Source organism: Pogona vitticeps, chromosome 7, assembly GCF_051106095.1.
Source record: "Pogona vitticeps strain Pit_001003342236 chromosome 7, PviZW2.1, whole genome shotgun sequence".
Classification (NCBI taxonomy): domain Eukaryota; kingdom Metazoa; phylum Chordata; class Lepidosauria; order Squamata; family Agamidae; genus Pogona; species Pogona vitticeps.
The window spans coordinates 6,179,060-6,300,955 of NC_135789.1; the positions used below are offsets into that span (position 1 = coordinate 6,179,060).

Genomic DNA, 121,896 nt, shown 5'->3' on the forward strand with positions numbered 1-121,896 from the left:
ACTATAGCTGCTGTCAAATTATATAAACCGAACAGCCAGGGGAGTAGAGATCTGACATCTGTTCCCTGCGGTCAGGGAGCAGAGTTCTGCCCCCCCCCAAATTATCTTCCTCATTGTTCCTTTAAAAAAAAAAAATCCAGCCCAAGAGCTGGCTCTGCTTCTTAACTCCTTGGTTTTGTTTCTGTGCTATATGTGGAAGCCAATACATCTGAAGAGCAAGAGAGATCTCCATGGGAGTGGGCTCCTTGATTTTCCATGTTGGGAGCCTCCAGAGATAATGGAGTTTCTCCCATTCTCTTGGGCTCACCAAGTGTCATTGTGGCCACCTGCATGGAGAGAAAGGTGGGGACATGGTGGCCAGACAGGCAACTGCTATATTAATTTTTTCCCCTAAAGTACTATCTGGCTGTGCTTCTTGACTTAAATGGAATTGCTAATATCAGTTGAAGTACACCAGTTCAATCAGTGAGGTTTACACACGTGTTAGCATTCAGAATCCAACCTGGTTGAGCTGGAACTGGCTATTGGATTTCAGCCATTGAATCTGACAGCTACAAACGAAGGAGAATTCATTTCAGCCCAATTTATCACAGTTCATGTTCAGGATAGAAAGAGAGAGAAAAAAAAGAATTTGGCAGAAAGAAAAATAGAGTAAATGTCTCTCCTTGCTTGAGAGAAAGTATCTGACACCCAATTATTGGTATAAGATTGACACAATGCAGACATTTCTGGGAAGGGTGTACAGTAGAGTAACAACCTCTATGTCAAGTTGGCAGCCCACTAGCCGCTAACTGGTAAAGTTCTCCCAGATCAGGGTTAGGCAAGAAAAATTTTAATCTGATTTGTATAAAATCTAGTCTGGAGAGGAACTGCAGACCACTCTGTGTCACTGCTTTATCCTGTTGAGTTGCAATAATTGTTTAAGTCATTTCATTGCCCACCCTGAGTTGTTTTACATGCCATTCTTGTGTCACAGAACAAGACGTTGTTTTAAGAAATAACAGTTTTCCTGCTCTTGAATGCCGTGGAGCCATGTCCTGTTGGGTGTCACATTCATTACGAAGATATAGGCTGATGAAGGAATAGGGGTAGAGGAATGGATCCTTATTGACATTCCATGAGTAATTTCAGGAGGGAGGGCTTTCCTTTCCAATCTTCCTGTTAATAAAATAGCATGGGCCATTATAAGTTCAGAAGAGGGAGATTAATTTGCTGTGAAGAAGGGATCTAAGAATGGCAGTGGCAGGGGGCAGGGAGTTGCCATATTAAATTTACTGGGAGGGAGAAAATGTGATGCAGGGCAAAATATTAGGGTGGAGAAACCTACTTATGTGGGTCCACTTATGTGGTCAGCTTTCCCACACCACCCTTGAATTTTGCTCCTGCAAACTCTTCCATCTTTCCCCCTGTATGGAGCAATGTTATAGGTATACTCCCTTAGTTTATATCAAATAGCTATAAAGAGGCTTCAGTGGATTGGCCCAGAATAGTTACCAGAGTCCTTCAACTTTGTTGTTATTGTTGTTTTTGAGGAACGTGGAACATTTCCGGATTGATCCAAGGTAAGATGGAAGGTGTTCATCATTTTCCACTCTGGACTCCTGGAACTGCCTTTCTTTTCTCTGCAACTCAGCCCTGCTTGCTCCTGTCTTGTGCAAAATCCTTGGCGGGGCATTAATGCCACCTCCCACAGACACAAATGCACAATCCCATAGACAGAGATTATCCGATTACTCCTTCATCCTATTATGTTCCGTGTCAGGAATATCAACCTATTATAGCTGAAAGAAGAAAAGTGAAGGCAAGTGTAGGAATACGCTGTCTCTTCCAGCTTGCCGCCTCTGCCACTATTCTGGTATTCCTACCAGGGGTGAAGTATCCCATTGCTAACTGAGCTGGATTTTTCTTTCCTTCACTGTACCAAATATTGTATAGGTACTACACAGATACAGGAACTTGGAACTATGTTAGCATTCTGGCTCCGTCCAATGGAATCCTGGGTTCTGTAGTTTGGTGAGGGACTTAGAACTCTTTGCTAGGGATGCCTGTGTACTACCTGGCTTTGCTCAACCATTGAATTGACATCAAGTTGAGTAGTGTAGATATATGCTAAGATTTATTAGAAGACCGATAATAGTGTATTGGAGGAAATTTGTAATTTGAACCTGTTCTTCTTCAGGATTTGGCCATGAAGGGCTCACTTCTCACTGGCATGCAGAGAATGAAGAGAGGGAAACACTATAGTAGGGTCTTAAAGGCGAGTGGTGTTGGTAGGCAATCAGGACCCTGGACAGAGCCCAGTGACTGAAGATGGCAGCCAAGCTAAGGCCTGCAAGCTGGTCATCCAACCTCATTGGTCCTGCACTGCTCAGGAGCCTAGGGGTTCTAAAATCCTCCCTGTTCACATGATAGGCATGGGAAAAATGATAATGGTTGGAATCCTAATGGTGTTCATGTAAGATTTGTGCAATTTGTTACATCTACTGTGTTCCCTTGAAAATACAAGACAGGGTCTTATATTAATTTCTGCTCCAAAAACACATTAGGGCTTAATTTCAGGGGATGTTTTATTTTTTTTTCCATATACAACCTTCTATATTGATTCAAATGCAATCATGTCCTCTTCTTCTGGTTGCTGCACAAGGGTGGAGGGCGGGGTTTCACTTCACTGGGGCTTATTTTGGGGGTAGGGCTTATGTTACGAGCACCCTGAAAAATCATAGTAGGGCTTATTTTCAGGTTAGGTCTTATTTTAGCGGAAACAGGGTAACTGACAAAGAGTCAGGGTGTACCCCAGTTGCACAATCGAGTGTGTGACAGGTGCTTAACTGAGACATGCCTCGGTTTCCGTTAGCTGCAATTAGCTGCAGCAAAGTATGCAAACTTTATATAAATACACTACCAGTAACATTCTGGCCAATAAATGTGAGGTTTCGTTTAGGTTTTGGCAATGTTTTTCTGATGCCATGGGAAGGCATACAACACTCTTGAGGTGGAAAAATCACTGCATGAATCTGAGCCAAGACTGGGTTTTTGTTTTGGAGTGGACCCAAACCAAATTGCTTGATCTAATTCCCCTGAAATTGACCAGTCCTACCTATTGATTTCAGCGGGAAGCTTGACAAACTTCATATGGATCAAGTTTCAGCTTATAATTGCAGGCAAAAAGGAGTAGAAATAATTGCTTTCACCACTGCATTTCCAGCCAGGGCATATTTCATGAGTGGGGAAGAAATAAAAATGGGCCTTAATGGGTGTCTACAATACTGTTCCCAATTCCCCCCCCCAGCAGGCATGTTAGAATTATTCCTCTTCAATTAAAAGTGCTGGAATGTGGTAGCAAGCGTTTTCTCTGGGCCCCCCCCAAAAAAAAATCCTTGGAGATCCTGAAAGGTTGCTGTCTGTCAGAGCAAAAGAGAGTGGGCAAGATGGAGACAAGTGTGACCCAGCAGCTTGGCTATTTTCTTGACCAGATGAGCGAAATGCTTTCTGTGGCACCTGTGTTGCCGTACAAGTGAAAAGGCTAAGAGGCTCATACGCTAATTCTATTGAATGAAAACTCAAAAGGCTTTCAGTGGGATAAAAAAAAGAGTGAGAAAACAGAGCAACACATGTAGATGTATGTCTATATAGGAAACTTTCCAAGTTTTCCTCTCAGGCCCAAGTGAGATGCATGGGGCTGACTCAATTGTTTTAATGTTGGTTGGTGTTCCAAACCCATTTTCCATTACCTTTGTGATCTTAACCCTTGTAATACTAGTAGGGCTGGTATTGCCCAGTAGGATTAAGATGAAGGACAAGAAATGCTTGCTATATGCAGATTTTGAGGGATCAGTATCTTAAGCCCTTAACAACTGGGCTTTATGTGCACTTTTATTTCTGCTAGCTGGCGCAGACTATTATATATCCTCTAGGACCATTAAATTCATTAAACGAGCCATGGAAAGACAAGATTCATTGTCTGCTTCGCTATCTTTGCACTTTAATCTTATAACTTGTAGAGATACTTGCTTGAGAGTGCTTATTTTGTTATTTTATGCTTTTCTGATTGTTTCTATGTTAGCTGTAAACTACCATCTTTTAAGATTTTTAAGATCTAGGTTAGCTGTAAACTATCGTCTTTTAAGAGTAGTTAACCTTCGTAATGGTGTCACTGTTCAACACTGGGCTTCCTCTGCCGTAGGAAAGGGTAGTGGCCTTCTTACCTGACCTACTTGGTAGATGGCAATATAGGCTAATTCTCTCTAATCCTTAACAATTAAGTAGGTAGCAGAAATTCTTGTCTGGCATGCCAGAAGTGCTTGGTAAGACGAGAAGGATCAATGTGTCTTTCAAACTGAAACAAGCTACTTGGCTTCCCTAAGGATGGGAATATGTGAATCTCCTCTCACACAGGGGATGTTCGTTTCTTATCAAGTTTCCTCTTCCTTGCTTACACAAAATCCTGAGAAGCAAAGTGGTTGCGCATGAGTGTTTTGCTCAATGGGGATGTATAAATTATTCTGTATCCAGGATCTGTCAGTTCTGCATGTATTCAGTTAAAAGTCCGTTCCATCTAGTTTCTGGGTCAATCTTTGCATTGTGTCAAGTATGTAAAAATCTGCAAACTATTTTTGTATATAACTTTGCCCAAGTATTTTGTATGCACTTTTCCTTAATACAAACATTTTCCTGTGTGTTTCTTCCTTAAATATGCCTTTATTGCCTATTTTTGATCCAAGACCTACATAGCAACATTTGGCAAAGTGCTGAATCTGACAGATTACTGTGTTGGCAGATCATCTCAGAACTTAGTGGGATCAATTATTTTTAGGCAGAACAACTAAAAAAAGAGCAATTTGGGTCTCAACCCTATTCTCAATAACCCTGTTGAGTTCACGAATATTTTGACAATATAGCATGGGCTGTATGCTTCTCGATAGCATAAAAGGTTATGACTCCCTTAAGGCCCCCTAGCATCAGTGTCTGAAGAGCTGAACAGCAATGCCATATGGGCAACTGGTTTAAGCTCTCTAATAAATCTGTGCTCAAGATTTAAGTCCACCATTTACCCAGTGGCAGGTGGGAAATGCTTTGTTGACAGCCTTCTCTGTGTTTGCCTGCTTTCACCCTCTTTTGAGGTCTGTGAACTTCAAACTGTGGTTGGCTTGACACAGTTTACGCTGTAGGTAACACATCCCTTTTGGTGTTCAGCTGTATTAATAAGAAGGCCAATGCTGTTATAGAGAGAAGCCACAGCTTGGTGGAAGTTCACGGACTTTCCATTAAAATGTGTCTGTCTTTCTCTTGATTTCATTATTTTCCCCCCAAATTTGACATGCATTTTCTTCTTGTTTCATCGTGGGGTTATTATGTGATTATTTTTTCCCCTCTTCATGCATGGGAATTCATGTGCAATACTGTGTTTTTCCTAACATGTGAGTTTATTTGCTTATTTTATTTGAAGTAAGCATGTGCCAAATGCTCTTACTTCACTCTTTGTCTTCCAAGAAAGATACCCCAAGACTGTCTCAAGTCTTTTTTTGCTCTTGCATGAGAAAGAAAAGACCAGCAGGCATTTTTTTTGCCAGCAGCTTTTTCTTTTCTTTTTTCTTTTTAAAGAGGGGAGGTTTTATGAACTTTTTAATATATATTGCATAAAAAGAAATAATATTCACACAAACCTTTTGCAAAAATACAAGATTTCCTCCACCAAAAAAAGTTTTAAATCCCACCCATTCCCCCGAAGGATGCTGACATACAAAAAGAGCACAAGAATCTAATTTTGCTCATGGACAGGCTTCCCCATCCACCAGTGATTTAGCCTACATGAACAAAATACTAGAGTGAAAAACTTGTCCAGCGTGTTGAATATAAGCAATGTTCTTTTCATTCCTTCTACAGAAGGCCCAGGCTTTTCAGAGGTTCAGTTCCTGGAATGCCCAATTAAAAGACTTTAGAGTAGCCGATCCTGTCAAAAATTGTTGCCTCTTTACAGCCCCTGCTGCTCAGAACAGGATCTTCTTGAACAGATGGACCACCGTGCTCCAATTCAACATGGGAAGTTTCATGTGAAATTATATAAGAATCACACTCTCTGGCTCCAGCCTGGCACCTATTACAATCCATATGTTATGTATTACTCAGCAATTGCCGGTTGATTCCAGGAAGAATCAGTCCTTAGAGTTGGAGGTTCCCTAAACAGTGTATCTGTCGTCCTGTTGGAATCCTTCAATAACATTAGCCTCTGTGTACAGCTCTTGCATGTCTTTGGCTGGTTCTCCTACCTGTGAATGATAACTTCAGGAAGCTGCCTTCATCATGTTCTTGATTTCCTGTTCCTTCTCTCAACACCCATTTCCACTTGGCTAATTGTTCCAGCCTTTGGGTACTGCTGTTAGTTGAGATATTTTGATCCTCCATCTCTTGGATGATCGCAAGTCTCACCAGTCCAGTAACCTGGGAGTAACCTGAAGCATCACACAACAGCGCGGCCCTGAACGTCAAGGATTAGCACAGTTCAGCGCTGAGATGCCGCAAGGCTAATCCTTTGAGGACTTGGGAGGTTAACCAAAGCAAGGTGGAGAGTGTAGTATTGAATAGCCCCATCATCCTCATTGTTAGGGGTCATGTAATCAGGAGTGCATAACAACAGTATCTTTTCCATCCTTTGCTTCTTCTCATGGATCCTGCCATGTTTAGCTTTTAGTCGGATGCTTTGCATTTCAAGTGAACTGAAAGAATGAAGAGAAATCACAAAACTATAGAATTGGAAGGAAATTGGAAGGGCTTCTGAAATGTCACGGATGTCCTGTCTGTGCCTAAAGCATCCCCAACAGGTGGCTACTCATGCTTGGAAAGATGGTAGTGATGGAAATACATGCCATCAAATTCCTCTCAAAGAAAAGACACTTTAAGGAAAGGTTCAACTCTACATTTGTCTTTACTTGCTCTAAGGAAAAAATTATCATTGTAAGCTGCCTTGAGCACTACCTAGTAGTGGGAAGATGGGGTAGAAATGCATAATTAGTTCTATTTTCTCTGAAAAAGTCAAAACTGCCCTGCAGTATTTCACATTGCAAAGGGACTTTAGAACATGAATTTTCTTCCATTCCAACTATAAACATCATTATTGCTCCTGTTCACATCCCTGTACATAGAAAACAAGCTAAGGGCAGTCTCACCTTCTATTTAGTATGCTAGTTTTCTATGGGCAGATATTATCTGCCTGTCTTTGCAGTGTGTGTAGCTGTGAATATTGCTCAGGGTGTTGCCTTTTTAACAGGGGCAACAACAAGCTACTGTGTGTCTAGAATAAGCATGTAACAAACACTTGCAAACTTTCTTGGCTTTAAAAAAAAATCTCTGTGTGTTGACCAATTGAGACATCTTATCATAACATCAGCCACGAGGAGGTTTTTTTCACTTCTACATGAGAGAAAACATTACCACTTATTTCTAAGGTGGCAGCAGTTTTTGTGGGCAAAACTTGTGTTTTGTGTTGAGAATTCAGCATTTTGAGCAAAGTGCCAAGCTTGCATATACAAGTGCTTCCAACTTTTTCATTAAAAAGGGCTGCAGAATGGAAAATGCCAAAAAAGGTCTTCAAATCTTTCTCCAGTGAGAAAGATTTTTTTTTTGGGGGGGGGGAAAGTTTTTCATTCTCTTTGGCAGGAAAGAATTAACTGAATATTTACATCCCTCCCCTAGAGTTAAGTGATCAGAATGGGAAGAAGGAAGATTGTGCTTTTTCCTTCTGCACAATTAGAGATTAATAAAACATGGAAAGAAGATGAAGATTCTTAAGGGGTATCAGGAAGAATGCCAAAAAGACGTATTTAGCACTTTCATTCTTTCTCATGTAAGTCAGATGAAATTTTCTGCATTCTTTTGTAATGAGCCTGGAGCTTAGAGGTCATGTATTTATTTTATTTTGTATTTTGTTTTATTTACAAACTATCTCAAGCACCATATATAACTGTCTTGCAAGGTGAGACCTTGGGATGGTGGAGAAAATAGTTATGTAGGCAATCCTAGGAAGTCTATGCGATCCAGAATCTTGAATGAAGCATTACTGCTTCTTTTCCCTCCCACACCGTGCTCTACAAAAATTCTTGTGGGCAATATTGTTTTGAATGGGTGTTGCCATTTTTAATGCCTCAGATGTTGCTAGAAAATGTTTTCCAGAAGCAACAACACCCAAAGATGCCTGCATATGTCGCCTCTGTTGAAACTCGGGACGACTTGAAAAGCTTCTGTTTTCTGCATGGGACCGATCAGTTTTGCCAGGCACCCTTTGATAGGCAGAGCCTGGCCCTTCCAGAAAGCAGAGCAAAATCAAACCCTCTGCTCTTCATTCTGTTTTAATTTTCCTGTGGCTGTGGTGCACGTACGTGCGTACGGACCTACGTACGTACACACACGCACACACGCGCGCGCACACACACAAATCCGTTGACTGGCTAGGACAGAAGCTGTGGCTCTGGGATTAGCATATACACCGGATTTAGGCTTTCAGGCAAACATGTGTTGCTGGAGCTAGATCAAGAATAGCTTCTTCTCTTCCTTCTCTTGCTGTACTGGAAACTTTCTTCCTCGCAAGATGCTGATTAAGCACTTCTAGAGATCCTGAGACTTGAGCAAGAAGAAGGAGCCTAAAAGATGCCTTTCTGATCCAGTGGCTTGGACTTCTTCTTCTTCTTCTTCTTCTTCTTCTTCTTCTTCTTCTCTCTCTCTCTCTCTCTCTGCCTTTTTAAAAACAACAACATAAAGATCTAGTTGAGGGTTGACTTTAAGCTGCCGAGATGGATTTGAAGTGGCATTTGAAGCTCTCTGTTTCTGCGGCATGGAGAAGCAACCCCTTTTGCGCCTTGTCCAAAGTTTGGGGGCAGGCATAGAATGTTCAACAGCATTTCAGCCCCGTTCCCAGTCCAATGTGCACGAAGGAATGAACTCTCAGCTGTCCGAGGGAGAAGCGGCGTGGAGAGGAGACAGCTGTGGCTTGGAGTAACAGCACCCAGAGAGCTCTCTAGCATCGATGACAAGGGACAGAAATCTGCATGAATCAGAGGCCTTTCTTTCCATCCTTCCGTTTGCCACTTTGCCTGGATGGGGACTAACAATGTCCCATGTTTTTTTTACCCCCTTTTGACTATATCTTACACGAGGATTTAATTTTTTTTTAAAAAAAAACTTTTTGATCTAAGTCCTAATGATTTGGATTAGAAATAAAACAATCTCAGGGTTTGTTTTCCAGACGCTTGGAAGGACAGAGGGAGCCAGGAGAGAGAAATTGGTGGTGAATCAAAGCAGTCTGGATCAATGTTTTAAGTTACGGCGGAGTTTTGGGGTTTTTTTCTGGGGGGGTTTCTCTTCTTTGGGTTTTTTACGCTTTCCTTTTGATATGTGCCCTTCCGCTGGACCCTTGTAGCTGCTTGACCTCTCGAAAGTGAGGCGAAGTTTTTGCACCCAGTACTGTTAACGGCCTGGGTGTCCAACATGGATCTCTCTCGGTCTCCTTTGCTCCAAAATAAATTCTCGGTGGCCCGCCTGGCAGAAGAATTTTTCTGGATCGGCGGAAGCATTGTGGCCACACCCAAATGGAAAATGGGCCAGATAGGTAAGGTGGCAAAGGTGGCTTAGGTCCCTCAGCCATGCAAGACAACCATGTCTTAAAGGCTTTGGGGTTTAAGTGGTATTTAATGACAGCTTTGTCCATTTGTCATCTGGGGGGTGGGTAGGTGGGTTTACAATTCTGTATAATCTTCGGAGTATAGTTTTTCTGCTCTTCAAGTTATTGGAAAAGATTGTTTCTTATATATTAGAGTTTATCCACTAAGTGAGATACAATGAGGTTGGAGTTAGCTGTGCATTCATTCTTTGGCACAAATGTTGTAATATGTGTGGTTTGTTTGATAAAATGTCAGAGATGTGTTGGTAAGATTTTTATTTTTTTCCAAATCTTTGTTAGCAGAATGCTAAGAGCATCTAAATTTGTAATAAAAACTGCGTTTCTCAATATACTTCCTTCCAAAACACACTTTTCTAAATGAATGTTCATTCTGATTTTTTGCTGAGAAATGTGTCTGAGATTCAGCAGATAACTAACGTCGAAATTGTATATGGCCTTTGGAGCTGCAGATCAATCTGCTTTGTGTTTGCATTTATCAAAACTGAATTCCTCAAGCTTCTAGTAGATCTGTACTCATTACTCATTGGCCATATTGTCTGGGGATTATTTGCATATATACATAAGCCAGCACAGATCAAATGACCACCTGGTAATTACCCAAATCCATTTTAAAAGCAATGCTTTTCAATAAAGCCATTCAGTCAGTACTGAGACATTAAGCATAAAATGAGCAATGAATGATGAAACTGGGTTCTTGCTTTGTCTGTAAACAGCTCAGAGTTGTCGTGGCCCTAAGACTCGTTAAAAAAAAACACTTTGCTTTTAGTTAAGATGGTAAAATAATGGTTTTGTGATTGTAGTTTTCAGAGACTCTGATTTAGAATCTTAAATATTACAATAGTAGGCTGGCCTTACCATTAGGCATCTGAGGCAGCATGTTTCAGATGTCATAAGAGGGCAGTATATTATGAGTTGTTTACCTTGTCGTTACAGTTTTGCTCTAAGCGGTGGGTGAAATGCTGGTGGGACTTTTTGCCCCACGTGCTGAAATACCTTGATTGGCCTTGAGAGGTGAGCAGGGAGTACCATTGGCTGCTTTGCCTCAGGCAGCTAAATATCTTTGGCTAAATGTTTTTTTGGGAATTTTGTTTATTGTTTTAAAGCTTTTTTATATATATGTAGTTTTGCTGATGAGGGAGGATAGTTCTGTTTTGAGAGGTAGCCCAGAAGCCTCATAAATAAGCAGCATCAATAGAGAAGGCTGGACCAGCAAACAGAATGTAGGGTCTAACCTACCAGTGGATCAATAAATGGAAACCTTTGGCTGGTAAGCAACCTATAGGGCGACTAAATTGGGCCCTTGAGGGTTTTTCTATCTGCTTTGCAAGTGTCTTCTTCCAACAGAGGTAAAAAGTTATTAAGTACCTGAGCAGAACTGAGCGATGCTTTGTAAGCAGGAAAGCTGTTGTGCTGAGTTATACTCCTCAAACACACACAGAATTGAGCCACTCTTTGCATTCTTGGTAGGAGAAGGTTCAAATGGGTAAGAATTGTGTTGGATCTCACCCACTCCCCTGCTTTGCTTTGGCCCTCATCTATGGTACCAATTCACTTTTGCCATTCATATCCTGAGAACCTTCCCATGATAGAGTTCTACTCCTGGGCTAACGAAGGTATTTCGGCCCCGTAGTTTGTCTTTAAAGTGGTTCTCCTTCATTTCTGATAGATATTTAGCAGTATTTAGCAGACTGATAGCCATAAGCATGGCTGGGCTTTCAAGAAAAACCTGAAAATGTGGATAGAGCAAGGTTACTCATGGTGGTTATAGTGCAGCTCAAGAATCATCAACACCATGGCCATACATGAGGAACCTTATTTTCTTTATCCCTAACGGGCAACATTTCCCATCTTGAGGATGGCACTGACTACCTTGAGAGCAACAGCAGTGGAAGGGAGTTCTTGCCACCGATTCCAGCTTGCGAGCTTCCTGGTGCTAACTGGTTGGCTATGGTGGGAAGCGGGGCAGAGCATCCAATGGGTGTTTGGTCTCACTAATTCTTCTTTGTGGCATTACAGGAATTGTGTGACTGAGGTGGAAACCAACTCCACTGTAACACACAATGTCGCAGCCATTCCTGAGAAAGGCTGCTTTGCAAGCTGGCTCACAAAAGCAAAGCTAGATGCCACCTTGCACGTTCATGACTTACTCAAGATTGTTAGAATATGATTTCAGTGTAGAGTAAATGTTCACTTCTTATTATTTCTTGATTCACAGGTCCTTTTGGTTAAGACAGAGCACTGAAGGAACATGGATTACCATAAAGTGGTACTTTGTGCTCTGTTGGTGCTCCATCTTAACCCCAGCTTTCTAAAGCTATTCTCTGGAGTACCAGTCCTGGCATTCCACCGGCAGCAGTACTGTGAGCCCCTGCTGTCTGTGGCATTCTGGGACCTGTAGTGTTTTCTAAAGGAATCTTTTCCTTCCCTGATCTTAGCAAGAAGACATTCTACAGGGCCCTTTTGTCCTTTGGATGCCTGCACCATTCGAAGGCAGACATGGCCGCATTTTATTTTTAAAGGAACACCTCTTTGCTGTTGTTGCAATGAAAAGCGAGTGGTAGTTTTGTAAGTTATTTCTCCCACAAAGGGAATGTTGCTCCTGGTGTCGCACAGACGATGTCTCTTGATCTGCCTTTGGAAAGCAGTATTGGTAAAAGCAGCTGAAAATCGATATTGTATGAGCAACTCTTGTTTGGAGAGTAATAAAAAGCAAGGGTCTGGGGACCTCTGTATCCTCGTGCCAAGATTCCTCAAGTGAAGTATTCTGTTTGTATAAAGAAAAGTCTAGAGCAGCCCTGACGTCATGACTCCACACCCCTTCTTGCCAAAGGGGAGGGTGTTCTGTGAACAGTACCAGGCGCCGACAGTCATTCCCATCTGCAATGCTTCCATTCTTTTTTTTTCCCCAGTAGGAGGGAATCAGCTGTTCAGTGTTGATGCTGTGCAGCCTAGGAAGTGAAGCTGATGTTGCCAGGCTCTCTAGCTATTGCCTGGCGAAGCGCGGAATTGAGTTCACAAAGAGGAGCATCTTGGTATCTCAGAACAATGTTTCTTTGTGAACATTAATGACTCCACAGCTTTTACGAGAGAAGTAAAAACAATGCAGCACGTTCGCACACATGCTGGTCTGTGTGTGCCTTTTTTGGAAGTAAGTCAACGCCAAGTCTGTTAGGACTGTGCAGGGTTTGGTAGCCTTGAATGTTTCATAGAGTTGCTCAGCTGCAGAGCTGGAGATCTGCAGTGAAAGAGAGCCCTTCACCCTCTGAGTTGTTCCATTCCGTTGTTGAACAGGTCTTACTGTCAAGAACCTCTTCCCAACGTCGAGTCAAAAATCTCCTTTCTCGGGATTTGAATCCATTACTTCATCTCCAGCCCTCTGGAGCTACAGAAAGCAAGCTTGCTCCATCTTCCATGCAACCACTCTTTTGTTATCCAAAGGTTTCCATGAAGGCCAAACACTCTTTCTGTGTATCAGTTTTTGTCAGAAACATCTGCAGAACCTGAACCACAGATGACAATTATTAAGAACTTCACCAAACTACAGATCCCAGAATTCTGTAGGTCACACTGGTGGCACTTGAAGTGTTATCAGTGATGTAACGATGCAGTGCAGATACACCTACAGTTTTCTTAATTTTGTGTCATGACACAAGAAGAGTAATCCTAGTGAATGACTGAGATTTAAATATTAAAAAAAATCATGTTCATTGTTTTCTAAGATTCTTGTACAGGGTCAAAAAGAAGGGGTCCTTTTAAAAAATAAATAGCGTGGCTTGTTTGCTGAGAACTATCAAGAATATATTGGCAGTTTCTGATAAGAACTTCCCAACAGCTAGAAACAAAAATAAAAGTAGCCACAACCTGCAGATTATAAGACTGGAGCATGGTTGTTCATTATAGGACTTTTAGGAGGTCATTAATTCACAGGTTCGGTCTAAGCTGGAAATGACTGGACAGAACAACTTGCAATTCGTTGTGTGATGGGCCTTCCTAACTTCAATATTTTCATTGCATTTTGATATTGTATTCCAGATATTGTAAAAATGCCTTTTACAATATCTAGAATAGGAAAACTAGTTGTTACTTATTTCAGCATAATATATATATTTTTTCTTTCCCTCATAGTGGAAAAATGTATGAGCTCCATGCAAGCTGGTACCCAGATGATCAAACTCCGGGGCAGCTCCAAAGGTCTGGTTCGTTTCTATTACCTGGACGAACACAAATCGTGCATTCGGTGGAGACCCTCTCGAAAAAACGAAAAGGCCAAAAGTAAGTTCCGTGGAATAGATGCCCGTCTCTGTAAATCTGTATGATCTCTAAAATGCTGTTATCTACAGATTTTTTTTTTCATGTACAGGAGCAAACTGAGATCTATCCTTGGGGATTGGCTGAGGAATTCAGAACCAGTCCTTTGTATTCTCAGATGCACCCAGAAGCTCAGGGTAGCCCTTTAACATGTAATGTAAGCAAGGACGCCAGTGACACTGTCTTATGAATCCCATATCAGAGTCATACGGTTAATGGTAAGGCTTAAGACACAAAGTCTTAAGGTCCCATTTTAAAAATATACAATGTAGTGGATCTGATAAGCAATAGGGTAATTACTGTTTTGGGTCACAATTCCCAGAGTCCTCTCCCATATATACCGGCCCATAGTGCCTAAAGCACTCTCGGGGGTGTGCGTTACAAGTTAATTATCCAAGTTACACATTATATTCCCCACCCCAGCAAGCTGGATACTCATTTTACCAACTTTGGAAAGATGGAAGGCTGGGTGAACCTCTGGGATTGAACTCTGGGTCGTGAGCACAATTTTGGCTGCAGTACAGCAGTTTAACCACTGCACCACGAGGCTCAGTAGGACCGTAGTGGTACGTGGGGTCCCTTTTCTCATAGAATACTTCTTCACTGACTGTTAGTTAGTGGAAGGGGCCTTCCTTTGTTAATGGAATAGGAGTGCAGAAGATAACACTTTGGGCATCTTGGACAAATACACATGATGTATGCTGAGGAAGCAACTGTGACCTAGAAGCACCTCCAGCCACATAAAGTGGCTCAATACCATTTGTGTCCCATCAAGCCCAACAGAAACCAGTCATCACAAATAGTGGCCTGTCAAAGCATTCCTTATGACTGACTCCAAATCTGGGGTGAGGAGCAAAGGAGAGAACTATCAACTTCATGCCAGGTGCCAAATATAGATGTCAACCATGTTTCTTCTTCCATGTTAACCCTGTATTACTCCTACAACAAGGTGGCAGCCAAGTACTATCTCTTAACAGGTTCTCTTGTTTCTCCTTTCCCTGAATATTTCAGTCTCCATAGATTCCATCCAGGAGGTGTGCGAGGGAAAACAGTCAGAAATCTTCCAGCGCTATGCAGACGGCAGCTTCGACCCCAACTGTTGCTTCAGCATCTACTACGGCGATCACATGGAGTCTCTGGACCTGGTGTCATCCAGTGGAGAAGAAGCTCGGACCTGGATCACAGGACTTAAGTACTTGATGGCCGGGATTAGCGATGAAGACAGCCTGTCGAAGCGGCAAAGAACCAGAGACCAGTATCCTGCCGGAGGGAGAGGGGAAAAGGGGCAAGACGCAGTAGGGGTGGACTTTGGGGCAACCTTGGAAAAGTTTGTTTTGGGTTTCTACCAGAAATTCCCCAGCCATCTTGGTCACTGGGAGACATCTGGAAGTTATAATTAAAAACCCCTTAATACTAATCTATTAGGGATCGGGTTGGGCATATTTCACTCGTCAATTTCACTTTTACCCACATTTGCTCCCAGTGACTGGATGATGCCATCTTGCGGCATGAAAGCACGGCTATAAGGCTCATTCTTATTCTATTTCCTGGTTAGTCTTTCTCAGGTTTTTTTCAGTTCCTGGTGAAACAGCGCTAGGGAAAAATGTCCTGATACAGATTCATATTCATTCTCCATTCCTTGCTCTCTTGGACTTTTTCCTTTTTTTCCTTGACTCCTGCTAAATGTGGTTGAAACAAACCTTTGACGAAGCGGATAAGAATGGCGACGGCAGCCTGAGCATTAACGAAGTGCTCCAGCTGATGCACAAACTCAACGTCAACCTACCGCGGCAGAAAGTCAAGCAGATGTTCAAGGTAAGTCCCTTCGACAGCTGCTGCATCTTGACAGGGTGCGTCCCAGTGTTCAGGAGTGTTTGACTGAAATATAAAATACTTCCCTGGCTGCCGTCCTTTCATTTCCCCACTCTACTATTACCATCAAAGGTCATATGTTCCATGTTTTGTGACTACTGCCACTTCCCATCACTGCCACATGACTCCGGAATCAATATCCCTTCTGAAACCTTTACAGCACACTTGAAGGTTATTGATTTCCAGAATAAGCCCCCATTAAAAAAAGAGAGAGACCCAACACAAAATGTCACAACAAGATTTGTTGGTTCTTTCGCAATCAGATGTTCAAGCAATTCTGAGGGATAGCATTTTACCATTTTTTGCCCTGTTGTCCCTTATTTTTGGTTTGATCTGCCTTTCTGTAATTTATGCAACTGAGGATTTGCTTGGTTTGGGCTTGTCTGTAATTTGTTTCTAAAGAGAGACAAGGTACACTTAAAAAAAGAGAAAAGAACCCGGACAATAAAAATTTGCAGAGGAGGCAACTGACAGCCCCAAGGCTGCATGTGGCCTGCGGTCTAATTTCATGTAATCGTTATCCTTATTTCCCTAAGAGTAGACTTTGGTCTAGATGGGTGGGGTATAAATTGAATGAATGAATGAATGAATGAATGAATGAATGAATGAATGCATGAATGAATAAGGCCACCTGTTCAAATCTTCTGGCAGAAGCAAGGAAAGAAGAGAAAGAGGGAGGGTGAAGGAGAAGGACTGGCCAAAAGAAAAGAAAGAAGGTGGGCCCCGACGAACTTCAGCCCTGGCTCCACCCGAATGTGCTTCCAGAGCTGCCTTAAGGCTGGTGGAGTGCAAGGGTCTCCTTTCACCAGGGCTTGGATGGGCAAAGGGTTGAATCGAAATTTCCAGCATTTCTCATCACTTCTGGTGAGAGTTGCAAACCAAGAACATCTGGAAGTCTGCCCTTCCCTTTAGAGCAGGCATTTAGAACACCTGTTCTAAACCCATTGGACAAGTCCCAGGACCGTTGGAAGCGCTCCCTGCTTGGGAGAGAAAATGTGGCCATCATTCATCCCTTCCTGAGAGGCTGACGTGCCCAGGAACGCCTGTCGAGTTCCGTCTTGACACTTTGTCCATGCAAACCCTTCCATTCCTTTTGGTTTGGATTTTGCTGAGTCTGGTGGAGACAGGACTCAGCTTCCAGGTATGTTCAACCAGACAGGCCCTTTTGCCTCTGGAGAGATTTCTGCCAAGCTTGGTTTTGAGAGGGGGCGGGGCTCCTGGTCGCACATTTCGGCAGTCTTGTCCCTTGAGTCTATATAAACCATCATCTGAGCCGTTGTGCATTTTCTTTACATTACGGGAGGATTCAGAATGCAGGAACCATCTGTTCATCTGGAGCGCCGTCACTGTTCTTATCTTGTACAAATTGCTAAATTACTCCTGTCAGGGTGACAGGCTCGGCTTTTTGGCAGGGGGCGCCGGGGGGGGGGCGGGGAGGGAAGGAAATCTGTCATTAGGCATACAGGGGCTATTTCTGATGCTTTCTTCTGTGTTTTGGCCCTGACCTATTTTGTAATTGAAGGCGGGGTGGGGTGGGGAGATTAAAGGAACATCGGCAAAGTGCGGTACAACGCAAAACCTCTTGTTGTGTAATTTGCGGCGCTGCCGGGAATTGAGTCAGAGCTGCTTTGCGTGTGTGGTGTGGTTTTTGTAGCATGCCGCTCGCCTCAAAAATGATTCCACGGCATCAGCAGAATCTAAAAGTGTTTCTGAAATTGACAGATATGCTGAGGAAAGAAAGAATTCTTCCCTGTCTGCACAGACACACACACAGACACACACACACGCATGCATGCATGCACATGCACGCACGCATACATTTTCCTACAAAACCTCATTCTGCCATCCTTTGCCTAAGACATAGCAAGAGATGCTGTACGGTCGGTAGTGACACATTTGTAAGTGTCAGGTGCTCATCTTGACAATACCGAGGGCTAATGTCGTTCCCCCCAAAAGACAGTCCAGCGTGCAGGCCATCAGACCGGTCCATAGATATAAAACAAGGAGCAGATCTTTTGTGATGTTACCGGTTCCTGATTGCTCACTCATGACCAAGTCAGTCTCTAAGACTTTGCAATAGAACAAGGGTTGCTTGAAACAATACACCGGTGGTTCCCAACTTTGGGTAACCTGTGTGTTCTTGGACTGAAACTCCCAGTAATCCTGGCCAGCACAGCTCGTGGGTGAAGGCTGCTGGGAGTTGCAGTCCCAAGAACAGCTGGGGAAGTCAAGGTTGGGAAGCACTGCAATTGGCTGCTTCTAAGAAAACCTGTTACTGTGGGGATTATAACAAAGCTCAGAGCGAACAGGGAAGGTGCGGAATGGTGGGTAAGGTAAAGACCCTGCTAATCAGAAACCTCCAGGGCTTCAACGCTGCAAGTCTTGACTCCACTACACCACTGCGTATGCACTGGAAGCAATATGTGTTTGTGAGTGTCTACTGAGGCTTAAGGGAGAAGGATTTCTTTTAAATGGCATTTTCCTTTCCTAAAGCTGGTTGAGCCTGCCTTGCTGATCCTCCACAATTGTTTTCTTAGATACGAAACAGAGCTTCACTTTTGCTTCTGTTTCTCTTCACTTCTGTTTCTCCTCACTTTTAGATTTAGACTTTTTTGGGAGCCAGAGGCCTTTTTTAAAAAACCCATCTCACAGGATATGTTGCTCTGGCTCAAGCTTGTTTTTTTCCCCCAGACAGCAGCTAAACTGTTACTTCCAAGAAGATGCTCAAGTAGGGTGCGAATAACCAACATGACATTGTCCCTGTTATTTGGAGGTCTTCTGCTTTTGACTGCAAGGGCTGCACTGGATGACCTGATCCTCTTTGTTTGATCAGACCAAAAGTTATGCCAAAGATGGGAAAAGTTTCTGAGAAAAGTTACTTTAACCTAGAGCACCTTTTCCTGCCCCGAGCTAGCAGCCTCCCCTTTCCCTGGCAAGGCTGACTTCTCAGCCTCTTGTGCAGTGATGAGAAAATAGTTCAGCTTCACGTTATGTTGCTTTCCTTCAAATCCTAACAGATTCCCCCCCCCTTGCCCTTCTTATTGCAGACTTCATGTGTGTGTGTGTTAGGCACACAAAATCTGTGCACACATTGTATGCATTTTTCCTAACGTTCAACTGTATTTTATATACTTGACCTAACTGATGCATGCGCTCTAGCCACTCACACTTTTAATCTACACATTGCTTTGAGCACATTTGATTTCTCCCAGTAACGCCTCCCAATCCTTGCAAATGTGTATATTTTAGAGAGGAGACATGACTCTTCCATCAACAAGCCTTGTGAGCTGCAAACATGCTGCTTTCATTCAGATCAGCAACCTTTCTTTTCTAGCCCAGGTTCTTTTCTGTACCTGGAGCATCTTGTCCAAGAGATTGCAAGTGATCTGAGTGGCGGCCAAGGCCACCGGCCCCAGTGCCCATTCTGGCTGTATGAAGCTTTCCCCTTGTGAGAGGGAAGCGGAAGTCAGATCCAGTGCATGATCTGGATCTCTGCTTTGCTTGGCACTTCAGCAAGAATGGGCCACTAGGCCTATCCATACAAATTCTTCATTTGATATGTAGCTGTGGCTCATGTCATATTTTCTGACTCAGTAGGGTAAGCTTAGACACCAAGGGTTATGATCAACTGTATTTCCCTTGCACAATGATATTTCCATAGGGATGCGGGTCTCAGCAGTTGAGGCCTGCGGATCAACCATTTATTGTCCAACAACCAATCACAAAACAAAGCACGCTAAACGCAAGAACATAAGGTGAGGAAAATCTATTGTGGCAAAGCAATTCCTTTCACTCCATGGACAAAAGCATGTGAAATGTGAAGCTGGATGGCTGCCTGCCTTGCTCCTTGAAACTTTTGGTGAGATGCAAGCCAAGATCATACCGAACTGGTCAGAGGAAGAGGATTTTCCTAAAGGCCAGGATGTGCCTGCTGCAGCTTTTCTCTTTTCCAGGTGGCTCCTTTGATGCCACTGGCTTTTCTAAAACATCTCAGAATTTAAAAAAAAAAAAAAAAAAAAAAAGGAGGATACAGCTCAAGATGCCTGTTGTTCTTTGAACAGTCCCTACCTCTGGTCGATCTTATTCACCATTCCCCTCTACAAGGAAAACCCTCTGGAGATTACTAAACTGAAAGAGGGAGAAAGAAGCAAAGTTTGCACCAACTGAATATCCTTATTCTGCAGGCTCATCCAGTAGTGGGCCTCCAACCCTTCACCTATCTCCCATTCTGCCTTGAGTTCTGAAGTTCATGGCTAACATTTCTGCCTGTCAAAAATGTTATATATATATAAATTCTTTATTTCAAATATTGTTATCCCACCTTTCTCCTTAAAAAGAACCCAAGGTGGCCGACTTGGACTTTATGCCAAAGCTGGTGCCACTGTGGACAGTTTCTCCTCCCATCCTCTGTCTCTACCCACTTTCCCAGAGGTTGCGCCTCACACAACCACAATGTATTCACATGCTCTAGTTTTGTGCATGTTGCAAGTGTAGATCCACAGAGAATATCTGCAACACAAGATTCCAGAGACATTCTAGCGAAGGAGGCTTCTGTAGGTTGTTTTGTTTGTTTGTTTTTAAGTCTCAGCTGTCAGTGCTGTGCAGGATCAGCAGATGCATGCTGCTGGGCAGGACTTAACATCCTGTAAGCTCCAGGATCATACATGATTAAACTCGCCTACAAATGTACTCTAGGGATGTGAAACCCTTTCCTCTGGCTCTCAGAAAGAAATGGGGGGGGATCCCTTTCATCTCCTGGCAGGAAGATTTCTTGGGGTAAGATTTCTTGCCCTCAAGAAATTCCAGAATTCCTCAGAAGGTTTGTGGTCATTTTTTTCCCCAGAAGGAAGACCAAGCTGTGCAGAATGAGTACAACTCCTGTGTAAAACTGTGCCCTTCGTGCACAGGATACACATCATGCGGCATCAGATTGCACAGGGTGGCCTGTTTCCTGTGCAGAACAGGGGAGAGACAAAAAGGTGTGATCTGGATCCCCACATCCTGAGGGTAGACGTGGGCATGATTCCGATGGAGACTCTCTAGAGCTGCTGCTGCTCAGGTGTAGACAGTATTAAACCTGAGGGAACAATGATCTGACCCCAAGATAAGGTAGATTCCTATTGGAGGGTTCATAGCTCATTACACCATGAGATGAATTGATTGCAGATTGGTTCAGTGCTGATTTAAACCAATTAAGCTAGTTTAATCCCTCCCATCTTTAGGTAAAGCTAGGAAAGTTACGTTCTAATACCCTGGGCACCAGCTGCCAGTAACGGGAGATGGATCAAGGATCTGCCTCAGGAATAAAGCATTTCTGATGTTTCGCATAACCAGATAGAATACAATGGGGGAAACTTGTATCTCTGTTGCAGAGCGATCCTCTTTAATAAGCTTGCTCCTTCTTTTTCTCTTTCATTTTCTCTCCCCCCCCTTTTTTTTTTTTTGCTGGTTTAGCAGTTACTAACCTTACTAGCGTAGCACCTTTAAAAACTCAATAAAAAAACTCATTAGAAGCTGAGGATTAAGAAAGGAAAGGCTGTCATTTTGGAGTTCAGAGTCGCCATCACAAGATTTAAACTGGAGAAACCAGCAGAACGAATATATGGATTATCACTAAATGTGTCTTAGAGCATTTCAGATTTACACCATTCATTTTTCAAAAAGTGGCCCCTTAGATGCCTGGAAAGAGGGAAATGTATGTTTTCCCTATAAAAATGCATTTGCAAATCCATGGCAATCCATCTTTGAGCTGAACATACAAAAGGGGTTTTGGCCACAGAAAATGTTTGATTTTGCCAAGGCAGTCCACATAGTTCTTTATCAAGGCAGAGCTAGATTTTAAAAGGAAAATAACAGCTTTATCAGTTTATGCAAATCTGAGGTGAACGGCAGACCACTGTTTTTGAACTCTGCATAGCGTTTGATTTTTAATAGCTGTGGCTTCCAGCTGCCGCTTTGCAACCTTCCTACTGCTGATTGGGAAAGTTTGCTGGAGAGAGGATTGTGGGAATAGTAACGTTCCTACGCTCTGGTCAGGATGTCTAGAGAAATCAAGATGGCCAAGGAGGTAGGACTGATTACTAATCAAAGATATTGAGCACAGCAAAATCCAGGAAACCTATAAGAAGACATCCTTTTATACCTGTTCATGCACAGTGATCAGACTGCTGAGGGGAGTTACTCTCCTAGCTTTCATTGAGAAGTTGCCCTTTGCAGTTGAATGGCTCACCAGAAAGAGCAGTGGGAATTCCTAATAGGGAAATACCTCCACTTTATATAAGGGAAAGCTACTGGCCGTCAGAGTAGACAGTCCTGACTTTGATGAGCAACCTTGCACCTCATCAGGTTTTATGTTCTTCGGGGGTGGTCCTTTCCCCCCCTAATCCTACTGCCATCAGAGGCAGGTTCACTTAGGATCTGAGAGAGGGCCTGTTCAGGGGCAGCTCCCAGGCTGTGGAACTCCCTTTGAGGGGAGGCCAGCCCCGCTTCCTTCATGTCCCTCCACCAACAGGCAGACATTTCTGTTCAGACAAGCTTTTGACAAGCTGAAGAGGATGCCAAGAAAGGTGTTTCTAGCAGAGGATTCAACTTTTCTGTTCCAGTAGATTCTTCTAATGTCTCTGTGTTTGTGATTTGAATGGCCGAGTGTTGGTGAATGAACAAAAGGAACTCCAGCAAGCTCCTCTTTGGGCAGTCGGTCATGTTGTTGGTTGGGCACCTGATTTTGCAACCAGAGCACAACCAGCTGTGTGAAGGAGGAGGCAAATGCTTCCACCACTGTGTAAGCAAAATGGGTCCTATTTTTATTTAATGTTTTAATATGTATGTATGTTTTGCAGGTTTCCTTGAGAGAAAGGCAGAGTATAAACAGAATGAAACAAAACAATAGATGGATCAATGTGGTACATAGAAGTACTATGTATAAGGCAGCATTGTATGCTATTCCCCTAAGATCCATCTGTCTGAACTGGCCAGTCCAGAGTTAAAATAGGAGTGGATTTTAGACTGTGGTTCCCTTCAGCGTACTGCTGCTGTCCATGGTGCTGTTTCATTGTCTTCAGTGAATTTCTTTCCCGCTCCAGGGAAATCAGACAATGTCTAATAAAAAGGATAGCGTACAGGACAGAAAGCTATAAAATCATAACAGAATTGATGGTATCATTTAGCAGCTAAATGCCCCAACTGCATGCATCCAATCTAGGATGGCATGATTAATCTTGTCTGTCACAAAGCTATAAGAGATGTCAACTGGCCTGGTCTTTTTGACCATATGTCTTTCTGCAAAATAACTGGGGCATATGGAGAGCAGCCAATAGAGAAGATTTTCAAACTCCCAGTACTTTTTGTGGAGCGTGTTGTTAACTTGTGGAATTCACTGCTGCAAGATATGATGAAGGCTGGGATTTTAGACAGCTTAAAAAAATTGATATGTTGAGCATAGCTCTGTTTATCCAGAGATATTTCTCATAATATTTAAGAGGAACACCCATGTTTATATTATGTGTAATCCTGAGTGTGGGCCATCACTCAAGGCGCATGCTTTTTATAGAGACCAGATCCAACTCCAACCATCCACCTTTATATTTATAATTCCCAACTTTTCCAGTTGAAATAGGTTTACATAGTTGGTCCAGAGCTTTAAAAAAGTCATTTCAGAATGATAATCAGCTGCCCACCACTTCTTTGCATCAAGATAGTCTCCCCCTAATTCTAAAAACAATGTCTAAAAAATGGCCCTCAGTGAAGAATGGAGATAAATCTTCATGCTTTGCAGTTTGGATTTTCTGATCCATTTTTACTCTTGTTCTTTTAATTGCTGTTTGATTTTAAGTGAAACTTCAGTAAGGCAAGACCAGTACACTTTAGCTGTGTTTGGAATGTGCTCTGTGTCTTGGAGGCAATTATGTATTTAATTTGTTTGTTTGTTTGAGTGATTGATTGATTATAGCCGTAGGCTATAATCCACTCTTTTTGGCTGGTTTTGGTCTTCTCTAGTGGAACAGACTTCACACTGGCTTTTCGACTGAGGGAATTCTGTGTATTTTCTAAAATTCCATTTGATCTATTCTGGCGGAATATACACCAGTATTGTTTCTCCTTTTAGATTTCTTGGCCATGTATGGAAGACCTGTTCAAATTGTTTTCAATGTTTTTAGAAGCTGGCCTCATTTTATGATGGATATTGTTTGGTCCTCGTTCCAAATCCCCAACCAGCTTCTTGGTAACTGGCTTTGTACACACAAGGTTGAAATACATTCTACTGAGCCTTTCTAAAAAGCCCTTCTTTATAAGCTAATGGAAGATTTTGTGGTGAATAGCTAAAGCATGTGTTGTATAAATTACCTTTCGTATTCCAACATTTATTTAACTGTTGAATTTGCATGTATGGTTGCCAGGATAGAACCTGATAGATTCTGGTTGGACCCAATGCCTTCCTGTGAGTCCGCTAGTCCATTGGAAGGGCCACTTTATTTGGCTAGAACAGCCGCTTCAGTGAGGAGGTAAAGAACTCCAAGGGTAGTACAGAGCCACACATTCATTTCTCTTAATGGTCTGTAGTGTCAGATATGGAGCTGCCAATTTGTAGACCCAGTAGGCTGAGATTAGTGGGAGGATTTCATGAAAGGGAGACTGGTGCTCCAGTCCTACCTGGATGCTAGACTACAGCAGGTTACCTAAGATATCAGGTGGTGACACAAGATCTGCTGGGTGCAGTGGTGCCTCTGTTTCCTCTTTCTGCTGCCAACCGAGCATTTCCCCATCCCTTGCCAGTGGGTAAAATCCCAGATTTATTTTAAGGAGAGATTCAGCCATCAGCTTCCTAGTTTCTATAGCCAGTTTAGCACACCAGGTAGTCAATATTTTTTGTAGTGTAGCTTTCTCTACTCTGCTAGGCCAGTTCTTAGATGGTACTCTTGCATTGTGGCCATAGCTAAAGCTTTACCAGCTTTTTACCACAATTTGTATGGAAATGGGATGGTTAAACTGAAAAAAAAAAAGCATCCTCAAGCCCTGTTGTGGGGATGGGAAGCCCCTTAAAACATGGCCAAATTGTCCTCTACATGCCCTAGAGGTCATAAAATGACCTTTTGTGTCAATTTCTTCCTGAATTAGAGGGGGAAAGTAAGAGGGCTCTGCTTGGCCTAGGGTTGCTGTGGACTGTGTATGGGCCCCTAAGGTTGCCTGCACCCACATATTACAAGTTGTCCACCTCTGCACTTCACACACCTCCAAGCTACAATGAGGTAGCAGAACAGGGCAAGATGGAGGGAAGAGAAGGCATACCTATGGGATTGGAATCAGTTGTGTAGATGGGCTCCGCTTTGCCAGCTGCTCTCTGGCTTACTAGCATTTTATTACCAAAACCTCAACTTGGTTTGAATTTGTAAACAAACAACTGTTGTTCTTGGAGTGAAGGGCCAATAGGAACCTTTCATGTTTAATGGCATTTATTGGTTACATAAGTAAGAGACCTCTTGCATATTCTCAGGAACTCGAGAAAGCTGTTGTTGCTTTCTGTTCCATGCTGGCAGATGCTAATGGAGTGTGAAAGCCGGCAAAACTGAAAATAGAATTGAATGTTTCGCAGTCAAAGCCGGTGGATCAATGATCAGTAGGACGATAGAGGTGGGGGTGGAGAGGAAGCTTGGTGGAAGCAGCAAAATGTTATTAAAAGATACAATGTGAAATCATTTAAGCCCATTGATTTGCATTGTTTATTTATCTCGGCAAAGTTGTACTCCGGTCTGTTCTGTTATCGTAATGGAGCTTAATTAGGAAGGAGATCATTGTTGGGAGTCCTCCTGGAAGCAAGCTAGCAATTCACAACTCGTTACAAGAGCATTGGTTCTATAGGAGACGTCAAAGGGGTGATTAGGACTTGCCATAACGGCCAAGAAGTTTCATAATGGGGGAGATGTTCAATGAAAAGGATTGACTTGGAGCCGGGTCTTGCCTTTCCCGGAACAGATAGAAGGCCAAAAGAATCTGCAAGCTTTTAACCATCTCATTTTCAGGCACGGTCTCACATAAGGAAGGAGGGTTGCAAAAGCAGGTGGGTAGGATTGGCCCACCAAACTTTCTGCGTGGTTTCCCACTCTCCTGTTGGAGAAGACAAATCGCCCTACTAGGGGTAACGTAACTGAGGTGTTGCCTTTAGGAGACATTTTCAATCCAGCTCTCTTCTCAACGTCTTGTTTTAGGGGTTTGGCAGGAACGGGGTGGGGATTGTCTCAGGGAACCCTGTGCTTGAGAGGCCCCATGGTTTTCGTTGGGTGCTTGAGGGGCTCCCAACTTTGGGAGGCCCATGTTTTAGTCTCTAATGGGTGATGGAACTCCCTGGGTGACCTTTGCCTTTTGAAATCACTGGAGAACAGATGAGATATAAATGTATCTAATAAATAAGAGTCAGTATGGGGTAGTGGAGAGAGTGTCGAACTAGAGATTGTGAGACCCGGGTTTGTATCCTGGCGGTGCCTGTGGAAACTCACAGTGAGTGGTAGTGGCAAGCCATTCCTTAAGGATTCCATATATTCAAAAACCCTACGAGGGTAAACATAAGGAGGAGTTTGACAGCATATACCAACAAGCGTAAACAGAAACAAAACTCTTTGCAAGAGTGGGTTGGCATCCTAAACTCAGCCCAGCGCCGAAGTTCACAGACTGTGATGTTTCTTAAGAGGAGAAGAATGGAGGTTAATTACTATTCTCAACCCCCCCCCCCAATATATCAGGAGGCAGACACGGATGATAACCAAGGGACCCTGGACTTTGAGGAGTTCTGCGCCTTCTACAAGATGATGTCAACGAGGCGTGACTTGTATCTGCTCATGCTGTCCTACAGCAACCACAAGGACTACTTGGATGTCGATGACTTGCGACGCTTCCTGGACACGGAACAAAAGGTAGGCATTGAGGATTTCAAGTTCTGCTGTCCTGTGAGCTTGTTGGAGGTCACCTGATCTTCCCCCTTCTGAGAAAGAAGTCAAAAAAAGGCTGCTAATAGGTGGGTCCCCCGCTTGGGCTTAGAATTCCTTTGGTTTCTGACCTTTGTACTAATCCCAAAATCATAAAATCACACCACTGCAAGAGATCTTATAGGTCTTCTGGTTCATCTCATTCTGATGTAGGAAATCAGCTGATACAGCTTCCCCTGAGAGGTGGCCATCAAGCTTCTGCTTAAAACCTGCTAATAGACTGTCCGCCATCATCTAAGGGAGTTTGGTTTGACTGCTGAATGGCTCATTAGCACAAATGAGTTCTCTCAAAGTTCAATCAAAACCCCCTTTCCTGTGATTTCCCATTGTTTGTTCAGGGCACAAACTGGCCTTTCCTTCTTTTGAGTCTTCATTTCTCTCTTGTTGTTGCTTAGTCCCTTCCATTTGTGTGTTTCCCATTTGTTCTTTGCAGGGTCGGACAGACATGTGACCCTCAAATTGACTTCCCCTCTCCTTTTGTGGGCCATGAATTTGGGGAGGCATTCAAGTAATGTTGCGCAATGTAGGTTGTCAATGGTCAGTCAGAAGGCTTTGCTGGAAGCAAGCCATCCTCAGGTTTTTAACCATCAAATTGCTCTCACTGGCAGAAGGAAAATTTAGTTTCCAATTTCAACTGGGGCACAGGGTCCTTTGCATCGCCTGTAACATGTCTTGAGTCTTCAAGATGCTGCAAGATTCTTCCTTCGTTTTGCTGCAGCTTTGAAACAATGACAGAACTGCCAGCCTAATGTTTCTCTAATCATTTCTCTTCATTCAAAGAAACCTGTGGAACTTTTTTTGCATCCTCCCTCTTTCAAGCATTTCCCCCGCAATATGAGCATTTTTGTATGTATTTTCTCCACTGACTAACACATAGTTCTGCACATAATTGAAAATGTGCACTTATGTTTTGCACATTTTCCAAAGCTTATACAGAGTTTAACAGCCCTAATAAGTACAAATTTCATAAGCAAGATCTAGTTTGTCCCTTTGACCATCCTGTGTGTGTGTGTTCCTTCTAAAAGGTCTAATAGCAGACAAAAATGTCTGCTGTCAAAAACAGGGCCATTTTTTAATTCTGATGTCACATCCTTGCTGATGTTCTCCTGTAAGGAACAGACTATCTAGTCCAAACGCTTATGTCTTCATCAAGCGCCGTGACATTATTGTTCACTATCAAAACTAAGAAGGATTTCTTAAGAGAAAGAAAGGGAGGGGGAAGGAAAAAAAAAACCCACTTCTTGGACAGGTTCCCAGGTAATCAAAAATGACCTTCTTTTTACAGGACATATTTCTGTTTTATATGCACGTTAGTGAAGGCAAAAAAAAATGACAAACATGGAAAATGACTTTGAAGAGAGAACAAACATTATAAAGGTTCTTTTCAAGTGCAAAGTGTGGAGCCACTGTTCTAGAAGGGAGATAGTATTAATTAAATTCGGTAAAGAAGAGCATGAAATTGCTGGCTTGTGCTGGCCAAACCTTCCCTTGCTTTCTCACCAGCTGGCAAATCTGGAGATGATGGTGGCAAAGGAGAAATGCTTTGCACAAAACTCCTATCACGGCAAAGATACAAAAAAAAAACAAATGCACCTTTCCCCTCCCCGCTGCCCATGTTTTAAAATAGTTGTTGTGAGCAGTTTTATTTATTTATTTATTTATTTATTTATTTATTTATTTATTTATTTATTTATTTATTTATTTATTTATTTATTTATTTATTTATTTATTTATTTATTTATTTATTTATCTATTTATCTATTTATCTATTTATCTATTTATCTATTTATCTATTTATCTATTTATTACTTTGATTTCTCTACCACCCCATTAGTGCCAAAGCACTATTCTGGGCAGTTTACAGACGGTTAAAGCAAACTACGCAGAAGTAAATATAAATAACAAAAACATAGCCTTTCCTCTGGATGTACTGGAGAAGCACAGAAATATGGGGAATTTTTCAAGGTGAGGGCATTTCTTATAACAGCAAGTCTTGAGAGATGCAAACCCCCCCCCCCCCAAACACACACTACATTAGGGAAACAACTGAATCTAAAGAAGACTAGCTCCTTTTTTTTCCCCTGGCAAAATGTTGTGCCTGCTTTGGAGCACTTTATGCGCTGTCAATTAAATGGCAGTAAACTAATCTCACAACTCTCCATTGCGCGACGCGTGCTCCGTCTCTCTGAATTAATGTTTTTGTTCTTTGCATTTAAATGAGGGCAACGGCAACTTTCTTGTCGCTTACGTAGGGGTCGCCATTTGTATCGAGACAACCTCCGCTGCAGGATGAAAGAGGGCAGCTCTTGTACCCTGACGATCTGTTCAAAGCTTTCATGAAAAAAAGAACAAACCCGCTGCTGTTCAGCCTCTGGCAGTGCCGGAGTGGCATCATCCACGCAGCAAACCTCCTGTGGCTTTTCACGTCCTGTGTGTGCATCATCCAGCCTTCATTGGAAAGAATGCCAATGATCTTGCTGCTCGTCTCTCTCTCTCTCCCTGAGACAGTGGGCTGAACATTCATGAATATTGCTTGTACCTAAATCTATCTATAAGTCATTCATTCTCTCTCCCCCTTGCGTGGAACAGTTTTGTCAAATCATCTGTATAAATTCAAAAAGCAATACGGGGGGGGGGATATTGTTCACAGACCCCTGCACTTGTTTTATGCACTCAAAACAAGCCTGGAGCATGTGAAGCAGTAACTGTGGTGGTGCCTCTGAACATGTGCAGAGAGTCTTTCCTGACCCCTGAATATGCAGAGCCAATCCTGATTTTTTTTTTTTAAACGGGGAGAACTTTTTGCTCTTTTGTGGCACATCAGCCAGGTTTTCTGTATTCTTGCCTGCCTCTTAGCGATCCGCTTTGAGAAGTCTCTAATATATACATTTCCATAGCTCGCCTTTTCCTAAGTAACTCTCCGCCTGCCTTTTCATGGTCTGCTGGAGATTTCAAATCTGTCCTTTGCACGGATGATAATCTTATCTGCGCCTGCTGCTCCTCTAAGCAAGTTAGCATCGGTTTCCGTGTCAGCGGCTTATTGATCTGCCTGATGTAGAGAGGGGGGCAAAATAAATAAACTGTTGCCACGTGAGTCAGTCTATGAACATTATCAGGAAGACAAAGGCTATCTGAGCTTCCTTCTAGCAAACCATCTTTCTGGAGAGGAGATTGTGCCCTCTGAAGTGTTGTAGCTCAGGACAGGGGAGGATTTTATTCGGTCTGCCTCTTGGTGTGAACCAACCCAATCCACCTTGCCTGGACTAGTGTGTGATCCAGAACACAGTTCCCTTTTCCATTGCACTGTCCTCCAAATTTTCCAGGGCTGTTCTAGTACAAAAGCTGTATACAAAAGCATGTGTTTTGTTCCCTGCCCTTGCGACCTTGCCCACGTCTGGTTGGAACCACCCGCTGCTTCTCCCCAAGGCAAGGTCTCAGACCCAAATAGGAAGGGCATAAATCAAGGCCCTAATTTGTCCTCATCTGCTAAATGATGGAGCATAGTCAGTTTTCTCCTTGCAATGAAAGGGAGTCTTCTGTTGATCTTCGGGACTATGTATACATCCCAGAATTATTGGGCCGTGGAGTGAAACAGATTAGATCAATAATCCTCCTGATCGGATGCCGCATGGCCAAGATGTGAGTTCAAATGATGTCCCAAGGTGGAAACTGCAAGCTTGTTGCTTCAGCTTGAGGTATTAAAGTTTCACCCCAGACAGTGTTGGATAAATCGTCTTGCCTCATCTCTGGGGACAAGGTGTTGTCACCTGCCAGTTGACTGGTACCTTTGCCACTGCCTTATTTTCAAGCACGTGGCTCCCGTCTGATACCTGGTGTGATGTAGTGGATAGAGTAGCAGACCAGGATTCAGGAGACTTGGGCTCAAATCTCCACTTGTCCATGGAAATTCACTGGGAGTGTGTGGAGGTGGCAAAAATCACTCTTTAACTGTCTCACGTACCTCCATAGCCCTGTTAGGGTCCCTAAAAGATCGTTCTGACTTGATGGCATATAACATACAGCAGCTCCTGTTGACTGGAAGCACAGGGGTGAGAAGAGAAACCAGCCTTGCTTATAACAAGTTTGGCATCCCCTTCTTGAGTCCACGAACACAGATCCTGAGACTGCAGCATTTGGTCAGTGTGATTTTTGAACTTCCCTTTCTTCTCCCCTCTTCTCCTCTATCTGCTCAGTACCCACCCTGATGAAGGATCCTCCTGGATTTGAAAGCTCAGTTGCAGACCATGTTTTTCGAATTAGCACTTACCTCGTAACTTTAATGCCTTGCAAGGGAGGTTCATGTTGTTATAACTACGTACTGTCTTCCTTTTGTTTTGCATCCAGATATCTTGTATTTTTTTTGGGGGGGGGGGATATCTAAACCGACTCTTTAATCTTGCCCCAAAGATGTGTTCAGGAGGCTGGGACAATTTGGTGTTGCATTTTCGAAATGCTCCTTTGAGGCCACTTGGGATGAAAGTGACGTGACACATCCAGTCTGGGCTATGCATTTGGTGGAGATGGAGGCTGGTAGTTTTTGATGGGGCCATGCCTTTGACACCATGCAACCCGATCCTTATCAAAGCTGACATTGATTGGCAGGAACGGGAATCTCATTGGACAATTGGAAAGGGATGGAGGGGGGGCGCGATCTCATGCACGACAAGAAAACAGTCCAGTTGGAGAATTCTGTGCATAGAGACAACTGGAGGAAGAAGCACGTTGTTGAATCAGGAGATTTCTTGTTCTGTTGCCTTCTGCCTTTTAAAAAATGAATCTCTTCTATGTTTTCAGATGACTAATGTGACCAAGGATCATTGCTTGGAAATTATCAATCAATTTGAACCATGTCCAGAGAATAAGAAGCAAGGAGCTCTTGGGATTGACGGTAGGTGTCCTGTTGCTTTCACGGGCGGAACAGAGAGTGACAGGACGTGAGATGATTTCATATCGTCTGACGCGATGTAAAGCATAGGCGCTTTTCTCACTGCTCTTTAATTGGTCCTGTCTTCTTCTGTTTTCCAGGGTGATGTTGTTGCTGTCAATTTCTTAACTACATTTGTCTGTCACAGAACCCCCTGATGGGATGTATATCCATTAAACTAAGGGCTAAATTCCATTGTTGGACCCAATTGAAGTAGGGCCACTGAGTCAATAAATTCTAAACCGTGGTTGAATGAAATAATGACTAATATCTTAGAATTTCAGAGCTGGAAGGGACTCTGTGGATCATCTAGTCTAGCCCTTGTCAGGGAGGCCCAGTGGGGGAATTGAACTCCCAAACTCTGGCTCCACAGCCAGAGACCTAAACCACTGAGCTATCCTATCAAGTCCCATTGATTCTATGGGTTGGCTCTAGTTGGGGACCAGTACCTGGATTGAGATCACATGGACCAACAAAAATAAAATATATTACAATAAAATCCCTGTGCATCATCTTGGAGGAAAAAAACACATGCTATTCTAGTCCAATTGCCTTCCAAGAAAAGAATGTGTTCCTTTTCTTTTGAAAAATATACTGTGTGTGTGTGTGTGGGGGGGGGCATAAAATAGCAGAATTGTGTTGCAAATCAATGCATGGGTGGTGCAATCCTCGCATCTCCAAACATAGAAAAAAGGGAGAACAACAATTACTGGTAAATGTGCATCAAATGTGTAATGAAATACTGTAAAACAAAACAACCATGAACTCTTTGGGTGTATACACCATCTTTAATAATAGGGGTGGAGCATGAAGCTCCAGACATATAACGGGGTGGGTCGGTGGGAATAAAATGCTTAATTTGCCTTTAAACTCCATTACTCAGTAGCCAATTTAACTCATTGATATCTGCTTTCAGCTGCTTAATTGGCTTCTCTTCCTTAATCTTCCGTCTAAGAACTGACTCATTTGCCAGTGTTTTACTCCAGCTTTCTTTCAACTTTCTTCTGTCCCATCTGTTATCCCTGTAAATTTCTTCTCAAACTCCCCCTTTTCTCCTGACATCTGTGCTTCAAGTAAGTACATAATGAAGTATTTCGCAAGTTTCTTTTTCCACGCTGGTATTTATCACACAAGGTGACTAAATAACTCTGTGACCTGGGTAACTGGCTCCAGAGCTAGAGGCTGGGAGCTGGGTTCCCCATTGTGCTTCCCAGCCTGTGTGGCCTTGGGCAAGCTGCAAAGTCTGAAGGCACCCCCCAGAAGAATGGAACACCACTTCTAAGCACTTTGTACATTTAAAAAATCTGGAAAAAATTGCCATAAGTCAGAATTAACCCGACGGCACATAATTCAGCCAGATAGGTGGCATAACAATAAAATGGCAGGCAGACAGATAGTTTTAGTTTATTTATCAACCGTGGTTTGTATTATTTTCAGTTATCCTGGAATCTTCTTGAAAAAGGGCCTGCATGGAGTAGACTTGAGATAAATACACCCCACTCATGTTTTATTCCCATATTTGTTTCATATGTAAGATTGTGAGACTTTTCTTTTGCAGCACCGAACTTCACAGACAACTTCATTCCCCCCTAATTTATTCATGGATTTTACATATTGTAGCCATTTACTAATGGATTTTACCTAATTTATGCACTTCTCCCCTGTGACTAAAGTGTGTGTGTGTGTGTGTGTGTGTGTGTGTGTGTGTGTGTGTGTGTATGTTTCAAATTATGTGCATTATGGTATTTGCATTTCAAAATATGTCCTCTGTTTTAAGCACAAGTCTACTTCTCCGACTTACCTTATAAGCTTCATAAATGTGCAAATTCCTGAGTCAGGAATGTATATTGAGTCTCTAGAGATGCAAAGGAGAAAAAAAAAGATTTTTCATCAAGACTGTTGAATCCAACAAAATTTCCTTCCTTTCCTAGAAAAGAGCACAGCTGTCAGGGAGAAGAGTGAAACCACAGGAAATTAGAGCTGCGAATGACCCAGGCTTGAAGGTGTGTTTTGAGTGTTCAAACTCAGATGCACTGAAAAAGCCCGGTTAATTTTCAGGCAACGGGACTCCTACTCCTAGTGATGACAAAGTGCTCTGTTGTTCGGAGAGGGGTAGAGGCTCACAAACCGTGTGGTGAAGCCCAATCTCAGCTACTAAATAATCTCCATATGCTGATATCCAAGAGGTCAACCTCTTGGAAAAGGTGACTTGAATGTGGCTGCAGACAGGAAGGAGATATATATAAGTAACACTATGCATTCACCTTGGGTTTCTCATATATATATACACCATGAGAAACCCAAGGTGAATGCATAGTGCTACTTTGCAGGTCCAGTTGCTAGGGAGTCCATAGCAACAAAAATTGACAAAGCTGTCACAGACCAAGAGCAGACACAAAGTCAAACCACCCCAAAAAAAGGAGGGGGAAAAAAAGAGCGAAAAAGCCTGTTGGGGAAGATTAGGAAATATCTGGACCAGAGCCGTCGAGAGAGTCCAACGATGCGGTTCATCCCACTGGAAAAAAGGGGGAAAGCCAATAACAAATCGTTAGGAAGGCTTGATGGAAGGTTTTGCAAATTTCAGCCTTGCTTTCCAGCAGCCCTGAGAAATCGTATAAAGGGGTATTATTGTGGGCTCCTGTGCCAACTTTGGAAAGTTTTTACCTGATTGAAATCCACTCCTCTGTCACTCCAAGTGGGGCCACTTGAACCGTGATTTAGTTAAGCCCAGGGAAAGTTTTGATCACATTTTTAAAAAAAGACTAAAGGATATTTATTCCCTCTCATAAGTGGTTTTTCAGATTTCAGTTCAGTCTTCACAGAAGGCTTCATGGCTTAATTAATTCTCCATGGACCAGACTCATTGAAAGATCGTGTAAAAGAATGCACTTTTCAGCGTGTATTTGCTGGAGATACTTGTTTCTAAACAGAATGCTTGAACTTCTATCCTTTGAGAATAATTGGAATCATGGCATGGCAAAATTCATTAGCCTTTGGCAGTTATGAATCTAGCAGACCCACCTCTGTGGCCAGTCCCTATATTGGTTTTACTTATCTATAATTCTTCAGTGAATAGAAATACATCAGTGAATTCCCTATATTTCACCTCTAAGCCTTCCATTTTCCCACTCTTTGGTAGGACTGGGAAACAACTGTTGTTGAAATTTCATCCAAATTGCTCACATTGTGCGCATCCTGACACTTGTTGAAAGACAAACGTATCAGAGCTCAGAAATCTGCACATGTGTGATGCCAACAGCACATTGCCTACAAATAAAATCATTCCTGCATTTTAAGAACTGCTGAATAATAGGACAGGGACTTCTTCTCTGTTGTCTGAAGAGTCTCACGAAGATATAAGCCGAAGGCAAATGATACAGCCCCCTTGATCGACCTCCAAAAACCTGTGACTGCTCCAGACCTGGTGGAATGTGGTCTCTAAAGGAGCCACTTGTTTGTTTAGGACATTTTGAGATGTCATTTGGAGGCTCTGTTCTCTGAATTTCGCCATACAGTTTGAGGATTGTGAGACCTTTGGGAGAAGAAAGAAGATGTGTAGGAAAAAATGAGACGGAAGTTTGGAAAGAGGGGGTTATAACTGCCTTTTTCCCATTCCAGAATCATCATACCTGTCAAGGGTGAGATGCAAGACCATGAGACCAAAGGAATATCAATAATTTAAACTTGGCCATGCTTTGGACTACAAATCCAAAAAAATTCCTAGGTCTTTGCCTTCTAAGGGAATTCTGACAGTCATGATCCAAAAATAAACTTTTTCCCAAGCTCTAGATGAGCCAAAATGGGTATTTCAATTGTGGCTCTTCTGAAAATTGAATTCATGTGCAGAAAGTAGTTGATTACTTCAGTTTTCAACCAATTGAGAAGGCTTCCTTGATTATTTAAGGTGATGTGGTTTTTTTTAGGATAAAAAAAGAAATGCTTACAAAAACTGTAGATAGGCCATCTCAGAAAAGGTGTTTCGTTGTCTTTTTAGAAGACAGCTTCCATCCCACTTTCTCATCTAGGGTAAGAAATTTCTCAAAGCCTCCTGCAATGCCTTATGGCCTTATCTAGCAATAAATAATGAATAAGTAACTCTGAATGGAATAATAGTTAACCCTCAGCATCTTCCATAAATACAGCTGTTCCAAGGCATTTAGGGCAGCAAGCCTGATTGTTCTCTCCCTCATCTTTTTCTCATTACAATAACCCTGAAAGTTAAGTTAGGTGGAGAAATATTGACTAGCCCATGCTCAACCAGTCAGCTTAAGTAGCTCAGTGGTTGAGGTCTCTGGCTACAGAGCCAGAGGCTGGGAGTTCAGTCCCCCACAGTCCCTCCTTGAGAGGGGCTGGACTTGATGATCCCTAGAGTCCCTTCTGGCTCTGCAGTTCTAAAAGTATTATTAATTTGTATCCTGATCTCCAGTGTTGTAGCAACACTAGTGCCATCACCCATCAGGAGTCAACGAATCTGATCTTCTCTACACAGGGTTCACCAATTACATGCGCAGCCCGGCTGGTGACATATTCAACCCAGAACACTACCACGTCAACCAAGACATGACTCAACCTCTGAGTCACTATTTCATCACCTCTTCGCATAACACCTACCTCATGGGGGATCAGCTGATGTCTCAATCCAGAGTTGACATGTATGCTTGGGTTCTGCAGTCTGGATGCCGTTGTGTAGAAGGTAAGGCACCTGCTGGCCATATCCCTTCAGGATACCTCTGCTCTCCCCGCCACACACACACACCATAAGATTTGTCTTAAAATGCAGATCAAAAGGCATAGTGGTAGGGTATTGATTGCATGGTGTCATGAATCAGTTCAGGTTTTTTGGTCACAATTCAGCACCTTGGATAGCTCTTGTAATATTCACTCTAATAAACTCTGGAGTGGATATTTTGCCCCTGTGGAATTAAGAGTCCCCACCAGTCACTGGTAACAGACACACATGCAATCCACTGCCAGGAGTTGCTGCCAAACGAGACTAATTGTTTTGCCCTAAATACTCTTTAAGAACCAGTCTTTGGGTCAAGTGTCCGCCCTCCTGCTTTTGGCATGTGCCGCAGCAGAAAAGCAGCCAGTGTGAGTACCAGCAGCTGCTGCCTTCTAGATATCTCCCCTAAGCCACTTTCCTATAGCAGCAAAGACCTCAGTGTTGAACAAACTGGTACAGCCCTCCTAAGAGTCTGCCAGGACCAAATATCTCAATTTAAGGTGGTTCTTCCTCAAAGCAAGGCACGGTGGGTAAGGTGGCTCAGGAAAGGAAGAGAGCATGTATTCTCCTCCTTTTGGCTGATGCGGCAACTAAAGCCAGCCATCCAACTCTCATTTTAAAAATACACCACCACCCCAGTTCACTATGGAATAATCTGTACAGCCCACAGGGTGTTTGTTTCATCCATTTCCTTTCTTAAAAGGGTTGCTTGTCAGTCATAGGAGGTTGCCTCATACTCTTGATTCCTATAAGAGGTTGTCTGAGTTGTTGCCTTGATAAAGTCTTTTGAAAATGCAATTGAATAGAGAGAAGTCCCAGACCTATCTCCAGACCATGACATAGGTCGTATGGGAATTTCCAGACATCACATTGACAATGTGAACAAGTAGGGGAGAGCCTCCTGTTACCTCCTAAACTAGATTATTTCAACTGAATCCCTCTACCTAGAACTCAGCTTCTCAATTGGGAACACAAGCTGCATGCAGGGGAAATCTTTCCAACATGGGGACGGGGGGCAGCTTTGGGAAAAGGTATGGCATTTTTTGGACCATTTGGGGACCATTCCCTGGATCACTCCTGCACTATCTCTGTGTGGGTTAGATTCTGAGGGCTGGATGTTCTCCTTCTCTGGACTAGATGGTCCTGAGTGAGATGTATCAATGTACAGCATCATCATTTGGTTTTCATACTGGGCTTCTATTGAATTCTGAGAAAAGAAGTTGAAAAGGAGAGATATGTTTACTGATGTTTGTACCCATATATATTTCATTCAAATGAAGGGAAACACCTTTTGGGTTTTTTGACCAACTTTTTATGGTAGGTTTTGGAAGAATGTTCTTTGAGAGCTGCAAAATGAATTCCACTCCTTGCTCACATGGAAATGTGTTCAAACTATCTTAAGAAACTGGATAATTTGTTTGGAATCCAAGAATGTTTATTGTGCTGTTGAGGGAGTGTTACACCAGTATCTTTGATTATGATATTTGATGTTACTGTTTTGTTCATCTGTGTAATTGCTGTGTGGTATTACATTGCTGAATTTTAAGAACAACAGTAACAAAAGAATCCTGCTTAATTATTCACCTCTTTAATCAATTGCTTATTCTGTATTAGTTTCCTTTTTTCTTTAAAATAAGCAGACAAACAGAAAAGTGCAAGGGGTGGATCTGAACTCCAAATGTATGGTTCTCATTATCTCTTTTGCAGTTGACTGTTGGGATGGTCCAGATGGAGAACCAATTGTCCACCATGGCTATACTCTGACCTCCAAGATCCTTTTCAAAGATGTGATTGAAACCATCAACAAGTATGCCTTCATCAAAAGCGAGTATGTATTTCAATGGATCTCCATTTTTCAGGAATTGAACAATGAAGGGGAAGTGGAAAAAGAGGAGACATCATCCCAGGGAGAATAAATGATGGGTTGTTGATTATATTCTTGTCATCAGACCATGATGGGTTTCAGAACTGGTGGAAGACATGATGGATCCTATAGGTCATCAGCAGAAGTTTGTCTACCGGGTGACAAACTGAAATAGATTCAGAAGTTTGCCTTTCCAGCACATGGAAGGCAGTGAATCCCTGCATAGAGGTCTTTGGATGGTGGTGATGGAGCACTCAAATAAAGCTCTTGTCTCACCTAGATTCAGTGAGAAAGGGAAATTGTAATGGAATTCATAAGTGTAAGTGCAGATCAACCTCTCTGGGGTTGGAGCGTCTGGCTGCTGAACCAGGGCCCAAGAGTTTGAATCCCCTTCTGGGGAACCCACCTTCTGTGAGATGGACCAACCAAGATCACCCAAAGCTTGTGTGACAGAGCCGCATACCCTGCCAACTGGGCAAAGTGTGCAGTGGTCCCAGAGCACCACTGGAAAGGGAGACTGGTGAACAATCTCAAAGCACTTAATGCCTAGACAACCTGGGAGTATCGCCATATTTTGGAACCAACTTGATAGCACATAGATATGATTGATAAATGAGTTGGGATCGCTCAGACCCGTATCACTTGATTAGCATCTACTGATGTTCGTTCTGCTTTGGAATCATAGAATCATAGAATAATTTTCCATAAGTGGATATAAGAGAAGAGCTCTAGCAGCATACAAAGCCTGTCCTAGCGAGTACAACCTGCAAGCTCTTCGAGCCGCTCGTAGCCAAGTCCAACAGGCTGCCAGGAGATGCTCCAATGACTATTGGCTTCAGCTTTGCTCTCAGATACAGATAGCAGCGGACACAGGTAACATCAAAGGAATGTATGATGGTATCAAGCAGGCCTTAGGTCCATTACAGAAGAAATCTGCTCCCTTAAAGTCTACTACAGGTGTGATCATCCAGGACCGAGCACAGCAGATGGAACGCTGGGTGCAGCACTACTCCGAGCTATATTCCAGAAAGAATGTAGTAACCGAAGAAGCATTAAATAACATTGAGTGCCTGCCTGTCTTGGAAGAGCTGGACAGCGAACCAACCCTAGCAGAAATAAATGCGGCCTTGGATTCCCTCACCTCTGGCAAGGCACCTGGAAGGGACAACATCCCTGTTGAAGTGCTGAAATGCGGTAAGGAGATCATCATCACCGAACTGTATGAAATCTTTTGTCTCTGCTGGAGGGAAGGTGGAGTACCACAGGACATGAAGGACGCAAACATTGTCACGTTGTACAAGAACAAAGGTGACAGGGGTGACTGCAATAACTACCGTGGTATCTCTCTTCTTAGCGTTGTAGGGAAGCTGCTTGCGCGTGTTGTGCTGAAGAGGCTCCAGGTGCTTGCAGACAGAGTCTATCCGGAATCACAGTGTGGATTTCGAGCAAATAGATCCACCACTGACATGGTATTCTCCCTCCGACAGTTGCAGGAGAAATGCAGGGAACAACAACAGCCACTCTTAGTGGCCTTCATAGACCTTACAAAAGCATTTGACTTGGTTAGCAGGGATGGCCTTTTCAAAATACTTCCCAAGATTGGATGTCCACCTCGTCTCCTTAACATCATCAGGTCCTTCCACGATGGAATGAAAGGCACTGTAGTTTTTGACGGCTCAACATCAGATCCCTTTGACATCCGAAGCGGAGTGAAACAGGGCTGTGTCCTCGCACCAACACTTTTTGGGATCTTTTTTGCTGTCATGCTGAAGCATGCCTTTGGAACTGCAACAGAAGGTGTCTATCTCCGGACTAGATCAGATGGAAAGCTCTTTAATCTCTCTAGATTGAGAGCGAAGACCAAAGTCCAACTGAAATGCATGAGGGACTTCCTCTTTGCAGACGATGCAGCCATTGTTGCCCACTCTGCTGAAGACCTCCAACAACTCATGAACCGTTTCAGCAAGGCCTGCCAAGACTTTGGACTAACAATCAGCCTGAAGAAAACACAAGTCATGGGCCAGGGTGTGGACTCACCTCCCTCTATTACCATCTCCACACAAGAATTGGAGGTTGTTCATGACTTTGTGTACCTTGGCTCAACCATCTCTGACACCCTCTCTCTAGATGTCGAGCTGGATAAACGCATTGGGAAAGCAGCCACCATGTTCTCTAGACTCACGAAGAGAGTATGGCTCAATAAGAAACTGACAACACATACCAAGATCCAGGTCTATAGAGCCTGTGTCCTGAGCACACTCCTGTACTGCAGCGAGTCCTGGACACTTTGTGCCCGGCAGGAGAGGAAGCTGAACACCTTCCATATGCGTTGCCTACGACGGATTTTTGGTATCACCTGGCAGGACAGAGTTCCAAATAGAGTAGTCCTAGAACGAGCTGGAATTTTCAGCATGCATACATTACTGAAACAGCGACGTCTACGCTGGCTTGGGCACGTTGTGAGAATGGCTGATGGTCGGATTCCAAAGGATCTCCTATATGGAGAATTAGTGCAGGGAAATCGCCCCAGAGGGAGACCACAGCTGCGATACAAGGACATCTGCAAGCGGGATCTGAAGGCCTTAGGAATAGACCTCAACAGATGGGAAACTCTGACATCTGATCGTTCAGCCTGGAGGCAGGCAGTACATCACGGCCTCTCCCAATTTGAAGAGACCCTTGTCCAGCAGGCTGAGGCAAAGAGGAAGTCACAAAGGAAGCAAAACCAGGGAGCTGGACAGGGGACAGATTGGATTTGTCTCCAGTGTGGAAGGGATTGTCACTCTCGAATTGGCCTCCTCAGCCACACTAGACGCTGTTCCAAGTCCTCCATACAGAGCACGATACCATAGTCTTTCGAGACTGAAGGATGCCTACTTGTACTTGTAGAATAATTTAATTGGAAGGCACCTATAAGGCCATTGAATCCAACTCCCTGCACAATGCAAGAATTCAAATCAAAGCAGATCTGCTACGTGGCTGCCTCAATTTCTCTTGAATGCCTCCAGCATTGGAGCACTCACCACCTCCTGAGGTCATTGGTCCCAGTGTTGTACTTGGCTGGTCCATCTCATAGAAGGGAACAACCAGGGCTTCAGAATTGGTGTACCAGTTTTTGTGGAAATCATGACAATTTCAACAGCCTCTTTTTTTTGCATCTCTCGTTGGCTCACCTTGAATCCTCTGTCTTTCAACGCTGTATTGATGATCCCCAACTGTATTGAGTGTGTTCAGCACAGCCTGGAGAATCTAAAAATAGAACCTAGAACTACAAAGCAAGCCCCAGAGGTTGATTGATTGACTTGTAAGGCCTGCCCTTTGCAGTGGGATGTCAAAAGTCATTAGAGAGGGTTAATGAATTGGCTGCGGTTGGATCCTTCCTCGATGTGTGTGTCTGTGGAGTCACTACTCTAAATACGCAGAGTAGTAACAACATTCTCAAGCAGAAAAAGACCCAAAAAACAGAAGAGAAGGCTGGCAGAAATGAAGAATGCTTCCATATTTATCCCCAGACCTGAGATCCCAAAATGTATGGTCTGTATTCCAACAAAGAACAAATGATTTAGGATAACATTTCTCAGCTTTTAAAACAATGTATAAACCCTTCTGATATATATATTTAAAAGATCATACCCCTACTTTATTTCCCTTAAACCTGCTTCACTAAATAATCTTCTTTGAACTTGAAATAACACCAAAACAAGAAAAAAGGAACATGCCCCAGCCACCCACCTTCCCCAACTGCAGGTCTGGCATTCAAATTGTCCCCAGGAACCAGTTCTGTGGACTCCAGATTGCTGATGTAGAGAGGCACTGGGTTTATTAGTTGCTAGTTCTGAGAAAAGAACAGAACAGAAAATACTATTATACATGTACCGGCCAAAACCCTACTGCAATACACAAGAAGGAGTTGAGAGCGGCAATTTGCTAATTAGCAGCAATTAACTGCTGCAGTTTTAGACCATGCCAGTGTAGACCCACAATAGGATTCTAACCATTTCTTGGGTGTGTGTTTTAATTTGTTCTTAAAAGTCTTGAGTGGTCGCTTTAACGTTTCTTGCTTGTGTGGTTCTCCCTCCATCAGATATCCAGTCATTTTGTCCATTGAGAACCACTGCAGCGTCACCCAGCAGAAAAAGATGGCCCAATACCTGACGGAAATCTTGGGAGACAAGCTGGACCTGTCTTCGGTGAGCAGTGAAGACCTCACAAGGCTGCCTTCCCCGGAGAATCTCAAAGGCAAAATATTGGTCAAGGTAATTTATATCTTTTTTCCCCCTCTCCCCATACATGTAGATTTGTTCTGATGTGAACAGGAGGTGTGGTTAGCAATAGTTCCTTTTCCAGCCTGCAACTGTATTAATAGATTGGAAGAGTCGACCGTGCTGTGTTTTAGCTGCTCCTCCTGGCTTTTTGTGCTGACTGACACAAGCACAGACTGTCATGGCTGTTTTCATGTTTTTGTTTGGGTCTAAATAAATAAGCATGGTTGACTGTGTCTGAACTCTGGTGTCTCCCTGGAATCCTTCTCATGTCAATCAAACTCTTAATGCCACGTACCGTGCAGCTTTTGAAATTGCCCTCAGGAGAGCCAGCCTAGGACATGGCTTTTTGGTGCCCACTGCCCTCTTTTGTTCCTCTTCTCTGCATCAGCCAGACGGTCCTATTAGCTTCCTCCTTTGTCGGTGCTAGATGGTGCAGTGGCTGACTTGAGATACCCACCCTGCAGTGAGGGGAAGAAAGGCATTGTTGGGGTTTAAAGCTCTTTACAAGCTGTCTGATGTTTCTAGCAAGGATGAACAAGGGCAGAAAGTTCAACCACCCCCTAGGACCGGGGGGGGGGGCGCACAAAATGGAGCACTCTTTTAAAAAAATCAAACAGGAAAATGGTCGGCCAATTGGCCAGTCAAAAATAGAACTGAATATTTCAGGCATTTTGCAATGAAGGGAATCTGTTTTGCAACCCTGTTGTCTTGTTCCATCTTGAAAGAGAGAGGGGGGAAATTGCTTTGTGAAGCCTGAGGGAGCTCAAGGATTTGTGCCTGGTTTTTGATGACCCAAAAGAAGCATCGGCTACAGGGTTTTGTGGCAATCTGCTTGTGAGCACCTTCTAGATGCTGCCACACCGAATACCCACCATGTAATTTGGGATTCACAGCCCAGATCTCACCTCTAGTTTGCCTTTAGTTCCTTGGCCAACTTACTTGTTGGTAAGCCTCGGTAGTTTTAGGGGAAAAAAATGTTGAAATAGACCACTATATTCAGAAAAGAGGTTGTAAGACAAAAGGCTTCCATGCTATAGCAAAACCTGGTGGAGAACGTTGAAGAAATGTGTCGGGTTCTTAGAGTGAAGAGTATGTTTCTTTTCTTGAGTGTTCAGCAAGAACACTTAAAAATCATCAACTCTTTCCAAGTATTAAAAATCATCAACTCTTTCCAAGTAGGACAGAAGAGTGATTGCCCCATGTGATTGCTCCCTAGTAAGCCTTTGAGAAGAATACAGTAAGCTTCTGATCTTACAGTAGTTCTAATCACAAAACCAAACTGACCCCTTATCGTCCAATGTTTGGCCCCTTCTGTTCCTCACAACCACTTACCCAGCATGCCTTTATTACTGTAAAAATGTTCGCTGTGAAGTTTTATCCCAGAGTCATGATCCCCTGACGTATTTGGTGAATAGTTTTCTCTCACCAATACTCCCTACGCCAGCACTATGCAGATGTTACCTGTGAGTCTGTTAAGCCTCCTGAGAGCTTAAATTTGTCACCTGTAATACAGGGCACTAGCGCTGTCTTACTCCTAATGCATATGGGGAAATTCTGTTTAAAAAATCATGAAGTTTTTATAGACTGTAGTTTAATGGAGTTCAGGCAAGTGCCTAAGGGGGGGGGAATGACTGCGAGTAGCACTGCAAGACATTGGGATCTCTCTCTCTCTCTCTCTCTCTCTCTCTCTCTCTCTCTGTGTGTAGGACAAGATTTGCGAACAAGAAAAGCTTTTCACTGGTTTTACTTATTCAAGGCTAATCCGTCATCAGAGTCACTAGGCACAGAACAGCAGCAGGGCCAAGGGGTTCTAAACATAAAAATGCCATATCGCAAGACACCAAGCGTTCTGGGGAAGAGCGACAGAGAGCAGATACACGCAATGACATGGGTTGCCCAGCCATACCCTTTTGCTACAAAAGGGAAGCATCAAAGAATGGTTCTTGTGCGACAGGCATTTTTACTCAGTCTAAATGACAAATAGTTTTATGTCTCGTTCTACATGGCCTAGAGAAATTGACTTTTGGACTGTAACTCCAAAGATCCCCTAAGCAGCATGGCCAGTGGGAGTTGTAGTCACCCCCAAAAAACGAGTAACTTTGGAAAGCTCTGTATTTTGGCTGCTCTCGTATGCTTTGTCTCTGTCTGTGTATCTCTCTCTCTTGCAAACACACACACATGTTAGTCTTATGAATGGCAGTTTTGTGAATATGTGGAGGATTCTGTTAGAGCAATGGCTCCCAACCTTGAGATCTCCAGATGTTCTTGGACTAAAACTCTCAGAAATCCTGGTGAAGTGGTGAAGGCTTCTGGGAGTTGTAGTCCAAGAACATCTGTGTACCCAACACTAGGAACCACTGTGTTAGAGATTCATAAGGATGTAAAGCAACAACAAGAACAAACACCTGAAATTGGTGTTGGGTGTAGGGAGAGGTTAGAGGCCATTTTATTTGAACTTTTTAGCTGGCCTTTTAGCAGTTGGTTAATTCTTCTTAATCATTGCCTGTTCTGGGTTTTATGTTGCTGTTCAGATACACACACACACACACACGATATTAAGGTTGTTGTTAAATGCTGTGTAGCATGTATGTACATAACTGGTTTTTATTGGAATGCAGTCTGGGGTAGAGCACAATATAAATAAATCTTATTGTTATTATTATTAGACGTCTCAGTGTAACCAAGATTGTAGCAGAGACAGGTTATGTCCCCCTTGCGAGTCACAGCCTTGAGTGTTCTCAGAGAGTTTGTTTCCAACATTTGATTGGTTTTTCCGTCATTTTTCAAGCCATCGCATTCTTCACCCTGTCCCCTTTCTGCACTCTACACGCATTGCATGTACTGCTTGAAGCCATGGAACAAACCGATTTTCATTTCCTCCAAAAGTCTACTGCTACCCGTTCCTTGCTATCTGGATTTTGAATTGCAGAAGACCAAGACCAGCTTTTTTCAAGGATCCTTCGCATTTAACACAATTCATTTAGATGGAGTTTTGATAATTGCTTCTGATTTTTTTTCTTCTTCTCATAATGGATAAACTGCCCTTTTTCGTGTATGAAGCAGCAACTGTTTGATCTAACAATTTCCATGATTTTGTAGTGATTATCAATCAATAAACATGGGTCAGACATATATCATTTCCCACATTAGGCACAGGTTCTGTTTTTGAGATGCCGGGACTGGAACAATCTGGATTAGGTTCAAAACCCTCCTCAGCCATGAAGCTCACTGAGCAACTAAAGTTAGTCATTCTTTTCCTTCAGCCTACCTTAGAGGTTATCATGAGGCTAAAAATGCACGAAATGTCCAGCGGGTGTTGCTCCACCATTCTAGTCATGCTTTTATCTTCTAGGGAAAGAAACTTCCGGCCAACATCAGTGAGGATGTGGAAGAAGGAGAAGTTTCTGATGAGGACAGTGCAGATGAAATTGAGGACGACTGCAAACTAATGAATGGAGATGTAAGTACTGTGGTGCAGAACTGGAAGGGGAACACAAGAGTTGAGGTTGGTGGTAGTGAACAACAAGCCAAAGAAAGGAGCAAAAATCTTTTTTTTGAGAGACGGAGAATGGGATGAAGATGTTACATGCAAGAAAGACTGCACCCTTTTGCTGATTCCTTGTGGAGCCCTCATCTGTTCTGAATGACATAGGATGCCCAACCCTGACTATCTTGGGCCATTTAGGTTAGGAAGATGTAAAACTGGAATGGTGCAGCAGAGAGCTGCAAACATCAGAAAAAGTATATATTGCCCCATAGCTCATAGGCTATGAGTTGTAGTTAATCTATGGAAGTCCCTGCTGCCAGATGTGGGGATAACAAAAAGCTTCAGTAGCTTCTGTAGGAAGTCATGGAAGATATGGCTATGGAAGGAGGGCTACAAGTCCAAGAATTCCCTAAGCTACCAAGGGCAAAGCTAATATTTCCAAGCTCTGGCATCAAAAATCAAAGCCGGTCCCATCATTGTTGATAGCCAGGCTGCTGTATGTAGGACACAACAATGTTTCCCACCTCAGATATGTGTGTGTGTGTGTGTGTGCAAACGTGCGTGCACGCTGTAGGCTTTAGTTTGAAGAGCTATCCAAAGTGACAAATCATAAACTGAAAATTCAGCACCATGGAGAGCTCTCCTGAGACAATTTACTGACCTCATTGCAACTCATTCGCCCACCTCCAGTGGACTGGAGTCTGTGTTTTGCTCTGACTTTGGCGGCAATGTCCATTCCATTCCTTTGTTCCTCCTCAACTGGGCCATTTTCTAGTGGAGTGGCAAGACAGGCAGGACGGCTTTTAAAGGCCTTGAGGTGCTGACACAAGGGGCATTCATAAGAGCAGCAGTGCTCATAGATCTGGATGGTCATGCTGCTGGTGCATAATTGAACCTTTTCAAATGCTTTTGTCACATTCAGATGGTTTTGGTTACAATAGATTAGCATAGATGTTTATTCTTCACAGTGCAAACCAGCCATTCCTTAGTAGAATCTACAATATGTCACAGCCAGGGAAGTCCACACCAAAGATGGCAATCATGGATTTTGTAAACCTCTCTCCCCCCCCAAAAAAAAGAAAAAGCTAAGCCCCAAATCTTTCTGTTCTCCTCTTCCTCCTGCCAAACATGCTTCTAATGTACATTTGAAGACTGATATATGACCCATTGAGACATTCCACCCAGTAAAGGGATAGCTGTCATCTTTTCCCCCAGTGTCTCAGGATATTTGGAAAACTTTTCCTGGCAAACAAGAGGTCTAGAAGCTTTTTAAAAAAGGAAATGCAAGTTAACAGTGCAGATCTACAGAACTGGTTTCTGAAAGTGAATTTGTTTTATTATTTAGAACATTGGAAAGTGGTTCGTTACAAAAAATTCAATAATGTACAAAAAGTAATACAGTATACATAAAGCAAAGCAAAAGCAAAGCGTGCTGCTTATATACCGCCCCATAGTGCTTCAAGCACTCTCTGGCCGGTTTACAAGTTAGTTATGCAGGCTACACATTGCCTCCCCCCCCCCCCCCCCCCGCGAGCTGGGTACTCATTTTACTGACCTCGGAAGGATAGAAGGCTGAGTCAACCTTGAGCCGGCTACCTGGGATTGAACCCCAGGTCGTGAGCACAGTTTTGGCTGCAGTACAGCAGTTTAACCACTGCACCACGAGGCTCTATAATGGTTTTTAAATATAAAAATGTTTTTTTATATATTTAAAAGTCACATAAGCTAAGGAGAATCAGAATAAAACATTCCACCCTAATAAGCCTCAATACTTTTTTAATGTCATCTTTTGAGTTAGGAATGTGAAACTTGTTATCTCATATTCATTTGATAAGGTCTAACCGGATGTCAGATTTCAGACTGTTCTGACAAAGACTGCCCTAGCTGAGTTTAAAATGCTGAGAATTTACACACTGAGCCTCTTTCTTCTAATTTTTGAACAGGCACATCCCGTATTTCTTTCCATTTGGGGTGAAACCACTGATGTACTCCAGGCTTTGGTCAGTTTGATACAATCCTGAGTGGTTTTTCAATAGTGATTATGGTTTTTATGCCCCATTAAACCTAATGGTAGATGATACCGGTGATTATTATGGCATAAAGGCTCAGTTCTTACTCTGACAGCCTCCCACGGCCTTGTGATGTGAAATCAACTAAATTCCTCTAACTTTTCTTCCTGTTGGTCAGAACTGCATGGCATCTTCAACTGCATCAACATCATAACTTGAGGTTATTCATCTTCCCAAACTCTTAGGTGCAAGGTTCCACCACCACAAGGGATGTATCTAACAATACAGTTAAGGCTTAGATGCTCCATAAGGCAATAGAAGACCAAGAGGAGACAGAAAGGCGATACAGGATGAGGACAAGGGTGGGGCCTCTTTTGCTCTCCCAGACACTTCATCCACACCCATTGAGATTTGGACCTGAAATACCAAGGGGAAATGTGGGTTCACAGAGGACAGCTAGTCGTAAGCAAGCACTGTTTGTGACATTGCTGACTATCATTCCTTATCATTGGGCATGGCTGTTAAGCTGCCAGCCTTACCTTTCATTCCTGGCATTGTGGAGCTTGAATGAACATGAGACAGCCTCAACACTGGTGTTAAATCAACAGGATTTTTTAAAATAATGGATTACACTGGATATAGATAGATGCATGTATATGTCATTGTGCGTCTATCTGTAGTTGCGTAAATGTAGACACATGCGACAGGCGTGTCTTATGTATCACAGACCAGAATCCTGTTGGGTTCACTGAGTTGCAAGAGGAATAACTGCACAAGCAGCGTGTGCTGTCTTGTAGGGTGTCTTGTTTGCGCAGTCCATCAGGCAACTGGGCATATGACAGAGAACCCACAAAATGCAAAAAAACACACCCAACAACAACAAACTCAAACCACTTGCATAGTCGCCCTTAACATGTGCAGTAAAATCCAACAGGATTCTGGCCAGACATTTTTCAATATGTGTGCATAAATGCTCATGTTCTGTAATGCTGATGTTGTCGGCTACAGCACACCTAGGTCACCATGGGTTGGTGGCCAGCATTTCCCGGCCCCCAGAATGCTCCTTTAGAAACAGAGCAAAAAACATAGCTCTTCCCCCTTCTGGAACGTAGACACGTTTGGGAAGCTCTCATGCTTCTGAGACCCCTTTCCCAAGGTTTCCTTGATCAGCATCACCAAGAAGACCGAAGGAATATTATAGTGCTTTTATTACTTTTCCTACACCCTTCCTTAATTCTAACATTTGCTGGGCTATTTTTGGTTGTTGCTTGCTGCCGTCATTGATTGTGACTTTGTACCTTCTGGAGGCTGTGGAGATAAAGCTTTTTTTGTAGCTTGGATCTCTAAAGGTGGTGGGGAAGAGCACTGCATCTTTATATGTTCACTTGCTCTTTTAAAAGCCTTGCATAACATAACAATTGAAGCATGTCAGAAGGTGCCACCTTGTTTTTGTGTGTAGGGGGTGAATAGTTCTTTTTTTTTTAAATGGGGATGTGTGTGCATGAAAGAGAATGAGGAACAGAGAAAGACATCCAGAAAGGTAGCCCTCACCATCACCTGAAAAGATGCATGAAAAAGATATATCACATGATTCTGCTGCACCTGGCAACTGGAGACTGTAGTGGTGGAAGCTTTTAAAGCCTTTGTTCCAAAGGAGAAGATGATGACCTTCTCTTTAAAAGATGCCTTTCTCAGTTAACGTGTCCTTCTTGAGGTGTTTGTGATACTTGATCTCCCCTTTAATGGCTTTTTGTTTTTTGTCTTCCTCTCTTGCCTGACCATCACATCCTTTTGAAGTGGAAGGTACAGTAGAAGCAGATTGTCGGTCATAGAGTTTAGTCTGCTTAGCTTTAAAAGTCAAACTGTTCTGTTACCAAACTGCGGGTGCTTTGAGATGGGATGAAATTTTAAAAATTGCAGGCTGGTTGCTGGTTGTCGAGCAAATGCGCCAAAATGGAAAAAGTCAGGTTAAGCTGTACCTTTTGAAGGTCTTCTCCAAACGCTTTCCTGTTCATCTATTTATTGTATTTATATTCTACTTTTCTCTCAAAGGTGGGACTCAAGGTGATTGATGGTGTCAATAAATAAAAGAAAAAGGCAATGAAAAGGCAAAAGTAGATTGATTAAGTTTAGACAAACACTAGAGAAAAGCTGAAGAAATAATTAAATCAGTTCAGACATTTCTGTTTTGCTGCTGTGAATCTTTCCAGGCTTAAGATAAACACTGGGCTTGAGTGTTGAGATATATTGAAATTTATTTTTTGTCCCTCCAAAAAAGTCTTGGAGGAAAGTTGTTGGAAGTGTTTGGGCGAAACAAGCCAGCCTTCCTTCCTTCCTTCCTCCCTCCCTCCCTTTGATTAGTTTTTTTTAAAAAAAGAAGAGGCTGATGTACGCCTCGTTTGATGGCACATCTTTGTCTTCATTAGGTTGTAATTTGTTTTGTCTGTGTTTCTTTCGACATTCTGTAAAGAACATCTGGATTTCCAGATGTGTGCAACTGGCCCTGCTTTTGAATGACACTTAAAAAGTGAGGAAAAATGATGGCTTGTTTTCTCCTGGCATTAATTGCTGTCTTCTGAGGCCAATTAAGAAAAGCACAGGTTGTGTTCTTTCCAAAGTACACATGCCCACCAGTTACAGCCCACCAATAAGAAATAAAATTCTTATGTTGTGTGTTATGAGCTATGTAACCTATAACTAGGGCACATTTAATATGATGCTATCCACACAAAGTCTCCAAAATGACTCATAAAAGCAAATAAACATTCAGAAAATATTTGTTCTCAGTGTTCAAATTATCCCCCACCAATGTTAAAAGGTCCTCCTTGTGGCTTATCTTCATATGATTGAAGAAATATAGGCTGAGGGCCTTAACACACTGATTCCTGAGTATACCAGCCCCCCCCCGCCCAAATAGCTTTTAAAAATCCCACAAGAGTCAAAAATATTGCGGATAGGCCCTATTCAATGTGATGGGTTCATGTTAGTTGGATAGGCCTCAGAACTATTGCCTGTTGCTCACTAACCTATCCTTATCATTTTCATTTCTGGACTTGCTTAATCTTAATGTATAAATTAAGGCATTCTTAATAATGGTTTTACACCTCAAAAAGGAGCACAATGGTAGGACAAAAGCCATGGTGGAAGAGAAATTTTAGCTTGCTTCATTCTTCTTCCCTTTGAATAAACTCCTCTTTTTGTCTTTGTATATCCAGTAATGACAACTGGGAGCCAGCAGGGGGCAGTCATTTTGCATTATTCTTTAAAGGCAAAGCAACTATAACATTTTAAAAAATTTATATTATGTAGCAAACTAACTTGAAACTAAACTATCTAATGTCAACTAAAATGAAACAAGTATCACCTGAAAACCAACAGCATAGCTATAATGATATGTTATAACAGGTCCAAAGAGAAAAAGTGCAAATAAAATGGAAATACCAAAAGCTCAAACCTTGAGACAGGTAGGAATGGTTGTACAACTATGGATCCAAAGACAAAAGAACAAAAAAAAGTTGTTTTAGTATAACTTTTTAAGCAAGGCACTATTAAAAGGAGGATGAGACCCAGTTACTGCATCTTCACTGTTTTACTAAATGTCGTTTAAGAAACCGCAGTTGACAGTGTTTCGGAAGAGCTTTGTCATCCATAAATTATGAAAGGTTTATATCAAAGGGTCATTTCCTCAGGAAGTTTTGTCTAGGAAGGAAGCCGAGGTACTGGCTTTATGGGCTTTTCTGGCTTATTCTCTCTGTCCCCACCCCCCACCGCATGGTTAAATTGGGACTTCCCAGGAGAGCTCCCTCCATTTCCTCAGGAAGTTTTGTCTAGGAAGGAAGCCGAGGTACTGGCTTTATGGGCTTTTCTGGCTTATTCTCTCTGTCCCCACCCCCCACCGCATGGTTAAATTGGGACTTCCCAGGAGAGCTCCCTCCATTTCCTCAGGAAGTTTTGTCTAGGAAGGAAGCCGAGGTACTGGCTTTATGGGCTTTTCTGGCTTATTCTCTCTGTCCCCACCCCCCACCGCATGGTTAAATTGGGACTTCCCAGGAGAGCTCCCTCCATTTCCTCAGGAAGTTTTGTCTAGGAAGGAAGCCGAGGTACTGGCTTTATGGGCTTTTCTGGCTTATTCTCTCTGTCCCCACCCCCCACCGCATGGTTAAATTGGGACTTCCCAGGAGAGCTCCCTCCATTTCCTCAGGAAGTTTTGTCTAGGAAGGAAGCCGAGGTACTGGCTTTATGGGCTTTTCTGGCTTATTCTCTCTGTCCCCACCCCCCACCGCATGGTTAAATTGGGACTTCCCAGGAGAGCTCCCTCCATTTCCTCAGGAAGTTTTGTCTAGGAAGGAAGCCGAGGTACTGGCTTTATGGGCTTTTCTGGCTTATTCTCTCTGTCCCCACCCCCCACCGCATGGTTAAATTGGGACTTCCCAGGAGAGCTCCCTCCATTTCCTCAGGAAGTTTTGTCTAGGAAGGAAGCCGAGGTACTGGCTTTATGGGCTTTTCTGGCTTATTCTCTCTGTCCCCACCCCCCACCGCATGGTTAAATTGGGACTTCCCAGGAGAGCTCCCTCCATTTCCTCAGGAAGTTTTGTCTAGGAAGGAAGCCGAGGTACTGGCTTTATGGGCTTTTCTGGCTTATTCTCTCTGTCCCCACCCCCCACCGCATGGTTAAATTGGGACTTCCCAGGAGAGCTCCCTCCATTTCCTCAGGAAGTTTTGTCTAGGAAGGAAGCCGAGGTACTGGCTTTATGGGCTTTTCTGGCTTATTCTCTCTGTCCCCACCCCCCACCGCATGGTTAAATTGGGACTTCCCAGGAGAGCTCCCTCCATTTCCTCAGGAAGTTTTGTCTAGGAAGGAAGCCGAGGTACTGGCTTTATGGGCTTTTCTGGCTTATTCTCTCTGTCCCCACCCCCCACCGCATGGTTAAATTGGGACTTCCCAGGAGAGCTCCCTCCATTTCCTCAGGAAGTTTTGTCTAGGAAGGAAGCCGAGGTACTGGCTTTATGGGCTTTTCTGGCTTATTCTCTCTGTCCCCACCCCCCACCGCATGGTTAAATTGGGACTTCCCAGGAGAGCTCCCTCCATTTCCTCAGGAAGTTTTGTCTAGGAAGGAAGCCGAGGTACTGGCTTTATGGGCTTTTCTGGCTTATTCTCTCTGTCCCCACCCCCCACCGCATGGTTAAATTGGGACTTCCCAGGAGAGCTCCCTCCATTTCCTCAGGAAGTTTTGTCTAGGAAGGAAGCCGAGGTACTGGCTTTATGGGCTTTTCTGGCTTATTCTCTCTGTCCCCACCCCCCACCGCATGGTTAAATTGGGACTTCCCAGGAGAGCTCCCTCCATTTCCTCAGGAAGTTTTGTCTAGGAAGGAAGCCGAGGTACTGGCTTTATGGGCTTTTCTGGCTTATTCTCTCTGTCCCCACCCCCCACCGCATGGTTAAATTGGGACTTCCCAGGAGAGCTCCCTCCATTTCCTCAGGAAGTTTTGTCTAGGAAGGAAGCCGAGGTACTGGCTTTATGGGCTTTTCTGGCTTATTCTCTCTGTCCCCACCCCCCACCGCATGGTTAAATTGGGACTTCCCAGGAGAGCTCCCTCCATTTCCTCAGGAAGTTTTGTCTAGGAAGGAAGCCGAGGTACTGGCTTTATGGGCTTTTCTGGCTTATTCTCTCTGTCCCCACCCCCCACCGCATGGTTAAATTGGGACTTCCCAGGAGAGCTCCCTCCATTTCCTCAGGAAGTTTTGTCTAGGAAGGAAGCCGAGGTACTGGCTTTATGGGCTTTTCTGGCTTATTCTCTCTGTCCCCACCCCCCACCGCATGGTTAAATTGGGACTTCCCAGGAGAGCTCCCTCCATTTCCTCAGGAAGTTTTGTCTAGGAAGGAAGCCGAGGTACTGGCTTTATGGGCTTTTCTGGCTTATTCTCTCTGTCCCCACCCCCCACCGCATGGTTAAATTGGGACTTCCCAGGAGAGCTCCCTCCATTTCCTCAGGAAGTTTTGTCTAGGAAGGAAGCCGAGGTACTGGCTTTATGGGCTTTTCTGGCTTATTCTCTCTGTCCCCACCCCCCACCGCATGGTTAAATTGGGACTTCCCAGGAGAGCTCCCTCCATTTCCTCAGGAAGTTTTGTCTAGGAAGGAAGCCGAGGTACTGGCTTTATGGGCTTTTCTGGCTTATTCTCTCTGTCCCCACCCCCCACCGCATGGTTAAATTGGGACTTCCCAGGAGAGCTCCCTCCATTTCCTCAGGAAGTTTTGTCTAGGAAGGAAGCCGAGGTACTGGCTTTATGGGCTTTTCTGGCTTATTCTCTCTGTCCCCACCCCCCACCGCATGGTTAAATTGGGACTTCCCAGGAGAGCTCCCTCCATTTCCTCAGGAAGTTTTGTCTAGGAAGGAAGCCGAGGTACTGGCTTTATGGGCTTTTCTGGCTTATTCTCTCTGTCCCCACCCCCCACCGCATGGTTAAATTGGGACTTCCCAGGAGAGCTCCCTCCATTTCCTCAGGAAGTTTTGTCTAGGAAGGAAGCCGAGGTACTGGCTTTATGGGCTTTTCTGGCTTATTCTCTCTGTCCCCACCCCCCACCGCATGGTTAAATTGGGACTTCCCAGGAGAGCTCCCTCCATTTCCTCAGGAAGTTTTGTCTAGGAAGGAAGCCGAGGTACTGGCTTTATGGGCTTTTCTGGCTTATTCTCTCTGTCCCCACCCCCCACCGCATGGTTAAATTGGGACTTCCCAGGAGAGCTCCCTCCATTTCCTCAGGAAGTTTTGTCTAGGAAGGAAGCCGAGGTACTGGCTTTATGGGCTTTTCTGGCTTATTCTCTCTGTCCCCACCCCCCACCGCATGGTTAAATTGGGACTTCCCAGGAGAGCTCCCTCCATTTCCTCAGGAAGTTTTGTCTAGGAAGGAAGCCGAGGTACTGGCTTTATGGGCTTTTCTGGCTTATTCTCTCTGTCCCCACCCCCCACCGCATGGTTAAATTGGGACTTCCCAGGAGAGCTCCCTCCATTTCCTCAGGAAGTTTTGTCTAGGAAGGAAGCCGAGGTACTGGCTTTATGGGCTTTTCTGGCTTATTCTCTCTGTCCCCACCCCCCACCGCATGGTTAAATTGGGACTTCCCAGGAGAGCTCCCTCCATTTCCTCAGGAAGTTTTGTCTAGGAAGGAAGCCGAGGTACTGGCTTTATGGGCTTTTCTGGCTTATTCTCTCTGTCCCCACCCCCCACCGCATGGTTAAATTGGGACTTCCCAGGAGAGCTCCCTCCATTTCCTCAGGAAGTTTTGTCTAGGAAGGAAGCCGAGGTACTGGCTTTATGGGCTTTTCTGGCTTATTCTCTCTGTCCCCACCCCCCACCGCATGGTTAAATTGGGACTTCCCAGGAGAGCTCCCTCCATTTCCTCAGGAAGTTTTGTCTAGGAAGGAAGCCGAGGTACTGGCTTTATGGGCTTTTCTGGCTTATTCTCTCTGTCCCCACCCCCCACCGCATGGTTAAATTGGGACTTCCCAGGAGAGCTCCCTCCATTTCCTCAGGAAGTTTTGTCTAGGAAGGAAGCCGAGGTACTGGCTTTATGGGCTTTTCTGGCTTATTCTCTCTGTCCCCACCCCCCACCGCATGGTTAAATTGGGACTTCCCAGGAGAGCTCCCTCCATTTCCTCAGGAAGTTTTGTCTAGGAAGGAAGCCGAGGTACTGGCTTTATGGGCTTTTCTGGCTTATTCTCTCTGTCCCCACCCCCCACCGCATGGTTAAATTGGGACTTCCCAGGAGAGCTCCCTCCATTTCCTCAGGAAGTTTTGTCTAGGAAGGAAGCCGAGGTACTGGCTTTATGGGCTTTTCTGGCTTATTCTCTCTGTCCCCACCCCCCACCGCATGGTTAAATTGGGACTTCCCAGGAGAGCTCCCTCCATTTCCTCAGGAAGTTTTGTCTAGGAAGGAAGCCGAGGTACTGGCTTTATGGGCTTTTCTGGCTTATTCTCTCTGTCCCCACCCCCCACCGCATGGTTAAATTGGGACTTCCCAGGAGAGCTCCCTCCATTTCCTCAGGAAGTTTTGTCTAGGAAGGAAGCCGAGGTACTGGCTTTATGGGCTTTTCTGGCTTATTCTCTCTGTCCCCACCCCCCACCGCATGGTTAAATTGGGACTTCCCAGGAGAGCTCCCTCCATTTCCTCAGGAAGTTTTGTCTAGGAAGGAAGCCGAGGTACTGGCTTTATGGGCTTTTCTGGCTTATTCTCTCTGTCCCCACCCCCCACCGCATGGTTAAATTGGGACTTCCCAGGAGAGCTCCCTCCATTTCCTCAGGAAGTTTTGTCTAGGAAGGAAGCCGAGGTACTGGCTTTATGGGCTTTTCTGGCTTATTCTCTCTGTCCCCACCCCCCACCGCATGGTTAAATTGGGACTTCCCAGGAGAGCTCCCTCCATTTCCTCAGGAAGTTTTGTCTAGGAAGGAAGCCGAGGTACTGGCTTTATGGGCTTTTCTGGCTTATTCTCTCTGTCCCCACCCCCCACCGCATGGTTAAATTGGGACTTCCCAGGAGAGCTCCCTCCATTTCCTCAGGAAGTTTTGTCTAGGAAGGAAGCCGAGGTACTGGCTTTATGGGCTTTTCTGGCTTATTCTCTCTGTCCCCACCCCCCACCGCATGGTTAAATTGGGACTTCCCAGGAGAGCTCCCTCCATTTCCTCAGGAAGTTTTGTCTAGGAAGGAAGCCGAGGTACTGGCTTTATGGGCTTTTCTGGCTTATTCTCTCTGTCCCCACCCCCCACCGCATGGTTAAATTGGGACTTCCCAGGAGAGCTCCCTCCATTTCCTCAGGAAGTTTTGTCTAGGAAGGAAGCCGAGGTACTGGCTTTATGGGCTTTTCTGGCTTATTCTCTCTGTCCCCACCCCCCACCGCATGGTTAAATTGGGACTTCCCAGGAGAGCTCCCTCCATTTCCTCAGGAAGTTTTGTCTAGGAAGGAAGCCGAGGTACTGGCTTTATGGGCTTTTCTGGCTTATTCTCTCTGTCCCCACCCCCCACCGCATGGTTAAATTGGGACTTCCCAGGAGAGCTCCCTCCATTTCCTCAGGAAGTTTTGTCTAGGAAGGAAGCCGAGGTACTGGCTTTATGGGCTTTTCTGGCTTATTCTCTCTGTCCCCACCCCCCACCGCATGGTTAAATTGGGACTTCCCAGGAGAGCTCCCTCCATTTCCTCAGGAAGTTTTGTCTAGGAAGGAAGCCGAGGTACTGGCTTTATGGGCTTTTCTGGCTTATTCTCTCTGTCCCCACCCCCCACCGCATGGTTAAATTGGGACTTCCCAGGAGAGCTCCCTCCATTTCCTCAGGAAGTTTTGTCTAGGAAGGAAGCCGAGGTACTGGCTTTATGGGCTTTTCTGGCTTATTCTCTCTGTCCCCACCCCCCACCGCATGGTTAAATTGGGACTTCCCAGGAGAGCTCCCTCCATTTCCTCAGGAAGTTTTGTCTAGGAAGGAAGCCGAGGTACTGGCTTTATGGGCTTTTCTGGCTTATTCTCTCTGTCCCCACCCCCCACCGCATGGTTAAATTGGGACTTCCCAGGAGAGCTCCCTCCATTTCCTCAGGAAGTTTTGTCTAGGAAGGAAGCCGAGGTACTGGCTTTATGGGCTTTTCTGGCTTATTCTCTCTGTCCCCACCCCCCACCGCATGGTTAAATTGGGACTTCCCAGGAGAGCTCCCTCCATTTCCTCAGGAAGTTTTGTCTAGGAAGGAAGCCGAGGTACTGGCTTTATGGGCTTTTCTGGCTTATTCTCTCTGTCCCCACCCCCCACCGCATGGTTAAATTGGGACTTCCCAGGAGAGCTCCCTCCATTTCCTCAGGAAGTTTTGTCTAGGAAGGAAGCCGAGGTACTGGCTTTATGGGCTTTTCTGGCTTATTCTCTCTGTCCCCACCCCCCACCGCATGGTTAAATTGGGACTTCCCAGGAGAGCTCCCTCCATTTCCTCAGGAAGTTTTGTCTAGGAAGGAAGCCGAGGTACTGGCTTTATGGGCTTTTCTGGCTTATTCTCTCTGTCCCCACCCCCCACCGCATGGTTAAATTGGGACTTCCCAGGAGAGCTCCCTCCATTTCCTCAGGAAGTTTTGTCTAGGAAGGAAGCCGAGGTACTGGCTTTATGGGCTTTTCTGGCTTATTCTCTCTGTCCCCACCCCCCACCGCATGGTTAAATTGGGACTTCCCAGGAGAGCTCCCTCCATTTCCTCAGGAAGTTTTGTCTAGGAAGGAAGCCGAGGTACTGGCTTTATGGGCTTTTCTGGCTTATTCTCTCTGTCCCCACCCCCCACCGCATGGTTAAATTGGGACTTCCCAGGAGAGCTCCCTCCATTTCCTCAGGAAGTTTTGTCTAGGAAGGAAGCCGAGGTACTGGCTTTATGGGCTTTTCTGGCTTATTCTCTCTGTCCCCACCCCCCACCGCATGGTTAAATTGGGACTTCCCAGGAGAGCTCCCTCCATTTCCTCAGGAAGTTTTGTCTAGGAAGGAAGCCGAGGTACTGGCTTTATGGGCTTTTCTGGCTTATTCTCTCTGTCCCCACCCCCCACCGCATGGTTAAATTGGGACTTCCCAGGAGAGCTCCCTCCATTTCCTCAGGAAGTTTTGTCTAGGAAGGAAGCCGAGGTACTGGCTTTATGGGCTTTTCTGGCTTATTCTCTCTGTCCCCACCCCCCACCGCATGGTTAAATTGGGACTTCCCAGGAGAGCTCCCTCCATTTCCTCAGGAAGTTTTGTCTAGGAAGGAAGCCGAGGTACTGGCTTTATGGGCTTTTCTGGCTTATTCTCTCTGTCCCCACCCCCCACCGCATGGTTAAATTGGGACTTCCCAGGAGAGCTCCCTCCATTTCCTCAGGAAGTTTTGTCTAGGAAGGAAGCCGAGGTACTGGCTTTATGGGCTTTTCTGGCTTATTCTCTCTGTCCCCACCCCCCACCGCATGGTTAAATTGGGACTTCCCAGGAGAGCTCCCTCCATTTCCTCAGGAAGTTTTGTCTAGGAAGGAAGCCGAGGTACTGGCTTTATGGGCTTTTCTGGCTTATTCTCTCTGTCCCCACCCCCCACCGCATGGTTAAATTGGGACTTCCCAGGAGAGCTCCCTCCATTTCCTCAGGAAGTTTTGTCTAGGAAGGAAGCCGAGGTACTGGCTTTATGGGCTTTTCTGGCTTATTCTCTCTGTCCCCACCCCCCACCGCATGGTTAAATTGGGACTTCCCAGGAGAGCTCCCTCCATTTCCTCAGGAAGTTTTGTCTAGGAAGGAAGCCGAGGTACTGGCTTTATGGGCTTTTCTGGCTTATTCTCTCTGTCCCCACCCCCCACCGCATGGTTAAATTGGGACTTCCCAGGAGAGCTCCCTCCATTTCCTCAGGAAGTTTTGTCTAGGAAGGAAGCCGAGGTACTGGCTTTATGGGCTTTTCTGGCTTATTCTCTCTGTCCCCACCCCCCACCGCATGGTTAAATTGGGACTTCCCAGGAGAGCTCCCTCCATTTCCTCAGGAAGTTTTGTCTAGGAAGGAAGCCGAGGTACTGGCTTTATGGGCTTTTCTGGCTTATTCTCTCTGTCCCCACCCCCCACCGCATGGTTAAATTGGGACTTCCCAGGAGAGCTCCCTCCATTTCCTCAGGAAGTTTTGTCTAGGAAGGAAGCCGAGGTACTGGCTTTATGGGCTTTTCTGGCTTATTCTCTCTGTCCCCACCCCCCACCGCATGGTTAAATTGGGACTTCCCAGGAGAGCTCCCTCCATTTCCTCAGGAAGTTTTGTCTAGGAAGGAAGCCGAGGTACTGGCTTTATGGGCTTTTCTGGCTTATTCTCTCTGTCCCCACCCCCCACCGCATGGTTAAATTGGGACTTCCCAGGAGAGCTCCCTCCATTTCCTCAGGAAGTTTTGTCTAGGAAGGAAGCCGAGGTACTGGCTTTATGGGCTTTTCTGGCTTATTCTCTCTGTCCCCACCCCCCACCGCATGGTTAAATTGGGACTTCCCAGGAGAGCTCCCTCCATTTCCTCAGGAAGTTTTGTCTAGGAAGGAAGCCGAGGTACTGGCTTTATGGGCTTTTCTGGCTTATTCTCTCTGTCCCCACCCCCCACCGCATGGTTAAATTGGGACTTCCCAGGAGAGCTCCCTCCATTTCCTCAGGAAGTTTTGTCTAGGAAGGAAGCCGAGGTACTGGCTTTATGGGCTTTTCTGGCTTATTCTCTCTGTCCCCACCCCCCACCGCATGGTTAAATTGGGACTTCCCAGGAGAGCTCCCTCCATTTCCTCAGGAAGTTTTGTCTAGGAAGGAAGCCGAGGTACTGGCTTTATGGGCTTTTCTGGCTTATTCTCTCTGTCCCCACCCCCCACCGCATGGTTAAATTGGGACTTCCCAGGAGAGCTCCCTCCATTTCCTCAGGAAGTTTTGTCTAGGAAGGAAGCCGAGGTACTGGCTTTATGGGCTTTTCTGGCTTATTCTCTCTGTCCCCACCCCCCACCGCATGGTTAAATTGGGACTTCCCAGGAGAGCTCCCTCCATTTCCTCAGGAAGTTTTGTCTAGGAAGGAAGCCGAGGTACTGGCTTTATGGGCTTTTCTGGCTTATTCTCTCTGTCCCCACCCCCCACCGCATGGTTAAATTGGGACTTCCCAGGAGAGCTCCCTCCATTTCCTCAGGAAGTTTTGTCTAGGAAGGAAGCCGAGGTACTGGCTTTATGGGCTTTTCTGGCTTATTCTCTCTGTCCCCACCCCCCACCGCATGGTTAAATTGGGACTTCCCAGGAGAGCTCCCTCCATTTCCTCAGGAAGTTTTGTCTAGGAAGGAAGCCGAGGTACTGGCTTTATGGGCTTTTCTGGCTTATTCTCTCTGTCCCCACCCCCCACCGCATGGTTAAATTGGGACTTCCCAGGAGAGCTCCCTCCATTTCCTCAGGAAGTTTTGTCTAGGAAGGAAGCCGAGGTACTGGCTTTATGGGCTTTTCTGGCTTATTCTCTCTGTCCCCACCCCCCACCGCATGGTTAAATTGGGACTTCCCAGGAGAGCTCCCTCCATTTCCTCAGGAAGTTTTGTCTAGGAAGGAAGCCGAGGTACTGGCTTTATGGGCTTTTCTGGCTTATTCTCTCTGTCCCCACCCCCCACCGCATGGTTAAATTGGGACTTCCCAGGAGAGCTCCCTCCATTTCCTCAGGAAGTTTTGTCTAGGAAGGAAGCCGAGGTACTGGCTTTATGGGCTTTTCTGGCTTATTCTCTCTGTCCCCACCCCCCACCGCATGGTTAAATTGGGACTTCCCAGGAGAGCTCCCTCCATTTCCTCAGGAAGTTTTGTCTAGGAAGGAAGCCGAGGTACTGGCTTTATGGGCTTTTCTGGCTTATTCTCTCTGTCCCCACCCCCCACCGCATGGTTAAATTGGGACTTCCCAGGAGAGCTCCCTCCATTTCCTCAGGAAGTTTTGTCTAGGAAGGAAGCCGAGGTACTGGCTTTATGGGCTTTTCTGGCTTATTCTCTCTGTCCCCACCCCCCACCGCATGGTTAAATTGGGACTTCCCAGGAGAGCTCCCTCCATTTCCTCAGGAAGTTTTGTCTAGGAAGGAAGCCGAGGTACTGGCTTTATGGGCTTTTCTGGCTTATTCTCTCTGTCCCCACCCCCCACCGCATGGTTAAATTGGGACTTCCCAGGAGAGCTCCCTCCATTTCCTCAGGAAGTTTTGTCTAGGAAGGAAGCCGAGGTACTGGCTTTATGGGCTTTTCTGGCTTATTCTCTCTGTCCCCACCCCCCACCGCATGGTTAAATTGGGACTTCCCAGGAGAGCTCCCTCCATTTCCTCAGGAAGTTTTGTCTAGGAAGGAAGCCGAGGTACTGGCTTTATGGGCTTTTCTGGCTTATTCTCTCTGTCCCCCACCCCCCACCGCATGGTTAAATTGGGACTTCCCAGGAGAGCTCCCTCCATTTCCTCAGGAAGTTTTGTCTAGGAAGGAAGCCGAGGTACTGGCTTTATGGGCTTTTCTGGCTTATTCTCTCTGTCCCCACCCCCCACCGCATGGTTAAATTGGGACTTCCCAGGAGAGCTCCCTCCATTTCCTCAGGAAGTTTTGTCTAGGAAGGAAGCCGAGGTACTGGCTTTATGGGCTTTTCTGGCTTATTCTCTCTGTCCCCACCCCCCACCGCATGGTTAAATTGGGACTTCCCCAGGAGAGCTCCCTCCATTTCCTCAGGAAGTTTTGTCTAGGAAGGAAGCCGAGGTACTGGCTTTATGGGCTTTTCTGGCTTATTCTCTCTGTCCCCACCCCCCACCGCATGGTTAAATTGGGACTCCCAGGAGAGCTCCCTCCATTTCCTCAGGAAGTTTTGTCTAGGAAGGAAGCCGAGGTACTGGCTTTATGGGCTTTTCTGGCTTATTCTCTCTGTCCCCACCCCCCAACCGCATGGTTAAATTGGGACTTCCCAGGAGAGCTCCCTCCATTTCCTCAGGAAGTTTTGTCTAGGAAGGAAGCCGAGGTACTGGCTTTATGGGCTTTTCTGGCTTATTCTCTCTGTCCCCACCCCCCACCGCATGGTTAAATTGGGACTTCCCAGGAGAGCTCCCTCCATTTCCTCAGGAAGTTTTGTCTAGGAAGGAAGCCGAGGTACTGGCTTTATGGGCTTTTCTGGCTTATTCTCTCTGTCCCCACCCCCCACCGCATGGTTAAATTGGGACTTCCCAGGAGAGCTCCCTCCATTTCCTCAGGAAGTTTTGTCTAGGAAGGAAGCCGAGGTACTGGCTTTATGGGCTTTTCTGGCTTATTCTCTCTGTCCCCACCCCCCACCGCATGGTTAAATTGGGACTTCCCAGGAGAGCTCCCTCCATTTCCTCAGGAAGTTTTGTCTAGGAAGGAAGCCGAGGTACTGGCTTTATGGGCTTTTCTGGCTTATTCTCTCTGTCCCCACCCCCCACCGCATGGTTAAATTGGGACTTCCCAGGAGAGCTCCCTCCATTTCCTCAGGAAGTTTTGTCTAGGAAGGAAGCCGAGGTACTGGCTTTATGGGCTTTTCTGGCTTATTCTCTCTGTCCCCACCCCCCACCGCATGGTTAAATTGGGACTTCCCAGGAGAGCTCCCTCCATTTCCTCAGGAAGTTTTGTCTAGGAAGGAAGCCGAGGTACTGGCTTTATGGGCTTTTCTGGCTTATTCTCTCTGTCCCCACCCCCCACCGCATGGTTAAATTGGGACTTCCCAGGAGAGCTCCCTCCATTTCCTCAGGAAGTTTTGTCTAGGAAGGAAGCCGAGGTACTGGCTTTATGGGCTTTTCTGGCTTATTCTCTCTGTCCCCACCCCCCACCGCATGGTTAAATTGGGACCTCCCAGGAGAGCTCCCTCCATTTCCTCAGGAAGTTTTGTCTAGGAAGGAAGCCGAGGTACTGGCTTTATGGGCTTTTCTGGCTTATTCTCTCTGTCCCCACCCCCCACCGCATGGTTAAATTGGGACTTCCCAGGAGAGCTCCCTCCATTTCCTCAGGAAGTTTTGTCTAGGAAGGAAGCCGAGGTACTGGCTTTATGGGCTTTTCTGGCTTATTCTCTCTGTCCCCACCCCCCACCGCATGGTTAAATTGGGACTTCCCAGGAGAGCTCCCTCCATTTCCTCAGGAAGTTTTGTCTAGGAAGGAAGCCGAGGTACTGGCTTTATGGGCTTTTCTGGCTTATTCTCTCTGTCCCCACCCCCCACCGCATGGTTAAATTGGGACTTCCCAGGAGAGCTCCCTCCATTTCCTCAGGAAGTTTTGTCTAGGAAGGAAGCCGAGGTACTGGCTTTATGGGCTTTTCTGGCTTATTCTCTCTGTCCCCACCCCCCACCGCATGGTTAAATTGGGACTTCCCAGGAGAGCTCCCTCCATTTCCTCAGGAAGTTTTGTCTAGGAAGGAAGCCGAGGTACTGGGCTTTATGGGCTTTTCTGGCTTATTCTCTCTGTCCCCACCCCCCACCGCATGGTTAAATTGGGACTTCCCAGGAGAGCTCCCTCCATTTCCTCAGGAAGTTTTGTCTAGGAAGGAAGCCGAGGTACTGGCTTTATGGGCTTTTCTGGCTTATTCTCTCTGTCCCCACCCCCCACCGCATGGTTAAATTGGGACTTCCCAGGAGAGCTCCCTCCATTTCCTCAGGAAGTTTTGTCTAGGAAGGAAGCCGAGGTACTGGCTTTATGGGCTTTTCTGGCTTATTCTCTCTGTCCCCACCCCCCACCGCATGGTTAAATTGGGACTTCCCAGGAGAGCTCCCTCCATTTCCTCAGGAAGTTTTGTCTAGGAAGGAAGCCGAGGTACTGGCTTTATGGGCTTTTCTGGCTTATTCTCTCTGTCCCCACCCCCCACCGCATGGTTAAATTGGGACTTCCAGGAGAGCTCCCTCCATTTCCTCAGGAAGTTTTGTCTAGGAAGGAAGCCGAGGTACTGGCTTTATGGGCTTTTCTGGCTTATTCTCTCTGTCCCCACCCCCCACCGCATGGTTAAATTGGGACTTCCCAGGAGAGCTCCCTCCATTTCCTCAGGAAGTTTTGTCTAGGAAGGAAGCCGAGGTACTGGCTTTATGGGCTTTTCTGGCTTATTCTCTCTGTCCCCACCCCCACCGCATGGTTAAATTGGGACTTCCCCAGGAGAGCTCCCTCCATTTCCTCAGGAAGTTTTGTCTAGGAAGGAAGCCGAGGTACTGGCTTTATGGGCTTTTCTGGCTTATTCTCTCTGTCCCCACCCCCCACCGCATGGTTAAATTGGGACTTCCCAGGAGAGCTCCCTCCATTTCCTCAGGAAGTTTTGTCTAGGAAGGAAGCCGAGGTACTGGCTTTATGGGCTTTTCTGGCTTATTCTCTCTGTCCCCACCCCCCACCGCATGGTTAAATTGGGACTTCCCAGGAGAGCTCCCTCCATTTCCTCAGGAAGTTTTGTCTAGGAAGGAAGCCGAGGTACTGGCTTTATGGGCTTTTCTGGCTTATTCTCTCTGTCCCCACCCCCCACCGCATGGTTAAATTGGGACTCCCAGGAGAGCTCCCTCCATTTCCTCAGGAAGTTTTGTCTAGGAAGGAAGCCGAGGTACTGGCTTTATGGGCTTTTCTGGCTTATTCTCTCTGTCCCCACCCCCCACCGCATGGTTAAATTGGGACTTCCCAGGAGAGCTCCCTCCATTTCCTCAGGAAGTTTTGTCTAGGAAGGAAGCCGAGGTACTGGCTTTATGGGCTTTTCTGGCTTATTCTCTCTGTCCCCACCCCCCACCGCATGGTTAAATTGGGACTTCCCAGGAGAGCTCCCTCCATTTCCTCAGGAAGTTTTGTCTAGGAAGGAAGCCGAGGTACTGGCTTTATGGGCTTTTCTGGGGTACTGGCTTTATGGGCTTTTCTGGCTTATTCTCTCTGTCCCCACCCCCCACCGCATGGTTAAATTGGGACTTCCCAGGAGAGCTCCCTCCATTTCCTCAGGAAGTTTTGTCTAGGAAGGAAGCCGAGGTACTGGCTTTATGGGCTTTTCTGGCTTATTCTCTCTGTCCCCACCCCCCACCGCATGGTTAAATTGGGACTTCCCAGGAGAGCTCCCTCCATTTCCTCAGGAAGTTTTGTCTAGGAAGGAAGCCGAGGTACTGGCTTTATGGGCTTTTCTGGCTTATTCTCTCTGTCCCCACCCCCCACCGCATGGTTAAATTGGGACTTCCCAGGAGAGCTCCCTCCATTTCCTCAGGAAGTTTTGTCTAGGAAGGAAGCCGAGGTACTGGCTTTATGGGCTTTTCTGGCTTATTCTCTCTGTCCCCACCCCCCACCGCATGGTTAAATTGGGACTTCCCAGGAGAGCTCCCTCCATTTCCTCAGGAAGTTTTGTCTAGGAAGGAAGCCGAGGTACTGGCTTTATGGGCTTTTCTGGCTTATTCTCTCTGTCCCCACCCCCCACCGCATGGTTAAATTGGGACTTCCCAGGAGAGCTCCCTCCATTTCCTCAGGAAGTTTTGTCTAGGAAGGAAGCCGAGGTACTGGCTTTATGGGCTTTTCTGGCTTATTCTCTCTGTCCCCACCCCCCACCGCATGGTTAAATTGGGACTTCCCAGGAGAGCTCCCTCCATTTCCTCAGGAAGTTTTGTCTAGGAAGGAAGCCGAGGTACTGGCTTTATGGGCTTTTCTGGCTTATTCTCTCTGTCCCCACCCCCCACCGCATGGTTAAATTGGGACTTCCCAGGAGAGCTCCCTCCATTTCCTCAGGAAGTTTTGTCTAGGAAGGAAGCCGAGGTACTGGCTTTATGGGCTTTTCTGGCTTATTCTCTCTGTCCCCACCCCCCACCGCATGGTTAAATTGGGACTTCCCAGGAGAGCTCCCTCCATTTCCTCAGGAAGTTTTGTCTAGGAAGGAAGCCGAGGTACTGGCTTTATGGGCTTTTCTGGCTTATTCTCTCTGTCCCCACCCCCCACCGCATGGTTAAATTGGGACTTCCCAGGAGAGCTCCCTCCATTTCCTCAGGAAGTTTTGTCTAGGAAGGAAGCCGAGGTACTGGCTTTATGGGCTTTTCTGGCTTATTCTCTCTGTCCCCACCCCCCACCGCATGGTTAAATTGGGACTTCCCAGGAGAGCTCCCTCCATTTCCTCAGGAAGTTTTGTCTAGGAAGGAAGCCGAGGTACTGGCTTTATGGGCTTTTCTGGCTTATTCTCTCTGTCCCCACCCCCCACCGCATGGTTAAATTGGGACTTCCCAGGAGAGCTCCCTCCATTTCCTCAGGAAGTTTTGTCTAGGAAGGAAGCCGAGGTACTGGCTTTATGGGCTTTTCTGGCTTATTCTCTCTGTCCCCACCCCCCACCGCATGGTTAAATTGGGACTTCCCAGGAGAGCTCCCTCCATTTCCTCAGGAAGTTTTGTCTAGGAAGGAAGCCGAGGTACTGGCTTTATGGGCTTTTCTGGCTTATTCTCTCTGTCCCCACCCCCCACCGCATGGTTAAATTGGGACTTCCCAGGAGAGCTCCCTCCATTTCCTCAGGAAGTTTTGTCTAGGAAGGAAGCCGAGGTACTGGCTTTATGGGCTTTTCTGGCTTATTCTCTCTGTCCCCACCCCCCACCGCATGGTTAAATTGGGACTTCCCAGGAGAGCTCCCTCCATTTCCTCAGGAAGTTTTGTCTAGGAAGGAAGCCGAGGTACTGGCTTTATGGGCTTTTCTGGCTTATTCTCTCTGTCCCCACCCCCCACCGCATGGTTAAATTGGGACTCCCCAGGAGAGCTCCCTCCATTTCCTCAGGAAGTTTTGTCTAGGAAGGAAGCCGAGGTACTGGCTTTATGGGCTTTTCTGGCTTATTCTCTCTGTCCCCACCCCCCCACCGCATGGTTAAATTGGGACTTCCCAGGAGAGCTCCCCTCCATTTCCTCAGGAAGTTTTGTCTAGGAAGGAAGCCGAGGTACTGGCTTTATGGGCTTTTCTGGCTTATTCTCTCTGTCCCCACCCCCCACCGCATGGTTAAATTGGGACTTCCCAGGAGAGCTCCCTCCATTTCCTCAGGAAGTTTTGTCTAGGAAGGAAGCCGAGGTACTGGCTTTATGGGCTTTTCTGGCTTATTCTCTCTGTCCCCACCCCCCACCGCATGGTTAAATTGGGACTTCCCAGGAGAGCTCCCTCCATTTCCTCAGGAAGTTTTGTCTAGGAAGGAAGCCGAGGTACTGGCTTTATGGGCTTTTCTGGCTTATTCTCTCTGTCCCCACCCCCCACCGCATGGTTAAATTGGGACTTCCCAGGAGAGCTCCCTCCATTTCCTCAGGAAGTTTTGTCTAGGAAGGAAGCCGAGGTACTGGCTTTATGGGCTTTTCTGGCTTATTCTCTCTGTCCCCACCCCCCACCGCATGGTTAAATTGGGACTCCCAGGAGAGCTCCCTCCATTTCCTCAGGAAGTTTTGTCTAGGAAGGAAGCCGAGGTACTGGCTTTATGGGCTTTTCTGGCTTATTCTCTCTGTCCCCACCCCCCACCGCATGGTTAAATTGGGACTTCCCAGGAGAGCTCCCTCCATTTCCTCAGGAAGTTTTGTCTAGGAAGGAAGCCGAGGTACTGGCTTTATGGGCTTTTCTGGCTTATTCTCTCTGTCCCCACCCCCCACCGCATGGTTAAATTGGGACTTCCCAGGAGAGCTCCCTCCATTTCCTCAGGAAGTTTTGTCTAGGAAGGAAGCCGAGGTACTGGCTTTATGGGCTTTTCTGGCTTATTCTCTCTGTCCCCACCCCCCACCGCATGGTTAAATTGGGACTTCCCAGGAGAGCTCCCTCCATTTCCTCAGGAAGTTTTGTCTAGGAAGGAAGCCGAGGTACTGGCTTTATGGGCTTTTCTGGCTTATTCTCTCTGTCCCCACCCCCCACCGCATGGTTAAATTGGGACTTCCCAGGACCGCGCGCCTAACGGCGCGCGAAACTGTCAAATACTCCTATCTACGATCCCATCTCCGTCCTTAACATGGTAGATATGCATGGCCTGTGGGAAGGTGGAGTTTTAGCTTTGAAGGAGGCTGAGCAGGAGAGCGTGTCAAATGGCGTGCTAAATCTACAAATCCTATCTTTACCGAAATTTGATACATTGGAATGACAACAAACATAGAACACCTCCACACTACTAGAGAGGAGGCCGGGTAGGTGGGGCTCGTCAGCCCTGGAAGGCAGCCCATCTAGGAGAAGGAAAACTCCGACTTCAAACCTCCACTGCCTTGTGGCTATATCCACTTATGGAAAGGGCTTCAGGAGATAACCTCGAGGCAAAATCCGGAGCCGGAGTCCCGGAGGCAGTTTATATCATTCCGCCAACTCCTGCGACGTCACTGGAACCAATTGTACTGGCTCTTGCCTTTCCACTGGACAATTTCAGTGACGTGGAGAGGGGGGATTTTCTGCTTGGGTAACAGCCTATCCTCCATACTATTTTACCCAGGCTTCGTGCTCTGGAGAGGACACTCCAGCCTCGCATACAGCGTCGAAACAACACGGGAAGTAGCAGTTACCGGTTATAAGTCCTTGCTCAATTGGCGTAGAGCATGACGCCAGGGGCTACTTCTGACGGTGGGAGAGGTCATTACACCTCACCAGGTAGATACCGCCCGCCTTAAGCTGGGCAGCCCCCAGCCAGTAAGGTGCTACCTCGCCACGGTCTGTTAACTTCACGGGGTGCGTGGGGTTTAGGGTCAAACCCGACAAGCAGATCGATAACTGTGCACCATGCAACAATCGTAAGAAAACGCCTGCCCTAAAGCTGGGCACCTGGAATGTACGGACAATGACCCCTGGCTTTCCTGACTACGGCTTTCCTAATGACCTGCAAGAAATAGACGATGTGCGCAAGACAGCTGTCATTGACATGGAACTGAGTAGACTACAGATGGACATTGTTGCCCTGCAAGAGACAAGATTGCCAGACTCGGGATCTGTCAAGGAAAAAAACTTCTCATTCTTCTGGCAGGGAAAACCATCGAATGAGACCAGGGAATATGGTGTTGGCTTTGCAGTCAGAAATACTCTCCTGAGATGCATTGTTCCACCTACTGTGGGGAGTGAAAGAATCCTGTCTCTGCAGCTCCACTCATCAGCAGGACCAGTAACCCTCATTAGTGCATATGCACCAACACTGTCATCCACTCCAGAAGTGAAAGACAAATTCTATGACGATCTGGCAGCTGCTATCAAAAAAGTCCCTGAAAGAGAGGCACTGTTCATTCTTGGAGACTTTAACGCTAGAGTTGGTGCTGATCATAATTCTTGGCCCACTTGTCTAGGTCGCTTTGGCATTGGAAAGATGAATGAAAATGGCCAGCGCTTGCTGGAGCTTTGCTGCCATTATGGTCTTTGCGTCAGCAACACGTTCTTTAACACGAAGCTGCAACACAGAGTTTCCTGGAGACATCCAAGATCCAAGCATTGGCATCAGCTCGATCTAATCCTCACTAGACGTTCCAGCCTTCCTAGTATTACGATCACACGCAGTTACCAGAGTGCTGATTGTGATACTGATCACTCCCTGGTGTGTAGTAGAGTAAAACTGCGAACAAAGAGAGTATATCACACGAAAAAGGAAGGAAGACCACGTATTGACATCAGCAAGACTCGCGATCAAAGAAAAGTGAAAGAATTTGCCCAAGCACTTGAGGAAGCCCTTCCAGGTCCGGCTACTGCAAATGCACCTGAACGATGGGAACACTTCAAGAACATTGTCTATAACACCGCCTTGTCCACCTTTGGCAAGAAGACCCAAAAGGTGGCTGACTGGTTCGAAGCCCATTCAGAGGAGTTAATGCCAGCCATCGAGGTTAAGAGAAGAGCACTAGCAGCATACAAAGCCTGTCCTAGCGAGTACAACTTGCAAGCTCTTCGAGCTGCTCGCAGCCAAGTCCAACAGGCTGCCAGGAGATGCTCCAACGACTATTGGCTCCAGCTCAGCTCTCATATACAGTTAGCAGCGGACACAGGTAACATCAAAGGAATGTATGACGGTATCAAGCAGGCCTTAGGTCCAATACAGAAGAAATCTGCTCCCTTGAAGTCTGCTACAGGTGTGCTCATCCAGGACCGAGCACAGCAGATGGAACGCTGGGTACAGCACTACTCTGAGCTATATTCCAGAGAGAATGTAGTAACCGAAGAAGCATTAAATAACATTGAGTGCCTACCTGTCTTGGAAGAGCTGGACAGCGAACCAACCCTAGCAGAAATAAAAGCGGCCTTGGACTCCCTCGCCTCCGGCAAGGCACCTGGAAAGGATAACATCCCTGCTGAAGTGCTGAAATGCTGTAAGGAGATCATCACCACTGAACTGTACGAAATCTTTTGTCTCTGCTGGAGGGAAGGTGGAGTACCACAGGACATGAAGGATGCAAACATTGTCACATTGTACAAGAACAAAGGAGACAGGGGTGACTGCAATAACTACCGTGGTATCTCTCTTCTTAGCGTTGTAGGGAAGCTGCTTGCCCGTGTTGTTCTGAAGAGGCTCCAGGTGCTTGCAGACAGAGTCTATCCAGAATCACAGTGCGGATTTCGAGCTAATAGATCCACCACTGACATGGTATTCTCCCTCCGACAGCTGCAGGAGAAATGCAGGGAACAACAACAGCCGCTCTTAGTGGCCTTCATAGACCTTACAAAAGCATTTGATCTGGTTAGCAGGGATGGCCTTTTTAAAATACTTCCCAAGATTGGATGTCCACCTCGTCTCCTTAACATCATCAGATCTTTCCATGAGGGAATGAAAGGCACTGTAGTTTTTGACGGCTCAACATCAGACCCCTTTGACATCCGAAGCGGAGTGAAACAGGGCTGTGTCCTCGCACCAACACTTTTTGGGATCTTTTTTGCTGTCATGCTGAAGCATGCCTTTGGAACTGCAACCGAGGGTGTCTATCTCCGGACTAGATCAGACGGAAAGCTCTTTAATCTCTCCAGATTGAGAGCGAAGACCAAAGTCCAACTGAAATGCATGCGGGACTTCCTCTTCGCAGATGATGCAGCCATCGTTGCCCACTCTGCTGAAGACCTCCAACAACTCATGAATCGTTTCAGCAAGGCCTGCCAAGACTTTGGACTAACAACCAGCCTGAAGAAAACACAAGTCATGGGCCAGGGCGTGGACTCACCTCCTTCCATTACCATCTCTACACAAGAATTGGAGGTTGTTCATGACTTTGTGTACCTTGGCTCAACCATCTCTGACACCCTCTCTCTGGATGTCGAGCTGGATAAACGCATTGGCAAAGCAGCCACCATGTTCTCTAGACTCACAAAGAGAGTATGGCTCAATAAGAAGCTGACGACACATACAAAGATCCAAGTCTATAGAGCCTGTGTCCTAAGCACACTCCTGTACTGCAGCGAGTCCTGGACCCTTTGTGCACGGCAGGAGAGGAAGCTGAACACGTTCCATATACGTTGCCTCCGACGGATTTTTGGCATCACCTGGCAGGACAAAGTCCCAAACAGAGTAGTCCTAGAACGAGCTGGAATTTTCAGCATGAATACATTGCTGAAACAGCGACGTCTACGTTGGCTTGGGCACGTCGTGAGAATGGCTGATGGTCGGATTCCAAAGGACCTCCTGTATGGAGAATTAGTGCAGGGAAATCGCCCCAGAGGGAGACCACAGCTGCGATACAAGGACGTCTGCAAGCGAGATCTGAAGGCCTTAGGAATAGACCTCAACAGATGGGAAACCCTGACATCTGAGCGTTCAGCCTGGAGGCAGGCACTGCATCGTGGCCTCTCCCAATTTGAAGCGACCCTTGCCCAGCAGGCCGAGGCAAAGAGGAAATCACAAAAGCAGCAAAACCAGGGAGCTGGACAGGGGACAGATTGGATTTGTCTTCAGTGTGGAAGGGATTGTCACTCTCGAATTGGCCTCCTCAGCCACACTAGACGCTGTTCCAAGTCCTCCACACAGAGCACGCTACCATAGTCTTTCGAGACTGAAGGATGCCTAACTATATCAAAGGGTTTAGCAAGCACTTACCTCATTACTATCCCATCTACCTCTCTTCTGCTAAAAATTCCTTATCCTTAAATAAAAAAAAAGGCTTTTAAAAACCATAGTGGCTGCTCACATTATAGGATGACAGCTGCTTTGCACCCGAGAATTAATGCTATAGCCCGCATTGATGACTGCCATTTTTTAAACAAGGGAAAGTCCTCCAACAGACAAACATCCGACTGTCAAAACTAGTGGTTTTTGGTAAGAAAGGGAGGACTCCAAAATTCTTGACGTATTCCTTCATCCTTGGTTTTTGAAAATTTATCTTGATGCTAGCGATCTCAAGGAGAAATCATGCTGGCTTGGTAACAAAACCATGTTGTTGTTAATAGTAGCTCCCCCACATTTTTCTAATTTTCTTTTGTTTTCTTCTTTTATTTTTTACCCCCAGTTACATAAAATAACTTTGTAGATGGTTTCCCGCTGTTTAGCAATTCCACTCATCTGTGATTATTTGTAGTAAAATTAAGGCACCTTTCCAAGTGAGTTTGTTTAGTTCAAGAGCATTCAAAAACATATGTCTCAGCATGGAGAAGATATTACACCATTGTAGCAAAGCAAGTAGAATGATGGTTTGAGGTGTAATGTAGCAAAATATGAGTTGTCTTTGCAATGCAAACCCAAACCAATTTAACAGTCCTTCCTTGGGGAGGGAAGACATTGAATCTCAAACAGAAAAGAACACTCAGCATTTTCCAGCAAATTAGAACTCACTTGATTGTTTCAGACGAAGGCGCAACTATTACACTGGTATAAAACCAACATTTCTGCTTCTCGTGTGGATATGTCCCATGAGATTGCCAGTCTAGTATTAGCATGAGATAGCATAATAATCTGTTTAGAACAAAGGTGGGGCATTTTTTTATTGTTGCTGTTAAGTTACTTCCTATTTATTTCCTTCTCTTTTTAATGCTTCAGTCATTGTTGGGCTATAGTTAGTGAAGCCAAAGTTCCTCCCTCCGCTCTTTGTCTGATCCCCCCACTTTCCCTGCTCATAGGCCTCTTCCAACCGGAAGCGGGTGGAAAACATAGCAAAGAAGAAGCTGGACACCTTGATCAAGGAATCCAAGATCCGTGACTGCGAAGACCCCAATAATTTTACAGTTACCACCCTTTCATCCGGGAAACTTGGCCAGAAGCAAGATCTCAAGAAGGTGATTTTTTTAAAAAAATATTATTCTCCTCTTCTTTCTCAAATATTGTTGATTCAGTGGAGACCTTGGCAAAAGGGCACAACCCACCGGAGCAGTTCCAAAATGCCATGAGTTTTGTCTAAAAACTAGACTCAAATTTAAATTATGCTCGAGGAAAAAAAGAGAAACACTGCATTTCCTCTTAGCCTTTGATGGCCAGAATCCTTGTGGGATTTTACTCTGGAGTCTGTGAACTGCTGGATAGTTCTGTGGTTAAGGCATGTGACTGCAGAGATCCTGAGTTCAATTCCCCACTGGGCCTCCTTGACAGGGGCTGGACTTGATGATCCTTAGGGTCCCTTTCAGCTCTGAATTCTAGGATTATTATATTATTATATTAAAGAATATGTCACTGTGGCAAACTGTAGCAAATTAACAACCAGGCATGCAGCAGACACCTGGTCAATTAGCTACAATTAGCTGCTGCGGCTTATGTGATTTCCCCTTCTCTAGATTAAAATCCCAGTAAAAGTCCGGCTGCTGTTTCGCAAGCAAGGCACTCTGAGCAGGTTTTCTGCAGCACCACACAATTATCAAGGTGGAGACTCTGGTTGGTTGCTTTGCATACACGGTGGATGGCTTTTCCCATTAGTGTGACTCATTCTATTAGCGACTGAGTCGTACTTTGATGAATCAAATTGTATTTTTAGAGATCCAGTGTGCTTTTGTTTGTAAACACAAACACCCACACAGTTCCCCGTTGCCTCTAAAGAGCAGCTGAGGTTGGAAAAAGGCAGCTACTCTGGGGAAGCCTCTTGTTTGTGTCAGGTTCTGGCATTTCTGTTCCTAGGTAGGTTTCTTTTCCCTTGTTTATATTTTATGCAAAGGGAAGCTTATGTTCTTCAGAGCTCCTTCTATTGCATGACTGTTGATGCAGCTGATTCCTTAAAACATATCAGCCAGAATCTTATTGCTTATGTACACACCAGTGTAAGTGCCGTGGCATAAATGGCAGTGGCAAGGCACCACTGTATAGGGATTTTATTCCCCCTTATAATATAGTGAAATCAATAATTTCTGGGAATGTACTTATTTTGTCCCAGTGTGATGTGAGAGCCTGAGTGGTGACACACTAGGACTCAGGAAACCTGGGTTCAAATCCCCACCCAGCCACAGAAATTCACTGGCAAGCAGCAAAAGTAAACTACTCCTTGGCCATCCTACACACCTTGAAAACCCTGTTAGGGTCTCCATAATTCAGAAATGACCTGTTGGCACAGACAGACAACAACTGTGATATATTAAGTCAACAAACACCTTGGGGTGTGTTTTGTCAAATCAGAATGGCCTCTGTTCAGGAGAAACCCCAATTTCTTCCATGACGGGGACATTAGAATGGCCATTGGGTTTAATAAAAAAAAAAACCACCCCCTGAAAGAACAAAAGATGTTTTTGATCTGAAATACACTAGAATCATCACTGAGGTCCAGAAATACGCTGCCGCTCACACAATGCAAATTGCTGTATCCCTGTGCATGAGGCGTTCAAGGCAGATCTCTGGATTCAAGTGGATGAGTCCTACTCTGAGGGGTGCTGCCTATTCCCCTCCTCTTATGGATAGGTACCCTCCTTCCTATCGGGCTCTTTGTAATAATTGGGACCCTATTCAGCTAGGCCACTTTATGCAAGAATCCAGAGACCTTCCCTTGATTATTTGGGACACTCATCCCTCTTCTTTCTTATTAGAAAGGCTTTTTGCTGCACCAAAAGCTGGGTGTGTGATCACATGTGGTCCTGACTGATCGCCCCTCTCACAGTTTTTTGCTCTGTAAAGGCCCCAGGAGTTCAGAACATTAATAGGACTTTGACAGATCCCCTTAAACATGATAAATATTATGTCGTCCACCCAGATTGCCCATTGTTTTTCCGCACCCGCTGTCAGAGGTGCAAGCGATGCAAAGAGAACTTGTTTTATTTTCCCCCCTCCCATGCTGAACCATTAATATTACTTTCCCATAAGTGATCTTTGGGGGGAACAACAGCTGACGTCAGCTGTGAATGAGAGACTGACAATTGTGTATACGAGGGTTGATTTGGGAGGGAGAACAGATGAGAAGTGACTTGCAAGATGAACTCCCTTCAGAGAACCCACAGTGACTGGGAGTTTTTGATGGGCTTCTGTGCATTAGGAACATGTTGGAAATAACAGGTAGAGCAGAAGTGATATATTGTTTTGCTATTTTATTTTGTTTTATTGCTGAAAAGCAAAGAGAAGGCTGCCTTTTGGTGAATCAGTAAAGTCTTTTCTAACAAGATTTGTGGCTGATCTCAGCCCAGCTGGTTTGGATAGAAGGTAGACCATGATCCATGTCCACTGAAGGTCCCCAAGTCACCTTTTCAATGGCCCACTTCGCACCTCTCCCTTTCTGGCAGCGTTGCCAACCACGCCGCGCAAAACCTTTTTTCCCCCAGTCCAGCACCTCCTACATTATTAAGCACGACTGCGGCAGGCTTGGAACGGCGGCTGGTGCGGATGAGCGGTGCCTGGGTTCCTCAGACATCCTGAGCACGCACTCCTGCCTTGTATGTTTCAGACCCATAAACGGACCACAGAGAGGGGCTAGTAAATCATTCTGCCCTGGCGCGCGGCCAGAAATTTTGCAGCAGGGGAGCTGACGAAGGTGTCAGGAGGGACAGAGAGATCAATGCAACACAGCCAGAACATAAATACAGCTTAGCCTAAAACATTTACGGTTATTTTGCATGCATGGAATATTGATGGCATAAAAGTTAATTGGCTACTAAATTTCAGTTATTTCAGCATCTTTGCAATCATTGGTTAGAGGAAGGAAGACTTTTTCTTCTTTTCTTTTCCCCTCCTTTTCTGTTCTCTTCTGTTCTAACCAAATAATCAAAAACATCTGCATGCATTTGCAGGCAGAGGCTTATGCAAAATTGATTCTAATTTACGTCTCAGCTATATTTATTATCATGTCTTTCCCCCCCACAATGAGCTAAAGGTCTTCTCACTTTATCCATGGAGCAGTTCCGTCAGGGTGAAAGAGCGTAACTAGACCAAAGTCTTCCTAGCTCTGTGAGAAGTAGAACTGGGATCGCTCAGAGACCAGTCTGGCCCTCTCACTACGTGCCGGCTTCCATGAATTGGTTGCCCAAGTGCTTTGGTGCCCTTAAGCCTGCATGGGGTGGCAGGGAGGTTGAGTGTGTGTTTAAAAGACAATTCTGGAAGTCTTGAAATATCCCAAGAAAGAGGAACTTCCTTCCTTACCCCCGATCATGATGGTTATTGTCACACCAAAGGGCCAAGACACAGTGGAACCCATGACCTCGAGAGGTGGTGAGCGCTCCAACGCTGGAGGCATTCCAGAGAAAATGAGACCACCTTCTGTCTGATCTGCTTTGATTTGGATCCCTGCCCTGAGCAGGGGGTTGGCCTCGATGGCCTTTGAGGCCCTCTTCCCACCCCATGACTCTCTGTTTCTATGAAATGAAGGACCGGCCTGCTCCAAAACATGATGGGAGAGTATGTTGAATTGTTAATTTATATGGATTTACTACCTGGTGCTGTCAAGCTTTCCTCTCATTCTGACTGAGGCTGATCAATCACCTGAATCCATTCAGAGGTGCCAGACTCTGTGACCACCCTGGGCGCTTGCTCTCCTTTGGTTTCAGAATTTAAGCAGTGTTGGGTCTGTTACATACCAAGATGGGAGACCACCAGGGAATTCTTGCCATCTCCAGGTAGGGCTAGGAGAGAACTGGAGGTGCCAATAACTGGGGGAAAGGGTCCAAAGGTCCAGCCTGGTGTGAGGCAGCTTCTTCCATTCGTGTTCAAATCAGGCCTGGACTGAGAATCATGAGGACTAGAATCTTGATGGGTTGTGTTTTCTCCCCCAGGAAAGGGCTATAGCTCAGTGGGTGAGTGCACACTTTGCGTGCAGAAGTGTCCAGGTTCAGTTCCCTGCATCTACAGGCAGGGCCAAGGAGAAAAGCATCCATCCTGAAATCCCGCAAGGCCACTGCTAGTCTGAACATGCAGCGTTAGACTAAATCAGGGTTTCCCAGAAACCGCTGGTAGTGAAGGCTTCTGGGAGTTGCAATCACAGAACATCTGGGTTTACCCAAGGTTGGGAACCTCTGGAGGGGGTCGATTCCGTATAAGACAGCTTCCTGTGTTCTTCATGAGGAAAACAGGGTCCTTCTGGAGCAGCCCAGTGTGAGCAGATACTCTGGCTAATTGCACTCATTCTTGCTTTAAAATCCCTTCTGCTTTTAATGCCATTCCCTGCTTTATCTTTCTACCCAAGTTCTTTGATGAATAAAAAGATTTTTCAGGCCTGTATTCATGAATGAAAGGGGAATGAAAGCAAGGGAGGGAAGCATCGCTGCCTGTTGTGACTCAGTTGGGCTCTCATCTATGGAGATAACTCTGTCCATCCAATCTCACCTGATGTGGCTGGCTTTCTTGGTTATATGCCTCCCGCAGAGGAACTGACATGTGTTTTTCCATACGTGCCGCTATTCTTCTCTCCTCCAACCCTTATTTTTCTTTTCATCTTTTACTCTGTTTTCTCCTAGAACAAGAATCTCTCTGCATTTAGAGCAGATTTAGATTTCTTTTTTTTAATGACCATGCAGTGAATGGTAGCTGAGGATGAGATTTGAAAATTATCTGTGAGGGGTGACACTGGCTCACATTGTCCGTTCTTTGCTGTTGAGTTGGGATGTGATCACGGATAGCTCAATGGCTGCGGAGCCAGAGGTTGGGGGTTCGATTCCCACACTGGGGCCTGATGATGACCATGGACGGAGCCCCCAGGCCCCACAGTTGTCCAGTCCTTTCCAACAAAAGAGACCATTCATGGTAAGAAAGAAAGAAACCTGAATTTCCTAAGGTTTAGAAAAAGGAAAACAAGCGTAACCCACTCACATTCTGGCATGCACGTTGTAATCTCCTCTTGCTAGGGGAATAGGCGTTCATATCCTTTGTGTTCTCTTTTCTTGTTTTGGCTTTGGTACTTAAGAAATGAAGAGAGAAAGAGAGAGAGAGAAAGTTGGTTATCTTTGAAATCAAGCTCGGTGCATCGGTGCTTTGCTTGAGTGCCCACGTTTGAGCGGGGAAGGGGGGAATGTCACAGTGGATTACTGCTTCTACATGTTCCTTGGATGCTCCCTTGATGGCCAACCTACATTCTGTGTGCCTCTTGTTGGAATTGCGTAACGTATCTCGCAGGCTTGCAGGGGAAGGAGCAACCTCTGAGGCGCCCAAACCTTTTGCTTAAATCCGTGTGCTTCGGACATCCAAGGCCCCTTGCTGTTAGTCGAAGGCTAGCTAATAAGTCATTCCAATGAATTTTCTACTTCAGAGTCTTTTCTATGAAAATCATTACAGAGGATGGTAGGCTGTGGCCTTTTGTACTGTAGCTGCTGGTCCTGTTTCTCTCATTTTGCTATCCAGATCCTAAAATGGGAATTTACAGTGTACTACTTATATACTGTTTAAAGTAACCATTCTATGGGTGGTTTACAATTTAGTTATGCAGGCAATACATTGCCACCCCCAGCAAGCTGGGTACTCAGTTTACCAACCTCAGAAGGATTGAAGGTTGAGTTAACCTCCAGTCAACTACCTAAGCTAAGGATTGGTGGTGAGCAGAGTCTTCACTGCAGTATTGCTGTTTAATCGTTGCACCACAAGTTTACAACCAGTTGTTGATGCTAAAGGTTGTGAAAGGGCCACAGGAAGCCACTGGGAAAGAGGAAGCTACCCTCTGTCAGCAATGATGCAGTGATAAATTTGAAGTTGTAGGTGCTTGTCATGACTGTCCCTATAACCAGATGCTCTGCATAGCTGAAGTTTAAATAAATGCAGATAGTCCACGAGGAACAGGTCTTCTGTAAAGTTAATGGCTCTTAATTGCCCATTCAAGACCAAACCATCCTCAGAGACCTTACACTGCAAGAGGGATAGCTCACAACAATATACCAAGCCTGGGGGGTGGGGTAGTTTGGAACCTAGGAGGAGGAGAGGATGATGTATGCTCAGAAATTCCAGAGGCTTTGAGCCCCAGGCTCACTACACCATTCTGTATCAGATGGGTGGTTTATCTGCTTCAGGATTGTCTGCTCTCATGGGCAGCAAATCTCTAGGGGCGCTTTTCGAGCTGTATCAGGGAATACCAAGGATTAATCCTGGCATCTTTTGGCCATAAAGCAGGTGCTCTGCACCACTGAATTACAGACCTTCCTGCTCATTCATAATCAGTTCCACCACCCCATCAACAGTTGGCCTCTTGAGGCTAAATCAATTGAGAGATAGGGTTTGCTACCTTGGACAGCTACTAGAAAGTCTGGATTAAATTCTGGAATGGATTCCTCAGCCCTCTGACACAGGAGTCACCAGCACCAATGTGTCATAAGTGTTGATCACTACTTTAACAGTGGTTATTAACAAAGAGTAGCTGGGCAGTCCATGAAAACATGTGTCCTATAAAACATGCTCATCCTGACAATATTACAAGACACATTGTTTTCTTGGAGTGATAGATTAACAGAGCCACCCCTCTGGAAATCATATCAGAATAAATGCATAGACGGAAGGGTGTCTGAGAAAATGCTAGCTTTACAACCACCGTTGCTGACATGCTCGTTTTCTGAGTGAGAGGAAATCTCATTTTTAGTTGCCTTTATACGAAGGGAGGCTCAACATCCAGTCTGAAGTTGCAGAGCTGGTAAAAACGAGGCTGTTGTCGCTTGAGCTTTGAAACCAACTTTGACAGATTCTCTTTGTAATTTGTAATGTTTCTTGACTTGAGCTGCAAAGCTTGAATGGTCTGCAGGGACCGAAGACTGAAATGTCTCCAGAGGAAGGAAGGAAGGCCTGAGAACTTGACAGCTTGCCAGGCCTGCAGTGAGCCATAGTTCATGGATTTCAGAGAAGCGTTTAAGTGCTGGGCAGTTTTTTTTTTATTGTCTCTCTTCCCCTGGGCTGATGTTCTAGCCCGAACCTGAAAACATTACTAAAAATAGCAACGCGTTGCTTGTTAAATAGTTTAAGCGCATGTTAATCACATTATTGTTCGGTGCACAGATAATGAGTGATGTAACACTTCAGGGTGCATTAGCTGATATTGAATGGCCCCCTCTTCCCAAAAACCCTGACCTCACAGAACCTAAAGGAGCTGAAGCCAACCTCCTTTCCCCCCCACCTTCACAAAAATCTCACCTTTGTTTCTTTTCTTTCTCTGATCACAACAGAAGCTATATGGGATCTGCCCTGATTTTTGTGTGCAAGGTTGCTACTGGGCCAGAAAGCTTTCCAGAATCACTAATCGGCTTGTAAGCAAGATGTACATGTTCTGGAAGGTTAACCAGAAGCAAAACTGTTGTATGAGAAGAAAGGAGCATGACGTCTTGACGTCTTGCTATGCCTGGCCTCTGACTTCTCGGAATGCCTCTAAGGCAGGCGATGGCAATCTTCATGTCTTCAGCCTACAGATTCTTGGACTTTAGGGGTTTGAGACCACTCACTCGTGCATTTCTTTAAATTAAAACAGAAAGTTTTCAACTACAAAGCCTAGGATTCCATAGCATGGAAGCAGCAAATTTCATAAGTTGGCTGAATACTGGATAAGAACGTCCTTCCCTTTCCTTCCCACCCATTCCCTCCCCCCTTTCCAGGACCTCTCACCAGTCACTCCTATCCTGTGAGTGACAGGCACACAAGATCTATGGGATGGCCTCCATCAGAGGCCAGTTTTACCTTTCTGTTGATTGAAATCACACAGCGAAAGTGCCCCCTCTTGTCCAGAATGCCTGACAGTTGGGTGGAACACCTGATCCTTCTGTTCTTGACTTTGCAAGCCACACTGAATTTCTCCTCTGTGTGAAGGGGACTGGGAGCGGGTGACCAGTAGCCCTCCAGAGGTGACCGGACTGCACACACACCCCAGTCTTGGTTGCCACTGGCTTACCTGGCTAGTGGTGATTGTAGGTGCAACTGAGACACAGCAGGTGAGTGGCACTTTGACCACCCTTTGCTCCAGGCAAGCAAGATGCTCTTCGGAGGAGCTGCTGCTTCATATATTTAGCCTGCAAGGTGGCATGGTCTCCGTAATTAAGTGTTGACGAACAAGTATGCCTTGTTCTTGCATGAATGAACTGCTCTAGGTGAGCCCGGCAACTCTCAACTCTGTTTCCCTGCAATACGTTGTCAAAAAGGGGCTGCAGTCGTCCGTGTAGGAACACTGCCCTCTAAAGGCATAATTATTTAAAGACCTAGAATCCCGTCGTTTCTGTTCCATCTATTGGAAAAGAGCCATTTATCCTCTTGAAATAAATATGATGATACGTCTTCCGCTTTGCACATGTTACACTTGTCCTGGGAATGAATCAATCAGGCCAGTGTGGAATTTTAAAATAGTCTTTAAAGTCTCTCTTACAATTTTTTTCTTTGCTGTTTGCTTACCTTTGGATCCCATGCCAGGAGCTCACAGCAACATGAGTTGGCCCAGGTTTATTCTCGTACCAGCTAAATGCCATGCTGTCCCAGAGATTCTGGGAGTTGTAATTTAGAAATAACTTCTCGAAGCTCTGATTTCATGCGTGTCGAGGGATAAGGAGCTAGCTCTGGCAATGGATTGTAAAATCAAAGAATCATAGAGTTGGAAGGGGCCTCTAAGGCCATCAAGTTCAACCCCCTGCTCAATGCAGGAATTTTTATTTATTTATGTATTTATGTATTTATGTATTTATGTATTTATGTATTCATTCATTCATTCATTCATTCATTCATTCATTCATTCTATTTGTACCCCCCCCCCCCAAAATCAGGTTAGTACGACCAATCAAATCAAAACAGATCTAACAGAGGGTGGTCCAAATTTCTGGAATGCCTCCAGTCCTGGAGCCCTCACCCCCTCCTGAGCTCATGGCTACTCTAACCGTTAAGAAGTTTGCTCCTCATTTTCAGCTAAAATCTGGCTTCCTGTAACTTGAGTCCCTTTATGTTATGTATCCCTCATAAGGATATAAACATAAGGGTAACATTTTTTGGCATCCAAGGAGATGACAGTCCTCCAGACGTGCTGCTATCCAGAGCCATTGCTTGTCCACCTTAGTTTTTGCATGTTCATTTCCACCTTTATTTAAGCTTTCCAGAAATTCATTCTGGGCCTTCCATTGGCCCGCATTTGCTTGCGTATGACAGTGCAGGCACACACCTTTTTCCACCAAGGTCTTTTTGATGTAAAATGTCTTCCTTGATTTTTTCCCCCCCAGTAATGGTACTTTGATATGCAACACTTGGAGGCTGTTTTTAACGTTGCCCATTCAATCCCGGGATAATCAGTCTGGGAATAAAGTAGCACTTTGAGGTTTAGAAATGACAATGGAGAAAGCCATCTTTAGCAGCTGACTTTGCTGGAGTTTTATTAGCTTTCTTCCTGAATTGCTTATTAATGATGCCGGCTTCCATAGCTGAAAGCATACAATTAGCGAGGAAGCCAGATGGACGAGATTTAGCAGAGAAAGGGGTGGCTTTCATCAGTCGCTGGTACGAGGCGACTCTAGCCTCAGCTCACACAGGTGATTTTCTGCCTGTTTTTCAGATGGCAAGTAATTTTGTTTTCCGCAATACAAGTGGATCGCTTTTACAGAGCGAGAAGGGTTTGTATGGAAATCCCCACCACCATTTGCATAATCTCTTTGATCCATGTGTGTGTGTGTGTGTGTGTTAATTTCACAATGAGAGAAATATATATTTCTCAAGATATACAGTGCCTGTCACACTCAAACCTCAGACACTGAAAGTCTGGCAGTTTGCCTTTCCCAAAAGACTTAAGCAGACAACAGGGATTTCCAGAGAGACATTGTATGCAAAATACATTCCAGAAGTTCTCCTGACATGTTTTGAACACTTAGGAAAAGACACTGGTGTGTCTTCTCAGAGATATTTCTTCAAGACTCTGAAATAATTTGATAAATACATATTTCTGTTGTGTTGTCATCCTACAAATATCTTTGTTGTTGTTGTTGTTGTTTTAGCCTGGATGACACACAGAGACTCCTTGTAGGGAAACTTTGTGAGGTCTCCGCTCCTGCATGAGAACAAGATCAGGGCTTTTTCTTGTCTGCAGCTGTATTAGCTTGTGAATTCTGAGAATTTTCTGCACCTAAAAGGTCTCAAAAGGCAAAAACTGCGGAAAAACTCTCATAATCTCACTAGGGAGGGATTTCACACAAAAGAAATAAACATTTACATCTCTGTCCGGCCATCATTGCTGTTCAGTGGTTTGCATGCGCCCTGAAAGAAGCTCTGTTCCTGGACTAAACTTTGGAAACTTTGAAAACAAGGCACTGGTAGCTCCTGACCATAGGTAGGGGTGGGGCTCTCCCTGAAATGGCCCCTCTGTCCCAATTTAATTCATGAGCCACCATCATAGTTAGGCTTAAAGTGGGGGACGGGGTTTAGCCAAATCCCCTGTTTTCAGTTTGGCTGTGAAGGATTTTGGAGATGCTTAGACTGGCGGGAGCTTCTCTGTAGCTCAATGATACTGGAAGCATCTGTTTCCCCAATCCTAAAATGCCTCACTCTGAACACATTCTTGGGGGGGATAGTTGCCTGTGACCCCCAAAAGAAGGGGAGAATGCTTTTCATGAGTGGCACTTCAATTCTGGAAAGGCTTCCTCATTGTCATTTGCCTGCCGCCTAGATTACAGTGAACAGAAACTGATGATTAACCGAAGTATAGTTTCCAGATCCTGCAAGGTGCTAGTTTCCCTCTATTCAGCACTGGTTAGGCCTCATCTTGAGTATTGTGTCCAGTTCTGGACACCACACTTCCAGAAGGATGCTGACAAATAGGAACAAGTTCAGAGGAGGGTGACCAGGAGGATCAGGGGGCTGGAAACCAAGCCCTAGGAGGAAACAGGGAAAGAATTGGGCAAGCTTAGCCTGAGATGAGGAGACTGAGAGGTGATGGAATAACACTTTTCAATGACTTGAAAGGTAGTCAAACAGGGGAGGGGCAGGATGTCTTCTTAGTTATCTCCAAGCGCAGGACACACAACAATGAGCTCAAGTTACAGGAGACCAAATTTTGGTTGAATAGCAGGAAAAATGTCTTGACTGTTAAAATAGCACAACAGTGGAACCAAGGACTTTGAGAGCTATGAGTGCTCCAATGCTGGAGGCCTTCAAGAGAAATTTATACCACCACCTGGCAGATATCCTTTGATTTGTATTCCTACCTTGAGTAGGGGAGTGGACTCAATGGCCTCATAGGGCCCTTCTAACTTCACAAGTCTGTGATTCTGCGGGTTAATCTGCTCTAGGTTTTAGTCAGAACTTTGGCAGAGCTATTCAAGATGTTGAACCCTATACAGCTTTTGCAGCTTGGAGAGCACCTGTAGAGGTTCACATTAAAATCTGAAACAGATTCACAACCCTCATAAAACTGCAGTCAGGAGTTTTGACGGGTCATGATTTTATTTTATTTTACACTAATTTTCCTGTTAGGTGGAGACTTTCATATTCCGTCTGCCCTTTAAATCCTCTAGTTTTAAGCTTCTGCTAGTGCTTTCTATACCCTGTTGTCCTCTGCAGTTCTTTTCAATGTGGTTTTTATTATGTGGCTGCTTTTATCTGTTTCAGGGTTTACGTTGATGTTTTGTTGCTTAGATTTTTGTATGTTGTGGTTTCTACCTCTCTTTTGAGAACCAGCCAAAGTGCTGCTGGTTATTGGGCAGTACAGAAAAGCCGCTGGCAAATAATGTCCACTGTTTGTAAGGCACCTTGTGCTTTTGTACCTCCCAGGAGAGGATTTTATCCCTCGGAATGAGAACAACTGAACAAGAAGCTAGTATTTTCAAACTTAGGGGGCAGTCTATAAAAAATGTCATTATCGTCTGCTAAGAAAGCACTTGGTTCATTTTCAATGATCGGGAGCTTTGTGCAAATTGCATTGATAGTTTGAGCACATTACCAAAAAATGCAACAACGTAAAGCCATATTGGTAACTAAGGCTCCTTTGGCAGATATTCACAGGGCAGTGCAAAGCAGCTGGATTTTGGAGAGGGGAGCAAAATCTTGTGAGTATGGGGTTTGTTCACACTCCTATGTTCGCTACATAGTCTTGATCCTGTTCCTCCTACTCCAGGTCGATGCGGGATCAAACATGGTATAACCTCCTTGCAAAATGCCTTCAACTCCATGGAGTAAAGAAGAAAATACAGACCTCCTGCCACTGTCCTGTTGAATATTTATATGCATGGAGCTCGAATTGCAAACACTGGCTTGGTGATCTCATGACATGCCGGTCGTATGTGGCAAAGTGCCCAGTTATACAATCTGGCCACACGATCAAGCACGAGACTGTGGGCCACCAGCACCTCCTCTGATCACGGTGGCTGCTGCTGCAGTTGGAGCTCCTTGTGCAAAGCTGTTGAACAGGACAGTGTCCAATCCTTTTCATTCTCAAAGGCATAGGACTAAAGGCATGCTATTTCCATAGGAGGCATGCAAAGACAATGACAGCTCAATAATCTGCCATACCGGCAATATTTGGAAGGGTTTAAGTGTCACATAAGAACGTATGTGCCATTGTATTTTTTTCTGTATTGCGTCTGGACTTGGGTGGTGTTGGGTTTGTTTTACTTTGCTCTGCTCAAGTCTCGCATACGTTTCCCTCTGGCTGCTTGCCTTCCTTCTTGTTTGTCCGTCTGTCTGACCACTGAAAGCCTTGTTCGTTGTTGTCGTTCTTTGTTGTTGTAGAGCAAGCGTGAGGAGGATGTGGAATCTGGGGAGGATGCTGTGATCAACAAGCGGCCCAACCGATCGCTGATGGGGAGCTTTTCCAAGCGAAAGGTCATCTCTTTGTTCATCGTAGCGGGTGGGGAAGGGTTGCTTGGCTTTTCCCCAAGGCTTGTGGTGGATCGGACCTACTTGAGTGTCCCAAGCCCTAAATAGTTAGGATAGGACACAACCCAACTGGTAAGGGATCGCAGAGTCAGTACGAAGAAATACCGCTGCGGATACAATACAGCTTGGTAAAGTGGCCATCCAGTTTTGGCGTGTGCCTGTATATCTCTCCGTATCTGGATAGATAGATGTACTGTAAATCCATCTGTGGCTTATTTTTATTCTGGTTGTTTCTCTGTTTACACAGAAAAAAGGAAGCAAGCTTAAAAGGGCATCCAGTCTGGAAGAGGGTGAGGATGACCTTGCCTCTCAGGGGAACCTAGCCCGAGGCTCAGTACATTACAGCAAGTGAGTGGCGAAGCATGCCGGGAAATGTTCTCCCTTTGAAACAGATGAGTGTTCCTGCATGTGTGTCTCCAACTTTGGTCTTCAAGGACCGGCTTCTTTTACAAGCCTAACCGGATGAGACAGTGATGGGGAGACCGAAGAAAACAAACAAAGTAGTTGTCAGCTTTGTGACTGCACACAGGCCTGTTCTTTAAAATGCAGAGAGGAGACAAAGTGAAATGAAAGGCTGAGGCAGGATTTACCTGAGCATCATCATCATCATCATCATCATCATCATCATCATCATCATCATCATCATCATCATCATCATCATCATCATCATATACTTTTGCACCTGATGTGCCTTTGATCACATCATGTACAAAATTCCCAAGTGAGCATGAACTACAAATCCCAGTATCCTTCGCTGACAATCTGGGCTGCAGCATTCTGGGAGTTATAGTCCACAGAAATAAGTGTGCTGGAGCTCCATAGCTGAGAAAAGGCCGGAGGGGAAGAGAAATCCAGGCTGGTCAGACTTCCAGCCACCCTCACCTTTCCTACTGCTCCCCACCTGGGCCTCCTGCCATACTTTTATTCTCTATCACAGTTTGTCTCAAAATCTGTAGAATAAGAAAAACCTCACACACTCAGCTACGCTCTAGTTAAAGCAGACCTACTTACGAGAATGCCAGTAGATCATTGATGTGCAAAATTCCAACACCAGAAAATATTGGCATACATAATGGTAGGAATAGTTGATTCTCTCTATTTCCTGTTCATATTCGATATCTTGTAGGTGTTCAGCCCAATCTCCATTCTCCTTTTGGCCTGTAAAACAAAAACAAACATGCATGTTCCCATTTATTTCTGAAGGCATTTTGTACACATATTTCCTTAATGTTTCTACTTTTATATGTAGATATTACTTTTTGTGTGCTGCTCCTCTCCCTTTTTTTCTTTTGATCAGGCGATCTTCCAGGTAGATGGTGGGAATGCTGTAGGCATAATATAACTTCAGCAAAGCTTTTGACAAAGTGCCCCATAATATTCTGATTAGCAAGCTCACTAGGTGTGAGATGGATAAAACAACTATCAAGTAGATACACAGTTGGTTACAGAATCATAGTCAGAGAGTGCTTATCAATGACTCCATCTCAAGCTGGGAGGATGTAACAAGTGGGGCACTGCAAGGCTCAGTCCTGGGCCCGGCATTTTTATTAATGACTTGGATGAGGGGCTCCAAGGAACGCTTATCAGATCGGGACATGACATACAATTGGTTGGAATAGCTTATACTCTGGAAGACAGAAACAAAATTCAAAAAGATCTTGGTAGGCTTGAACACTAGGCTGAAAACAACACTTTGAAATTTAATAGGGATACGTGAGAGGTTCTTACTTAGGAAAAAGAAACCAAATGCAGTTACAGGATGGAAGATCCTTGGCTCAGTAATACTACGATTGAGAAGGGTCTTGGAATTGCTGTAAATCACAAGTTGAATATCAGCCAACGGTAAGATGCAGCTGCAAAAAGGCAAATTTCGATAGCCATCTGTCAGATTCATATGATTTGGATTCCTCAACTGAGCAAGGGGGTGGTACTAAGTGGCATTACAGGCTGCTTCCATCACTCTATGATTATCAGCTGAAACCTGCGCTCCAAAGTTGGAAGAAGCATGCAATATGAAGAAAAATGTTGTTTCAATCCATATATTAGGCTAGAAAGTGTGGAATAGGTCAATTTGCTTAAAAATGAAAATTGAATGACATTTTCCTCTGCCCCTGCTTTACTGAATGGAACAATAAGGTGCTAAAGTTTAACTTGACTTGCCGGATTAACTTTGGAACTGACCTCCTGTATATATAGTTGCCAGGTCTCTATTCTAGTTCCATAGTCATGTCTTCTTTTCATCCTTTAAAGGGGGGGGGGGGAATCCGCCACCGACCGTTTTTCTTCTCCACGCACCTTCCTCTTTTCAAGGAAATATAAAAAATCTGGTTGATTTATCATATTCATCCTTGGGTTGGAATTGTTGCTCGTAATCCTATTTTGTCTCTCTTTTTTTTTGCAGAACAAATCGGCAGAAGAAAACCATGAAATTATCCCGGGCGCTTTCTGACCTTGTCAAATACACCAAATCTGTTGGGACCCACGATGTGGAATCTGAAAGTAGGTGGCCTGGTAAAAATTAACTGAGGAAAAAAAATGTGCGTGCCTTTGTTGGTTTACAACAAAATACTGTGCACATTCACTTTGGAGTAAATCTCCTTGAGTTCAGTGTGTGGCAGGTTTTACTCCTTACTAAATCAACTTTGCATGATAACCTTGGTCAAGAATCAGGACATTTTTATTGGCAGACCTGTAACTTGAGCTGAGTATTTTATGGCAGAGGCTTAGATCATTCTAACGCATCTACCCAAAACTAAGGTAATAGCTTTCAAAATTACGAAGCTTTAAAAAAAAAAAAGCTATTAAATTATATGCCAACAACCAACATTTAGAGCACTGCTTCCCAACCTTGGGTCCCCAGAGGTTCTTGGACTAAAACTCCCAGAAGCCTTCACTACAAGCTGGTTTGGCCAGGATTTCTGGGAGCTGTAGTCCAAGAACATCCGGGGACCCAAGGTTAGGAAGCACCGATTTAGAGGCTGAAATCCTGTTGGCTTTAACTTAGCAAAGCTGATGGTGTCATGAGCCGTGGCAATTTTTTTGGCAATTAAACATTTTCAATTCCCTCAACTCCATGAAGGCACCCTTGGGATCCCTTTCATTGTAGAGAAGAATCTGGGGGCTCCGGGATAGGAGTTGGGGTGCCTTTAATTTCCAAAAATCACTGCCATCAGATTGATTTTAACCCAGTGAGCCTTTTAACATAAAAAATACCATTTTATCAAGTTTTGCCAAGTAATAAGGGGTAAAGTGAGGGTCTTGTGCACTGCATACAAGGTGTACCTTTCAACCCCTGTTTTAATTTCTCTCTCTCTCTTTTTTTGGGGGGGGGCTTGAGGAGTGTAAGATATTTTTATTCTGATAGGCTTTGGGTAACAGACTGGCTGCTTAGAAACGGCTGAGTCCTGTTCCCCCCCCCCCCAATAGTTGGAAACTGAGCCTTTTAAAATGGATGTATCTTTAATTTGCATTTAGTTCACCTTCAATTTGTTTGTGCTTTCAAATCATAATCGTTAAATTGTGCTTTATCTCTTCTCACTTTTTAAATTTTCCATGAGCCACCTGTGGTTCCAATTTTGAAAGAAAAGGGAGAACACAAGCAAACAGGCTCTGATTTCTATAGCAGGAAGTATTTTTTTAACTGAGGAGAAGACACGCGTTTCTTTCTTGTTGCAGTCTCTTCCAGTTGGCAAGTTTCATCCTTCAGCGAAACGAAAGCCCATCAAATCCTCCAGCAAAAACCAGTCCAGTACCTGCGCTTCAACCAACACCAGCTATCGCGGATCTATCCTTCCTCCTATCGTGTGGATTCCAGCAATTACAACCCTCAGCCCTTCTGGAACGCTGGCTGCCAGCTGGGTAAGAAAGAATCTGGAAAAACAGGTGGTGCATGGGTCCCCCATTGGGTCTGGATGGCAATTTTAGAGATTCATGATTCGGGCGGATTTGATCTGGAGTGATTTGTGCCTTCCTCGATTCAGACCAGGTCCCTGGGACTGGATTGATTCACAAGCCTCCCATTGACTGCCTTGGAAAACCAAAGCAACTACCACTGTTTGGTTTTGCCATGATGTACCTGAAATTTTGGACGCATAACAGACCCTAAAAAGATGACTAAAACTACAGATTTCAGAGAGCCACTAGGCATCTTTAAAGCTTGTTTTATAAAAAGAAAATGAGAGAGATATGAAAAAACCTAAAGTAATTTGGGCCCCATCTAATTCAATTTGTGCCATGGTCAGAAATTGATTTGAAAATGCACCTCATCTTGTTCTAGATTCTATCTGTAATGTAGGATTTGTCCAAATCCAGTACACGGCCCTGCTTAGAATCATTACACACCTTTTGGGAAATGATTTTTTTAGACAAAGCTAGTGAAATAGCAAATCCAAAGATTACTTTACATCCAACATTTGGCTTGTTGTCATTGCTTCATAATGAAAACTCAGGATTGCTCCGTAAATCTCGCATAATCACATTTTGCTGATTAACTAGAATGGTAATTGCTTCACAGTAGAAAACTTTGTCCTTGGAACTTGGTATGCTAATGTTCGCTAAGCAGCACTCCCAGACAATGGCCACCTCGTGGCTGAGCAGCTGTGTTGCCTTAGACAAGGGATTACACGTCTTACTTTTATGAAATGTGGTACCTGTTTATCAGTTATGTAAACACAAACACTTCTGTGCTGTCTCTTCCAAATGCTGTGGACTTCTGGCAAAATTTGTTAAGCGCATCAATTGACAATCTCTTTTAATCTTAATTTGATCACATCAATTCTAGCCTTGCCTTATGTTGCAATCGGTTTGCTTTTTATTGCATATATGCAACATTCTTTGTATAATAAAGGTTTTCATCTTAAATTTTGCATTCCCTATCCCTCATCTTCAGGTCCCGAGGCTCCCAGCAATGTCTTTCAATCTGGGGGAGCTTTGTGAAGCCTTGGGATAGAAGGGGGTGGGAGGGTGGGCTTTAATGTCTGTAAGTTACTGCGGTTGAAATCCTGTGGTTTAACCAGTCTTCCCTCTTACAATGGGATTTCCTCAGAGATCCTTGCACCAGACTTGTCAGTTAAGCTGCTGTTTCCCTCCCACTGACCAGTCATAAAACACAGCATGCTAAATGCAAGGTCCATTGGTGAGGAAAACCACAGTACTGTGACAAAATTCACCACTTGAGAGCACTTTTTAAAAATGACAAATATAGACAAGTAATAGAACGGCCACTGCTCTTTTACGAATTTTGCAACTTTTTTTTCCTTGGGGTTCAGGAGATTGCAGCAGGTCACTGGACAGGCAGAAGGTAGTTAGTGGTGGTGGGAAATTGACCCTCTTCCCTTCTCTTTTTCCGGACATGTTTCCATCGACGGACTCACTTCTGTGCCTGAAAGTGAGCGAAGCAGCAAGGCTCTCTAGCCGTTCACTTCAGGATGTTGTACAGGAGAATATACGTCTTTCTTTCAAAACCGTCCTCTCCCTTTCTTTCCAAATTTGTTTGTGCCTCGCTGTAGCATCTGGCACGGAGAATGCCATCCGTCATTCTGGCTTCCCGAGCTGGCTGTCTCTCACTGTGAGCTGGTAGACTGTGCTTCTGGAATGCCTCCTGTGATTGATCAGTTGCTGTTTCTTTTCTTTTTTTCGCCATCCCTCCTTCTTCCTTGTTTTGTGCTTCCCCACCTTCCACGCCTTCCACGTCCCAGTCGCCCTCAACTACCAGTCGGAGGGGCGGATGCTTCAGCTGAACCGCGCCAAGTTCAGCGCCAACGGCAACTGCGGCTACGTCCTCAAACCCAAGTGCATGTGTCAAGGTAAAGAAAGGGTCTCACTCTGCTTGTCGTGATGGGAGCCCCTGGTACTCCTTCTTGATTCCATGCAGGGCCTCCAAGAAATCTCTTGGATTGCGAAGGGGAGACAGAATTCCCGCATCAAACACAGAGGTAGGAATCCTGTAGAATGTGGATTGCAGAAGACGAGCAGCCAATGACCTAAGTCAAAATGTGCCCCTGTTTTGCCTTCAGCTCTGCCCACTGCTGGAGTGAGGTCTCCTAAGATCTTTGCTTAAAAAAAAAAAGTAACTTTTCCCTCAGTCTCCAATAAGTTTCCTCTCCTTGGAAAATATAGGATTCACCTGAGTGGGGTCTGATTCAATCTCATACTCATAGTTCATCCTTTGTTTTTGAAGATCACCCTCTGTCAGATTCAGTTTTACCATTTAGGGCGAAAAGATATGTCAAAGAAGGATGCAAAATAAATTGATTCCATAAATCGAGGTAAAATAAACAACTCCTCCTTGGATGGTTGACTAAAAGACCTTGATTTATTACCAAAAAACCCCACATGCTTCTCAACAAAATAAATCCACGGTGTGTCATGTTGTTGGAATTTTAAAAACTGATTTCAGATGTATTACACTCAGTTCAAAATTGGGTGTCTTCCCCCCCACACACATATACACATCTAAACATCCTCTCAATCTCCCATGTCTATATTCACTGGTGCATCTATCCAAAGAAGGAGGGACTGCCACACATTGTATGCAGAAAGCTTTAAATCTTTCTGTTTGTTTTACTGTGAATTCTTCCCAGGGATCTTCAACCCCAACTCAGAAGATCCATTGCTCGGCCAGATGAAGAAGCAGCTGGTGTTAAGAATAATCAGCGGGCAGCAGCTTCCAAAACCTCGGGATTCCATGCTTGGGGACAGAGGCGAGGTAGGGAAGTGACGAGAGAAACCTGCTAGTTTGGAGCATCTGGGAGCTAAAATGCCCCCGAAGAAGTAACTTTTCCAAGACGCGTAGAACAAATATGAACCCTGGTTTATGACCCTGCCGTGTTCAAGTTAGAGAAACAAGCCAGAGTTGAAGATTTTGACATCATGCTAAAGAAAATGAAAAGGAGAAACCAAACGAGGATGTTTTTTTTTAATGTCGGCGCTGTAGGAGGGACCAGGCGTACTGGCTTGGTCACAGTAAATTAGGCTGTTTTGTTTTGTTTTTTAAAATCTGGATTACCATGACATCCAAAAACAGCTACCAAGTGTCAGAAAGGAAAAAAAAAAGGGAGAGATTGTGTTTGTGAATGACAGTGTGTCTGAGATGATGGAGGGAGTCATTGTGTCTGTGTGTATGTGAGAGAGAGGGGATGTGCATGAGACTGTGTGTGCATGTGTGACAGAGAATGAGGCAGCACCTCCTACTGGTCACATTTTCTTTCTTTAAAAGTGGTCTGTTTTTCAAACGATGCATAAATTCCTGTCCCTCAATTCCCCCCCCCCCGACTGCCAAGGGAGATCTATCCCATGGCTGCATTTTGGGGGCCGATTCTCCAACCTGTTTCCTCCCTTCACCACAACATCCTTCCTCCCAGTCACAAAAGCAAGCAGGTGCTCAGCCCTTTTCCCCTTTGCTCTGAAAATGAGCCGGGTTGGGCGGTCTTGTTCCCCAGGGTGCCTTTTGGAGAGGCAGCTGAGCTGCTGCCAAGAGACTCAATCAATTCAGCAGGGCCTCTATTCATGCCACCTCTAGGGAAAGAAAAACACCCCTCCCTCTGAAGGAGGGGGGGTTTAAAAACCTCCATAAAGCTGCCAGGATGCTCAGCCAAGATGGATGGGGCTCCTCCTGAGCACCCTCCAAACTCTGTTTAGGCTGTGCCCCCACCACCCCACCACCCCTTGGCCAACCCAACCCATAGGCTTTGCTTTCACACTTTTTAACTAGATCTAAGATTTATGGGGGAGCCAGCCATGTGGGTGGCTCCTCCCCTCAACCCCAGTGATGAGGTGGATGGCCAAGAAAAAAAAAAACAGAGCACCCCGTATCCAATCTATGGGTTCAACCAGACTGATCACTTAGGTGTATGACAGGTGTGCCAGTCCGCACACACTTAGGGATGCTGTCTAAACTAGACGCATGCATGTTATGGCAGTCAGCTGTGGCATTGTTCTATTTTAATTCATAAATCAACATGCTGGAGGCCTGGATTTGGATTGAGTCCACAGTATGCGGGTGTGGGAGAGTTAAGCCACTTCACCTCCAACTCAGTTTTTTTAAACAAACCCTCACCCAACTCCCAAGAGGTGCAGTTTTTCCTAACATGGCTATGACAGTGTTGTACTTGCCTATGAGTAACTTAAAAAAGAAAACACACACTAATTTATTCAGCACTAACAGACAGGGATTCAAACCCAGACTTTTGAGATGTAAGCATTCAGTGTCCTGAGCCTACATTGATGAATCTGTTGGTTTCATTTAACCCACATTTGGATTTTCAAGCTCTCAAGTTTTTGCTAGTATGGATATATGCTATAGATGAGGAACCTGTAAGGGAAGGAAGGCGGGAACCTTAGTTCAGCTCTAATATTGCTGGTTCTAGGAGGAGTTAAATGTTTTCATAGATTAATCTGCCCAGTCTTGGTTTATCCTATATGTTCAGAGTTTCCCATCCCTCTCTCAAGTTCTTTCCATTCTGAATATGATGAAGTTTGGGGGGGAAAATTGGAAAATTTATTAAAGGAAGAACTGAAACAAAATCACACCATCCTTTATCACAAGGTGGAATATAATCTCAAGGAAGCCCAACAGTGTCTTCATGAAAATTTACCTCACCCCCCAGCTCTTTTGCTGTATAATTTATATACAGTATTTCCTCTGAAAGATAAGAAAAATTTTGGAGAAGCAACTGTCCTAACCAGCAAATGATATTTACATGTGCCTATTTTAATTGTCATGAAGAGTCGGACATGACTTAATGGCTAAACAACAACAACAACAACCATTTTAATTGTGCATTTCCAGATTATAGATCCATTTGTGGAGGTGGAGATAATTGGATTGCCTGTAGACTGTTGCAAAGAACAGACAAGAGTCGTGGACGACAATGGTATGGCTCCTTCTTTCTGCGTCTCCCCCTATGATTGTCCATCTGTGCTACAGACAGCGCACAACTCCAGAATTATCCCAAAGTTACTCATAGCATGACAAAGAAAAGAGAATTTCTAAGATCATCTCCTCCTAAGCATCCTCATTAGGAGGCAGTCCAGTTTCTGCTTTTAAAAAAAAAGTGATGGATTTTTTTCTGCTTAAAAAAAAAAAGCCCATGATTTTGTCATTCTGTGGCCCAATGGATGTTCCATTAGATGTAGGCCAGTGCCCATTCACACACAATGCAAATCCCAGATAAAACCAGTTTGTCTTTTAGATGCCACCAGCTTCTTCATAGACATTTTTTGTTCCTGTGGCAGACTAAGATGACTACCCTTCTGGAATCACATGATACGAACTGCTGGATAGCTCATTGGTTTGGAGCTCTGGCTGTGGAGCCGTAGGTTGGGAGTTCAATCCCCCCCCCCATGGTGCCTCCTTGACAGGGGTTGGACTTGATGATCCATAGGGTCCCTTCCAGCTCTGCCCTTCTGAGATTATTATTATTATTATTAAGGCCCTTTCACCTGTAGGTAGCTGCCAGTTGCTTTTTCACCAGGATGTGCTCTCCTGGCCTCGATAAAACCTCGACTCTCTACTTTTCAGGTTTCAATCCAATGTGGGAAGAAACCCTTGTGTTCTCCATCTGCATGCCTGAGATTGCATTAGTTCGGTTCCTGGTGTGGGATCATGACCCCATTGGGCGGGATTTCATCGGGCAGAGGACAATAGCATTTGCAAGCATGATGCCAGGTAAGATCATTGTGTTTGTTGTTGCTTAAGGGCAGAATCAAGGGATCAGGGGCAGCTGAGGATATTTTGCTCAGCTCCTGCTTCTCCCAGTGGGGCTGATGTATGTTGTTCAGTCCTGTGCTTCTGCGATGTAGAGTGATCCCAGTGGGAAACTGCGGCATTACTGACTCCACCCCTTTGCATCTGTAGGATCCTCTGCCGATCTTTCCATTGATCAATATATTTTCCCTAAAGATATGCTACTGTGAAGGTTTTGCCAAACAGATACAGTGGTGCCTCGCAAGACAAATGCCTTGCAGGACAAAAAAAAAAATCGCAAGACAAATGGTTTTGATGATGGGGTTGATGACTCGCAGGTAGACAAATGTTCCTATGGCTGTGCTTCTCAAGACGAATGTTTTCTGTTTTTCGTTCCTGCCTCATGTTTGCTGATTTTTAAATGTTTTTCTATGGTGTTAAAAAAGTTAAAGTTTTTTGATTGAATTTTTTAAGAATTATCTGCACAATAGGTATGCTTTAAAGAGCACTTAATAAACCCTTTGTAAACCAAATTTGACTTTGTTCTGACCTTTTTTGCCCATAGGAACGCATTAATTAGATTTCAATGCATTCCTATGGGAAAACACATTTCGCAAGACAGTTTTTTCGCAAGACAGCATTAATGGCGGAACGAATTAAATTCGTCTTGCGAGGCACCGCTGTACTAGGTATAGAGCAGGACTGAGAAAGTGAGTGATTTACATTTGCTAAGTTCTCTGGGTGAGCAGTCAACAGAAGGTTTTCTTGAGATGTGTGTGGGAGAAGAGCAAAGCTTTCTTCATCAAGGAAACTGGGACAACCTGCTATAACCCAAAAGGTAGCCTATTGGTCATGAAAACAAAATAAAGTCCAAATTCTACAAATAAGCAGTATTCTTACTAGGGCCAACTAAAATTCCACCATATAGTTATGGGGTCAGGGGGAGGTGGAATTTAGAACAACATACTAAAGAGCCTCTGGAGGTAGAAACAGGTCATAATGTCTAGTCTGCAAAGACAGATGCAAGCATGTTAATGCTCAAGAAATATGTTTAAGACAGTCTTTCAGGCTTGTAAAAGCATATTTCAAAGGAACCATGTCTTTAAGTCTTGAAGACAGTATACAGAGCAAGCTAATCTTAATACTCCTGGAGTTGAGACAATATTCGGTTATGACACTCAGATGCTTTCATTAGTTATAACATACAATGGCAGGCTATCTATAAGGTCTGCTTTTGCTCTAGGGGTGTTACATTTTGCTCCCCAGTAGACTCTATGCATGTACATACACATGTGTAGGCATAGCTCCCAACAACATGTGGATTCCTTCCTTCCTTCCACCCAACCATGAGTCCTAATGATACTGTACATACTCTCTGGTCGGCCATTATATTTTTCCAGCCTCCAGTTTGCACAATCCCAATATGATGGGGATGGGATCTCATAGTCAAAAGGGTAATATTCAAAGACGTTTTTGAAAGAAACCACAGTCTCTTTCTGGTCCCATTTTTGCTGGCAGTTCAACAGCGGCTTCAATTACTGCCTGTAATGTTAAAAGCAGGCTGGCGGTTGAATATCTACAAAACCCAGGGGCTTTTAACACATCTCTCCCTCCCACCCACCTCTCTGTACATTCCTCCTCACTTGATTTTTGTCCCTTCCTGATTCAGATAAAAGGAACCCTGTGTTGTTGTTGTTCCAGTTCCCCTTTCTCATAAGCCATCTTTAAAGAAAGAGGAAAGTTGGCAAAGGAAAAGTGATTAGAAAAGAGGAAAACATCCATTGGACTTCAAAAAGGGAAAGGAAGAATAAGTGAAAGAAGTTCTGGTTATGAAATTAATGCTGGCTTTCAAGGGAGCAGTGAAAGTATTAGAAATTCTAAGACTGGCAACTGCAATAATGAAGGAAGAAGAATGTTCTTTGATATTCAGGAGGGAGGAGTAGACTCTGAGGGTTGCAAACAGGCCTCTGCTGAAGCAAGGGGGGAAGATGGCAGCAAGGCATAAAAGGCGTTGGAATGAAAATCTGTGCAGCTGAAATGCTTATTGCATTTGGCACCGGCTACACATGGGCTGCTCATTTGTATCGTCATAGAATCATGGAGTTGGAAGGGAGCCTGTAAGGTCATCAAGTCTAACCCCCCAAAGCAGGAATCCAAATCAAAGAAGATCTGACAGATGGTGGTCCAATTGTCTCTTGAATACCTCCAGTGTTGGGCCACTTACCATCTCCTAAGGTCATTGGTTCCATTGTCGTACTGCTCTAACAGTTATGTTTTCCCTGATATTCAGCCTAAATCTGGCTTTCTGTAACTTGAACCCATTATTATGTGTCCTGCACTCTGGGATGATCAAGAACAAATCCTGCTTCTCCTCTGTATGACAACCTTTCAAGTATTTGAAGAGTTGTATCCTATCTCTCCTCCGTCTTCTTTTCTTAAGGCTAAATGTGCCCAGTTCTTTCAGTCTTTCCTCCTAGGGCTTGTTTTTGAGTGTGCTTTGCTCTCTGACAGTATTCTCCAGATGGAACTGTAGTCCAGATTATGAGAAGGTTGAACCCAATGACAAAGTTTGGACCACTGTGAGGACGTCAGTGGCCATGGGAGGTAGAAAACCTGCATTTCCTATGACTCCCTCTCACCCTGACCCACAGCTTGGAAAGGCTGCTTTTTTGGACACAGCTCCCAGAAGGCTTCACCCGGGCTGGAGAATTCTGGGCGTCCCTAGTCAAAAAAGTAACTTTTCAAAGTTCTGCCCTACAAATGCATCAGCATGTGAAGAAGCACAAAACCAAAGCATTTCCTTCTCTTTGGGCTTCATTCATTTCTGCTGTTGTTTGATCTGGCGAGCCTACTCCTCCATAAATTCTCTTGATTCAGTGGGCCTACTCTAGTTGTGACATTCTACATTAAGCTAAAGGGTTTCATCTCATGAGTAGCCCAGTCTTTTTCCTTTGGGTTCCCCATCCCCCAATGTAAACAGGGATATAGGCAAGGCCCAAGTCCGAGTCCCTATTAAAAACAAGCTTTTGATCGCCAGAAAAAAAAGAGAGGGATGGGTCCCGAGTCACGAGTCAAGTTGAGCCATTGAAAAATCAAACGTAGCCCGAGTCAAAATAACCGCTGTGACTTACGGAAGTCTGACGTGACAGTGAATCCCACAACTCAAGTCCCCATCCCTGCTGAACGGGGCTACAGAGACATGTCGAAAAACAGCCAACCCACTCAGATAACCCTACAGGAAGGGAGGACAAATGATTAATGCTCATCAATGTATGCCAAACCCTTTCCTCCAACAGTGAATGGATGTTGACCTTAAAACATGGAACATGGTTACATCCTCAGTACCCTCCAAAGTAAGGTGTTAAGAGTTAATGCTCTTGTCCTGTTTTTGGTGAAAGAGTGCTGGGTGAAATGTCAGCTCTTGACATTTTCAGCTCCTCTCAAATCTTTGTACTTACGGGACTGAGGCATGGAGCAAGGGGGAAGATTCACGGTCTATCTACTTCCTTTGTTCTGTATCTTTTCAGGCTATCGGCACGTCTACCTGGAAGGCATGGAGGAGGCGTCCGTCTTTGTCCATGTAGCGATCAATGACATAAGTGGTAAGGTGAGTGATGATGGGGGCCCGAGATGAGAAGGCTTGTGGCTTTCAATGGGGAGCATTTGGTAAGAAGGGCAGGGGGTGGTGGTGGTCTGGGATCATCTTATATAATGATTTAAGGTTTTAATTCTTTTATGATCATGTCACTCTATGAGTTGGAGTAGAAAGCAGTGTTGGAAAGAACCCATCCCCACCCCATTTTGCATAGCTCAGACTTTTCTCGGCGCTTCTCCGTTGTCCACTAAACCCCAATCCATCAAGAATGCCTCCAGTAAAATTACAAAAATGACTTGTGCGCATATGCTCTTCCACACTGCTGGTTAGTGCCTTGATAGAGGAATTCCTGGTTCAGTGTTGGTAGGGATGCAGAAATGATGCAATATAGCAGGACATGTAGGCAGGTTAAATGTTGCTTCTTTGCACTGTGGTGTTGTTGTGCTTCCTCGGTGGTTGACAAAAAGGTGGCCGCCAGCTCTTATTCAGGCTTGGTAAAGGCCACATCACAAGGAGAATCCCACTTCTGATACTTTTCATTGGCCCTGTGGCGACCAAGACTCAAAGCAGTTAAGATGTGGCGTCCGACTGACAGAGAGGCATAGAAAATTAGACATACCGTGGAGGAATTCTCACTTTAGCTTATGAATAGGAAGAGTCAAGTGGAACCATGAGGGTGGTGCCATTTCAACAAGCAGAATTTAACCCTCCTACTGGGCAGAAAGATTTCTTTGCCTATGGATTTTGGGAGCTGAATGAGTTGGAAAATCTGGGGCATAATAAGCACTGGAGAAGAGAAGCCCTCATCAAATGACTGCAAAATTCTTAATTTATAACTAGATGGCAGGATATCCCCCAGGCTGACTTGAATTGTCTGGACTGTCTAGCTCTCTGAATGGTTTCAGTCTAGCCACTGGCCCAGTTTGGATGTCTGTATCTCCGCTGAATGGAGACCATGTCAATGATAAGGTCAGCTTGACTAACAGAGAGACAATGTCTGGATGAAGGTCACTCAGTGACTTTCATGGTTCAGTGGAAGACTAGAACCCAGATTTTTCAGGTCCGTGTCCAGTGTTCGAACTATGTCACACTGGCTGTGTAATAACTCTTGTAGGTGGATGCATCTCACCCTTGATGTAATGCCTTGAATCATGTGTATCCCATGGAAGCCTCTAAAAGTTTGGCTCCATTTTTTTTTTCACCTTTCTAGTATCGTAGAAGTTCAGAATAGCCTCCACAGACTTCCCCTATAAGGTTCCCACATCCCAATTTTCTTAGAATGCCACACATGACACTTAATACATGCCACTGAAGTATCACCCTGGGAGTTGAGTCATTCACTGCTGCCCTCTTCCATAATATTACAATTTGAAATTACTCAAGGAAATTGGCAGCACTCTGAAGGCAGCAAAAAGAAAGTGCTAATTAATACCTAATTGATTAACTTGTGGGGTGTGCTGCTGGAAGGAACAGGGATGGTTTGTTGGCTTTAGATGGCTTCACAAGGGCAGTTAACCAATTAATGGTGTCTATTAGCTAAGGTTCATTTCCTTCTTTCCTTCCTCCCATGGTCTAGGCTGCAAAATTGCTTGTAGCTGGGCAAGTATCAGATTACTTCAGGATCTTTCCTGCACTTGTCAATAGAGATGGGCACAAAATGAACCACAAAGCAAAAACCTACGAATCAGGCTTTTTCCGTGGTTCATTTTGGGGTGCTTCAGGGAAACACGCCTGCCCAGAACAAAATGAAACTCTGAACTGTTTGGCATTGATGATTCGTACATGGGCTATAATTTTGACATCCCAAGACGAATATTCACCAAACCTGGGCTGACTTTTGTCTCCTGTTTGGAGAAGATTCAATTTCAAAGGTTCAGGCTATAGCCCTCCCAAAGGTGCTAAAGAGCACTTTCCTTTGGGGAGGGGGATATAACTCAGATGTCCTAAATCCAATATTCACCAAATTTGGAGGGGGTGGGTAGGAGAGTCAACTGAAGACTTTCTGTAACTTTGGTATCTCTCGCTCATGCAGGAACCATTTAACTGCTCCCAGAAGTCCCAAAATCACACTAACCATGGTTTGGTTTGTTTGAAAGTTCATGAAAGTTCATGCTTTTTAGTTTGTGAACAGCAACGAACCACGAACCATCACAAACCATTGTTTCCCCCATTTCTGCCCATCTCTACTTGTCAATAAAAACTCAACACAGCATTACAGTAAAGATAAATGTAAAGACAGGACTCCACTGTCCCTTTATCAGGACCAAGCCAAAGTCCACAAGAATGTGTAAGATGATGGGCCCTCAGAACTCAAACAATACACAGATTGACCAGCAACAGCAAGGACTGAATGGAGTGTCCATTTGGACCTTCATGGACCCTCTGGAGCTGAGATGCTGGGCTGTAAGGATCTTCAGAGGCCTGCTTAAAGAGCTCTTTCAGGATTCTGGGCAAAATGGGAAGTAATTTTGGCAATGCTGGCCACCCAATTTTACAGCTACACAGCCATAAGCTGTGTGAATGGGTTTGGCACCACTTAAAATAAAATAAAAATCGACCTCTCGTTTCGCTCTCTCCTCCGCACATTCAACCCAGTTTGCTAGTAGCCGAAGGGATGTTTCTCGTTTTGCATCTCTTAAGTTTGAAATGAATCAGAAAAACAAAACAAAACAAAAACAGAGGTTAGTTAGAAATTGGGAAAAAAAGAGAGAGAGCTGTATCTACCCAGTCTCCTTCCCTCCCTCCCTTCTCTCCCCGCCCTCTCTTTCACACACACAAACACTGTGTCTCCAAAGGAAAGCTTTCCCGACTCTACTGCTGTGGTTGAACGTAGCCCTAATTAAAAGCAAGAAAATATGGCAGGAGAATATAATGAGGGCAGGGGTGGGGGGGTGGAGAACGCGGCAAAGAACAAGCAGGCCTCTGTCTGGGTTCAAAGGAGTCCAGGAGGTGCGGAGCAGCATCCGATTCCAGATGCTCTGGATCCTGAGGGGAAGAGGGAAGCCCTGGTGCGTTGCATGGCAACACATCCAGGGAAGGCAGGCATGCAGGCTCTTTAGAAGAAGGGAAGCCAGGAGGGGAAAAGTTAGCCAGTCTAAGTCAGAACGGCCTTAAAATGGCTTTCCATTCCTCCACTGCTTTGGTGCTCCTCCAGTATCTGATGTGTCCATCCCGTTCTGAAGTCAAGAGCAAGACTACACTGATTTCTGATGCCTTGACACCACACCGGCAGATGGGCTTTCATTTCTCTGGTGGCCTCGTGCTATGGCAGAGAGATTGGGTCCAAAGCTTTGGAGTGTTACTTTCTGGGGGGGGGGGACTATAAACTCCCAGAATCCCCTGGATAGGGAGGATTCTGGGGGCTGTAGTCCAAAAGGTAATGCTTCCAGGCTCTGGTTATGTCCCACAGTAAGCTGACTTTGTCTGTCACACTTTTGGCTTATCCCGCTGTGATCCCATGTCTTGCTTTTCATCATCATCTTAGAACTGAAGGGCTAGAAGGGACACTGTGGATCATCAAGGTCAGCCTTTGTCAAGGACGCCCAGTGGGGGGATCGAACTCCCAAACTCTGGCTTAGATGCCTGAGCCACTGAGCTTTGCTCCCTTTGTGCTGTTGCCTCCATTGTGGAAGTCTTGGCTAGAAGGCTCCCAACGGCGGGACTGTACCACTTGGGAGCAGTGGTTGGAAAACACACATGGGCGATGCTCCATCTTTTGAAATACCCCTTGCAAGGGATATGTATATGTGTGTGTGTGGGGGGGGGGACTCTCGCCGCTGGCAAGAATTCAGTCAACCCAGCAAGACAGTGTATTGAGGATTCTTCAAACTCTCCAGGAGGTCTTGCCTCCAGCACAAGTTGTGAACACTCACCGCTTTGGGGGTTTTGCTGTCTGCAGTGCCTGAAAAGCATCCATGTGCAACCTTTTTTTGCTTTGCATTACAGTATTCGGAAATCCCACCAAGGAAAGGGAGATCCTGTGTGGGTTGCGATTTAGACCCCTCCCCATATGTCTGTGTGATGGTGGGAGGTAGAGAGAGAGAGAGAGAGAGAGAGAGAGACTCCTTCCTATCTATTTTAATATTGTTTCTTCTAATAACGTAAGCCAATTTTAGGTGAGAGGAGGCATATATAAGTATTTTAAATAAATAAAACAAATAAACAGACACACAAAGCAAGCACACAGGAACAGTCACAACTGGAAAGAAGGGCCAAAGAGAAGTGAAGACAAAGGTGAGGACAGTACAAAGCAGGCTGTTCCAAGATTAGTGTGATCTGGTAGGAAAGCCACTGCTTAAGTTCCAGAGTGACTGGAAGCCCATGGAAGTCTTCAAGGGCAGCCCCACATCTCAGGCACTGCAGTAATCTAACTTGCATTGGCCAGGGCACAGCTTCTTAGCCAGGCACGTGTTCATGCCTAAGTGTGTCTATGGAATATTTTTTAGTGCTGAGTATTCTAGGGACGTGGTGGCGCTGCGGGTTAAACCGCGGAAGCTTCTGTGCTGCACGGTCAGAAGAGCAGCCATCGTAAGATTGAATCCACACGACGGAGGGAGCTCCCGTCTCTTCTCCCAGCTCCTGCCTACCTAGCCGTTCAAAAGCATGTAAAAATACAAGTAGATAAATAGGTAACCACTTCAGTGGGAAGGTCACGGTGTTCCGTGTCTAGTCACGCCGCCCACGTGACCATTGATACGGACAAATGCTGGCTCTATGGGTTGGAGACGGGGATGAGCACCACCCCCTAGAGTCAGACACAACTGGACTAAATGTCAAGGGGAACCTTTACCTTTACCTATTCTAGGCAATGGATGCTCCTCACCACTCTCTCTCTCACACATAAGCACATATCATACCCTTTATTTCAAGCTCACAGACCTGTTGGTTAAACACCATTTTCTGTCTTGATTAACCTCCTTTGATCGTGTACCTGCGTAATTGCTGTCCTCTTTGATTTATCTCTTTCTTCCTGGGTACTTCTCTGATGGATAGTTTCAATTTACAAGTGACTGACACGTCCCTTTAAAACCCTGGCAGCAATTTGGTGGCTCGTCAGATTCCTATTTGATCTCTGCCCACGGTGCCTGATCTGTTCCCACATCATCAAAAGCCCCTCTGTCATATATGTGAGCTCATTCATGAGTCCCCCTCTTGTACCCCCTGACGCTTCCCATTTCGCAAGCTGATGTGTTTTTCGATTGCTTTATATCTTGTCTTCATGTTCTCAGATCTATTACATACCCCTTGTTGCTTCTCATTACCATTTCTGCCTCCTTTAAGTTTGTTGGAGCCAATATGCTAATTATTGACTCTAATCTAAACAAAGGAAGGAAGAAAGAGATCCCTTTTTTATATCTACTAGGACTATCATTGTCATACTGAATATTAAACATAATTCTGTATTCAAGAGAGCACAGCTGTATCCAGCCCCATGCTCCCCATGCACCAGGATGGAAACCCAGCAGATGTAGAGAGGCATGGAAAAGTTTTGAAGCACCCCCCAAAATATAGAAGGCTAGGAAACTGTGCAGAGTATGCTGTCAGAAGCAAGATGTCAAAAACAAAATCTGATGCTGCTCTTAAGTGCCACGTTGGATTTAAGTCTGTGGTCAAGTGGAATCTGGAGATTCCAATGAGAGGAGGAATCTGTGTCGGGTTTTATTCTGAATGCTACAGGCTACCCATGATTCTGTACCTTTTTGAGTGGGAGGGATTCAGCACATCGGATAGCTCCTGCAAGGTTCAGTCTTGAACCTGGAGTGGACTCACAGCATAGGTCTGGCCCTTTGCAGAACCCCCTGTAAAAGTTCTGAATAAAACCTGGGATGGATTCTCAGCCACTGTGCAGTTGGAAAGCCATCGGCGTTCGTGGCTGGACCCACAAAATAGTAGTGGAGAGTTTCTGCCCATTGCCATAGTCATTAGCTTGCACAACATGCTTCTGGACGTTATCTGTCCTTGTCTTCCATGTTTCGAGGCTGTTTAGCATTAATATGAAACTCTTGGTAAAGTTCACCAGGGAATTTGGGGTACACCACTCCACAGGTGTGTGGTCCAAATTCGATAATGATTCCTATTATTATAATAATTATTATTTATTTGATTTATACCCCGCCTATCTGGGCGACTCGTCCACTCTAGGCGGCTAATCTTCCTCTCATGGAAGAGACCATCCAGGGTCCACTTACCCTTAAGGTGTTCGAGTTGAGAAGGCCCCTAGAGAAAACATCACTCACCAGGGTAGAAGACACAGAGGTTCAAATCTCATAGTTACAAATAATTTTAGCATCCTAAACCCTGTTCCTGGATGGATTAATCTCAATTCTCATTTGTAGAAATGAAGAAATGTGTGAATGTTGTAAAATTCTTATATTTAAAACAATGAACGGGGGGGGGGAGAATCTTCACCCTTCTTGCTACACCTCATGTTTTGTCACGCTAGAAGTCAAATACGATTTGTCTTTCTAATTTCAAATATACAAACATGGTCCCGCAGTTTTCTACATGAAAAAAACAGGGAATGCCTGGGTAATTCCTTGACGTTCAGTCATTGCCCCATATTTGTGCCCTGGGGCCATTATTTTAACCTGGAGAAACTGTGTTGCATTTGAATTTATTTAAATTGTTTTTTAAAATTTGTTAAATTTGTTATCAGCATGTATTATAAAGAATTTATGGGTGTGGTTTTCTCAGTCTCTCTCTTGCGCGCGCGCTCTCTCTCTCTCTGCAATAATTAGTCATTTGGGGGGAAAGTAAATGGGGAATGCCTATCATTATGTGCTTTGTTTTCTTATTCATTTATCAGTCAATGATAATATTTCTCAGTGCCCATCAATGATAATTTTCTAATGCTTGCTATATCAAAAGAATGAAGTTTTTATCATTTATGAGGCCAACATAAATCTGCTTTCATAATGACAATTTTTTAAAAAGAAGAGCTAGCCGGTGTTTCTGTCTTGTGCGCCTATGGGGCCCCATGCTATTTGAATTCCATTAGGAATGGCTTTCCAGCCATATCACCAGAAATAGAATGATTTATTGTGTTTTTAATAATTAACATAATATGACATATTCAATATAATAATACTGAGAGGTAGACCCTAGAAGCATCTACTAGTGGCTGAAATTCCGTTGCTTAGCATACTCAGTCCCACTAGAGTAGGCCCATTGAATCAGGGGAGCTTACAAATGAGTTGACTCACCAAATCCCCAACCAATTTAGTGGACCTGCTCTGATGCAACTTATTACACCAAGCAATAGGATGCCAGGCTTTAAATACCCAGTTGCCTATAATTGCTTCCTTATTTCTCAATAAACAGAACCACAAAAACATTCTGTTGAGGAATGAGAATGTTTCACCAGGTAGCCTCTGTCCGTATTCTGACCCCTATGTCTGAAGAAGTGGACCATGCTCCACAAAAGCTTCCCTTAAAATATAGCCATTAGTCTTTGAAGTGCCACCGTGTCTTTGCTTTGTTTTGTTTTCGGTTTCTTGTTAAAGCGAAGGGTCGAGAAGGTCTCAGCGACCATAAGGACTAGAAACCTGTCATTGTGATTCTCAGGGCATGCGATGCCGTACTCTCCCCTGCACAGTAAAACTCTCTCCATTCCTGGGAAGTTGACTTTGAGAGTGTTACCGAAGCCTTTTCTCTCCTCTAAACTGTGCCGCCTCCAGCCGGCTGCTTTCCCCGTTCTGTCTTGCTCTCTTGTAGTTTATTCGTCTTTATGCGTCCGATTTCTCATATGTCCTTTCTTTCTTGTGCCTTTCCCCTCTTCCCCCCTCTCAGGTGCTGCCTGTATCTCTTTGCAGAGTCTCCTCGCCTCGCTGTCGTTCTGTGTCTCACTTTCTGCCTTTTACTTCTGTCTGTTTGTGATTTCAGTGGACTTCTCTGTGTCAAAAAAAGTCTCCTTTTAGAAGCAGAGCAAATTTAGACGCCTTGAAGGTACCCCCCCTCCCTCCTCCTGACACAGGAAGGTGTAGTCTGGTCCTAGCGACACACTTGCATGCTTCTCTTAACTAATAACATCATTAACATTTTGTGTCTTTTTCTTTTTTTTCTTTTTTCCTTATTTAGCTTTATTATTTTTTTCTTCTCTTGGGGAAAAAAAAAATTTCCACCCATAACATGGATTGCAACATTTCCTGGAATGTTTGCCAGGCCATTGAACAACATTTATGAAGGAGATCCGGGATAAATCTCAGTCTGTATCCATCTCTGCCTCATTTTCTTTTGCAAATAAAATTAAAAAACTCTCCATTGGCTACCTACCCGCCTCCCATATTCATCCAATTACTGGCACCCTCTACCAATTCTGGAGAGGAAAATTGGTTTCTAATCCCCTGTCTCACACCATCTACTAATTTTGGAGAAGAAATTACATTTTCCTTTAAAAACTTTTTTAAAAAAAGAAAAGAAAATCAGCCCGCATAATACCTGCTGTGAAAGCTCTTTTGGATGCAGTAAGAGGTGATGTTGCCTGTTTAGTACAATCACCACCTGGAAAACTCAATTCTCCTGTTATCCTTTGCAAACCACCTGAAGTGACTATGCTGGATCTTCTTTGTAAATGATTTTCCTTTCCTCCGAACCAACTTTGCACTGGTTTGGAGATCTTGAATCGCCTGTTTTGATTCAAGCGTCAGTAGCTAGCCTTTCACTGGGTTGCATCACGTGACTGAGATTGGTTGAGCTGGGGGCCTCCTCACTAGACTTCACCCCCCATTCCATCAGTGGAACGCTTTTGTTTCTTTCTTTAGGGAGAATTCTCTCCCCCCTCAAACCCCCCCCCCATTATTTGTGTATTTGTGTACAGAGACTTTCGGATTGCGCCCTCGCTTTTGTAAATATCACGAACGCTCATGGTGCCGGATCGCGTTGATGATCATTGTTTGAACTTGCCAATTTGACCCAGCAATTTGTAGGATGCCTCTCTGAGCCAGACCAGCAAGAGTTGGCTGTCCACTTGGTTAAAAAAACCCCCCACAAAATCCATTACATTGATTAGCAATCTTGTGCTAAGGGGAATGGCTACATGCAGCCTGCTTTCAACGCATCTGGTGTTTTCTAGATGTGAGGTGTTCCAGATCCCATCATCTCCACCCATGGCCCATGCTGATGGGAACTGTAATCCCAAAACATCCAAAGGGCACTGGGTTGAGGAAGGCTGCAATAGGAGTCAGCTGAAAAAAAAAAGTCCTGGTGTTAATTTGGGTTTAGGGCTGTTCCCTTTGCAGCAAAATGCATGCCCCCTGGAATATTTACAAAAATGTGTCAGTCCTTTCAGGTGCCATGGGGTTCTGTGTCTCCAGAGGTTACAGGTCCTGTCCCTTGAAGGTCACACATGCTTTCTAATTATGGGTGAGCTGACTTCTTTTATAAGTTCTTTTCAAACCCAGCATAAGACCAGCAGTTTTCAGTCCCTGGTCCTCTTGATGTTTTAGACCTTAAGTCCCGGAAGTGACAGCCAGCGTGGCCATTGGTCGGGACTCTGGGAATTCGAATCTCAGAGGACTTTGAAATGTCCAGAGGACCGAAGGTTGGTAACCACTAAAGCAACACTCTGTCAGTCATACAGTCCTACCTGGGCAATACATACTTTTTTTGCCTGATTTCCCTGAGAGTGAACTTAAGAAGCTAATTATTAGGGCTGTCCTCTTCCAGAAGATTGTCCTTGAAAATCTCAAGGATCCTAAGTTTAAAGGTGAAGCCGTCATTGGCAAACAGATTGCCTTAAATAAAATATTGTTACTTTACAAATTGGCAAGTAAATCCGTAGCTGTGTCCCAACTTTGGAGTGGTGTGCAGAAGGTAGTTTTCATCTAAAGAAACACAGGGTTCATTTCCCTTCCTGCCTCCCCCCCCATTGGCTTCTTCTGGTCAAGAAGGCACAGCAGGCTTTGATGGTCTTACAGAAACCCCCTGTGCCTGTTTGACCAAAGGCACTGAGGGGACAAGGGGAGGACAATGAATTTCCGAGGGGCAACCCTTGTTCTCTGAAATCAGGGTCCAGTATCTAAAAAGCTACCTTTTGTGCCCACCACGTTTTCAAAGGGGCAGGGGGTGAAATTCTTGAGAAACTTCTCTCTAAGAATTGCCTGCAGTGAATGCACAAGATAAGGATGTGTGTGTCTTACGTCTTTGCCTATTTGCAGCAAGGACCTCAGACTCCAAGCATGCGTAATGACAGCAGTGCATTTAACCAATCTGCTACAGTAATCAACTCATTCCTTGACAGCAAGAAGTTCATGGGCTATAGCTAAACCACCAGCTGGAACTTAAAAAAAAAAAAAAAAGCAAACCAACCCCCAGGTAGTTTTGCTTCACATCACACCACAGAGTGCGCAACTTTTCCTATATGGCCATATTATTGATGGAAACCTTCTCTGCTTTTGGGCTCATTTGGAAGACTCTTCTCTCTCTTGAGGAAGTGTATTGGCACCTTTGGATCTCCCTGAGAGCAGGCAAAATCCTATCTCTTCCCTTAGGCTTAATAAAGCTATTTGTCTTCCCTGGGATTAAACAAACAAACAAAACCAAAATCCCTGGACATTTTGTCCAACAAGAAAGCTCCTTGGAACAAAATTTCAATAGCAGCTGCCATTCCAAAGGAACTTTCTGAATAATTTTCCCCTAAGTAAGGATATCTGGAAAAATAAAATTCTGAGTCGAGCGAAACTTTCGCGTGTTGAACACAAGACGACTCTGTGCATTTGATTCCTAAAATGCATGGAATTGTTCTTATGGTTTGGTAGAAAATATTTCTCAACCCAAAATGTTTTCCACTCCTGAACCCCATGGGTATTTTTGTTTTTATTTTTCTGTTTGTATATATATATATATAAAAAGAAAACAACTCAAATTTTTTAAAAGAGAGAGAGAAATATCGGGTGGGATCCTGTTTTGTTTGTCCCACCAACAAACACTTTCAGCATTCCCAAGCGAATTTCTGTGCTACTCAAACAAGAGGCTGCTAACACTATTTTGGCGGAAAACCAACTCCTTAAAGATCAATTTGACCGACATCAAGGACTTTGATTGCAGTGACACCGTCCGTTGCATGATTAAGCCCCCCACCCCCACCCCACCCCCTTGTGCAATTGGTGCTCATGTTACAGCACAACCTCTGGCTTTTTCTGCTCAGCTGCAATCTCAGTGCTGTCTGCTCCCAGGTAAGTGCCTGCGTAGTTGCAACCCCCAGGGATGGCAACCAGAGTTGCCATCATTCAGGACCACATTCTGCAGAGGTATTTCTTTCCCTCCCCTGCTACTGCAACCTCCTGTAAAAAAAAGCCACCCTAAAGAGTTCGGGGACCTACCAAACATTGCAAGACCATATTTTATGAGCTGTGAAGAGAGGGGGAGAGCCTTTGGAAACGGGAGAGTAGGCAGGCCTGCACCAGGTTCCTATTCCCTTCCTTCCAGCCAGAATGGCCAAAATCCTATCACTGATTCACTCTTGCGTGAGGATAACCGGTTAATTCTTGGCAGCAAATTGGCACTCGTTAATGAGGTGGCACTTGCCTTCCTGGGCGCGTGGCTCAGGAATGCAACCAGCACCGATTTGCAGCCAAAACTTGTGTACTGTAGTTTCCCTTTTGCAAGCATGGACTGGCCAGCATCAGGCACGTCCAACTAATAAGGTGCAGGGTCTTTTCAGGGGGATCCCAGGAGCAGGAAGGGGAAAGATCCGTTGTCCAAGCTGGTCTTCCACTCAGCGTGCTGAGGCTGCTATCCTGTGCCCATTTGCCTGAGAGCAAATCCAGCTGTTTCCGTTGGGAATTAATTCTGATTAGACACACAGAGGACTGCATTGTTAATATACCCAACAGTGTCTAAGTTTCACACATGCTTTTGAAACATAAGGTGGCCAAAAAAGGGACTGTGATTCCAGGCTATTTGCTGGTCATCTGCTTGTGTTGGGATTCCCCCTAGCTCTTTGGCTGTTTAATTCCAGTTTGGGATTGAAACGGAGAATCGATACTCAAGTGGGATTTTTAAAAACGTGACCATCTTTGAGCGAGGTCTCATAAGTGAAGGCTACAACCCACACACAGGGGATCAGCAGCAGGAAACACAGGCCCAAAGTATACCCCAAAAGTGAAGACTCCCTGAGGGTTCTTGGGGACTGTAGTCCAGAAGATGCTCCTCCAGACTCTGCTCTGAAGGCTGTTGTTGTCCACCTCTCTCTGTCCCTCTCAGCCAAACAGGCCCCCACGGTTCATGACATCCAGCCCAACTGAAACAGGAGAGGGTTGAATTTCTTTTTTTCTTTTTCTCAGTAAACATGCATAAATCCCAAGCATAGTTTCTGAGCCTGCCATCAGGACACAAAAGCCTTGAATCAAAACTGCACCTCATCCCTTCCTCCTCATTTTGTCTTCCAGCCCAACCTGGCCAGGTGATGCGACCCACAAGGTCAATAACGCCTTGCATCCCGCTAACGTTTGTGTCTTTTCCCTCCATGCACACAAAGGAGAAATGCACATGGTCTGTTACGGGGACTTTCTTTCTGTTGTTCCAGGTCAAGCAAGCGCTGGGCTTAAAAGGTCTCTTTCTCAGAAATCCAAAGCAGGCTTCTCTCGACAGTCATGCTGCTGGCCAACTCAACCACAAACACTCCTTTAGCAGCCACCTCCTGCGGCGGACGGCCAGCGCGCCCACCAAGACCCAGAAGAAGAGCAAGAAGGGCTTTCCCGAGATTGCCATTGACACCAAAGACAACAGCTCCGAAGGGGCCGGCGAAGATCCGGACCTCGAAGAGTCTTCCCTGCCCCGTTTTGACCAAGAGCCGGAATGCGCACCTTCCCCAGCGCCTTCTCTTAGCGATAGCTCTCAGGCGGAAGCCAAGGGGTTCAAAGGTAAGGCCCAGAGTTTCGGCAAAGGTAAAAGCGGCCAGGCCCACAGGGGCGCCACCTTCAGCGAGCCCCTCCGGAGGTCCGACCGGGTCCGCCTGCAGGAGCCCCCCGACGAGAAGCAGGGGGTCTTCGCCCGCTGCGCCATCAATGGATCGGGTAGGATTGGCATGGCCACCAACTGCATGAAGTGCATGGTCGGCTCCAGCGGGAGCCCCGATCTGGAGTGCAGGTGGGGCGACCAGGCCGGCGGGGGCCCTGCCTCTAGCGCTCCGCCGCCCGGCGGCCGGTATAGCAGCCTAGCGGGAGACGAGGAGAGGTTAGAGCTGGCCAGCCGGGGCGCCGTCCAAGAGCAGCAGCCCAGGCCGCAGCCCGACCTGCACCTCTGCAGCGGCTACGGGGTGGCGGGCCACCTGCCGAGGACCTGCCAGCCCTTGGCGGACTCGGGGAAGAAAAACGGTGACTCTAAAGGTCCCGGAGGGAGAGGTCCCTCTCGGCAGAGGTGGCCGGGCCCGCCCGGCGGCAAATACGGAAGCACCGTCAACTTGGTGACCGCCAGCAATGGCTCCATCACCTCCGACTCCAGCAGCCTGGAGAGCCTCGGGAGCCCCGACTGCCCCAAGCGCTTCCCCGAGAGCTCCAGAAAACAAGCGGGCACCCTTCAGAGGGAAATGAATGCCTTGTTTGCTGAAAAGCTGGAGGAAATTCGGAGTAAATCCCCTATATTCTTTACTGGTAAGACTGGACCTTCTTCACACACACCCCCATCGAACGCTGTAGATCATCCTGTTATTTCAGTTTCCCCTTAGAAGTTTCCGTTTGCTCCTTAGAGTCGCTTGCATTCGTTTATTTGATTTAGCCATTTTAGCTTTCCTCATAGCTGTGAGTTTGGATGGGGGGGGGGTCGTTGAAGCGCATACAAAGGCATCCCCTCGTCTTTCTCTGTCTGGGGCTTCGTTCCCTCTAGATGTGTCCAGTCATAGATGAGTGTTCATTTGTTCCCTGTGTGCCAAAACCATTTCCAATAGTTAATCTTTCTGTGATGTGTGGGTTTCCTCTCTCTTTCTCTGTGCACTTTCATTATTCGGTGCATAAGTACGATTCTAAGATTTGTTTTTAATCCAACCAGAGCTTTGTACAGAGATTAACAAAAGGGAAAATTCAATATAACCATTGTTAAAGATAATTTGGGGAATTTGTTCTGTAAGTATTGGGAATAGACATCAGGACATTTTTCTGAAACCCTACAAAATAAATTCCTTCCTTCCTCCCTCCCTTTCTCTCTCTCTCTCTCTCTGTCTGTCTTTCTCCTTCCCTCCCTCCCTTTGGTTTTGCTTAACCTGCCAGCTTTTTGGACTGGGTTTTATTTAATTATGTTGAAATTCATCACATTTAGTTGTATTTGAATCAAGTCCGTTAATGGAATTTTATGTATTGCACTTTCCACTTCCCAAATATGAAGAGGGCCCAAAACAATGAGTATTTGCTCTCTTTTTAAATATGATTAGACTCTTGTTTAAAAATAGCCAGGAACTAAATCTACGTGCTAGTCCTAACTAGAATGGACTGTTGAATCAATTGCTGGAGGTGTCTGGATTTATATAAATCTCACTGATGCAATGAACCTACTCTAGCAGTTGGGTTCAAATACTGGGATTTAGTATCTATGACTGTGACGAATTGCTATCCACTTTATTTTTTGAGGGTAAAAAGTGCTGCTTTCGAGCTAGCTATCCCGTGACAGCCTTTTTGGTTAGGGAGGAGTAGTTTGCAGGCAGAGAAATAAGAGAAAGAAAGAAAGAGGTGAGATCTAGAGCCGCTCTCCAGCTTTGATCCTCCAGGGGTTCGGGACCTCGGGACCCAGAATTCTTAACTCCTGGCTGTGTCGGAGGGGCCTTCTGAGGGTGAGAAAGGCTACCCTGTGCTCTTGACCATCTTGCGGGAGCCCAAACATGCCCTGCCCCATTCCAGATTGTCTGGCTCCATACCAAAGCTGCTGCCATCTGTTAGCTGGGGTGTCATCATTCAGGACCACATTCTGCAGCACAGATTTCTGCAGAAAATCCCCCAAAGAAACATTGCATGAAAGCCTGGAGCATCTCTCTTCCTTACAACCATCATTCCCCCCCCCCCCTTTTCTGGCATGGCGAGCAGACTTTTGATCACCTCTTGATTGCTATTCCCCCCTCGGCCACTCTGGTTGGTCATAAAAATAATTCTAAGGATCCTACTGATAGCTCCTCCAAAGACCTTTGTTTCTCTGCTCTCCCCCCCCCCCCATTTTGTTGATTCCTTATCTGTTCCAGCCTTCCCTGAACTAACTGGGTTTTTTTCCTCCTTCTGTTCTGTCCTATTCCACATGCACTCTCTTGTCTGTGTAGTTAAGAACTGAAAGGATGAGCGAGTTACAGGTAACTCTTGAGCATTGCTGGTTTTCAGTGTTACCATTGCCTGGTTTCCCATCATTTCTTTGTGATTACCCATGGTTGCCCTTTCCAGCCCTACTGCATGATAGCTTGATCTCTCGTGTGTATGTTCTGAAATTTATTTTTCTGGGATGCAGTCACTCCGAATGTCATCTGTAAACAGATAATATGTTAAATTACAGTGCATAAGAAATGAGTATCTCTTCCCATATCACTGGGCATGACCAGTCAAAAATTTAGCTACTGACATCAGAATGCTTTCTTTCCTCCTTGCAGCATGCTTCTATGTATGTGTGTGTATATGTCTGCTTCTTTTATTTATATAAGATTTTGGCAGGCAACATAACGTTCTGGAGTCAATGGGCACCTTGTAATTAGGTGTTGAATACAGTAGGAACAACCCCCACCCCATCGAAGTATCCACGGATTCACTTATCCGCCGCCTTAAAATACTACATTTAAAAAATTCAGAAATATTAATTTGTATGTATTTCCAGGGTGTATTTACCAGAAATGGCCACAAAAAGGAGCCAGAGACCATTCAAAGTGTAGCAATCGGGACCTCCACATTTTTTGACATCTGCAGATTGGTTCCAGTCCCCCACAGAAACCGTAGCCCTACTAAGAGAATGGAGAGATTTTTTTAAAAAATCTCATTTGCTTCTTATTTGGAAGATGATGTTTCTGATATTTCTTTACTAATAGCAATGGATAAACTTATAAAGGGCTTGGGGTTCAGAGTGGGCTCACCAGAAATAGAAACAAGAGGTTTCTAGGGTGCACCGAACTGTATCTGGTTTGCTCCCCAACTTCCACCCGTGCAAAGCTGGGGTACACCTAGGACATGGTTTCCCAGCCTTGGATCCCCAGATGTTCTTGGACTGCAACTCCCAGAAAACTCCACCACAAGTTGTACTGAAATGTCTAGGAGTTGCCGTTCAATAACATCTGGGGACCCAAGGTTGGGAACCACTGATCCAAATGTATACAGCTTACCGTAAATGCAAAGTTTTGTCATAGCTTTCAGTTCTGTATTTCATTGCATTACTAAGGCATGCACGGATTGGCAAACTGCATTAAGAAAGCCATTTCATTGCTGCTGCATGCATTATTGCATCAAAATTGTTTATGCATCATATGCGGGTGAGTCTGCAGAACTGCATTTTCATTCAGTTGCATGAAAACGGCATTTTCATTTTATTTATGTATTTATTTTGCAAATTTTGTTAATAATCAGTGGTACTTGCACATCAAGGTCGTGGAGAGGAATAAGAACAAAAAGAAATCTGTCCATCCTTTGCTTTCAGTCCTTCCTGATTTTGGAAACCTGACATTTGTAAAGGCATTCTTTAGTTCAACTGGGAATTGAGGAAGAGAAAGATTCAGAACTTGACCCCATAGAATGAGCAACTCATGGCCCCAAGGAAAACTGAAACCCATCAATAAATGTTTGCTCTTATTTTATTCAGTGCAGATGGATACACTCTTCACCACAAATAACAAAGAACGTGGTGGCTTGATTTTTAAAACGATCATGTTTTTGGCATAAGCTTTTTCAGAACGTAGCCCACTTCACCAGTGGCGTGGAATATAGCCACTGCACATCTGAAGAACTGACCTGGTGACACAAGACAGTTAGTCCGCTACCCAAGAGGCTAATGCAGCTACCTTTTAGAAGTCTCTCAATCACAGGTTTTAAAAATGCTATGACACTGCAACTCTTGTGTTATCCCACCAAGACAGATGGCTGAGAGTGAGGGAAGGGGGATTTGGTTCTCAGTGGCCTCCATTCAGTTCTATGGACAACATATATGTCCTCTGAAGAGAGAGGGTGGAAAGATGGCAGACTGGCACCTCGACATCCTGCCAGCTTGGGTCAACAAGGGAGGTTTAGCTTCATGTTGACAGCCATGAGTGCTTGGTGCCTATATGGAAGCTTATATATTGTCCAAAGAATCTTGATATTTTAAACAAACTGGGCCTTTTGAATAGATAATTTGGGATCCAATATATTTTGCCAATGTAGAAACGTGGTGTACAAAAGTGGTCGCTATGCAGTCGAAGTGGCAATTTGTGGCCCTCTGGATGTTGTTGAACTACAGCACCCATCAGTCTTAGCGGCCTAAGTGGATTGTGTGAAATGATGTTCAACATCAACCGCCATGAATGCAACTGATCCTGTCTAATTTCAGAAGCCGACGAGAATCAGGCCTGATTATTTCTTGGATGGGAGGCCACCAAAGATCTCCTGCTTCAGATGACAGAGAACCATTGCTGCCAGTCAGAGCTGGCCATACTAGACCAGATGGTTTCTGTGTAAGGCAGCTTTGTATGTTCCCTATCTGGAAGGCCACAAATTGCCCACCTTTGTTAGGAAAGAACTCATCTGCCAGTAGGTGATCCAACTTGGGCTCTCATATTGTGGTTTTTGTTTCCTTCCCCATCCCCAGATGTCTGCCAATTCTCAGTGCAGAGGTCCATCTCTTCATTATGCAGCCTGGAGACCATCAGCGAAGAGCCCTTTGTTGCCAAGGAGAGCCAGCCTTGCTTTCATCTTTCCACCAGCCCTGCCACTGATTCCAAAGAAGGACATGTGCCTGATCATCCCTCTGACGCTGGTTCAGAAGAAGGCGACTGGTCAGATCCTCTGCTTGGGGAACCCCTTCTTCAGCAGCACGCAGAGGCTGTTACGGACGGGGCTGCATTCCTTGCTCCCAACCCAACCACCACAGCTACCCTGGAATGGGAAGATGGGAGGAAAAGCAAAGCAGGAGGAGGAGGAGGAGGTGGCCGGAAAGAGACAGGTGGCAGTGGAGACCAGTCTGGTTCACAAACTCAGGACTGCGTAGCATTCGCCAGCCATTGGCTTCATTCTGCCAGCAAATGCCAGAAGCAAAGAGATGACATGGTTGGAGAAGGGATCAAAGTTGAGAGAACAGAGAAGGGCACTGCTGCTGTGGGGCAGTCACACCAAAGCAACATGGTAAACAGCACCACGCCAACATCCTCTCAAGAATCTCCCCAAGCAACTCAAGGTCCCACGGTGCCCACGTCTCACTTGGTAGTGAGGAGGTCAAAGAGCGATGGGTACAAACTGTGCAACTTCCCGGTCTCCCCGAGGCATCCCAGTGGCTTCTCCCCAGCAGCTGAAGTATACTCAGATGCCACCTTCAATGACCACATTTGGCGTAAACTAGATCCCAGCAAACTTAGGGACAGTATGTCTTCCTCTTCCAGCATGTCCTCCAATGACACCGTCATAGACCTCTCTTTGCCCAGCCTGGCTCGGAAAAGCCTCCCGGACCTCGGTGTCCAGCCTGAGGAGTTTGAAGCCCTCCCTGAGAAAAGAGGCATGCGTCCATGGTCTGTTAACGCTGCATCTCGGTGTCATCCTTCCAAGGTGGCTAAGAGCAAATCCAATCCCAACTTGAGGGCTGATCAAGCTACAGAGGATGAGCTGTGTCCAAGACCGCTAGCCAAGGGTCTTGAGCCGGGGTTATCATCCACACACAGGAGGCCTACCTGGAGCCAGTTGTACATGGATAGCCTCAAACAGTCCTGCCTGAAGCCCAAAAGCCAGGAGAAGGCTGAGATGAACCAGGCCAAGTCCAAAAGCCTTGGCGACCTGACGTCAGATGACATCGCTTGCACGTTCGAGAGCAGGTACCGCAGGATCAGCCGAAGCTTTGTCACCCGGTCGATGAGAGAGCAGCGCTGTTGCGCTATGGCCCGAACCTCAGCGAAGCCTCCAGATGGGCTCACGGAGCGCCTCAGGAAGCTGACCGCCTTCCAGCAGGAGGGCGACATCACTTCCCCAACCAGCCTTGAGCCAACCGAGTCTGAGGAGGAAGAAGAAGGGGTGGGTCTCCTCCGAAGGTACTCCTCTCGGAGCCAGAGCAGGGTGAAGTACATTGCCAACCGAGCCAAGCAGGCACAAGAGAGGCAGAGGCTGAAAACCCTGGCCCTGAGCACAGGCAGCCCCATTGAGGAGAGGGGTAACCCCGAGGGAGCCTGCTGCTTCGCTGGAGGGCCCTGTATGGACACAGCAACCTCCAACCTGTTTACATCCCAATACAAGAACCAAACGGACTTGAACCCTGACACCGAAGTCGTCTTCATGTTCAAACTCTAACACTAGGAAGGGCTGAAGAAGATTGATGTTTACAATCCTTATGGGAGCAAAACCTACCAAACCCAAAATGAAACCTTCTTTTAAAATAATAATAATAATAATAATAATAAAGAACGCACATGGTGCAGAGCCCTAAAGAAACCTTGTCCTCTTCCTCCTCCTCCTCCCCCACAGTCTCCAAAAGACAATTTCTATGTGTGTGAAATAATAATAATAATAATGCAATCTGTAGCATGCAATATGGGGAATGGGCAATCAGAATTTCCCTGGGGGAGGGAACAGATCCCAAGAAGATCGTCTGCTTCCGTCTTCCCTAAAAAGCACGTTCTTCACAACCCTTCTACTGTCTTCTTGGAGGACTGCTTTTGTTTTTCCTGGTCAGGCGGGACCCCCGACCACAGCATGAAAGAGCTGGAAGCTGCCGTCAGCTGCTGCCTGAACTTACGGACTGAAGTGGTCAGCATCGCGCTTCTGTTCCGGAAGGCAGCAGGCCAGCATTTGGGGGGGGGGGTTTGAAAAGAGTCAAGGGTTATTTGATGAGAGAAGACCTCTCTCTAGTTTTCATGATAAGGGCGAGTGGTTTAGTTGCCTAAGTCAGTGTCCTTCTGATGCACGTACATCGGATTCCTTCCATCCTACAGCAGCCTCTACAATTTCGTCCCAGTCTTGCCAAGTTTTGTATGATTCCGAACCACTGATTTTTGTTTCTAATGGTGAGGAACGTCTACTCTTGATGGACATTAATTTCTCTCTCATGGAGAGAAACGCTTTGCCGGTCTCCAGTTTTCCTCTTGAAGGCTTTCCCTCACTCATCTCCGGGTTGGCAAGCATATTTTGCCTAGATGAAGGAAATGCCTCCCCCACTCCTAGTTTTTTACACCCTCTTTGGCTTGATCTCCCCTCCCAGAAAACTGGCCTTCCCACAAATTGTCATGTTTATGTTTAGCAAAAATGGGAGGAAGGATTGAAGAACCTTTAACAGATTTATTTCAAAATGAGTTTTTGTGGGTTGCCATCCTGTTACTGAATAAGAGGCAGGCGAGTCCTTTGTTTAACCCCATGTCTGTCCCTTTGCATAGCCAGGAAGCCTGTGGTTCTAGAGCAGAAAGCAAAAGCAAAGCGTATTGCTTATCTACCACCCCATAATGCTTAAAGCACTCTCTAGGTAGTTTGCAATTTAATTATGCAGGCTACCCATTGCCCCCCCTCCCTCAGTGACAAGATGGGTACTCATATTACTCACCTGAGAAGGATGGAAGGCTGATTCAACTTTGAACTGGCGACCTGAACCTGCTCTGGGATCAAACTCAGGTTGTGAGCAGAGTCCTTACTGCAGTACTGCAGATTAACCACCACACCATGAGGCTCCGGAACATGACGGATGGAGAGGAGATCATTCCAATAGCCATCATCTCATAGCTTCATCTTATAGCCTTTTCCACTTCATAACCAAAGTTGCACCAAAAACTTGAGAGGAAAATCCCAGAAGGAAGGGAAGATTTTGGTGTAGGTATTGCTACCTTTTCTTCTAAAATTCAGACCCAAGTTAATTTAATTCACAGGCCCATTTTCCCATTGTTCTAATCCATTTTGACCTCAGTTTTGCTCCGGCCATTTCTTTTTTCAGTCCTGTATTCCCAGTCTCTTCTCTCTCAGAAACACACGTCCACCTGTTTGTTTGCCAAGCAGTCTTGCTGGCAAAGTCAAGTGCATTTACTGTGGGGCTGTGGAAACAAACCCCCAATTCAGTCCAGAGGCCAACTTGGGCTGTTCTGATGCATCCCGATTCATTCTAGGATGTGTCACCCGATCCAGCATTCACCCTGGATTTGAATCCTTTTGCAAATTCGGATCACCAGTCTATCACCGTGCATGTCAGGAAACTCCAGTGGCTATAACATTTTGGTTTTACATCAATGTGCAGTTTGTGACATTTGAACACAAGGTAGGCACTGAAGAGAGGAATAAATTCCAGGGGAAAGAAAATGGGGGGGGGGGGGGAAGGTGATTTTTGTTTCATCTAATTCAATAAATGCCATGGATCTCCATGATTCTATACGTTCATCTTGCTTCAGCCTTAAAACCAAATCAGCGCATTCCTCTTCAATTGAGCCTCAGACAAATCAGTCCAAATCAGACCACGTTCCTTAATAATTCAGATTTTGTCTGCAATCATTTCACAAGTTCCTCCCTGCTGACCACCGGAGAAGATAAGAATGCTTTATGCTAAGAATATCGAACCCAGCTGTCTGATGGTCTTCTTCTGAGGAAATCCTCGAACGAGGTGCCCATGAAGGCACAAAAGAAAGTTATACCCATTTCTAGCAAGGAACTTTCACTTATAACAAATGTAGTTCTCATAGAACTGAAATTTAATTGATAGCCGCCCCCCCCCGGTAGATTGAATATTCATTCATTTGTCATTCGTTTTTATTATTTGTACTCCGCCGTTCTTCCTAAGAGGATCCGAGGTCACTTCACGATATTAAAACAGAAAATATTGAAAGAGTTTTTTAAAAAATGCAAATTAAAAAGCAATCAGACCAGTGCCCTAAGTAAACTAGTGCATAAAAATGCTTCAAAAACA

At 45.1% G+C, this 121,896-nt stretch overlaps 2 protein-coding genes across 3 annotated transcripts; both read left to right on the top strand.

The window, feature by feature from the left end:
• Window positions 1-8,963: 8,963 nt before the first annotated feature.
• On the top strand, window positions 8,964-120,453 carry PLCH2 (phospholipase C eta 2). Of its 2 annotated transcripts, XM_072977661.2 has the most exons (22): window positions 8,964-9,598; window positions 13,796-13,942; window positions 14,990-15,233; window positions 15,664-15,793; window positions 26,584-26,754; window positions 31,621-31,714; window positions 36,240-36,443; window positions 38,181-38,301; window positions 42,422-42,593; window positions 45,955-46,062; window positions 73,546-73,701; window positions 86,471-86,563; window positions 86,865-86,965; window positions 89,019-89,116; window positions 90,293-90,475; window positions 92,314-92,421; window positions 93,199-93,323; window positions 95,406-95,490; window positions 96,138-96,284; window positions 99,830-99,909; window positions 112,421-112,757; window positions 117,628-120,366. In XM_072977661.2, exons 1-22 carry the CDS (start codon window positions 9,478-9,480, stop codon window positions 119,307-119,309), a joined length of 4,707 nt encoding a protein of 1,568 aa, XP_072833762.2. In that variant the 5' UTR covers window positions 8,964-9,477; the 3' UTR covers window positions 119,310-120,366. The 2 variants fall into 2 exon arrangements, with proteins under 2 accessions (XP_072833762.2, XP_078235232.1); XM_078379106.1 differs by lacking the exons at window positions 8,964-9,598; window positions 13,796-13,942; window positions 14,990-15,233; window positions 26,584-26,754 and having other exon boundaries at window positions 15,580-15,793; window positions 117,628-120,453.
• Window positions 112,763-113,854, top strand: LOC140701621 (uncharacterized; the record flags this gene model as incomplete). The annotated part of the gene is made up of 1 exon (XM_072977535.2): window positions 112,763-113,854. A coding segment is annotated over one exon (798 nt), but the record flags the coding sequence as incomplete, so codon positions are not given.
• Window positions 120,454-121,896: the final 1,443 nt, after the last annotated feature.

Bases quoted from the DNA above. Each gene is read 5' to 3' on its own strand.
- PLCH2 (XM_072977661.2), top strand. From the start codon at position 9,478: ATGGATCTCTCTCGGTCTCCTTTGCTCCAAAATAAATTCTCGGTGGCC. The intron at 42,594-45,954 runs GTAATTTATATC...TTTATCTTCTAG, and splicing joins AAGGCAAAATATTGGTCAAG to GGAAAGAAACTTCCGGCCAA. The intron at 93,324-95,405 runs GTAGGGAAGTGA...GTGCATTTCCAG, and splicing joins TGCTTGGGGACAGAGGCGAG to ATTATAGATCCATTTGTGGA.